General features: G+C 50.9%; 12 protein-coding genes across 25 annotated transcripts in view; 7 read left to right on the top strand and 5 right to left on the bottom strand.

The window, feature by feature from the left end:
* Nucleotides 1–602: 602 nt before the first annotated feature.
* On the bottom strand, nt 603–10935 carry RGP1 (RGP1 homolog, RAB6A GEF complex partner 1). Of its 2 annotated transcripts, XM_030292763.2 has the most exons (9): nt 10800–10935; nt 10279–10413; nt 9760–9896; nt 9165–9248; nt 8911–9060; nt 8490–8636; nt 8158–8285; nt 7756–7945; nt 603–6969 (listed from the first exon to the last, which is right to left on the bottom strand). In XM_030292763.2, exons 2-9 carry the CDS (start codon nt 10392–10394, stop codon nt 6746–6748), a joined length of 1176 nt encoding a protein of 391 aa, XP_030148623.1. In that variant the 5' UTR covers nt 10395–10413; nt 10800–10935; the 3' UTR covers nt 603–6745. The 2 variants fall into 2 exon arrangements, with proteins under 2 accessions (XP_030148623.1, XP_030148621.1); XM_030292761.2 differs by having other exon boundaries at nt 8158–8636.
* On the top strand, nt 5537–6528 carry LOC115499046 (microseminoprotein, prostate associated). The gene is made up of 3 exons (XM_030292767.1): nt 5537–5666; nt 5893–6001; nt 6338–6528. Exons 1-3 carry the CDS (start codon nt 5537–5539, stop codon nt 6516–6518), a joined length of 420 nt encoding a protein of 139 aa, XP_030148627.1. The 3' UTR covers nt 6519–6528.
* Nucleotides 10936–10979: 44 nt separating the features above from the next.
* On the top strand, nt 10980–22904 carry GBA2 (glucosylceramidase beta 2). Its single transcript, XM_030292759.2, has 17 exons — nt 10980–11808; nt 15273–15364; nt 15700–15815; nt 18156–18374; nt 18649–18888; nt 19121–19223; nt 19385–19538; nt 19626–19751; nt 19950–20122; nt 20360–20464; nt 20675–20782; nt 20885–21036; nt 21162–21268; nt 21416–21558; nt 21637–21752; nt 21852–22043; nt 22322–22904. Exons 1-17 carry the CDS (start codon nt 11474–11476, stop codon nt 22592–22594), a joined length of 2754 nt encoding a protein of 917 aa, XP_030148619.1. The 5' UTR covers nt 10980–11473; the 3' UTR covers nt 22595–22904.
* On the bottom strand, nt 22768–28072 carry CREB3 (cAMP responsive element binding protein 3). Of its 3 annotated transcripts, XM_030292766.1 has the most exons (10): nt 27987–28072; nt 27635–27736; nt 27372–27519; nt 27228–27295; nt 27042–27131; nt 24747–24853; nt 24569–24637; nt 23627–23711; nt 23448–23532; nt 22768–23369 (listed from the first exon to the last, which is right to left on the bottom strand). In XM_030292766.1, the coding sequence occupies exons 2-10, from the start codon at nt 27725–27727 to the stop codon at nt 23053–23055; spliced, it is 1062 nt and encodes a 353-aa protein (XP_030148626.1). In that variant the 5' UTR covers nt 27728–27736; nt 27987–28072; the 3' UTR covers nt 22768–23052. The 3 variants fall into 3 exon arrangements, with proteins under 3 accessions (XP_030148626.1, XP_030148625.1, XP_030148624.1); XM_030292765.1 differs by having other exon boundaries at nt 22768–23532; XM_030292764.1 differs by lacking the exon at nt 27987–28072 and having other exon boundaries at nt 22768–23532; nt 27635–27868.
* Nucleotides 28073–28281: 209 nt separating this feature from the next.
* Nucleotides 28282–59978, top strand: TLN1 (talin 1). Of its 4 annotated transcripts, none has more exons than XM_030292755.1 (57): nt 28282–28368; nt 34390–34552; nt 34794–34891; nt 35146–35275; nt 35382–35534; nt 35794–35936; nt 36051–36178; nt 36897–36957; nt 37602–37706; nt 38037–38192; nt 38941–39042; nt 39206–39282; nt 39506–39686; nt 39835–39948; nt 40069–40177; nt 40397–40605; nt 40724–40822; nt 41823–41990; nt 42155–42449; nt 43020–43186; nt 43991–44119; nt 44298–44414; nt 44502–44615; nt 44807–44941; nt 45094–45222; nt 45811–45913; nt 46037–46245; nt 46606–46725; nt 46933–47130; nt 47327–47466; nt 47649–47742; nt 47845–47934; nt 48044–48166; nt 49312–49455; nt 49929–50090; nt 50325–50465; nt 50559–50740; nt 50932–51064; nt 51271–51372; nt 51462–51632; nt 51720–51869; nt 51979–52080; nt 52157–52276; nt 53131–53277; nt 53451–53617; nt 53733–53916; nt 54007–54132; nt 54228–54344; nt 56926–57111; nt 57239–57346; nt 57894–57999; nt 58200–58324; nt 58421–58546; nt 58669–58731; nt 58828–59010; nt 59149–59277; nt 59407–59978. In XM_030292755.1, exons 2-57 carry the CDS (start codon nt 34423–34425, stop codon nt 59530–59532), a joined length of 7626 nt encoding a protein of 2541 aa, XP_030148615.1. In that variant the 5' UTR covers nt 28282–28368; nt 34390–34422; the 3' UTR covers nt 59533–59978. The 4 variants fall into 4 exon arrangements, with proteins under 4 accessions (XP_030148615.1, XP_030148616.1, XP_030148617.1 ...); XM_030292756.1 differs by lacking the exon at nt 28282–28368 and adding an exon at nt 32710–32808; XM_030292757.1 differs by lacking the exon at nt 28282–28368 and adding an exon at nt 32871–32959.
* A 7519-nt stretch (nt 59979–67497) lies between these two features.
* Nucleotides 67498–75662, top strand: TPM2 (tropomyosin 2). 4 transcript variants are annotated; one of them, XM_030293666.1, is made up of 9 exons: nt 67498–67769; nt 68209–68334; nt 71636–71769; nt 71867–71984; nt 72078–72148; nt 72287–72362; nt 72859–72921; nt 73331–73400; nt 75507–75662. In XM_030293666.1, exons 1-9 carry the CDS (start codon nt 67656–67658, stop codon nt 75587–75589), a joined length of 855 nt encoding a protein of 284 aa, XP_030149526.1. In that variant the 5' UTR covers nt 67498–67655; the 3' UTR covers nt 75590–75662. The 4 variants fall into 4 exon arrangements, with proteins under 4 accessions (XP_030149526.1, XP_030149524.1, XP_030149525.1 ...); XM_030293664.1 differs by lacking the exon at nt 72287–72362 and adding an exon at nt 72607–72682 and having other exon boundaries at nt 67500–67769; XM_030293665.1 differs by lacking the exon at nt 75507–75662 and adding an exon at nt 74423–74757 and having other exon boundaries at nt 67500–67769.
* Nucleotides 75663–76645: 983 nt separating this feature from the next.
* On the bottom strand, nt 76646–85067 carry CA9 (carbonic anhydrase 9). 3 transcript variants are annotated; one of them, XM_030292774.1, is made up of 11 exons: nt 81963–85067; nt 81082–81111; nt 80633–80803; nt 80343–80485; nt 80173–80265; nt 79032–79098; nt 78017–78174; nt 77668–77812; nt 77503–77529; nt 77008–77089; nt 76714–76864 (listed from the first exon to the last, which is right to left on the bottom strand). In XM_030292774.1, the coding sequence occupies exons 1-11, from the start codon at nt 82342–82344 to the stop codon at nt 76798–76800; spliced, it is 1365 nt and encodes a 454-aa protein (XP_030148634.1). In that variant the 5' UTR covers nt 82345–85067; the 3' UTR covers nt 76714–76797. The 3 variants fall into 3 exon arrangements, with proteins under 3 accessions (XP_030148633.1, XP_030148635.1, XP_030148634.1); XM_030292773.1 differs by lacking the exon at nt 77008–77089 and having other exon boundaries at nt 76646–76864; XM_030292775.1 differs by lacking the exons at nt 77008–77089; nt 78017–78174; nt 79032–79098 and having other exon boundaries at nt 76646–76864.
* A 2375-nt stretch (nt 85068–87442) lies between these two features.
* ARHGEF39 (Rho guanine nucleotide exchange factor 39) lies at nt 87443–91040 on the top strand. The gene is made up of 9 exons (XM_030292780.1): nt 87443–87637; nt 87841–87935; nt 88197–88317; nt 88571–88689; nt 89295–89365; nt 89613–89741; nt 89922–90151; nt 90405–90493; nt 90661–91040. Exons 1-9 carry the CDS (start codon nt 87500–87502, stop codon nt 90674–90676), a joined length of 1008 nt encoding a protein of 335 aa, XP_030148640.1. The 5' UTR covers nt 87443–87499; the 3' UTR covers nt 90677–91040.
* Nucleotides 91041–91312: 272 nt separating this feature from the next.
* Nucleotides 91313–93853, bottom strand: CCDC107 (coiled-coil domain containing 107). 2 transcript variants are annotated; one of them, XM_030292781.1, is made up of 6 exons: nt 93689–93853; nt 93448–93599; nt 92037–92100; nt 91855–91945; nt 91646–91758; nt 91313–91564 (listed from the first exon to the last, which is right to left on the bottom strand). In XM_030292781.1, exons 1-6 carry the CDS (start codon nt 93792–93794, stop codon nt 91341–91343), a joined length of 750 nt encoding a protein of 249 aa, XP_030148641.1. In that variant the 5' UTR covers nt 93795–93853; the 3' UTR covers nt 91313–91340. The 2 variants fall into 2 exon arrangements, with proteins under 2 accessions (XP_030148641.1, XP_030148642.1); XM_030292782.1 differs by having other exon boundaries at nt 92037–92097.
* A 309-nt stretch (nt 93854–94162) lies between these two features.
* Nucleotides 94163–99409, top strand: SIT1 (signaling threshold regulating transmembrane adaptor 1). The gene is made up of 6 exons (XM_030292783.1): nt 94163–94665; nt 97707–97905; nt 98020–98155; nt 98241–98299; nt 98417–98478; nt 98569–99409. The coding sequence occupies exons 2-6, from the start codon at nt 97860–97862 to the stop codon at nt 98800–98802; spliced, it is 537 nt and encodes a 178-aa protein (XP_030148643.1). The 5' UTR covers nt 94163–94665; nt 97707–97859; the 3' UTR covers nt 98803–99409.
* An 11088-nt stretch (nt 99410–110497) lies between these two features.
* Nucleotides 110498–118378, top strand: CD72 (CD72 molecule). Of its 2 annotated transcripts, XM_030292778.1 has the most exons (9): nt 110498–110752; nt 110847–110954; nt 111574–111669; nt 112299–112388; nt 112721–113056; nt 115956–116098; nt 116727–116845; nt 117770–117916; nt 118195–118378. In XM_030292778.1, the coding sequence occupies exons 1-8, from the start codon at nt 110671–110673 to the stop codon at nt 117909–117911; spliced, it is 1116 nt and encodes a 371-aa protein (XP_030148638.1). In that variant the 5' UTR covers nt 110498–110670; the 3' UTR covers nt 117912–117916; nt 118195–118378. The 2 variants fall into 2 exon arrangements, with proteins under 2 accessions (XP_030148638.1, XP_032451447.1); XM_032595556.1 differs by lacking the exon at nt 112299–112388.
* A 107-nt stretch (nt 118379–118485) lies between these two features.
* TESK1 (testis associated actin remodelling kinase 1) overlaps nt 118486–121896 on the bottom strand; it is a 5357-nt gene continuing 1946 nt past the window's right edge. The window contains exons 4-10 of the mRNA XM_030292772.1: nt 121496–121642; nt 121079–121161; nt 120820–120910; nt 120491–120574; nt 120270–120359; nt 120015–120129; nt 118486–119666 (exon numbers count right to left, since the gene is read on the bottom strand). Of these exons, the coding sequence (XP_030148632.1) occupies nt 118780–119666; nt 120015–120129; nt 120270–120359; nt 120491–120574; nt 120820–120910; nt 121079–121161; nt 121496–121642 (1497 nt within the window). The 3' untranslated portion in view covers nt 118486–118779. The remainder of the gene's footprint in view (nt 119667–120014; nt 120130–120269; nt 120360–120490; nt 120575–120819; nt 120911–121078; nt 121162–121495; nt 121643–121896) is intronic.

Raw genomic sequence — 121896 nt, 5'->3', positions numbered from 1 at the left:
GTGAGTAGCCAGGTAATTTAGTCAAAATTAATGGTGGTTAGCTAGGGGCTAATTATTGGTGGTAGGGGCTATCATGAACGTAATAGTTCGTAAGGAGAAAAAAAAAATGATAAGAACTTGTTAAGAATGGTTCAAATGGCACAGAGACAAGGTAGAAAACTTCAATATGGGTTATTAATGGAATCTTGATCATAGTTGAAACCACTACTACAACCAGACAATCTTTTCTATTCTCTGCCAGAGAGAGTACCCAGCTGAGTATAGGAATGTTCTTGGACTCTGGCCCCTCTATCCCATCCTCCTGCCGTTCACCAAACCCTTGCTTGTCATCTCTCAGAACTCCTGAAACTCAGCCTCCTTCGTGTGATCTCATCTGTATAGGAATGGCTCCACTCATCTTTCTCATCTGAATACAGAATACCAAAGGATGATGTCTGTTAACCTTCTATCCTAGCTATCAACTTACCCATCCTCATCTTCTACCCCAAAATGCACTTACCTTGATTATAATGTAATATCCTGAACATATATTCATACACACATACTGACTTGTTATACTATCTGTGCATTTTAGCATATACACGAGAGAATTCACACGCACGCATGTGGTAACATCTATTGTTGGCAACTGCTGAGGAAACTGGTGCCAGGATTGTGAAATTCACTATTCAGTGCCTAGCACAACATCAAGCTTAAGTGGAGTCACTCAACGGACTTTACAATTGACCACGTCATGCTGCTGGATGCAAAATGTTGGAAGAAGAGGCTGAAGTCGATGTAAATTTGAAAACCTTTTTTCCTTGTAGGAAAAAGAGTGGAAACATAAGCGTTTTCTGCTGTACCTAGAGGAAGAATGCTTAATCACAACGGGAAGGTTGAAGCGTTGGTTAAAGCAAGCATAACAGGGTTTACAAACAGCCCCAAATCAGAAAAAGGTGAGAGAAGAGGAAGACAGATCATGCAGAATAAATAATAAAATCCAATCTTTTAAAAATCTAAGGTCTTACCAAACAGAAAGGAGGAAAAAGAGAAGATTTCAACAAGAGAGTGTTAAAGATGGAAAAGAGCCAGAAAGGGCTGTAGGTTTAAAAAAAAAAAAAAATCAATGAAGAAGTAGTGGTGTACATTGGCAAAGAGAAGTGTAGAATTGAAGGGAGAGAATTTATGGTAGAGGAAGTTGGTGTGAAGTTTTCCTCTAAAGATGCCCCGCAGAGCAAAGAAGGAATGAAGGCTAAAGCCACTGGGAATAAGGTAGGGCTGGGACTGAAACAGCACAGGAGAAAGCAGCAGGGCCCAATATAGTAAATCATTTTCTTTTTTTTAAATTAACTGACCCAGATTTTCTTGTTTGGGGCCAAAGGCAACTGCAGGATTTAAAGATCTTTAAAATAAATTATTAAAATCCTAATTCTTGGAATTGCCTTCAGCCCAAGATAAAATAAATATAAAGATCATGATATGATAGAATGAGCGTCAGTTTCTGAGACAAATACCATCATAGAGTTGATTTTAGAAATCAGACTAATAAGTACTGTTATATAAATACTATTGTGAATAAAACAGATTTAGCTTTCTCTCTATTTATCAGCCACAGGCTAAACACAGAAACTCCACAGTTACATACATGTGCACAGAAGATAATAATATAATACATATGTAAAGCTGGGTTATTTGTATACTGTAGCCCAGTGCCCACTCCAAGAAATGTTTTACTTGGTTTGGGTTATAGGGCAGTTTAAATGGCTGCACAGAAGAACGTTAAGGTTAAAAATAAAGACCATAAGATGAAGGAGGGGAAAACTAGAAGGATTGTGCTGATACAAAACTGAGGCACTAGAAACAGAATTCACTCAGGTCACTGCGAGAAAAGGGGGCACAAAAGCACGATAATGCCATGTAACTAATCTTGATAGCCTCAACTTTGGGTTTTAAATCAAATATTGAATCAGATTTTTCAACTTTACTATTTTTAAAAATCCAACACTTAATCGTTTGATAAATGCAGTTACACAGTGTTAAATGACTATAAAAATTAGCATATCCATGCCTAATTCTTCAGCAAAGACGGAATGGGAGGCAGTAATGTTACACACAGATAACCTTGCCTTTAAGTCAGTCACTACTCTTCTTGCTCAGAGGCCGTCATTGCCACCTGCAAGGCCAAATCCAAATTCCTCACCCCAGCATTCAAAGCCTTTAATGACTTGGCTACAGGGTACCTACCTAACCTTAAGTCCCACCACCCCCTAAACCTACCTTCCACTCTCCGAGCACACAGGCCTCTGGTCAGACCTTATGTCTGGGGTCTGGCCATTTCCAGCTTCCTACCTGATATGAAGTCTCCTTTCATCTACAGGCTCTGGCTCGCCAAGGCCTACACTGGCGCTGTGATCCTCCAGCACTCCAGTCCACCGTGCTCTCACTCCACAGCCCCACACTCCTCCCCTCCCCAGACAGTCTCACCCACTTGCTGTTTTGCCCAGGGCCCCTTTCCCTTCCCACACGAGCTCTCTGGGGCCTTCTCCCTGCCCCAAGATTCTCCCAAGGGAGGCTCCCTGCCTGCCTCCATTCAGTCACGGGCTCTGTATTCAGTGTCTATTAGGGGTTTCGCGCCTGGGGTGAAACCAGGACCTCGACCCCACAGGACCCTTCCTCCCTTTACTCTCCCCAGCGCTACGGTAACCCTGAAGGGGTTCCCCCCACCACCACCCTCAGGTGCTCCGGCCACCCAAATCTCCCCTCTGCGGCCGGTCCCTCCTATCCGGCAGCGGGCAGCAGGGGTCGGCGGTGACTCACCGGAGGGCCGGCGGCCGGGGGGCCGGAATGCGCTCACTTCCTCGCCTCGCGCACCTGCCTGCTGGGCACTGCTGGAACGCCGCCCGGCCGGGCCTCCGGCGGATGTTTTTTCTGTCCCAGCGCGCGCGCGCCAATCACCCCCTACTGGCCGCGCCCCCCCCCCTCCCCGCAACTGGCATTCCCAACGGCCGCGGCCCCAGGAATCAGAGTTGGGCCCTAACCACTGACCTCTTCTACACATAAGCATACACACAGCAACCACAAGCATGGCCTCGGGGCCCAAGCGGCTATAGAGACGCACACAAGAACGTGCACACCAACAGGAATGCAAGTGGATTCAACCAACACCTCCCCGACACGCCCCCCTCCCCCAAATTCTGTGAGAAGGATCCCGACTCAGCCCCCGGCTTTCTTTCTAGAAAGAAGCCCCCTACTCCTGCCCATATGCCTACCTCATCTTCATTATAGGTGGCCCCCACTTCTGTCCCCATTACCTCACACACACACCAATCCCTACTGGGCCCCCTTTGCCTACCGGCATCATCACCACCTTCAAGCTTCCTAGCTCCCCAGTCGTGTCTGCCCCCTACTGGGTCGGCTCCAGGTTGCAGGAGCAAAAGGCTTTCCGTGCCCCAGATTTCCAGGGTATCAGCAGGGCCCCCCTTCCCCAGAAAGGTAGCAGCAGAGCTACTGACCACTGACAAGATTTCTGGGCCCTTGTGCTAGAAAGGACTCCTAATCCACCTGCTCCAGCCAAGAGAGCAGTCCAGGGTCATGTTTCCCACACACCAGCCTACATCAAGGCACCCAGCTTCAGCCATGAATTTTCTTTTTTCTCTTGGCACTCCTCTGAAATAGAAAAGGTATCAGACCTGACTAGGGTGAACATGTGGTACATATAGTTGGCATCTCCATCCACTTAAGCCATTACTTGGAAGAGGACAGATAGGGAGTCTGAGGTGGACAGACGAAGTTGTTTCTGAATGAAGAGGAGAGAGGCAGGGTGACCCTCTAAAAAGGTCAGCCAGAAGTAGTTGTATCTGATCCACTGGGTGGCAGGGAATGAGACTCTTGCAGTAAAATGGACTGGAGACTTGGAAAAACAGAAGGTCAAAGTGGCCCTCCAGACAGGAAAGGAACAGCTAGAAAAAGGTCTTTGCAGTATGGCAAAGCGAAAGAAAGTTGTCATTAGTACCAAAGAGATGGCTGGCATTAGAGTGGTCAAATAGGAGAACTTGAGAGTTCACATGAGCGGGGATGGGAAGAAATGGATCAAAATCCTAATGAGAAAAGCAGGGGTCCCGATGTTACCTGGAAGGATGAGAAACTGACACCTTCTCCCAGGGCAGAAGTGAGGGTACTGACTGACCTAGGAAAAGTGGGTTTACCCCCAACACTTTTTTCTCAAACCAGAGGTAGTAAGGGTGACATGGAGCACGAATGCACAAAGGGCAGAAGTCTGTGATAGGAGATAGCAGCCTCCGACAGAAGTCCTCAGCTGTGCAGAGCTGCTCAATACCATTCAAACAAAGGAATGTCTCCCCATTTTATCTGAGCTTTAGCACCAACCACAGCAGCTACCATTTCCTGAGGCTCATGTGCCAGGGACAGTGCTAAAAGCATTACACGCATCATCTCATTTAAAGCCTCACAACAACCCTGAGTTAGTATTACTATCCCAATTTAAAGATAAGGAAAAGGGCCTAGAGAGTTGAAGTAGCTTGCCCAAGGTCACACAGCTCTTAAGTGGAATCAGGATCTGAATCCAAGTAGTCTGACTCTATAACCTACAGTCTTAATCACCCATCTTGGGGTTCTCCAGAGCCTGCAGGAAACCCAAAAGAGGACATCAAGGACTCCTCAATTCTCGTTCTTAGAGGAAACAGGGGCACCTCTGTGAAACTGGAGTGACTCATACCAGTAGAGTATTCAGAGATGTCCCTCTTTAAAAGAACTGTCCCCAGATAAGGGAAGATCTTGCATGTGCCGTATGTTTGGGGGTACTGAGCAATGGAAAGTGCATCCCCGGTAGGCTTGTGCAAAAGAGACACCCACCTCCTCATCTCGGAGGAGCACCCACATCTCTAGCATACTTCAGGGAGACTCTGCCCTAGGGTCTGAGAGAAACATTCTCCACTCCAGGTGTCGGTTCGCTCTCCCGGAGCCTCTGGCTGTCGCACCCTATTGCAGCTCCTGGGTTTGGCTGGAGCGCAGGATTAGCCATCCCCAGGAAATGCCTCCCTCCGGTCCAGGCAAGGATCCCAGCACACACACCCCTGGTGTGTATGTGTGTGTTGGGGGCGGGGGGGGAATGCTTCCTCCTCTCCAGGTCAGGGAAGAGATGTGGGGACCACCTGGGGGCCCTTACCCCTCCCACCTCCTTGCTGGGGAAGTGCCCAGTCAGTGCCCCTTCCATGGCCACCTCCCTCCCCCTCGCTGTGCCGGGGCATGAATCAGCTCTCACAGCTTGTTAAAGCTAGACCTCTTGTTTTCATGCCCTCACCTCAGGAAACAGAGTTACAGCTTTTCCAGCTCTGCTCAGCAGGGGGCCAGGGTCCTCACTTTATAAACATCCCAAGCCTGTGAGAGCAGAGGGCAAGGAGATGGTGTGAGACAGGAGCCCAGGGGAGAAAGACAGAAACTAAGACTCAAGGAGAAAAACAAAGAAAAGCCAAAGAGACAAGACCAGAGTAGTCTGGAACAGAGGCCAAGAAGGGATCGAGAGGGCTGTGCTGCAGGAATGACCCTAATGATGCTCTGGTCTGGACAGGCGAAGGGAGTCCTGGGAAGCTGGGGGATCATCTGCTTGGTGATATCTCTGCTCCTCCAGCAGCCAGGAGTCCACAGCAAGTGCTACTTTCAAGCTCAAGGTAAAGCTGGGGGAGGTATTTGGAAAGGCCGAGGACAGAGGGAGTTGGGATGAGGGGGGCTTAGAGATGATCCTCTATCAGAAAACCCAGACTCCCTCCAGCTCGGAAATTGGAGAGACTAAATATGGAGGTGATGTGTACTTACTTTCTCCCACTGCAGACCACAAGTGATTTTTGTCTGCCACTACCACTCCCACACACACTAACATCTCCTGTTCTTCCCTAGCCCCCTGCCACTATGAAGGGAAATATTTTAGCCTCGGTGAGTCTTGGCTCCGCAAGGACTGTTTCCATTGTACCTGTCTGCATCCCGTCGGTGTGGGCTGCTGTGACACGTGAGTGACCACAGACTGCCAGGGTATAACCAGACTGTTGTGGTGGGAAAATGAACAGAATAGAGGTATGAGGCTGGCTGAACCTGAAGGTACCAACAAGAGTGAGAGAAAGAGAGAAGGCTGCAGGCTACGAAGTGAGGGATGTAGGGGGCGGTCTGGAGGGAAAATATTTCTGCTATGAAACGAAAAAATCCATATATGGCAGGCCAGGGCTTAGTCACAGGGAACAAGAGGGCACTAAAGACATGGGAAGAATGCTGGCAGAGAAGGAAAGTAGGGCAGGGATAAAGGGGGCCTTCACCATGCTGACTCCTTTCCCATGCTTTGCTTCCCCAGGTCTCAGCATCCCATCGACTTCCCCGCAGGGTGTGAGGTACGTCAGGAGGCAGGAACCTGTCAATTCTCCCTGGTGCAAAAATCTGACCCTCGGCTGCCCTGCAAAGGGGGAGGGCCTGACCCCGAATGGGGCTCAGCCAACACCCCTGCCCCTGGGGCCCCTGCTCCCCACTCCAACTAAACTCAACCGATCACCCTTCCGCTAACTGCCCACTGCTGCTGCCACTTCCAGGGAAACCACTAGCAGCTGCCAATTTATTCTGAATAAATAAATTAATGCTACAGCTAAAAGCCTGACTCTCATTGTCCATGCCACTGGACCCAGGTGGGGAAAATGGGCCCTACTATAGAGTCCAGGTGCTGAGTTCTCAGTATCCTGAAGAAAGATAGCGTCGTGGTGAGTCAGTTTCAGATGGTTATGGTGCTGGTGCTGGGGCCTGGGGCTGCATATGAGGCCAGGGTAGGGCTTGTGGGCAGCACCTTGATTGGAAGGTCCCAGCTGAAGGTGTCTACGGGCACTTGTTCAGGCCCTGTCCAGGTGACAGGCTCAGGCTGTTCCAAGGGAGGTAGGAGCACCAAACCTGGTTCTCGCGAGGTTACAAATTCAAAATGCAATCTCCACTTCAGGGACACTGTGGAAAAAAACAGATAAAGGTGGGGAGGCATTAGAAGGCAGGAGTAAAAACCAATGCAGGATATGGTTAGCAAATGGGGGGAAAAAGTGGTATTCAGGAAGAAGAGAAGAAGTCACAGAGCTAGGATCAGGGATTTCTCTAAAGAAATCCAGTGTTAACCAGAAACATGTCAACAGGATAGCAAGGTCAAGCATCTAATAATCTAAGTGTGGAACAGTCAAGACTTGGTAGATTTTTTTTTTTTTTTTTTTAGAGAATGCAGATTTTTTTTTTTTTAATTTTTTTTTTTTTTCAACGTTTATTTATTTTTGGGACAGAGAGAGAGACAGAGCATGAACGGGGGAGGGGCAGAGAGAGGGAGACACAGAATCGGAAACAGGCTCCAGGCTCTGAGCCATCAGCCCAGAGCCCGACGCGGGGCTCGAACTCACGGACCGCGAGATCGTGACCTGGCTGAAGTCAGACGCTTAACCGACTGCGCCACCCAGGCGCCCCAAGACTTGGTAGATTAAAGTAAACACGCTGGGGAATCAGAGATCAGTGCATCATAGGGTCTCAGTGGGTAGGGGCAGTGAAGGACATCTGTAAAGCTCTTAAGAATTTAGAAGTTAGTGCATCTAGGAAACAGACTGAATGTCTGAGAAAGTGTTACATGTCGGAGGCTGGGTGTGGGTATGTCCAGGAGTTTGTTAGGAATCAGGACCCATTACACTCTACCTAAATACAGCATTTTACTCCCTCCCCCCCCCCGCCCCCCCCTGCCGATGATGGTCTGGGTCTCACCAATGGCTGTGCAGAAGCCTGGGGTGGAGCTGAGAGGGATGGGGAGGGAGAAGCTGGTTCTGGTTGTATGTAGGCAGGACTCCTGGTGCCGGGCATGAGTCACATGAGAGACAGAGGGGATACCCCCTGTCCTGCGGCGCCTCTGGTATTCAGGCTGTACACGTTCCTCAGTCTGTAAACTTACTGAAAACTGGGAGCAAGAAGAGAAGTGGTTGCTAGCAGGCACTTGAAAATAAGGACTCTAGGTGAGAGGCTTGAGCCCAATCTCAAGCTATTTTACCAAAAGGACCCTGGGTGACCACACTATTCACTTCTACATACCACCCCTCTTTATGTAGGCCCTTCCTCCTTCCTCCCTAGCCCTCCAGGCCCAGCACCCCAAAAATCCCCTTTCCTTCTCACCTGCAAACAAGCTACAGTTCCTTCCCCTAAGTTTAAGGTCCCCACCACATCCTCGCCGAGTCTGTATACAGATTTGAAGATGCCAAATGTCCCAACTTTTCCTCGGCCATCACTGATATTGTATAGATCTGGGAAGAATGGGACACTATGAGCCTGGAGTCCACACTGGGGAGTACCAAGGGCTGGGAGCCAGAGGCCAAGGTGGGGTTTTTCTTTATAATGTGGGATGAGTATCAGTGAATCCTCAAGAAGCATACGGCAATTAGGAAAATCTGTCAGAGACAGTAATAATATGGGGGTATGGGGGAGGGCAATTGTGAAAGGATTCTCACGGAGGCTGCGGCAGGATGTGGCAGCCATGAGACGCTCCCCAGCCAGCTCTGCTAGCCATGAATCCTTCTTCCCACCTTCATCCTCCTCCAAGAATGGACTAGATGGGGCTACAGCCTCATCCTGGGGAAACCGGATATCTTGAAGGCCTACAGAGAGAAGAGATGGAAAGGTAGTGCTAGGAGGGAATAGACAGTAGAGATTAGGGTTTTAGACTCCAACCTGTGACGGCTGAAGGTAAGGGGAGTCACATCCCAGGTACACATTTCAACCTAGTCTCCAGAAACCGCCCCCCACCCTCCAACTTGCACCTTTACTAAGACCAGGAAGCTTCCCTCCAGCCCCCCTCGCAGGCCCTCTACAGATCATTTCTGCTTTGGTGAGGTTCTTCCCCAGCCCTTCCCTCCAGGAATCCTTACTTACCTGTCAGCACAAGAACCCTCAGAGGGACCCTGAGTAAAGTGATGGGTGAGTTGACACGCTGGCAGCCAATGGTCAGTTTGTAGACATACTTGACTGACTGACCCCGAAAGGAGGGTGGTCCCTCTATGGGCAGCACTTCACTGTAGGAGTCTGGTTGGGAAGTAGTAGTCAGGCCAGCCAGAGGCAGCCAGAGAAGTCCTCCCTCCAGGAGCCTTAGAAGGCAATCCAGGGGTGGGAAAGAGATAGGCACTCACATGATTTGGACTCTCCAGGATCCAGCCTCAGATCACAGAAAAGGATTTTTGGTGGAGTGGAAAGGATACACTGACCCCTCTCACCTGAAAGAGATAAGAAAGACTGCAATTTAATGACCCACTGTCTAGGGGCGCCTGGGTGGCTCAGTCGGTTAAGCATCCGACTTCGGCTCAGGTCATGATCTCGCGGTCCGTGAGTTCGAGCCCCGCGTCGGGCTCTGTGCTGACCGCTCAGAGCCTGGAGCCTGTTTCAGATTCTGTGTCTCCCTCTCTCTCTGACCCTCCCCTGTTCATGCTCTGTCTCTCTCTGTCTCAAAAACAAATAAACATTAAAAAAAAAAATTAAAAAAAAAAATGACCCACACTGTCTAGTACTAGGTGAAACTAGCACAGCAAGTGGGGGCAGCCCAAAGTAAGCTACCCTTATTTTCTTGTTGTAAGATACAAACAGTCATATACCCCCAAAACAACAATTACATTCCCCAACATTCCCAATATGACAGAAACTATAAGGACCCACTAGAACAACTTAACAAATTCACTCTCAGGTGACAATGACTCCACCCCCTTCCAAAGGCAAATGCCCATCTTTAACCTCGGTGTGGTAGAAAGACAGTCTGGCTCTCAGGCTGGACGTCTGGCTGACTGGAGTCAGGGGGAGGTAGTGCTACTCGACTCTCACTGGCATGGAACTGGCAGTGGATTTGGGCACTGGCCCAGGCCAAAGCCTCACTATGGGAAGAAGAAAAGAAAGCATCAGAGGGGAGCTCCTGACCTCACAAATGCTCTCCCAAACTCCCCCCCCACCCCCCCACACCATCTGAGGAGACCAACATGGTGAAGTGGCTGTCTTAGGGATGGGGGAATCCTGAACCTCAAAGAGAATCCATTAAAAAGAAGTATACTGTGGGTAAAATGGAAATGGGGAAGGGGAGAAGAGAGCGTGGAGGGCTCTGTCAACCACACGTTCAGTTCAACAGCCCTTTCCTACAATGAGAGCACAATGAGCAAGAAGGTGGTGGTGTGCTACAGGGCAATCTGAGCTCTGGCTTAGCACCATAGAAACCAGGCTTCCTCCCAGAAGAACCACCTCCTTCAGTATCTGCATCCCCACCTGGATGCAGAAGTGGCTGTGGGGGGCAGGGGGTTGGTGACTGTCACCACACACTCCAGCGCCTCCCCCGCCAGAAACACAGGACCTCGGCTCAGCTCTGCTACCACTTCAATCATGGCAGCTCCGGAATCAGATCTAAAAGGAAACAAGGGGGGGTCAGAGGTCAGTACCATGGCAGGGAGGGGCGTCTGCGGAGAACCTTGGGGCCAGGACAGAGGAGACCAGCGGCCACCAGTACGGTGTCTAAGTGAAGCGCCTGGCTTTGGGGTGCGGGAAAGTGGATGGCAAGTACGGGTGGCAGCTGACCCAGTAGGGGGAGGACGTCTCTCTGGGTTCCAGACCCCCGCCCCTCTCAGTACCGAGTTAGTCCCCCTACCTCCCGGAACCCCCAAACCAGCCTCCCCAACCTCCCTGCAGGCTCCAGGTCCCAGCCCAACGCCACGACCGCCCGTCACCTCGTGCCCTTAGCCCGGGCACCTCACACGGTCGAATACCCGGTCTCGGCACACCGAGGCCCTCACCTGCCCGCCTTTCCACGACCGGGCCAAGTGCGTGGCGGCGTCCGCGGCAGAGGCGGGACTTCCTTCAGCCCCCCTTCTCCACCGAGCGCCTTCCGACCGGAAACGCCCGGCTGATCGGACCGGAAGGGGCTCGGGTTGTCCCGCCGCCTTGGGTCACCTTCCCACAGGCTGGCACCCGGGCGCAGGCGCTGTCCCAGACGCCAACCGGCGGGACCCGGCGCCCTACCCAGGGCGGGGTGGGGCCTGGCGCCACGGCCCGGAGACGGGGCTCAGGCGGCCGCAAGCTCCCAGGCCGGTCCCGGGGGCGGTTCCTTGCGGGCTGGCCCCCGGGGCTCCTCCCCTTTCCGCGGGCTCAGTCGCCCTTTGGCTGGGCAAACTAATCACCGCGGCCCAATGACGACGAGACCCGATCCTTCCCTCCCAGGACCCAGAGAGAAGACCGAGGGGGAGCCCGAGGCGGCTTTATTGCTGTCGCCGCCAACGCCGCTGCAGCAACAGCTCCCAGGCTCCACGGAAACACTAGCTCACCTCGGCTTTCCCCAGCGCCTGGCCCTCCGAGACGACACCTAACAACCACCGCCGCCCGCATCTGGACTTGCCTAGAGAGATACTTTGTACCCAAAGACTTGGGACCCGGGACCATCGAGGCCGTGGGGACCCAGGATCCTGAGAACATGGGAACCGGAGTCCCAGCCTCGGAGCAGACTAGCTGTGCCAAAGGGGATCCACAGGTTTATTGCCCTGATAATGCTGGAGGCACTGAGGCTGGGCAGGTTACAGACTGCGACAGCCCTGAAGACAATCGGCCCCTAAGTGAGCCGGGCTGCAGCAATCCGCAGGACTGTGGGCAACTGATGGCTTCTTATGAAGGCAAAGCTAAGGGCTACCAGGTGCCTCCCTTTGGCTGGCGCATCTGCCTGGCTCATGAGTTTGCAGAGAAGAGGAAACCCTTTAATGCCAACAACATCTCCCTGAGCAACCTGATAAAGCATCTGGGCATGGGCTTGCGGTGAGTAGATCCCATTGCCTAGAGTACTTTAGGTTTCACTTTGTTCCAGCACAAGATTTCCAGCAGAGGTGAGAAAGGGTGAGAAAGCAGGTGGGTGCCTTGTTCCAGTCAGTTGGCCCCTACCCCCAACATATTCTAAGCCTGTGGTTTGGAGAGCCGGTGAGACCGGGTCACATCTCTGCAACCCCCTTCCTCCCAGAAACTTGTCTTTCTAGTAGGAAAGAGCAGGAACATCTTGGGCCTGCAGTCATCCTTTCCCATTTAGGCTCCATCTCACTCCTTTTCCAAAGACTTCCCTTTGGCATTTGCTATACTTTGTAGCAAGGCGGGAAAGGATAGTCTATCTACTATGGTACAGACACACTGTTGTTTTATTCCTTATTCCAAAGGGGCGAGTTCTCAACCTGATTCCCCTGAGTAACTGGGTGTTCTGTCTGCCTCATTTAAAAGGCACACCACATTACAGTCCCAACACCCATTGGTTTCTTTCAAGCTTTAGCTCTAGGGAGTGGGTGACAGCCACCCTAAGGAGAGAGGTGTGCTGTTCACTTTATTCTGAGATAGACAATCCCTGATACAAAAAGCAGAGATCTCTGGCCAGAGAGGCACTGCCATAAGTGTCCCTAGAGCTCTAAGTAATATAGTCTTCCAAGGCCTGCTCTGGTACCCCTTCCCCCAAGGGTTGCAGACACCCCACGAGCTTATCCTGAGCTGTAGAACTCCTTTAGATCCTTACAGATCCCCATTGAGTTCAGAAGCTAGTGATGAGAAGCCAAGACCTATTAACAGGAACAGGTGGATATGAGGACAGAAAGCATCACCCTTAGGTCATTCTGAGTCAATCCACAAAGTAAACACAGCTGGGGATGGCGGAATAAAGGTTAGAAAACCCAGCTCTAACAGCCTCTAAAGTAGGGGACCCTTCCCTTTCAGTCAGTGCTGTAGGGCTGGGTTGGGAGCACATTTACCTTACCCCAGCCCAGCCCTAAGCAGTGGGAAGGGCCTGACGCTGCCTGGGTATCTGGCTCCTCTGCTAGTTCCTGTGGGTGGCCTGTACTAAAGAACAATCATCCCTCCAGGTTACTTCAGAAACTGACTCAGCCCAACTCTGACCCCCAGAGCTCTGGGTCAAAATAAGATCTGAGGGCTAGAGTACTGAGAGAAGCACAATGGGATGCATGTGGTAGGACACTGAGATCAAGAACGGGTAGGCCTCCTAGCCCCTCAGCCCCTAAGTGTGAGCTGAGTCAGAGGCCTGAAGCTGTGTTCAGCCCCCTGAACCTTGGCTCCACATGCCAGGATAGGGTGGAGATCATTGTCATGGGGCTTTTGGAATGGGATGAGGTCCTGCACTGAGGAGAAAGCAGGGGTGAAACAAGGAACAATTAATTGTGAATGATAATTCTTAAATTGGGGCTGAAATAAGGGAGAAGGCCAAATGGGTCAGAATGGCCAGCTGCTAAATTAGGGGAATGAGAGATGAACCCTAAGAGGAGACCAAACTGGAGGTTTGCTGATCAGGAGTTGCAGCAAGCCAGAGTTCTCTTGGCCTCATTGTGGTGACTCAGTTTTGATTGCTCTCCCTTCCAGCCTGAGTCCATTCATTCAATACATGTTTACTGAGTGCTTGTTCTACACCAGATACTCTTTTGTTAGGCTTACCTTCAGATCTTGCATTTCTCCCTCACTGCCCTAATCCCTGCTGTAACCTCCCCCCCTTCTCCATTCCTTTATGGCCTCTAGTTTCAAAGTCCAGTTCCCTCTAAGCTGGCAAAGAGGACCTTCTGCTTTCCCATCATCTCATCCTTTGTCTTCCTCCTTCCCCCCCTTCCCCCTTCTCCCAGAATGTACCCTACCTATTCTCTAATCACATTTCTCCTCCCCTTGCTCCTCTTCATGTTCACCTGTGTAGTGCCCCACTGTTTGTACATTCACTGGTAAATTCAGCAAATAATCTACAGACTGCAGACCATGTGCCCTGCCCTGTGCTTAAAGCTGTGGTAATAATCAGCTAGTCTTTGTCACTATCCCTTTCCCCAAGAAATTTAAAAGTGTGTCAGACTCGTGTGAGAAACACTGAAAGAACAAGACAGCATCTGATTGGGAGTTCAGATAGCGTATGTGCAAGTAACAGTAATACCTGACACAGGTACCCTATGGCTTTCCTATTTATAATGTTATTTGCTCTTTCAACCATTCCATGAAATAGGCAGGGCAGGAGGTACCCCATTTTGTAGATGAGGAAACTGAGGCTTAGAGGAGTTGTTTACCCAATTACATAGTTACAAGTGGTGTGCTTTGAACAATAGGTATAAAATGGCTGGCTAGGGAGGAGAATAGAATTGGGAGAGTCTGGTGGGACAAGGGTCGCTTAGTGATGACCCACTCTGAATGGGAATCTGTAGGACTTAAGATTGGAAGAGAGGCTGAAACCAATGTCAGCGCCTTGAATCCCAAACAAAACCATTTGCTTATTGGATACAGAGCTATGACAAGACCAGGAAATCCCCAGGTAGGGATTTTTAGGCTTTACTAGGATACTATGAGAGAGCAAACTCAGAAACCTTACTATTTAAATGCTGAAGTTTTAAAGACGACTTAAAAGGTTATGCCCCAAAATGTAAACACTGGTTGTCTATGGGTGGGATTTTTTCCTCTTCCATCTAGTATACTGTACAAATTTTCATCTTTCACAATCAGGAAGAAAAATAGTCACTTTAAAAAGAAGAAAGTGGGGCGCTTTGGTGGCTCAATAGGTTGAGCATCCAACTCTTGGTTTTGGCTCAGGTCATGATCCCAGGGTTGTGGGATCCAGCCCCATGTTGGGCTCTGTGCTAAGTGTGGAGCCTGCTTGGGATTCTCTCTCCCCCTTTCTCTCTGCTCCTCCCCACCCTCTAGAAAAAAGAAGAAGAAGAAGAAGAAGAAGAAGAAGAAGAAGAAGAAGAAGAAAGTTATCCCAGCAGACTGTTCCCATGGTGGGGGGGGGGGGTGTAGTCAGGGAAACAAAAGAAGAAGAAGAAGAAGAAGAAGAAGAAGAAGAAGAAGAAGAAGAAGAAGAAGAAGAAGAAGAAGAGAAAGTTATCCCAGCAGACTGTTCCCATGGTGGGTGGGGGGGTGTAGTCAGGGAAACAAAACTGGCCCTCTCAGCACCTCAGGCAAAGCTCCTGAACTAAAGCCAAGCAGTGGTAGTGGAGTTACAGGTGAGGCATGGTCAGAAGCTCCTGAGGAGAATAAAGAGGAGAAACAAAGATAGTCCCATGCTGTAAGCTGGGGTGACTGAGAAGAGTAGGGGACCTTGAACTGTAGAGAAGTGAAAAGGAAGAGAGATTTGGAAGTGAAGGGAACGGTCCTTGGCAGCCATGTAACTGGAAGTTACAACTGGGTGACCAGAGAGAGGCAGGGGATTGCAGCCCAGGAGATACTGCCCACTGCCCCTTCCACTCACACTGCCTCTTGCTCCTCAGGTATTTGCAGTGGTGGTACCGGAAGACCCAGGTGGAGAAGAAAACACCTTTCATTGACCTCATCAATTGTGTGCCCCTGAGACAGATCTATGGTGAGTCTACCCCAGCTCTGCTCTGCACAGAGAGGGCCCAGCCTCTGGGTCTACTGCAGAGCTAGGCAAGAGTCGTCCAGTTTTTGCAAGTTGCACAGCCCCTTTCCCTGGGTTTTTTTTTTCCTCCAGCTTTACTGAGCTATACTTGACGTAAAACACTGTGTAAGTTTAAAGCATACAATGTGTTGATCTGATATCCCCAGGGTTTTGTTTTTTTTTTTTTTTTTTTTATCCCCAGGGTTTTTAGAGGAACTCATCTTTATAGTCTAGAAAGTGAGCAATGGGCTTCTTTTCCTCTTCCCATGCCCCACTAACTATCCTGATTCTATCTTTAGGTTGTCCTTTGGGTGGCATCGGGGGAGGCACTATCACTCGAGGTTGGAGAGGCCAGTTCTGTCGTTGGCAGCTCAATCCTGGAATGTACCAGCACCAGACAGTCATTGCTGACCAAGTAAGAACCAGGAGGTGAAGGAGAGTCCAGGACAGTACCCCAGACCAGGAAAAGCCTCTTGGCCAGTGTAGGATGTAGAAATTAGATGTGCACATGATTCAGTCCAATAAGTATTTTCACGATGCTTCCCATGTGCCCACCCTTGTGCTAGGATATACTAGGAATGAGATACTCCCAGAGCACATGTTTCTTAAAAGAGTAAACAGCCCCAGCACCTTCATGCCCTCTATTTCTCTAGTAAATGGCTCCTACGTACTTTGCTGCCCCAGCTCCACTAGCTCAGCCAGTCCCCAGCCAGGGGGAGCAGGGAATTTCCAGATCCCTTAACCTGGTTAAAAGAACATTCAGTAGTACCAGAAGGGAAAACAAACCCAAAAGTTTATAAATGCACGGGGAAAAAAGATGTGTAGGGTACCTACTCTTCACCCTGATTGGCTAGCCTTCAGCTAGAGGTCAGCTCCTCTGCTGGTGATCACTCCTCTGGTGGTCTCCCTGGCTGAGGGCCTGGGAAGTCCCTCCTGTCTCAGGCATAGATCTCCTTTTTTCCCTTTTCTGAAGCTTCATTTCTTTTCCCTCTGTTCCTTCATCACATCTGGACCTTCAGTTGCCAGAGGCATCTAGTCTACCTTTCATCATCTCTCTCCAGCAACCTTATATGTGTAGTTGTCCACCACATTCCCATTTCCTGTCTGAGGGATGCTTCCAGCTTTCAGCTCATCTTCAAAGAAAAAATGACTAGCAGACCTTGAGTCCAATTAATGGCAATGCCCTTCCTAGTTCAGGTTTACCAACCCTACCCAATGCCCCAAGCTTCCTCTCTGGCTCATCCATTAGGTATCCTGAGGGGAAGTGCCTTCCGGAATCGTGACTCGAGTTAAAGTAATTATTGCATGCTTAACATGTACTAGAGATTGTGCTATGCATTTTGTGTGATATTTAATATTTAAAGACAGTCCTACAAGGTAAGAACCATTATTACACCCATTTTATAGATAAGGAAACTGAGATCCAAAGAGATTTAGTAACATGCCCAAGGTCACATGGTTGGTAAATGGAAGCTCTGGGATCCAGAACCAGCTCTCGCTGTGGTTCAAAGCCCATAGTCTTAGCCACTTCCAACAACATAAATTATTGTACACATACATTAAAATTTGTCAGGCATACTTTGAAGCAAGGGAAGAAAGATTAACCCCTTATAGCCCATATACTCCAAAAGCTTAAATTTTTTTAGGGCAATAGGACTTTGAGAAAATGGAGACTGTGAGACCACATAAGAACCAAAATAAGAGGGATAGATAGTACGCTGAGAAAAAAGGGACGTTACTCTAGACTTTCCTCATGCTCTCCCTACACGTGCCAACTCTGCCTGTCACTGATGTGGAGTCATAATTGGAGAGGGGGACCTCAGTGACCTGGAGAGGGCCCTGCCTTCAAAAAACCCACAGAGCAGTCAGGGAGTCAGAATGTAAACAAAACCATTATAACATGCTAAACTAGAGGGGTAGGGGGACACACAGGAGAATGACTCACTGCTTGCGGAGAGGAGATGGCATTTGACCTAGGCCTTGAAGGATGAGAGGTTTCACCAGATGGAGAATGAGCAGGAGCAAAGGCATGGAGGAGGAAATGTAGTTAGTGTGTTCAAGAAACAGTGAGTATTGGGGCGCCTGGGTGGCGCAGTCGGTTAAGCGTCCGACTTCAGCCAGGTCACGATCTCGCGGTCCGTGAGTTCGAGCCCCGCGTCAGGCTCTGGGCTGATGGCTCAGAGCCTGGAGCCTGTTTCTGATTCTGTGTCTCCCTCTCTCTCTGCCCCTCCCCCGTTCATGCTCTGTCTCTCTCTGTCCCAAAAATAAATAAACGTTGGAAAAAAAAATTAAAAAAAAAAAAAGAAACAGTGAGTATTCAATATGACCAGAATATAAGTGCTTGAACAGTAATGAGTCTGATAGGCAGGGAGAGGCCAGATCAAGAAGGGCCCTCAAAGCCAGGAAGAAGAATTTAGACTTTAGCCTGAGGGCCATGGGGAGTCACTGAAATATAAGCACAGACTAACATGTCTTGATTTGCCTGTAAGAAAGATCCTCTGATACCAGATGGCAAGAGGCAGAGCATAAAAGCAGAAATGGTGAGGGTGCTAAGACCACCATAGTAAGAAGGGAGAGGAAGCCTGGGAGAAGAGAGGAGGCAGGACTTGGTGGTGACTCACCACTGGGGGAGAGGTCTGGGGGGTGAGTGAGGCTGTGGTGCAATGATAACCACTGCAGGCTCTGAAAGGGGACGGGAGACTAGTTTGAGGTGCCTGTGGTTACCCCATCCAGCCTATCTGCCTTCTTGGTTTAGTTCACAGTGTGCTTGCGTCGGGAAGGGACGACTGTGTACCAGCAAGTCCTGTCTGTGGAGCGCCCAAGTGTCCTACGCAGCTGGAACTGGGGCCTGTGTGGGTACTTTGCATTCTACCACGCCCTCTATCCCCGAGCCTGGACTGTCTATCAGCTTCCTGGCCAGAATGTCACCCTTACCTGTCGCCAGATCACACCCATCTTGCCCCATGACTACCAGGTGAGGCTCCCACTATGTTTCCTCCATTGCCCTCCCTTCCCTGAGATCTGTCTCTGCTGGAAATTCCATGATCTGTGAAAGACATCATGCCGGTTTTCCAGGATCTCCGCTCAGTTGGTAAGACAGCCTGCTGGAAATCTGGGGAGATGCAAGTGGAAACAAAAGAGAGTCTACTGGGGGCAGGGAGTAATATTTGAGCCAGGTCCTTGGTACGGAGGAGTGGGGCCAGGAGGTGCTACACTGGGACCATCTGAGTCTGATCTTTTGCTCCCAGGACAGCAGCCTGCCTGTAGGAGTCTTTGTGTGGGATGTGGAAAATGAAGGGGATGAAGCCCTGGACGTGTCCATCATGTTCTCCATGCGGAATGGACTGGGGGGTGGAGATGATGCCCCAGGGGGATTGTGGAATGAGCCCTTCTATCTGGAGCGTGATGGGGAGACTGTACAGGGGCTGCTGCTGCATCATCCAACCCTTCCAAACCCCTACACGATGGCTGTGGCTGCACGACTCACGGTATGGAAGAGCCCGCCCTAGACCTTAGTCCGCAAACCCCTACCCTCAGCCTGGCCCCTGAGCCCACCTCATCCCGCCAGGGTCTCTTCATTTCCTCATTTCCTGAATCCCATCCTCACTACAGCCCTTAAGCCTCTAGAACTTGGAGGTGGGAATTATAATGGGAACTGGAGAGTTAGTCCAAAGCCAGCATACTTGTGGAGCTTCCCCTCAGTCTTTGGCCCCCTAACAGGCGGATACCACGGTAACCCACATCACAGCCTTTGACCCTGACAGCACTGGGCAGCAGGTGTGGCAAGACCTACTTCAAGATGGACAGCTGGACTCCCCTGCTGGTGACGGGGGGGGGTTTGATAGGGAGGTGGTGGGAAGAGAGGTTGTCCCTGTCTTGGGAGGAGGGGTGAGAGCCCTGGTCATGAATAGGCCTTATTCCCATATTAGGGATCCTTGGGGCTGAAGAGGATGCCTATGCCAATTTCTCTTGTGCTTCCCTCAGGCCGAAGCACCCCCTCACAGAAAGGAGTAGGCATTGCTGGGGCTGTGTGTGTTACGGGCAAGCTGCCACCTCGAGGCCAGTGCCGCCTGGAGTTCTCGCTGGCTTGGGATATGCCCAGAATCATGTTTGGAGCTAAGGGCCAGGTCTACTACAGGTGAAGGGATCAAAAGAATTCAGGGATCCAAGGTGCTGGAGCTCTGACCTGGAGCCCGAGTTCTCATTCCTTCCCTTTCCATCCCAGACGGTACACAAGGTTCTTTGGCCGCGATGGTAATGCAGCTCCCACCCTTAGCCACTATGCATTGTGCCGATACACAGACTGGGAAGAGAAGATCTCAGCTTGGCAGAGCCCGGTATTGGACGACAGGTGTGAATGGGGCCTCTCTTACCCTTCTCCTGGGCACTCACACTCCAAATGGGACTCCTTGGTTCAATCTCCACCCACCACAGTCAGCAGAGTTGGGCTGGGATTCACTTGGTGCCCCCCACTCTGCAGAACTCCAAAATCCTTCCCTTCCTTGGAGGTCCATGTTCATTAGAGCATTCCCTCCTCCTGACTCCCCAGATCCTTGCCTGCCTGGTACAAATCTGCGCTGTTCAATGAACTATACTTCCTGGCTGATGGAGGCACAGTATGGCTGGAGGTTCCTGAAGACTCCTTACCAGAGGAGCTGGTGGGAAGCATGTGTCAGCTCCGCCCCATCCTCCAGGAGTATGGTCGATTTGGCTACCTTGAAGGTACAGGCTGGTGGTGGACTGCAGTACAGCAGGCCGAATCCATGGGGCCAGTTAGTGCCCTGCCAGAAGGCAGGATGGTGGGTTTTGCCTCCCCCAGGGGATTGGTTGGAATGGGGGGGTTAAGTGGTGGGTGTGGAGTATGACAGTGCCCCATCCCCAGCTCAAGGACAAGCTAGGGAGGGGACTTGGAGGGGAAGCAGGAATTCTGGAGACAGTGTGTCTCCCTCCTTCCTCCAGGCCAGGAATATCGCATGTACAACACATATGATGTCCACTTTTATGCTTCGTTCGCCCTCGTCATGCTCTGGCCCAAACTCGAGCTCAGCCTGCAGTATGACATGGGTATGGGTCCCTTTTGTTCCCTTTCTGCCCTTTTAGCCCCCCACACCCACGAATCTTTTTGGTCCCTGAGATTGTCTCCTTCCTCCTCTCTACCCAACATGTCCACATCCTGCTTAGTGGTTCCCCTCTAGGGTCACAAACAGTTCTGTGCCCCACCTCAAGTCTGCCCATTCGCTACCCCCGCCCCCAATTGTATGTCTGCTCCGCCAGCTCTGGCCACGCTCAGGGAGGACCTGACACGGCGACAATACCTGATGAGTGGGGTAATGGCACCTGTGAAAAGGAGGAACGTCATCCCCCATGATATTGGGGACCCAGGTAAAAATTCCTCCAGCCCAGAGTTTGCTTCCCTCCCTCAACTTTTGTACCCTCTACCCAACCCACCAATGCAAATCAGTCAGGTTTCCTCCCCTCCCACAGATGACGAGCCATGGCTCCGGGTCAATGCATATGTGGTCCACGATACCGCTGACTGGAAGGACCTAAACCTGAAGTTTGTGCTGCAGGTTTACCGAGACTATTACCTGACGGGTGACCAGGGCTTCCTGAGAGACATGTGGCCTGTATGTCTGGTAAGACATGCATGGGCAGTGGCCAGTGTGCCCAGGGCATGACTGGTGTTTGGGGAGAACCCAGCTGGCTATTGTGTCGCTCCTTAGTATCCTTCTAGGTCTTCAGTATCTTGGTCCCTCTCTAGGCCGTGATGGAGTCTGAAATGAAGTTTGACAAGGACCAAGATGGACTCATTGAGAATGGAGGCTATGCAGACCAGACCTATGATGGATGGGTCACCACAGGCCCCAGGTTGGAGAGTAGGGACTTCTAGGGTACCTGAGGTGGGGAACTGGGCACCAAAGAATTGTGGGCTCAAGGAAGAATGACTCATTGCTTGTTATGCATGGGAGTGGCTGGAGCTGCCAGTCTGACCTCCAAATCCGTGTCCCTGATCAGTGCTTACTGTGGAGGACTGTGGCTGGCAGCTGTGGCTGTGATGGTTCAGATGGCTGTCCTATGTGGGGCACAGGATGTCCAGGATAAGTTTTCTTCCATCCTTAGACGAGGTCAAGAAGCCTATGAGAGACTACTATGGAATGGTGAGTTGGATGAGCCTAAGGAGACCTAAGGCAGCTATGGGGACACAAGGAGCCTTATTTTGTCTTCCTGTACTCCAGGCCGCTATTACAACTATGATTGCAGCCCTCCACCTCAGTCCTGTAGCATCATGTCTGACCAGTGTGCTGGCCAGTGGTTCCTGAGGGCCAGTGGTCTAGGAGAAGGAGACACTGAGGTGAGAAAGACTAGGAAGAGGAGCCAGAGAGGAAGTTGTTTTTTTTCTGGAGGTGGGAAGCAAATTTAAGGAAGCGTGTCTCTGCCTTTACCCCTCTAGGTATTTCCTACCCCTCACGTGGTCTGTGCTCTCCAAACCATCTTCGAGTTCAATGTCCGGGCCTTTGCAGGAGGAGCCATGGGGGCTGTGAATGGGATGCAGCCCCATGGTGTTCCTGACAGATCCAGTGTCCAGTCTGATGAAGTCTGGGTGGGTGTGGTCTATGGGTTGGCAGCCACCATGATCCAGGAGGTAATACACTCCCTTTCCATCTCTCTACCATCTGTACCTTGGGCTGGCAAACTTGATCAGCCATCAGACCTCTGTAGGGCCTGACCCATCTGGAAGACCTCTCCCTTTTCCCTGGCATGCCTTCCATTTCCTGCCTCAGTCTTCTGCCTATGGATCACGTTTGTTTCTACCACAAGCTGAGAACTCCCTGAGGGGAGAGACCCTACTGTCTCCATCTGTCCAGCTTAAGTGGCTACTCAGGGATTGCCGAGTAATGTGACTGACATCTCTTCCTACAGGGCCTGACTTGGGAAGGTTTCCAGACAGCTGAAGGCTGCTACCGAACTGTGTGGGAGCGCCTGGGCCTGGCCTTCCAGACCCCTGAAGCATACTGCCAGCAGCGGGTATTCCGCTCACTGGCCTACATGCGGCCGCTGAGCATCTGGGCCATGCAGCTGGCCCTGCAGCAGCAGCAGCATAAAAAGGCCTCTAGGCCGATAGCCGAACAGGGCACAGGACTAAGCACAGGGCCTAAACTTGGACCAAAGGAAGCCATGGCAAACCCAAAGTGAGCTCTCTGAACTGTCGGAGAGAGGCTCTAACAGCCCAGCCTCCAGCCTGGCCTTTCCTCTTCACCCTTCACCCCACCAATCTCCTGCAGCCCTGAGCCACCAAGACAATCATGCCCCTACCCTTCTCCCTACCCAATCGCGCCAGTAAAGAGGGGTTGAGGGTGACCCAGGAGTCAGAATCACTTATTTATTTCTTCCCTCACCCAATCCCCTCACTGCATGAAATGATTGAGGAGGTTAGTTGACTCCCCCAGGCCCATTCATGGGGTGGCAGACATACATGGGTACAAATAAAAGACCCAGAAAGCCAGTGAAGTGTGATGTGTTTGAACTCCCAGGCTTCCTGACAGGACACAGGGGCTCAGGCTAGCCCTCTCCCATTCCTTTCATTTGGACACAGACTAGGAACTCTGGGCTCTGGCTTAGCCCCCCCTCCCTCCCCCCCCATATCCTCACATCTAGCCTGAATATCTGCCCTGTAAGATAACAGATGTGGGGCTGTGAGTAGGGAGCCATTCCCCTTCTCTTGTGAAGTTTGCGGGCAGGGGAAGGACTGGACCTGAGCAGGGGGACTTTGGGGAGGGGACAGGAAGTGGCAATGTCAAGGCAGGCTCGGCACCAGGAGCCTGAGGCATCTGTCTCAGCAGACAGCAAGAGTTGCCGAGAGCCTGGAGCTCCTGGTCTGAGCTGTCCTTTGGTACCTCTGACTGCTGGGCAGGCAGCTCCAGCTGGTGAGGGTCCTCGCTGGAGAGGGCACGAAGCTGGCGGGACAACACTAAGGAAACAAAGACTCTAAAAGGGCAGGCCAGGCTTTCCCCCAGCCCTTCTTTAATGGCATCCTCAAGCCTCTCACCTCCATGCTCAGCTGGCAGGCTCCCCCTTGTGTCAGAGGAGTACATAGCAGGTAGGACGAGGAGACAGAAGGAAAAAAGTAGGACCTGGAGAACAGGAAAAAGAAAATGAAGAAGAGCTCTAGGTTGTACCCCTATGGCTGCTGCCTGAGAAAAGAATCTCTCCTGTCACCATCCTCACCAAGACACAGGTGCTGCTGCTGCTGGTTTTGTTGGATATCTGAATCACCATGGCCTGGAGTCTCCTCAGCTGGTCCAGAAGGGACCTAGAAGGGGGGCGGGTGGGGGGAAACCATGAGCAGCCCCTGGCTGGGCACCCTGAGATGCAATGAAACCCTCCTTGTTAAGTCCACTCCTCCATCTGCACCAAATTGTCCCTTTTGCTTTTTGTCCTATTTTGCAAATGACCTCTTCCTCTCTGTGGACAAAATGCCTGAAATTCCTCATTAAACACCTTTCTGGGGCACCTAGGTGGCTCGTTTGGGTGTCCAGCTCTTGGTTTCGGCTCAGGTCATGATGCCAAGGTTGTGGGATCAAGTCCCATGTTAGGCTCCGTACTGAGCATGGAGCCTGCTTAAGATTCTCTCCCTCTGCCCCTCTCCCCCGCTCACACTCTCTCTAAAAAAAAAAAAAAAAAAAAATTTTCATTTTGGACAAAAGATAAGCCCCTTTCCGTCCTCCCCAGACTTAAACTCCTTTGCAGATACATTCAGTGGTTCTACACTGCCTGATCAGCTATGCACATAATCCTCACCAGGCATTCTATGTTCTCTGCCTTCTGGCTCAACTTCCCTATGTTAAGGTTCCAGCCAGACTGAACTATGCTGTGTTCTTTCTGCCTAGAATGCTCCCTACCCCCACCCCAGAATCTTACCTACTATCAAATGTGATCTGTCCCACAGGGTCTTTCTTACTCTTTCCTCTCTTTTTTTGGATACTTATCCTTAGTTACTTGTGAATTTGTTCCCTGTTACTATGAGCTGCTTGGAATCATCCACTTAAGGGCAAGCACCAGACCTTGCATGTGGGCGCTGCCCAGTGAGAAATCCAGTGTGGAGCAAGGGAAAGAGTACAACAGCATAAAACGGGAGGAAGAAGGAACTGATGTTAGAGAGTTGCTTACGAATTCTGTTCCTCCAGGAGCTGTACTTTGTTCTGTAGCTCCAGATTCTGGGCTGTATATTTCAAGACTCTGAGGGAATAACAGGATATGAGGACATGGACTGTATCCCCCCATCTTTGAACCCCAACACTTCCAACTACCTCTGTTCCCACCCCTTGGGTCCCTCTCCCTTTTGTACCTGCTTTCTAAGCCTCCCATATACAGCCGCTTCTTCCTGCGGCTCTCTTGAGCAGACTTTTTGTTTCTAATCTTCCTCCGCACTCGTGTCAAAATTTGTTCCTCCATCTAAGAGAAGACAGGGAAAAGAGATCTCATCAGAGGAACATTGGACCAAAGAGCTGGAAGGCAACTAAGTTCAGTCTTTTCAATGCAGGAATCCCTTCTACAGCTTCCCTGGCCAATAGGCACTTGGCTTCTGTCTGAATGCCTCTGAAGACCTAGGGTTAACGCCCTCACAAGCCAGACAATTTTTAACAATTTTATTAATTAAAAAAAAAGATCTTTCTTATACTAAGCCAACATCTGTCTCTATAGTTTCTATCAACTGGACTTACCTAGGATCTACCTCCGAGACCAGAGAGAATGACAGTCTTTAACTGTTTTAAGGCATTTACTGTTTCTTCAGAGTTAAAAAAAAAATCTGGGCAAAATTTAACTCATCATCTTCCCTCAGGATGGACTGCATCTTCTTTTTTTTTTTTTTTTTTTTCAACGTTTTTTATTTTATTTTTGGGACAGAGAGAGACAGAGCATAAACGGGGGAGGGGCAGAGAGAGATGGAGACACAGAATCGGAAACAGGCTCCAGGCTCCGAGCCATCAGCCCAGAGCCTGACACGGGGCTCGAACTCACGGACCGTGAGATCGTGACCTGGCTGAAGTCGGACGCTTAACCGACTGCGCCACCCAGGCGCCCCTGGACTGCATCTTCTTAATATATGTCAAACATAGGTTCAAAACTAGACACTAAAATGTGCTCTGGGGGTATAAAGGAGAGCAAGATGGTCACTGCCCTTCTAGAGGCAACACCTCCATTGATAGAGCCTTCAAACCCCACTCACTTTCTTAGTCATCTCAAACTGGTAACTCTTCTTGTACTTTTAAGAAATTAAAATTCTCAGGGAAGCTGGGTGGCTCCATCACTTAAACATCTAACCTTTGTTTTCAGCTCAGGTCATGATCTCACAGTTTGTGAGTCAGAGCTCCGAAATGGGCTCTGCACTGACAGCATGGAGCCTACTTGGGATTTTCTTTCTCTCTTTCTCTCTTCCCCTCCCCTGCAAAAAATAAATTAAAATAAAAATTTTAAGAAATTAAAACCCAACCTTTCTATCAATGAATGTTGATTTCACAATAGTACTATGATACTGTGCTTATAAAGTTGACCCTCATCACTTAAAACTTAAAACTTGGGATTTTACACTTATTCTCACTATACTACTTCATCCAGCCTTGAGGAATTCTTGATGAATTCTAAAACTTAATTCTGCCATTCAGCTATCAGTGGGTTACCCTGAAGCCAGTGAAATCTAAGTGTCAGGGCCCCTTGCTTGTACAGTCCTTTCCAGGTCCCTATACTAATGTTGCACTGATGGTTTTGAATTCTTCTCTGTTAAAGAGAACACCAAGGGGCAGCTGGGTGGCTCCCTCAGTTAAGCATCTGATTTAGGCTCAGGTCACGATCTCATGGTTTAGGAGTTAGAGCCCCATGTCGGGCTCTCTGCTGTCAGCACAGAGCCTGCTTCAGATCCTCTGTCACCCCCTTTCTCTGCCCCTCCCCTGCTGGTTTTTTCTCTCTCAAAATAAATAAACTTTTAAAAAAGGGGGGGGGGGGGCGCCTGGATGGCTCAGTTGGTTAAATGGTGCAGGTCATGATCTTGTGGGCTCTGTGCTAACAGCTGGGAGCCAGAAGCCTGCTTGGGATTCTGGGTCTCCCTCTCTCTCTCTGCCCCTCCCCCACACACTCAAGCAAGCAAGCACACGCGCTCTCTCTCTCGCTCTCTCTCTCTCAAAAATAAACTTTGAAAAACTTTAACAAAAAGAGGGGCACCTGTGTGGCTCAGTCAGTTGGATGTCTGACTTCAAGGTCATGATCTCGCGGTTCATGAGTTCAAGCCCCGCATCGCGTTCTGTGCTGACAGCTCAGAGCCTGGAGCCTGCTTCAGATTCTGTGTCTCCCTCTCTCTCTGCCCCTCCCCTGCTCATACCCTGTCTCTCTCTCAAAAAGATAAACGTTAAAAAAATATTTTAACTTAAAAAATTTTTAAAAAGAACACCAAAATTTGTGAAAGCCTCACAAAACCAGGATGTGGCTCTGCATCCACCATATTAACTACAGGCTCCAGCTTCCTATCAGCAACAAATTTGCTAAATTTTCTAATCTCAGTCCTTCCTGATATAAAATTAACAGAACCAGCCTACTTGGGACTCACAACCCCCACCTCCAGCCTTCACTCCACCAATGGGAGTCTTACCTTAGTAAGAGGAAGTGTCCCAGGCAGAGTAAGCCCCTCCTTCTCCAACAGCCTCTTCTCCTCATCTGTCGGTATCAGCCTAGCAATCCCCTGGGGTTACCAGGAGGTGGGTAGCAGAGTTGCAAGGGGGTGTCAGAAAGGAATGTGCAATGTGGGCATAATCCCGCGGTAAATCAAGTCAAGTACCTGTTCCGCCGGCTCCTCCACATGGAGTGGAGTCGTCTGGGCCCCCTCTTTTCCATACTTCCCACCATCTGCAAAAGGGAAAATATAAAAAGCCGGGCCTACGAATCCTCCCCTCCCCCTAAACTTCATTTATTTCAGACTCACCTACATCTATAGAGACATGTTGCTGTGGGAGAGAGTAGGTGTGATCATGGTGGACAAGACAGGAATCAGAGGAGCTGAAAACGTTCAACGACGTTGGGGGACTCAGCAGGGAGATCAGGAAATCCTCTACCTCCCATTCATTCAGTGCCTGCACAGGGTTCAAAGGAACAAGCCTTGACCTATCACTACCTCCTGCCTCATTGACGTCCTCCCCCCAACCTCCCGCCCGCCCCGCGCCAACCCGACTCACAGCTCCCACCCACCTCGGAAAGCGGCTGCTCTGCCCCCAAATCTCCGCTTTCTTCTAGCAGGAAGTCCAGCAGCTCCTGGTCACCCAAGTCCAATGCCAGCTCCATACCGGATATCTACGGGAAGGATGGACAAAAACACAAAAGCTCACCCCTCCACCTGTCCACAACTCCGGACCCGTCGCTGTCAAACCACACCAGCCCCCAAGACTCGATTCTCCGCAACTTCCAACACAACGGAAGTGACGTGACTACCCCCGAGGCATTCGGGATTTGGAGTTTCCTTTGACGCGGAAATGGCTTAGAAGCTGCGCACCACGTCCCGGGAGCTATGCAAATAGAGGGGACGTCCCTGCTGCCTCCTCACCCCCTCAGGGCGGGCATTCTGGGGAACCGGCTCCGCCCTGACCCCCGGCCGAAAAAAGGAAGGGTTAGAGACTAAAAGGGAACTCGGGCGCAGTCGGACGTTTTCTCCGGATTGAGCCGCACCCTTGCTTCCTGCCGGGGAGGGGCAGGAAGCCCCTCTCTTCGCCGGCTCCCGAGCATCGAGAGCTGGGGCCAGAGCAGCTTCCTGCAGTCCCCGCAACCATAGAGCGCGGGCCCAGGGCGCCGCCCGCGGGTGGGGGACGTTTCGGGGACGGAAGTGGCCGCGAGAGTGTCGAAGGGAGGGCGAGGCCGGAGCCCGATTGCCACCCGGAGAACGAGCGGGTTAGCGGGCCGGCGGGCGGGGCACAAGCCGGGCAGCGCAGGTAGGCCGGACCGGGCCGAGCCCGAGTCTCAGGGTGGGGTCGCGAGGCCAGGCCCGGGAAGCGAGCGGGCGGGAGGGCGGGCGGGGCCCTTGACTTCTCCTGCGTCTCCTGTTTCGGGTACTGTTGGAGTGGTCATCGTCCAGTGTATCTCGGCCTGGGATCGGAGTTAAGTAGGCCGTTAAGGGTGCCAGGCCCTTCCTGGGATCAGTCCTCTGGGAAAAGTTTTGGGGAGGGTGACGAGTGGGGTGGCAGTGAGGCGCAGGGCGGGGATCGGCTTTGAGGCTAGCTGATAGCGGGTATAGGGGTAGGGAGGGAGCTTCTGGTGAGTTTGGGATTAGGTGGAGTTGGGTTTAGGAATCAAGGTTGGCGATATAATGGTGGAGTTAAAATTTAGAGTTACTGGCCTGAGTCAGGTCCGTTTTATGTACGTAAAGTTTGGATTAGGTCATTATTTTTGTTTTCTAGCCAGCCTAAGTCAAAGTTAGGGTTCAGGGCCAGGTTAAGGGTCAGCACAGGAATTAAATTAGAAATCTAGTTTTAGAGGTTACAAAACATTAGGACAGTACCGGGGTAAATAGCGAAGGGGATGGGTCAGGAATCAAGTGACAAAGGAGTTTTAGGCTTAGGGATCAACATTTAGGGTTAAAGTCAGGGAATTTGGTGCTAGTGGTAAAAATTAGATCAATATTAGGGATCAATGATTGGATATGGGTGTCTGCTAGGAAAGGGATGAATGTCAAAGCCAGTATTGGGAACAGGAAACAAATTAAGGTCAGGGTTAATGTTAGGAATTAGGATTAGTTTTAGGGGGGGTTATGGTTGAGGTCAGGGTAGTTGACCTCAGATAGATAAAATTTAAGAGATTGGCAGTACGTAGGCACTCTTGTTTTGCGGGGAAGTCTAATTCCTGCATGGTTGCAGAGGTCCTTTAGCCCAGAGATATGACAGACTAATTTCAGGTTAGGGTTCTGGGCTTCTGCTAGAATTTCAGGCATCTGAGATTCTAGCTTCTTTATTCTGTTCTCTAAACCGAAGGCTCTTGATGTGGTCACCACAGTTGAGGGGCAGGGGTTTCTGGACTATGTTGTTTACAAGGTAGGAGTTGGGAAAGGGACTGGGACACAGGAGATGTACAAGGCCTAGTCATAAGAGGAGGACTGCTTAGGGAGAAGGGGATATGATTAAGTAGCAGCCCACCAAGGAAACACTGCTGCCATGGAAGAAAGATGACTGAATCCTCTGACAGTTCAGCCCCACTGCCTCCCAGATCCCTCATTCTCTAGTTATTAAGTCTTCTCTCCAGCTCTCCTCCCTGGCCCTGCAGTTCACACCTCCCTGCGTACCCCCTTTCTGCAAGCACAATCCTGCATACAGAATTCTCCCCTCACCGGTAATTTTCCCATGTTGTTCATCTTACCACCGGTTCCCAGCTGCCATTCTGCCTCCCTTCCTACCCCTGAATCTTCACATCCTACCATATTTTGCCCTTTCCCAAATCTGAGCTTTCCCATCCTCTTAAAACACTCTTCCACATTTTCACTCACTCACCTACCTGCATACCTTATGGTCATCTCCTAATACCCCACCCCCAGCCCAATATAACTATTCAGTACTCCCAGGCCCTGCTATATGCCAACCCCTGGTTCTAAGCCTCCTTAATTTCTTGATCCAGTTGTAGATCCCCTTCCCCCACTCCCCAAACAGAAAAGAGGAAACGAGACCCAAAGAGGAAACTGGGTCTTGCTGATCTCACGCCCAGCCAGGCCACTGACCACACCTCCATTTCACTCCCAGCCTGACCCTGCCACTGACCACAGCACTATACCCTACCCAGCGTGACCCAGCCACTGGCTGTGCCCTATACCCACCCACCCCCCCCACTAACCCCAGCTTTGCTTAGACACTGCTGGTGTCCCTTCACTCTCCCCCCATCTCAGCCTTATTTAGCCACTGACCACAGCCCCACCTCTTCTCAGCCTCCTGTATCTTGCTCTGGCCTCTGACCTCATTCTTTCATTCCCTGACTTATAATTATTTTTCCCCTTCCCCTAGCCGGATCCAGTGACTGGTCATATATGTATTTTTCCTATCACCAGCTTCCCCAGCCTTTCTCTACACCTTGTATTCCCCATTTCTAGTCCAATACAGTCACTAACCTCATCCTTTCTGCCCATGCCTGGTGCTAACCACCTCCCCATCCCCTGTGCCCCAGAGCCTCATCTGCATGTACCTAGATCGACCGACCCTTTCCTTCTTCCCTTCCCAACTCCTTACCCAAACTCAAGCCACCCCAGTCACTGAAAGGCTACTGGTGATAGAAGCTATGGGACCCCAGTCTAACTTCGGGCTCTGGTCCCTGAAGGTTGATAGGACAGATTGTCATCGGGTCCTCTTAAAACTACAATTGACCAACATCCTCCTCTCTACCATTCTAACTACTGACAACGCCTCTCACTTGTGCTAATACGGTGTCTTTCTGACCAATCTCCAAGGTAACTGCTAGAGTTATTTTCCAAAATCCAGTTCTGGTTATGTCCCTTTTGTGCTCAAAGCCTCCCTTGACCTCCTGTTGCCCTTCAGTAGGTAAAATACTCCTTTCTCTCTAGTCCTCTCCTTCCCTTTCCACACTAACCCTGACTTCCCCATCACTGCTCCCTTGCAGGTACCCTGTGCTTTAACCAGCCTGCCTACTCAGTTCCCTGAATGCTCCTCTGCGATTAGCTGCTTCTCCATCTTTGCTTATGCTATTCTCTCTGCCTGGAATGCTAACCCTGACTCACCTCCGGCTGGCATAGAGAGCTTGGGCTTCGGAGTCAGAGAAGCATGTGGATTCAGATCCTGGCTTCACAACTTAATAAGCTGTATGACTTTGGAGAAGTTCCTTGAACAAGTATTTAACATCTTTGCACCTCAATTTCCTAATCTGTAAAAATGGAAATAATGATACCTACCTTGCCAAGTTGTTGTAAGGATTAAATGAAATCATGTATACGAGGAAAGTGACATAAAGGTCAATAAAAGATCATTATGATTTTTTATTACCTTTAATAAAGTCCTAACTTCAAATGACACTTTTCACAGAGACTTTTTGGTCCCTCTTCTCTGACCTAAAGGGATCTCTCCCCTGAGGACGCATCTCTGGACTCTTACCACATCCTGCCTTGTATTATAATTCTATATTTAGCTTATCCACTCAACTAACTGGGAGCCCCTTGAAAGCGAAGGCTAAGGCTTACTCTTCTTGCTTCCCAGTCAGTGAGAGTTTAGCTCAGAGCCTTTTCTACAGCAGACCCTCAGAAATGCTTGTTGGATGAATGGAGGGAGAATGTGTAATGGGAGATGTTGGGGCAAGTTGTTCACTTACCGATAGAGGTGTGTTTGTGGGGAAGCTGTGTGAGTGGGATGGGGTCTTTACGGGAAGATAACGTGGTTGTGATAGGGTCTGTGTAGGGACTGCGTGTTTGAGATAATGTGTGTGGAGACAGTGTAAGTAGCTTTGTGAAAAAGAGCTCTGTGCATAGGCTGGGGTGCAGTTAGGGAGGGTGAAAATGCATGGGTAGGGTGTAGGTGGTGAGGGGGCTATGGTGAGGGAGATCAGGTCCAGCCCTTCAGCTGCCCAGTCCAGCCCTAAATGAGCCTCCAGCAGCCTGAGGCCGGATATGTCAGTCTCACCCACAGTCCTCCCCCCCTCCACCGCGGTTGCGGACTCAGAGGCCAAATTTGGTAACAGAGTGAGTGTTACTCCCCCAACCCTCATACGTTCTGACTTTGTCTTCAGCTTTCTCTCTCCCTTGTACTTCTCTATAGCTCCCTGTCTTCCTGCAGCTCCCCTTGTGGGTATCTGCTCTGACTATATCTCCGTGTACCCCCGATTCTTTACCACCACCACCACCCCCCCCGCCCCGTACATTGACATTCCATTCCTTGCTGGGATTTGACCTCTTGTCCTCCATTCCCCCCCCCCCCCAATTGCCCAACTCCTCTGGAATGCATCTCAGGAATGTCTTGAGGGAGGAGGAGCTCCCTGGGAGGGGGGTATGGGGGGCATTGTTGCTGTTCCATGAAACATGATGGAAACGGGAGCAAAGTTCTCAGGCCAGAGCAGGAACTGGATAGCTTCTCCCCATACTTCCAAGGGCCTTGTTCTTTGCCCTCATCACCTCCAGTTCACTCTTTAATTCTCTTTCCTCCCTCACCCTCTGGTAGCTGTATGGGTGTCCACTCAGTACCAGCCTGGGAATAAGGGTAGGCATGACTCATCTCCCTTATCGGGGTGTCACCAGAGGTTTCCGTGAAGAAGATGGGGGCGTCCATGTCCGGAGGAAATGGGGGAGACATGCAATTTCAGGTTAGGGTAGAGGGTCCTTTCAGTCCTGCCCTCAGCTCCTCTGACTGCTCTACTTCACTGACCCTCCAGCCCTCCAGCAACCCCACAGCCAGGTCTGTCAAGCTACTGGGAGAGGTGGCCGAGGAATGGGGAGGTGGGCAGCGAGCTGGAACTTGGGAGACTGGAATGGTCCTACCTTGTTTGGAAATAAAAACAGAGTGAGCTGTGGTTTCTTCTCTTGTGAGACTCTGGACTGTTTATAAGGTCAGAAATGTCTATCAGATTCCCTGATCCACACCTTTCCCACATCTGCCTGCCTCCTGTTTCTACCTAGATTTCCAGTCCCCTTCACCTCATCCTTCCTAACCTCTTTATTCTCCAAATACATCTCTCTTCCCTTTTCCTGGTTCTCAGCTGGCTGCTGTATCCCAGCACCTCCACCTCTTGTTTTCAACCTTCCCCTGAGCCCAGCTTTTCCCCTTTTCCCCACCTGGGGCCAGCAGTTTGCCGGGGGGGGGGGGGGGGGATCGGCAGCCCGGATTTGCTCATTCTCTTAGTTGAGAGGAACCAATCCCCGTACCAAACTGGGTCACATCATCAGCTGCCAGGCAGACTGGTCCTCTTGTGCACTGGGTGCCACCTGCAGGGGTTCCTCCAGCCTGCTGAGAGGTGGTGCCAGGAGAGTGGGGGAGGTGAGCATGGGACTGATATCACAAGCTACACTGAAAATACCATCAAGGGAGGCAGTGAGATGGGGAGCAGAGTATGAGGAGGACTTGCTAAAAACCAGAGAGCATGAGAGTTGTGGTGAGGACTGGGTATTAACTTGGTGACTTGGAGCAAGGACTGAGTTAGAGGGACAGGGCTCCCTGTCTGACCTGCCTTGAAACTACCCCACCTGCCCCACCATGGTCTGATATCCATTCTGCAAAATTGGGGAGTTGACTAGGTAATTTCTGAGATCCCTCTGGATTAGAGAATCATAATTCTATCTTGACTGCCAGGGAAGCCAACCACGGGGCCTGGCTCTTTGGGAAGGCCCCCACCATGTGAGGTTAGAGGAAAACCGGGACAAAAGTAGGCCTAGATAGCTTGAACCACCAGTGTTTGGTCTTCCGGCCGGGCTAGGTCGAGTCAGTGTTTGCAGGCTTCAGGAGCTCTCGGGAATTCTCTCATATAACATCCTCATTTTGCAGAGGAGGCTAAAGCTGTCAGAGGGGAGGTCACATGATGAGTCAGGACAGAGCTCTGAAAATCCCAGACAGGAAAAAGCTAGCAAGACATAGTGGGAGACAAAGAGAAAAAAAGACTGAACCAAGAAAAGATGAAAACAAGGCAAAGGCAGGCCTGGAAAAGGAGCAGGGATAAGGGGCAAGAGAGAGACACTTGGTAGAAAGAAGGGAGGCACAGATTCTAGTGATAGGGATGGGGCAGTGTCCTCAGGGAACACTACGTTTCAGACCTGCTGTTGCACCTTGCAGACCGACTCCTTCACTTATCTTAGATGGTTAGGGTTGGTTCTTTTGGTATAAATAATCTTTCACGCTTTAAAATTCTGAAATGAAACAAAAACAACCGCATTACTATCTGCTTTGGTAAGTCCCTTTCAAAAACATGGCTCCCTGGGGCACCATCTGAGGGACCTCCTCTCCTCTAATGAGGGTGTGCTCTAATGCCCTAACACCACGGACCAGGTGTAGCCAGGCTGGAGAGGAGAAGCTGCCACCATGGTTGCACTTTCGCTGAAGATCAGCATCGGGAATGTGGTGAAGACGATGCAGTTTGAGCCGTCTACCATGGTATACGATGCCTGTCGCATCATTCGTGAGCGTATCCCAGAGGCCCTGGCTGGCCCTCGTGAGTCTGAGTTACCTCGGTGGGTGGGGTGGGAGTCTTCAGTCCCTTGTTCCCAGGCTCTTGGCTTTAAGGGATGACCCCATCGTCCCTCAAGGCTACTCATCCCTCACGCCTGTGCTCCGTGGTTCCCTCTGTCCCCTTTAGGCCCGCAGTCCCTGGGGAAATAATAAGGGGCAACAATGCAGCCATTCAGCCACACTGGGGTCCTCATAGGTCTGAGGTGATCCATCCTCTCTTTTAGCCAGCGACTTTGGGCTGTTTCTGTCAGATGACGACCCCAAAAAAGGCATATGGCTGGAGGCCGGGAAAGCTTTGGATTACTATATGCTCCGAAATGGGGTGAGTATCACTTCTTCAAGGATCACCAACATTCTCTTCCGTCAGCTTCCCCACTCCACCTCCTGTTTTCAGCACCCACATCCATTGCCTCTGACCCTCTCCAGACTATCACAGGCAATCAAAATACCCTGCTTTTGAGTGAGCCATCGTCATCTTACCTTCAGTAATCTACTTTCCTCCCCTCTGGCCATGGAAAAAGGAAGTAATACCGCTAGCTTAAAATAGGCTCCTACCTCCTATTCCCGCCCCAATAGGACACCATGGAATACAGGAAGAAGCAGAGGCCCCTGAAAATCCGTATGCTCGATGGAACTGTGAAGACTATCATGGTGGATGACTCTAAGACTGTCACCGACATGCTCATGACCATCTGTGCCCGCATTGGTAAGGGGTCCTGGTGGGGCTGAGGGCTCGGGGATGGAGGCTCCAACTCTACCAGAAAACACGGGTGCAGTGCCTGGGATGCTACCAACCCCTCGCGCTCCCCCAGGCATCACCAACCATGACGAATATTCACTGGTTCGAGAGCTGATGGAAGAGAAAAAGGAGGAGGTGACAGGGACCTTACGAAAGGACAAGACACTGCTACGAGATGAAAAGAAGATGGAGAAACTAAAGCAGAAGTTGCACACAGACGATGAATGTAAGCAGAAATAGAAAAAAGAGGGCACTGGAAAATGGGCAGGGGGTCAGGGGGCAGCTGTTTATTTGTTAGTTATTGACTACCTGCTTTTGTAAGATGCCGTTTTAAGATACAGGATGCATCAGTAATAAAGTTCTACACTCATGGAACTTATCCGTGAGAGAAGGTAGGAGATAAAGAACAAACAAACAGAAAGCCAAAGACCAGGCAGCGCAGGCGCCCTGGGGGCTTAGCACTGAGGGGACTCTCTGTGTCCCAGTGAACTGGCTGGACCATGGCCGCACATTGAGGGAACAGGGAGTGGAGGAGCATGAGACGCTTCTGCTGCGGAGGAAGTTCTTCTACTCGGACCAGAATGTGGACTCCCGGGACCCCGTGCAGCTGAACCTTCTTTATGTGCAGGTGTGGAGAGGATTTACCTGGGATGAGGGAGGTACAGAGAGGGGGGCAGAAGCACAGCGAGGGGTATTCCCGCACCCCCACACAACATTCACCTCCTTTCCTTGTGCTCTCCAGGCACGAGATGACATCCTCAATGGCTCCCACCCTGTCTCCTTCGACAAGGCCTGTGAGTTTGCTGGCTTCCAATGCCAGATCCAGTTTGGGCCCCACAATGAACAGAAGCACAAGGCTGGCTTCCTTGAGTGAGTGACCCACATCCCACACCCTGTCAGGACCCAGGACTCCCTGCCATTGTGACCCCAACAGCCCTGCCCCCATCCCGGGCCTTCTCTCTCCATTTCCTCTTCTGAAGTACCAGGGTTTGACCCACATGGGTACCTGTTTCGCTGCCATCAACCATTCGTTTCCTCACTGGCCCCCTGTGGAACATGAAGGTAGCCTAGAATCTGCCTCTACCCCATACCTCTCAGGCAAGCATGTAGCTTTTTGAGATTCTCTGAAGAATTTTACCGTAGTGGCTAGAGGGAAACAGTACATTTTTCCTCATAGGGAACATTAGACTTAGAAAGCTTCACAAGTCTCATCCACTGAGAGTTCTCAGAGTGTATAGAGTTCGGCGCCGCTTGCTTAACTTCCTACATGCATGGTCATCCTTCTACCGAGCTCCTTCTGCTCTTGGTTCCCTGCAGTAGTGCTCTAGACTCTTTCCCTCAGGGACTGGGCCTGCAACTCAGGTTCCCTTGTCCCTTTCCCTGTAGGGAGAGACGCAGGCTGCACTCCAGAGCTAATGCTAAGTCATCTCGATTTCATGGACAATCCAGACTCTATTCCCTCGAGCTTTCCTTCTCCGCAAAGATAATACTGTCCTAGACATTTCCTCACGCCCCTAGGCCCACAGTCCATGGCCCACATACCCCCGATGCTGTCCACTACATGCTGACCCTCCCTTTTCTGGTGTAGCCTGAAGGACTTCCTGCCCAAGGAGTATGTGAAGCAGAAGGGAGAGCGTAAGATCTTCCAGGTGAATGGGGGCAGGGGAAAGTGTTTGGGATGCCCCGGGAGCTTTGCTGCTTAATCCTACTGACTGAATGGACCCCCGGCCCCTTCCTTGTCTCCTCCCACCCCGCTTCCGCCTGCCAAGCTGTTCTCCCACCTCTCCTGTGCCAAGAAAGCGGAAGACCTGGGCTTTTCATCTCAGCTCCATCACTGCATTTGCTGTGGAATTCAGTTCAATATTCTTGGTTGTTTTTTTCTTTGCATCTAACATGGGATGACAGTACCTGCCCGGGGTAGGATTGATAGGAAAATCAAATGAGATAGTATGCCTGAAATTACTATGAAAAGTGTATCTTTGTACAAACATAAAGTGTTATCCCCACCTCTTGAATATTCAGCCCCAAAAGTCTTCTATCTGACCTTCTACTTTCTATCTGTTCACGTCTCCAGAATATCTGCAAATTCTTTAACTATATTCCTTGAATTGTTGCTTCTGCATATCCTTTGTCAGTCCTCATCCCGTCACCCTCTCGTTTCTCATACCTTGCACCCCCTAACCTTTCCTGTGCCCCCCACAGTACGCTCCCATCGTAGTTAACATCACAACTCCTTGTCTGTGATGCTGTCCTCCCACGTTTTGCTAAACATTTCTCCATTTTCTACTCTAAGGCACACAAGAACTGTGGGCAGATGAGTGAGATCGAGGCCAAGGTGCGCTACGTGAAGCTAGCCCGTTCCCTCAAGACCTATGGTGTCTCCTTTTTTCTGGTTAAGGTGGGTTACAGACCCTTCTCACCATCCTCCTTATTTCCACTCTTACTCTTTCCTCTCCAAGTCAGGCCCTGCCCTTGGTTACGCTTTCCAACATCCCTACAAGTCCCATTCTCTCTACTTGCTCTGACCTTGTGAAAACTTGCCCTGTTGTCAGCCCTCTGCCACCAACTTTCCTCCAGACCCTGCCTTCTCCCTAGTGGAGCTTGTCCTGAGTCCATCCATAGACACCCAATTCAGCTCTCCCACCCTCCTCAGCACCCCCTTGTGGTCTAGATCTGATCTGCTCATTCACCTTTCTGGCACTAATACCAACAACAATCTGCCTCACAGGAAAAGATGAAAGGAAAGAACAAGCTGGTGCCCAGGCTTCTGGGCATAACTAAAGAGTGTGTGATGCGAGTGGATGAGAAGACCAAAGAGGTGATCCAGGAATGGAGCCTCACCAACATCAAACGCTGGGCTGCCTCTCCTAAGAGCTTCACCCTGGTGAGTCCGGGTGCCCAGGAGGGAAAGGGCTTTGGAATTTCCAGACGGGGGCAGCTGAGAGGTCTCTCCCCTCCCTTGGGATAGTGCACTGAATGTGACTTCAGAAAAAAGGAGGACTTTACAGGACCCTGGGGGTCAGAGAGAAGGAGAAGCTTTGCTGGAGAGTTGTGCTTAAATGACACAATCTTTGCAGTCCACAGAACTTAACTGTAACCAGCAAACTGAGCTCACAGGAGACTTGGGGAGAGGGAAGAAAAAGGTGAAAGAAAGAAAAATAGGCCTCCCCTGTTTCAGCAGCAACTATACAATAGTTTTCCCCCTGGCTTTATATTTTGGTATTAGGGATTAGAAACTGATACCACCTCAATGAAGTGCCCTATCGAGGGGACAAGAATTTAATAAAGGCTATTTTTCCATTTTGGATACTAGTGCTAACTTTCCATTATGGTCATTCAATGACAAATGTTTGTGTCTTCCCAGCTTTATTATCAGAGTGAGAGAAAAGCTATTTCTTAGACAGCATGCATTTGAAACTATGTAGCATAGAGACTGCTCCTCAGAAACAAAATGTTGCCCTCCAGGGAGAAAAATAAAGAAATGGGAAATTGAAGAAGGGTAGGCTTCTCTCTAGAGGGCTGTTGGCAGGGGAAGACACCCTCACCAGCTTGGCCTTGGGGCTCCCATCCTACCCTTTTCCATCGTGGGTAGATGCAGGCTCTCCCACTGAGCCCCCACCTTGTCACCCTAGGATTTCGGGGACTACCAGGATGGCTACTACTCAGTACAGACAACGGAAGGGGAGCAGATCGCACAGCTCATCGCCGGCTACATTGATATCATCCTTAAGAAGGTGCCTGCCCCAGCCTTTTCCTTATCTTCCCTCACCTTCTACCCAAGCCAGTCCTTTAGAAGTGAGGACCCAGGTTCTGGAAAAAGGCTGAGTAGGGAAAGAAGAGGCTGCTTTTTCCCTGCCTCTCTCTTCTTTAATTCTTGTTCCTTTTTCCTTCCTACAGAAAAAAAGCAAGGATCACTTTGGGCTAGAAGGAGACGAGGAGTCTACTATGCTAGAGGACTCAGTGTCCCCCAAAAAGTACGAAGGTTGCTGGGCTGATCCCATCCCCCAGGGGCAGGGAAGGCAGGGCTTGACTCCAAGAACTGTTGAGGGGTGGGGAGTCCCTAGGATGGTTCCTTAACCGGTCACAGGCTATCACACATCCCCCTAGACCACAGGACCTGCAAAGGTAGTACAGCTGGGTGGCAAGGGGGTTAAGACAACAGTCCTCTGAGTGCCGCCCCGTGTGTCCCCTCTCTAGGTCGACAGTCCTTCAGCAGCAGTATAACCGGGTGGGGAAAGTAGAGCACGGCTCTGTGGCCCTGCCTGCCATCATGCGCTCTGGAGCCTCTGGTCCTGAGAATTTCCAGGTGGGCAGCATGCCACCTGCCCAGCAACAGATTACCAGCGGCCAGATGCACCGGGGACACATGCCCCCTTTGGTAAGAGTGCTTCCACTGCCACCACGGTACCAGGCCTTCTTCCCCATATCAGCTGTTTGTCTTCCCACGTCCCTGTTCGTAGTCCTGTCCCCAGCCCACCTCCTCTTTCCTGTAAGCATTCTCTGTTTCTCCTCCCCTTGTCTTGTAGACATCAGCCCAGCAGGCACTCACTGGGACCATTAACTCTAGCATGCAGGCTGTGCAAGCCGCCCAGGCCACTCTGGATGACTTTGACACTCTGCCCCCTCTGGGCCAGGATGCTGTGAGTATGGGACGGAGGAGAGGCCAGCGGTGCTGAGGCTGGGACTCACAGGAACGGGATCGGGGTTAACCGGACCAGAGCAGATCCTGAACTTTGCCTCTCTCTCTCTCTCTCTTTCAGGCCTCTAAGGCCTGGCGTAAGAACAAGATGGATGAATCAAAGCATGAGATCCACTCCCAGGTAGATGCCATCACAGCTGGTACTGCCTCCGTGGTGAACCTGACAGCAGGTAGGCTGGATGCCAAGTCCTATCTGTATGTGGTGGGGGTAGGGGAGGAGGAGCACGTGCAGGCGCCAAGTGTGACTGGCTCCGGGTGGGACTGCCCCTCAACTCAGGGAAGAGACCGTGTCTCTCTCGGCACACGTTTGTGACTAACGCCTGTGATTGCCCCTCTCTAGCCCATTGTCTGGCCTGCTCGCCTCACGTGTGCTCCTCTTCCTCCCTCAGGGGACCCCGCGGAGACAGACTACACGGCAGTGGGCTGTGCAGTCACCACGATCTCCTCCAACCTGACGGAGATGTCCCGCGGCGTGAAGCTGCTGGCCGCCCTGCTGGAGGACGAAGGCAGCAGTGGCCGGCCTCTGCTGCAGGCCGCGAAGGGCCTTGCCGGGGCGGTGTCAGAGCTGCTGCGCAGCGCCCAGCCAGCCAGCGCTGAGGTCAGGGGCCACGGCTGGCACTAGGGAGGAGACCCCAAAGGAGGAGGGGGCAGTCCAGATTGTGGGATGGAAGTGTGGGACCTGTGGGCAGCTTCTGACCGGTGTCCACTCTCCACAGCCCCGTCAGAACCTGCTGCAAGCAGCTGGGAACGTGGGCCAGGCCAGTGGGGAGCTGTTGCAGCAAATTGGGGAAAGTGATACTGACCCCCACTTCCAGGTTAGTGACTTACCCAGCCCCTAGAACGGAAGCTTCTTGGAAGTAACCTCTGACCCTGAATCCAGCTCCTAGTCCTGTTACTACAAAGTGACTTCTCAGCGCCAAACGGAACATCTGTTTGCAGGGAATGACACTGGGAACCTTCATTCCCTTTTGAGGGCATGAAAATTTAGAACCCCTGAATCCAAACTGAATCTACCAGGTCACCCTTGGCTGATGATATTTTGTAGTCGCCTGCCATCTTCTCCTTGTCTTCCCCATATATAGCCTTTGTCCCAACTCGACATCTTGAAGCTGCCTCCATACCACCCTGAGGACACTGTTCCTCTAGCTCCCCCTTCCCCACCCCATGCCAGTTTCCTCAGCTGACTTGTCATCCTGGATTTCCCACACAGATATGTGCACCCAGAGGGGCTGGGGTTCGATCTCCCCCCGAACCCCCCACGGTAATGGCCTCTGGCCTGGGCCTTCCCAGCTTTGTTCTCTCTGAGCCGCATACACTCGCTCTGCACCTCTCCCCCAGCCTCCTCGCGGGGGCAGAACATGATGGAGATGGGGAGGCATGTCACAGGCAGGACTTGGGAAAATGGGATCCGGGAGGGTTGTATGGGGTCTTGTACTCCAGGGTGACTGCTTCCAACCAAGATTGAGAAGAAATGGGGAAAAAAAGCTGGGGGTGGGAGGGACCCCAAGAGGTACCTCTCTCCATCCCATTGTAACAGCACCGCCCCTCCCTCCCCATTGTGGTCCGAGTGTATCCGCCTCGTGCGTTTCTCCCTCTGGTGTAGGCTCTCTTTCTCTCGGTGTGGGTTTGTTCCTTGGTGGGTATTCTGTCCTACTGGGCACTCAAGGCAGGGGCTTGGGGTAGCTTCTGGTTGCTTCTGCATACACTATCCAGTGATTGGAGTCAGTGGGAATAATGAAACCGCTCATGCCTCTGAGAAGGGTCCATGGATCCCAAGCTCGATCTTAGGCCATGCTGACAGTGCTTTTCTCACAGGACGTACTAATGCAGCTAGCCAAGGCCGTGGCAAGTGCTGCAGCTGCCTTGGTCCTCAAGGCCAAGAGTGTGGCCCAGCGGACAGAGGACTCAGGGCTTCAGACCCAGGTCATTGCTGCAGCGACACAGTGTGCCTTGTCTACCTCCCAGCTGGTGGCCTGTACCAAGGTGAGCCACAAAGGTTGCATTAGCCTGTGCTGAGGGGTGATGGTGCCACACACAGGAGCCTCTCATTTCACCTCTCTGGCTCCTTCTTACCTGTTCCGGTGGCTGTGGGACTCCTCACGACTCCTTTCCATTGCCTTCATCTCTGACACTTGCTTTGCCCACAGGTGGTGGCACCTACAATCAGCTCACCTGTCTGCCAAGAGCAGCTGGTGGAGGCCGGACGCCTGGTGGCCAAAGCCGTGGAGGGCTGTGTGTCCGCCTCCCAGGCAGCCACGGACGATGGGCAGCTGCTGCGGGGGGTAGGAGCGGCGGCCACAGCTGTCACCCAGGCCCTGAATGAGCTGTTGCAGCACGTGAAGGCCCATGCCTCAGGGGCTGGGCCTGCTGGCCGTTATGACCAGGCCACTGACACCATCCTCACTGTCACCGAGAACATCTTCAGTTCCATGGGTGATGCTGGTAAGGACACCACTCCTGGGAAGACAGGGAACCCTGTTGAGGCTCCCCGAGCCCATTGGGCATTCCCTTGCAGACCTGCCAGTCCCCGCTAAGGACTCAGCAGAGTAGACCATGTACTTATTAACCTCTCTGAAACTTCCAGTTTCTCATCTGTAAAGCAGGAATGTGATCCCCGTTCTGCCTTCTTTGGTATATTTTGGAGAATATACAAAAGCATACACAAACGTAGCTGGAAATTGGAAGGTGGCATTAAGAAATAGTCTTCTCCACTCCACCCTACCTGCTCACTCCCAAAAGGAGTGCACTCCTTCACAAGGAGTGCAAGACTATTTACTGAAAATACTTGTTAGAGAGTGTCTTCTCTCCCATAAAAGTTCACCAGGAAATCTGTCCCTCTCCAAGATCTTAAACCCAAAATACAATAACTCCAGGGGAATCACTTTGAGAACCTTTGTGTCTCTTTAACTGCCCCCCAAGAGCCCTATCTACCTTGCCTGCACCCCTTTCCCCCACCCTGGCACCCTCGCAGTGTCTCTGGCTTCCTTACCTGATAGTGCTCTGTCCTCTCAGGTGAGATGGTACGACAGGCTCGCATCCTAGCCCAAGCCACCTCTGACCTGGTCAATGCCATCAAGGCTGATGCCGAGGGGGAGAGTGATCTGGAGAATTCTCGCAAGCTATTAAGCGCTGCTAAGATCCTGGCCGATGCCACAGCCAAGATGGTGGAGGCTGCCAAGGTACGAGCCTTCTGTGGCCAACTCCCAGACCTGAAGGGAAGTAGAAGGGTCCAGATGGTCACCCTTTTCTGATGGGAGAGCTCCAAGAACAGCAGAAAATACAAGAGCACTCAGGAAGTAAAGGCACCCTCGGCTTCAGGTGCATAGGGGCCCAGGCTTCCAGCCACTGTGACTGCCAGGGTACTTGGTGACCGACATGCCCTTTTTCTTCCTCTGAGTCCACACTCTGCTATCCTTACTTTTCCCTACTTTGTTGCCACCACCTGCCTGCTTCCTGGATCCCTCTGCTTCATGGCCTGTCCTGGGAATGCATATAAGCACTCAGTCCTGGGGCCTCTGCTGCCAGCAGTACAGAGAAAGACAGGCAGTGGGACACAGGGTGCAGACGACCGTCGGGAAGAAGCCGAGAGGTTCTTGCACTCCCCGGGCTCTGGGGCTTTCCAGTTTGCAGGAGTAACCAGCTCCCCTGCTTTGGTTTTTGAAATCCCTGCTCTAAACTGAGTCCTCCTTGTCCCAAAGAGCCTTAAACACACCCTTTTGCCAGTGGCATTTAGGGGGCAGTAGGGAAAGAAACATGGCTTCTTCCCCCACAAGGGAAAGAAGAAACGGTTCTACCTAAAAAGGGCCCAAAGGGAATCTAGGGGCCCCCTGATTCCCCTTTGCCTGCTTGAGGCAGCTCATCTCAGCTGTGATTACCTTTCAGTGGGGACTTTAGGAAAACATTTGAGTCTGGAGAGGTCAGAGCAGAGCTTATTTGGGGCGCACAGGGATGCTGGGTGAGGACCGTCTCTCCGCTTCTCTCAGGGAGCAGCCGCTCACCCTGACAGTGAGGAGCAGCAGCAGCGGCTGCGGGAGGCGGCTGAGGGTCTGCGCATGGCCACCAATGCGGCTGCGCAGAATGCCATCAAGAAGAAGCTGGTGCAGCGCCTGGAGGTGAAGCTAGGAAATAACCCAGGAGCGGGAGTGTGGGTGCTGTGGGAGGAATGAAACTGGGAGGGTTGTGCAGAGAGAGACTCTGTCACCGTTTCCTTGTGGGATAGTGTGGCCAGGGTGAGCCAGGGACTGGGCAGGGGAGCGCCTGGGGCTTGTCCTAACTACTCTGTCCTCACAGCACGCAGCCAAACAGGCTGCAGCCTCAGCTACACAGACTATTGCGGCAGCCCAGCATGCAGCCTCCACCCCCAAGGCCTCTGCTGGCCCCCAGCCTGTGCTGGTGCAGAGCTGCAAGGTGAGACTTGGTGGGAGGAGATGTGGGACGAGTGGGACTTTCCCCCAGTCTATGGGGAGGTGGCCCTCATGACATTTTCACCCACAGGCTGTGGCAGAACAGATTCCACTGCTGGTGCAGGGCGTCCGAGGGAGCCAAGCTCAGCCCGACAGTCCCAGTGCTCAGCTGGCCCTCATTGCTGCAAGCCAGAGCTTCCTGCAGGCAAGGCACCCTCTCCCCACCTCTCAGACGAGACCCTTCCCACCCTTCTAAATCCCCTAGATCACCCACAGTTTGAAGCTCTACCAGTAGCCTCCTTCCCAGACTAAGCTGCGGCACTCAGTGTCCAGACCATCTTTAGTCCCTGTACCCAAGCAAATAGTACATTCATCTGCCCACCTGTTCCTCAACAGCCAGGTGGGAAGATGGTGGCCGCTGCAAAGGCCTCAGTGCCAACAATTCAGGACCAGGCTTCGGCCATGCAGCTGAGTCAGTGTGCTAAAAACCTTGGCACTGCATTGGCTGAACTTCGGACCGCTGCCCAGAAGGTAAGGGAGCTGGTCATCTTTGGAAAATGAGGGTGGAGTTCTGGGATGATGGGGAGTCTGCAGAATAACCTAAAACAGGGATAATTGTATAACATGGGACATTAGTGGGACACAGCAGTACCTCTTGTACCCAGACTTCCTTGTTATTGTAGGCTCAGGAAGCATGTGGGCCTTTGGAGATGGATTCTGCACTGAGTGTGGTACAGAATCTAGAGAGAGATCTGCAGGAAGTGAAGGCAGCAGCTCGAGATGGCAAACTTAAACCCTTACCTGGGGAGACCGTAAGTATTCTTAAGACCTTTTTTTTTTGTTTGTTTGTTTGTTTACTTTTGAGAGCGAGAGTACAAGCAGGGAAGGGCAGAGAGAGAGGCAGACACAGAATCCAAAGTAGACTCCAGGCTCTGAGCTGTCAGCACGGAGCCTGATGCAGGGCTCAAACCCATGAACCGTAAGATCATGACCTGAGCCAAAGTCAATGCTTAACCGACTAAGCCACCCAGGTGCCCCTAAGATCTCATTCTTTTTTTGTTTGTTTTGTTTGTACATTATTTTTGGGAGAGTGCAAGCGGGATAGGGGCAGAGAGAGGGGGACAGAGGATCTGAAGCAGGCTCTGCGCTGAGCCCAACGTGGGACTCAAACTCAAGAATCACGAGATCATGACCTGAGCCAAAGTCGGACGCTCAACCAACTGAGCCACCCAGATGCCCCCCCTAAGACCTCGTTCTTAATCAGACTCTGAGGTTTTCTTTTCTGCCTGCACCCCGGAGCTGCCCAAAACCTTCATTAAACTGCCAGCTGACCTCAACTAGTTTCTTAAGTTCCCTTTTCCTGGTTCCTTCTGCACCTGAGTCTCCTGCTTCTTCCCTAGATGGAGAAATGTGCCCAGGACCTGGGAAACAGCACCAAAGCTGTGAGCTCTGCCATTGCCCAGCTGCTGGGGGAGGTTGCCCAGGGCAATGAGAATTATGCAGGTATGTGGGCAGGGCTGGGAATGGAGCTGGGAGCAGGAGCTGAATGAGGGATAGAGCTGATGGAGAAAGCCACTGGAACGAGGGCCTGGCAGTGAAAGCCGCTTTTCCCTTCTGTCTCCCCAGGGATTGCAGCTAGGGAAGTGGCAGGTGGGCTGCGGTCACTGGCCCAGGCTGCTAGGGGTGTAGCTGCCCTGACATCGGATCCTGCAGTGCAAGCTATCGTGCTTGACACGGCCAGCGATGTTCTGGATAAGGCCAGCAGCCTCATTGAGGAAGCAAAGAAGGCAGCTGGCCATCCAGGGGACCCTGAGAGCCAGCAACGGCTTGCCCAGGTCAGGTTTGGGAAACAGACCGCTTCCCCGTACGGCCCACCCTGACTGGAACAGAGTCTCAGCCATACTGACAGACACCTTCTCAGGTCTGCTCTTGACAGCTCTTGTCTGGATTCCACCCTTTCCCTCAGTCCTAGTAGAAGTGTCTCAACCTGCAGCAGGGTTTAGCTGAACGCCAAGCGTGGGGCAGTTTGGTCACTATCACTTGAAACTCTAACTTCAGCCCCTTCAGCTACACACGCCCTTTCCTCCTCACTTTTAGAGGCAGTAGAGCGCTTATTTCCCAGGTCCCATGAGTGGAGGAGGTGCTCTCCCAAATGGTTTCTTTTTTGGCAACACTCGTCTCCTTTTCTACCTCAGGTGGCTAAAGCAGTGACTCAGGCCCTGAACCGCTGTGTCAGCTGCCTGCCTGGCCAGCGAGATGTGGACAATGCCCTGCGAGCGGTGGGAGATGCCAGCAAGCGACTCCTGAATGACTCGGTAGGAAGACCAGGGGTGTGGGGGGCACATAAGAGCTGAAGACTCCAAGCTTCTCTCCACGTCTAGACCTCTCCTTGACCTTGACTTCCCAGTTTTACCCCCTTTTGTTACTCCCAGGCTCAGTGCCCACCTCCCAGCACTCCTTGACTAGATTCTCCCTCACATCGTCCCCCATGCTGGCTTCTGACTTTCTTTCTGACCCCGCAGCTTCCCCCCAGCACTGGGACGTTTCAGGAAGCTCAGAGCCGGCTGAATGACGCTGCTGCTGGGCTGAATCAGGCAGCCACAGAACTAGTGCAGGCTTCTCGGGGAACCCCTCAGGACCTGGCCCGAGCCTCAGGTCGATTTGGACAGGACTTCAGCACCTTCCTGGAAGCTGGTGTGGAGATGGCGGGACAGGCACCGGTATGCAAAGGCACGGGGTCTGTTTCAGGTGTTAGACAAGAGGTGCCTGTGTGACTGCATGGTCCTAACCTCTGCCTGGCTCCCCCCACCCCCCACCCCCCTCTAGCACTATTTGAGTGTCTAGGACACAGAGCCTTTTAGAGACAGATAAGAAAGGACTGACTGGACAACCTGTTGACCTTTTCGCCTTCAACAGAGCCAGGAGGACCGGGCCCAGATCGTGTCCAACTTGAAGGGCATCTCTATGTCTTCAAGCAAACTTCTTCTGGCTGCCAAGGCCCTATCCACAGACCCTGCTTCCCCCAACCTGAAGAGTCAGCTGGCTGCAGCTGCCCGGTAAGTAGGAGCTGGGAAGCCCAGCCCTGGAATGTTGAAGAGACTGGGGAGGGGACATGTCATGAGAAGTCCCAGCTTAGGAATGGTTACAGATGAAAGAGAAATAGCTAAAGACTTTCTATGCGTGTAGGACCCAAGAATGATGACCTGTGCATGCATTCACTTGACTCTGTTTCTCCCAGGGCGGTGACCGACAGCATCAACCAGCTCATCACCATGTGTACCCAGCAGGCGCCAGGCCAGAAAGAGTGTGACAATGCCCTACGGGAATTGGAGGTGGGTACTTGGCAGGCTAAGTGCTGTGAGGTTAAGGAAGGTACTCTGGGTTTGGGGGTCAAAAAGGCGTCTTGAACCTTACTTTGTCCTCCCCCTATACAGACAGTCCGAGAACTCCTGGAGAACCCAGTCCAGCCCATCAATGACCTGTCCTACTTTGGCTGCCTCGACAGTGTAATGGAGAACTCAAAGGTAAGTGTGGCAAGGAACCCGGAGGGCAGAGGACAGGAAGATGGAACTAGGGACTCCTCTACCCCTCTGAGGACAGGAACTGGCTCTCCTCAAACCCTCTGTTTCTTAGGTACTGGGCGAGGCCATGACGGGCATCTCCCAAAACGCCAAGAACGGAAACCTGCCGGAGTTTGGGGAGGCCATTGCCACGGCCTCCAAAGCCCTCTGTGGCTTCACCGAAGCGGCTGCTCAGGTTATTCCCCTGCGACAGTCCCTGCAATACCTCTGCTTTCTCTACCCCACCTCCTCAACAGCCGGGCACTTGAGTAGATAATCAAGAAGTTACGTTTGCAAAACCAACTCTGTGGACACTGGTTCTTTCCCCTTCTGAGTGGGGGTGTTTGTCAGCAATCATAGAATACCAACAGTTCTGGCTGCTGTCACCCCTGAGCCCCTGGTACCTTGGGTTATGATTATACTGTCTAATGAGGGGGCCTTTTCCAGCCCTGGCTTTCTTGGTATATGCTAATTACCAAGTGCAAGTCATTTTTCACATAGTTACTACTTTATTAAAATAGTGCCAGTAACTAAATTTCCAGTTATTTGAGTCACCGCTTAACTGTGCCTTTTTATGCAGTTATGAAGTATAAACACGACCCATTAGCTATGAGACTGTTTTGCTTTAGTATATGAACCCTTAAGACAAACTGGCTTGAGAGTTCATCTCAGAGTGTTTCTCTGAAAGCCTCAATCTTGCTTCCTCAATCTCCCCTATTGCCCTTTGCCCTGTTCTGTTGGGTGGCCTCTTTTTTATGGTATGAAAAGCATAAAGAGGAAACAGAAGAGCTACTATGTGTTAAATGAAGTATGAATCAAACCTATGATGGTCTTCTAATCGTAAAAATAAATTTGGCAATCGTGCTCTTTCCAAATCTCTGAAGCTTGGAAGTGTTATAAATGAAAATGATCCTAACAACCTTCCCAGTATTGGAACTGTTTCAAAGAGACTTTGTGCTTATGCACATGTGTGTGCACGTGTGTGTGGCAGGGTGGCTTTCAAACCTTTTTTTATTTCTACTTAGAGCAAGCAGTACTTTTTTCCTTATGATCCAGCAGATACACATCTCAACAGAAGTTTGATTAAACTCTGTGTGGTTTTTCTTTTTTTTTGCTTTTCGTTTCTTGTTTCTTTTACTTTTGTAACCTTCTGAAACGTTCAAACACATTTAACAAAACAGGAGCGTTTTTTTCTTTTTTATAGCATAATCATTATTTGTGAACATACTGCCACTCACACAGAACCCTGGATGCCAGACTTGTCCCTACTATCACTGTTTGATCCCACGTGGGGGATATTCTTGATTTCTCACCCCACCCCCATCCCTTCTCTCTCTCCAGGCTGCGTATCTGGTGGGGGTCTCTGATCCCAATAGCCAAGCAGGGCAGCAAGGACTGGTGGAGCCCACACAGTTCGCCCGTGCAAACCAGGCGATTCAGATGGCCTGTCAGAGTTTGGGGGAGCCTGGCTGTACACAGGCCCAGGTAACTTAAGGGAACAGGTGCTGTGAGCGAGCCTGGGAGAGGGTGGCGGGCCAGGATGGACCGGCCCCATGAAGAGAGAGGGAGAGGTGAGATGTGGGGAAGTAGAGGCTGGAGACGCATCTGTGACCTTCCACACACAGCTTCTCTGTGGGTGATTGTCTTCTCCTGCCGTGTTTCTTGTCACTCTTAGTACTGCTAAGTTCACAACTCCTCTGTAGAAGTTTGAATCCACTCTCCTACTTACCCTATTATGGGTTCTCCATCAGTGTGTCTGTCTCTCATTTCCCCTGCCCCATACCGTTCACCTTCGGGTATCTGTCTCCCACATCTTCCCTTTTCAGGTCACTCTGTCCTTCCTAATTAGACTTCCAAAGGTACCACTTTCCATCCCCAAGCCTGCAGGGGCTCTCGCCTGGGTGTGGAGACTTCCTTCCTGCCCTCATCGTGGCTCTTCCACGTGTCTGTCTCCTCAGGTGCTCTCTGCAGCCACCATTGTGGCCAAACACACCTCTGCACTGTGTAACAGCTGCCGCCTGGCTTCTGCTCGCACCGCCAATCCTACCGCCAAGCGCCAGTTTGTACAGTCGGCCAAGGAGGTGGCCAACAGCACAGCCAATCTCGTGAAGACTATCAAGGTTGTCAGTGTTTGAAATTCCCAGCCTCCCTCTGACCTGTCCAGTCTTTTCTCCCCTGGTTCCCCCATCAGTCCCTAAAGCCTTCTACCAAATCCCATCTGCCTGAGCCCAAGCCCTATCCTGTCCATACTGCTCATCACCAGCCTCTCCTCACCTCTGGCCCAGGAGAGGAGAGCCAGGCGTCACTTTCTTTGCCTACAGTCAGTCCTGAGGGCCTGTCACTTCCACTTCCAGGCGCTTGACGGAGCTTTCACAGAGGAGAACCGTGCCCAGTGCCGAGCAGCAACAGCCCCTCTGCTGGAGGCTGTGGACAATCTGAGTGCCTTTGCATCCAACCCGGAGTTCTCCAGCATTCCTGCCCAGATCAGCCCCGAGGTGAGGCGGTGTGAAGACAAAACCGATGCACCGGCTGCCCCCTCGTCTTTGCGGGTGTCTTGAGACTCACCCCCCTGCCTCTTCTCTCCCCAGGGCCGGGCTGCCATGGAGCCCATCGTGATCTCTGCCAAGACAATGTTGGAGAGTGCCGGGGGACTGATCCAGACAGCCCGGGCCCTAGCAGTCAATCCCCGGGACCCCCCGCGCTGGTCAGTGCTGGCTGGCCACTCCCGTACTGTCTCAGACTCCATCAAGAAGCTTATTACAAGCATGAGGTATTGAGTGGGTAGACAGCCAGTGTGACCAGGGAACATACTTGTAGCAGCGTGGGGCGGGGACGAGTAGTGCAATGAGGTGGGATAGTGTTGGAGGGCCCTTGTTGTCCAAGAATCGGGATACGGGGAAAGATAGGCCAGCCTGTTTTAAAGGGATCTTCTTGGTGTTGGAGCCTATGATGTATCTATAGGGACAAGGCTCCAGGGCAGCTGGAGTGTGAGACGGCCATTGCAGCTTTGAACAGCTGTCTGCGGGACCTAGACCAGGCTTCCCTCGCTGCGGTCAGCCAACAGCTTGCTCCTCGTGAGGGAATCTCTCAAGAGGTAAGGGGGAACAGGGTTCTACAAAAGGTTATGTCTGGGAAGAGAGATGGCAGACTCGAGAGGATGGGGGGTCCAGGTGTGTGCCTCACAGAGACATCAAGGGTATGGGAGGAACATTCCAAGGGGACTCCGTCAGTTCGGTATGGAAGGAAGGGGAGGGTCCTGTTCCAGCTCACAGTTAGGGCTAACGTTCACTTCCTCGCCAGGCCTTGCACACTCAGATGCTCACTGCAGTGCAAGAGATCTCCCACCTTATTGAACCGCTGGCCAGTGCCGCACGGGCTGAAGCCTCCCAGCTGGGACACAAGGTACCTGGGAAGACATGCGGGTAGTCCCAAGGTAGGGCAAGCGAGGGTTCCTGGCCCAGCTGACCTTCCACTCGAACCCCTTGCCACAGGTATCCCAGATGGCCCAATACTTTGAGCCGCTCACTCTGGCTGCAGTGGGTGCCGCCTCCAAGACCCTGAGCCACCCACAGCAGATGGCACTCCTGGACCAGACTAAAACCTTGGCAGAGTCTGCCTTACAGTTGCTGTACACAGCCAAGGAGGCTGGCGGCAACCCCAAGGTACCGAGGGCGGGAGGGTCTGCTAGTAAGAGGTCAGTGAAGCAGGAACAACAGAGCCCGCCTCCACTCACTCACTCTGTCCCACAGCAAGCAGCTCACACCCAGGAAGCCCTGGAGGAGGCTGTGCAGATGATGACAGAGGCCGTAGAGGACCTGACAACGACCCTCAACGAGGCAGCCAGTGCTGCTGGGGTTGTTGGCGGCATGGTGGACTCCATCACCCAGGCCATCAACCAGGTTAGAGTCTTGGGGTGCCTGTGGTCAGCGGCTACCCTGGGCTAGGGTCCCCGAGCACTGTGTCAGACACTCTGATAATCTTCCTACTTCCCCCATCTTCCCCCCTCAGCTAGATGAAGGACCAATGGGTGAACCAGAAGGTTCCTTCGTGGATTACCAGACAACTATGGTGCGGACAGCCAAGGCCATTGCTGTCACCGTTCAAGAGATGGTGAGTTTGGAAGAGTATAAGATTACCCCCGGAGAGCTCAGTTTGGAAATAACTTTACTTCTTCTGTTATCATCAGGTAACTAAATCAAACACCAGCCCTGAGGAGCTGGGCCCTCTTGCTAACCAGCTGACCAGTGACTACGGCCGTCTGGCCTCACAGGCCAAGCCTGCAGCTGTGGCTGCTGAGAATGAAGAGGTAAACACGGGGGCAGCTGCCGTGAATATCTTCCCCCAGGCCCTCACAGAAAGTCACAGTGGCGTGCCCCTTGTCCCCATCATGTCAGCCTCTCGGGCTGTCCCACCTTTACTCTGTCTAGTCTTCTATAGAAAAGGGAACACACGCTCAGGACCACTCCACTAAAGAGTGATCAGGGGCGCCTTGGTGGCTCAGTCATTAAGCATACGACTCTTGATCTTAGGGTCATGATTTCAAGCCCTGCGTTGGGCGTGGAGCCTACTTAATTAAAAAAAAAGAAAAAAGTGATCAGGGCTGTGTCGGGACAGGATCAAAGTCACAGGGATAAGGGAGATAGCCCACGATCTAGAGATTTCCTGGTCTGCCGCCATTGCCTCTGTCGACACTCCTGCTGTCCTGCAGGTCTATAATCTCTTCTTAGTTCCTCCTTGTTGCAGACCCATGAAGCTCTTCCTTCCCTAAGCTCCTGGCTTTCCAAGAAAGCAAGTAATTGGATCTTAGCATGACACACCTAATCCCCAACCCCAAACCCCTGCCTTACCACATATGGCCAAATTGTAGTCCCTGGCCCTCTGATTCACATCCCCCAGCATAAAGGGCTTCTCCTCCACCTCCTCACTTTGCTTCACATAATCCTCACCAGTTGGTGCCTACATGCTATTATTTTCCATGTGTAGGAGGTGGCCTCCCGCCTGAAGGACATGAAACAGGGAATCTGCACGCTGGGCACTTGTTCTCACCACCTTTTAGTCTATGATGCGTGTTTTGTTAGGTCCTTAGTGACTCCTCCAAGCACAGTTGGGGGCACCATGAGTGTCTTGTAAAATCCATGTCCCTTTCCTATCTGCTCACAGATAGGCGCCCACATCAAGCACCGGGTGCAGGAGCTGGGGCACAGCTGTGCTGCTTTGGTCACCAAGGCAGGCGCCCTACAGTGCAGCCCCAGTGATGCCTACACCAAGAAGGAGCTCATAGAGTGTGCCCGGAGAGTCTCCGAGAAGGTGACGGTGCTCATCCCCATGGACTGGGGGGCTGGCTCCCCCTCCCTGTAGCCTCCCTTCCCATCCTCCTCCAACCTTCCCAGCCCTCTCCTCCATCCCTTTTCCCAGGCACCAGTGACCTTTCCCTTCCACGAGGCACTGACCAGAGTCTCCATGTGACTTTCCTCCCCCAGGTCTCCCACGTGCTGGCTGCACTCCAGGCCGGGAACCGTGGCACCCAGGCCTGCATCACAGCAGCCAGTGCTGTGTCCGGCATCATCGCTGACCTCGACACCACCATCATGTTCGCTACCGCCGGTACCCTCAATCGCGAGGGTGCTGAAACTTTCGCAGACCACCGGTGAGGAGGGAACTGGGCCTCACAGAGGCAAGCGGGGGAGTCGGGGGGGAACAGAAGAGGCTGGAGGGGTTGGAGGAGGACTGAGAAGGGCTGACTGGGCTGGCCCCTCCCTCAGGGAAGGCATTCTGAAGACTGCAAAGGTGCTGGTGGAAGACACCAAGGTCCTGGTGCAGAATGCAGCTGGGAGCCAGGAGAAGTTAGCACAGGCTGCCCAGTCCTCCGTGGCCACCATCACCCGCCTTGCTGATGTGGTCAAGCTGGGCGCAGCCAGCCTGGGAGCTGAGGACCCTGAGACACAGGTATCCATTTGACACCCCTAATTCTGGCCAGAAACACTGCCTGTTCCCCCTTTCCCTCCCACAGACCAGAGCCTCTGCTCTCCCACGCAGGTAGTGCTGATCAACGCAGTGAAAGATGTGGCCAAAGCCCTGGGAGACCTCATCAGCGCAACAAAGGCTGCAGCTGGCAAAGTTGGGGATGACCCTGCTGTGTGGCAGCTCAAGAACTCTGCCAAGGTTGGAGGGAATGAGAGAGGGAATGAGGGGCCAATCGGTGCACTTTCTCCTGTTCCTTAAAACGCCCCCCTCTCCAACTCCTCTGATGCCCCCAGGTGATGGTAACCAATGTGACATCATTGCTCAAGACTGTGAAAGCCGTGGAAGATGAAGCCACCAAAGGCACACGAGCCCTGGAGGCAACCACAGAACACATACGGCAGGAGCTGGCGGTGAGCGAGGGTCTGGAGCACTGGGGACTTGGGTTAGAGAGGGATCGAGACAGATTGTGAATCTGTATTTCACATATACTCACGGACAGAAATGTAAAGAGTTGCACTCATTGTCTGTGCTCACTGCCAGACTTCCTAAGTGAGCTGCACTGGTGTCTTTCCCTCCCCCACCTACTTAGTCCTCAGCATTTCACAACTGCCTTCCCTCACCCTCCCACTTTCCCCAGTCACCAGTGCCCCTTAGCTGCCACATTCAGTGCCCTCTTCTTGGCCTTCATCTTCTTCAAACATTTCCAAAACATTTGACTTTGTTAACAAGCCTCTCTGGAATCTTTCTTCCTTTGGCCCTCCTGACACTGGCTTTGCTCTTGCTTCTCCAGCATCTCTTCTGTAGTCGTCATCAAACCACCTTCAACCCAGTAAACGTGGAGGCCGGCCCAAAATGGTGCAAATCGCCTGATTTCCCTGTCCTCTTCTTTGGCAAGTTTAACCACTTTCACGATCATTCTCTGGCAAGCTGACTTCACCTCTGAGTTTAGTTGTTCTCAACTGCCTGTCTGACATCACCACCAAGAGGCCATGCCACCCAGCTTCTGGCCCCCAAGCGACTTCCTCTTCCCATGGTAGCAGCCTCCATCACCTGTGACTTCCCTGTCTTCTTCACCAAATCCCGGCCACTGCAAGTCCTCCCAACCACCCTCCCTTCTCTTCTTTCACCCCTCCTCTCTCTGCCCCGTCAGCACCCTGGTTGGGATCTTCATCCACTCTCCTCCACTTTGATTGCTGTGTTAGTTTTCTGCCTCATCCTCCCCTCTCCCTTCAATCTCTTGTCACTCTCGTCTCCTCCTCTTTCTCATTTCCGAATTCACCTTTCTGACCCTCTCCTTGGAGAGGAAAGTTAACTGAAATTCTTAATTTTCTGCCTCCCAAACCTTATCTTTCACTCATCTTTCCTATCTTGGTAAGTGGCACCTTTTAATAACTCAGCTTCTAAAGCCAGGAACGCAGCTGTAATGTTGTTCTCTCGTTCCCACATCTGAGCGCATCAGCAAGACCTGTCAGTGCTCCCTCCACGCGGATCTCATGTTCTCTCTTCTCCATCACTACCACCTCCAGATCATCCCCAGTCCTTCCATGCTTCTGTGTATTTGTGCGCTAGCCTCCATCTGTTCTCCCTGCCCCGACACTCACCCCTCTGATGCATTCTCTGTACACTGTAGCCGAATACACTTTTGAAAATATAAATTAGATTGTGTCCCTTTGCTTAGAACCCTTTAGTGACTGCCCTGCCATCTTTGGTAAAATCCACTCTTGGCTGCCACTTCCCAGGCCCCTGCCAACTTCCCTAGTCTCATTGGTCTTGCTCCTCGCCCTTCCCCAGCCCCAGGCCGCTGCACTGTCACTCCTGCTGCTGCAGGCCCTTGCACTTGCTTTGCTTCAGCTTTTTTAACATCTGGCTCCTTCCAGTCCTTCAGGCTGAAGCTTAAAGTCCTCTCCTCTGGGTTGCCTGGCTGGCTCAGTCCATAGAGCATGTGACTCTTGATCTCAGGGTTGTGAATTTGAGCCCCACATTGGGTGTAGAAATTACTTTAAAAAATAAAGTAGGGGCGCCTGGGTGGCGCAGTCGGTTAGGCGTCCGACTTCAGCCAGGTCACGATCTCGCGGTCCGTGAGTTCGAGCCCCGCATCAGGCTCTGGGCTGATGGCTCGGAGCCTGGAGCCTGTTTCCGATTCTGTGTCTCCCTCTCTCTCTGCCCCTCCCCATTCATGCTCTGTCTCTCTCTGTCCCAAAAATAAATAAAAAAACGTTGAAAAAAAAAATTTAAAAAAAATAAAGTAAAATCTTAAAAAAAAAAAAAAAAAAAAAAGGCCTCTTCTGAGAGAGGCTTCCCTGGCCATCTACCGGAGAAAGGACTTCACTTTTGTTTCTCAGCACAGCACCCTCTTTACTTCCTTCACAGCCCAGTTCAGTCTCTAGTTTTTCTGTGTGTTTACCTATTTATTGTCTGTGTTCAAAACTATAGGGTAAACTCCACGAGAACAAGGACTTTGTCTCCTTTATTCCCCCATTGCATTCCTAGCACGTCACACAGAATCTACCACTAGCCGATTTTTAATAATTTGCTGGATGAACACATACATCAAAATATTTTTGATTTTTATATGTTATGTAAAAGTCCAAGTTCCTTGGTCTGATAGTCAAGGCCCCAAAAACCTTTTCTTCACCATCCCTGTAATTCTAGAACATTTTTTGGTACTCTCTCACTTGACATTCTGGTTATTCATGCCCCCGTTTACCTAAAATGCATTCCTGTTATCTATGTCTTTTAAGATGCAGCCCCTTGCCCCCACTCTGCCACTCACCCCTTCAAGGCTTCTCTGTAGTTGAGGAATAAAAACCCAGCTCAAATAACCCAGCTGTGATGTGTGAATGTCTCCAAGGACCTGACCTACAATAAGTACTCATTGAATGTCTGTTCTTGAACACATGGATGAATGAACCGGATTATACAAGTAGAGTGCTACGCTGTCTTATGGTCTCACACACTGTACAATTTTTCTTTTTGTCTTATCTGCAACAGGTCTTCTGTTCTCCAGAGCCACCTGCCAAGACCTCTACCCCAGAAGATTTCATTCGCATGACCAAGGGTATCACTATGGCAACAGCCAAGGCTGTTGCCGCTGGCAACTCCTGTCGCCAGGAGGATGTCATTGCCACAGCTAATCTGAGTCGGCGTGCTATCGCAGATATGCTTCGGGCTTGCAAGGTAAAAACCCTGATAGGCAGAAGCCTGAGACGGCGCAGCAGCTTTGGGGCAAAACACGGGAGGGGCGAAACTGCGGGGGCTTGGGCCTGGAACTCTTTGGGATCCTAAAGCTCACTGTATGGGATAGGAAGCAGCTTACCACCCAGAAGTGGCCCCTGATGTGCGGCTTCGAGCCCTGCACTATGGCCGGGAGTGTGCCAATGGCTACCTGGAGCTGCTGGACCACGTGCTGCTGGTAAGGAAAGCGGGTGTTGTCTGCTCCTCACACCGGCCTCCCTGAGTACACAGTCCCCTCCCGTGTGCCTCAGTCCCAGCTCTCGATTCTTTTGTTGTTCAAATCTCCTTCCCACTCCACCTTCTCTTTCCCAGATCTGTTCTGATTTCCAAGTCTCCCTTCCACTGGGGCCCCATCATTCTTAGCATCTTTGGTTTTCCCACTCACCTCTTCCTCTTGGTTTTTCTTATCTCTTCTCTTCCCACCCAACCTCCCCCTTCTCTACCTTCATCGTCTCTTCTTTCTTCTCATTTCATCATTCTCCTTGCTCCTTGTCAGCCGGTGAGTGACACACAGCCCCTGTCTTCACCCTGTGTACAGTGTGATGCCCAGGGTGCACCTGCCCAGGGTGCACCTGCCCAGGGGGCATGGTGTTTGAGGGCTGTGGTGTGGAGGGGTCTAGGGATGGGGTGGGGGGTCACGGTCTGCCCTGTTTCTTACCTCTGATAGGAGCTCAGATCTGATGCTTTCTGATCCCTGCCCACCCCCGACCCCCCACCCCCCCCAGACCCTGCAGAAGCCAAGCCCAGAACTGAAGCAGCAATTGACGGGACACTCAAAGCGTGTGGCGGGTTCAGTCACTGAGCTCATCCAGGCTGCTGAGGCCATGAAGGGTGAGAGGTGACCAGGGACAGGGAGGGAAGGGAAACCTTTGTCATGGGGAGATCTCTGCTTCCTGGTTGGGCTGCTCTGAGTTGGCCGCTGCCCACAGTCCCCACAGGTGCCAGGGGCCAGTGATACTAACCATGCTGCCCAGTGCTCCTGACATCTCTGCTCTGCCTTGGCCCTTTTCTTCCTCCCTTTGTCACACCAGGAACAGAATGGGTGGACCCAGAGGACCCCACAGTCATCGCTGAGAATGAGCTCCTGGGAGCTGCAGCTGCCATTGAGGCTGCAGCCAAAAAGCTGGAGCAGCTGAAGCCTCGGGCCAAACCCAAGGTCAGTCCTCCTGCCTCCTGTTCCCTACCCTCCCGATGGCAGAATGTCCCTACCTTCATTTTGCATCTCTCTCTACAATCTTTCTCTTCATTTTAGGAGGCAGATGAGTCCTTGAACTTTGAGGAGCAGATATTGGAAGCTGCCAAGTCCATTGCAGCAGCCACCAGTGCCCTGGTAAAGGCTGCATCAGCTGCCCAGAGGGAACTGGTGGCCCAAGGGAAGGTAAGTACTTGGATACCCAGAAGAATGGGGACAGCTCTGCTGTCCACACTCGAATGGATCCCAGGCATTTACACACCTACGGCGAGCACAGGTCTGAGTAGGCTCTCCTCTTTCCTCCACAGGTGGGCGCCATTCCAGCCAATGCACTGGATGATGGGCAGTGGTCCCAAGGCCTCATTTCTGCTGTGAGTGCACAGTACCCACTAGGTCCCTCAGCTAGGAGACTAGAGGGGAAGGACCAGGGCAATAGGCATATGTTAATCTAATCCTCCTCACTTTAGGCCCGGATGGTGGCCGCAGCCACCAACAATTTGTGTGAGGCGGCCAATGCAGCCGTGCAAGGCCACGCCAGCCAGGAGAAGCTCATCTCATCAGCCAAGCAGGTAGCTGCCTCCACAGCCCAGCTCCTTGTGGCCTGCAAGGTCAAGGCTGACCAGGACTCGGAGGCAATGAAACGACTTCAGGTGAGGAACCGTGACCATCCTGCTGTACCTTGGGCTGTGCTGCTTTAAACTTTTCCCCCAAGATGTGCTTTTCTGTGAGGGAGTAGAGGGACTCTCTCTCAGCTGAGTTCCCAGCCTCACACTGCTTTCTCTGCCCAGGCTGCTGGCAATGCAGTGAAGCGAGCCTCGGATAACCTGGTGAAGGCAGCACAGAAGGCCGCAGCCTTTGAAGACCAAGAGAACGAGACAGTGGTGGTGAAGGAGAAGATGGTTGGGGGCATTGCCCAGGTGAGCTTTGCCCCGGACACCCTTAAGCACACTGCCGGCCAGGCAGTCACATTGCCTGTGCCGGCCGCAACGGCCCCGTACCCTAATGCACATACTCGCTGAACTGAGTCCCCGATCTCCATCCCTCAGATCATTGCCGCACAGGAAGAGATGCTTCGGAAGGAACGAGAGCTGGAAGAGGCGCGGAAGAAGCTGGCACAGATTCGGCAGCAACAGTACAAGTTCCTGCCTTCAGAGCTTCGAGATGAGCACTAGGGCAGCCGCTTCTATTTAATGCAGACCCAGCCCAGAGACTGTGCCTGCCACTACCAAAGCCTTCTGGGCTGTCGGGCCCGACCTGCCCAACCCCAACACTCCCCCAAGTGCCTGCCAAACCCTGGGCCTGGGCCTGCCCAGTCCCGCTGCACATCCCCTGTCCCCTCCCTGACTCCAAGTGCCTTCATGCCCTAGGGCCCCCTAAGTGCCTGCCCCTCCCTAGAGTATTAACGCTCCAAGAATATTATTAACGCTGCTGTACCTCAGTCTGAACCTGCCAGGGCTCCCGCCCGCTCCACCCTGCCAGCAGCTTCCAGCCAGTCCCCACAGCCTTGGCTCTGCTCCTTTTTTGATACTGTCTACCCCTACCCCCAGCTACCTGTGGGGACCGCAGGGTTACAAGCCCCAAACAGGTCATGCTCCAATAAAGGTGATTCTGCCTGCGACCTCTGCCTGGCCTTGTGAGGAGATGGGAGATTCCCCTCAGACAAAGAGAATGTGGGGGAAAGAATGGGATTCAGTTCTGTCACCAGCTTCATCTGGCTCAGAAATGGGAGTGGGGGCACACTGTGGCAATCTGCCCCCCGCCCCCCCTTCCTCCTCCTTGCACCCAGATCCCCAAAGTCACCACGGTTGGGAAGCTGAGAAGGCCTGTTCCTGTGGTCCCCTATCTCACTGGCCAGCGCCTACGCCTCACCAAGTGGCATCACCCTGCTGCTGGGACAGCAGCTGCCAGTGCTCTTTGTGACTACCAGGGACACTCGATCTTCGTAACCGTTCGGAGTATTTGAACAAATCCAATTCCTGGCCAAATTCAAATTTTCAAAAGCAGCTTTGCTAAAAAGAATAAGCCGATAAGATACAAGTGTCTGAGCCTCAGAGAACTATGGCCACAGATTTGGTTGAGGGTCCTAACAAGCAAAATACCCCCTGAGGCTGCACCGGCTAGGTTCTACTGTTGATGTGCTGGGGGACTTCTGGGCCCTCCTGGGCCTGTTACTCCTGCCGAGAACAGCGCTGGAAGAAAAAAACTGAAAAAGCTTGACCCGGGTGTCTTGGTTAGCGGGCACAGCTCCCTGCTACTGGCAGCCCTGTTCCAGCTGCCATGCCTGTCTTTGAGGTTAAGCAGAGGGAGGTGGTCAGGGAGGTGGGTGTCGCTTCCCCTCCCATCCACATTCACCACCTCTGCCCACACAGCGTGGACCACATGGCAGTCCTCAGGCCTGTCACTATTTTCATGCGTGGTTCTTTAACCAGCCCTGTTGCCCAGGAGGTTAATTCCTTGCCTCCCCCTCCAAGTAAAACATAAACACCACCCACTACTACTCTAGGCACCTTTCACCTCCTTGAAGCCGTGACATCTTCCATTCCCGCTGCATTAGAATAAGTTTAAAGTAGATGCAATTGCTTTGCCCTCCCCAGGGCAGCCCATATGGAAGGTGCCAACTTCCTACCATCACTCCTGTCACTTGTGATTAATTCATTCAATATTTACTAAGCCATGCCCAGGCTAAGCACTGGAAAATAGAGATGCATTATCACCTCTGACGCAGAGACCTGGCAACTCCAGTACATATCACTGTGGCCCCCTAACACTAGATTCAATGTCCTAGCATCGTGACTTGGGAACCGTAGAGATCAAATCCCTTCCACAGCCTCCCCAACGAGTGGTAGTCCAGACTGTCTGAACTCCTCCAGCTATAAGCCCAGGGCAGCTGCTTATTCCTTCCACCACTTCCCCACCATGTCCTCAGGAACTGTGACCAGTCACATACCTCTTACTAGTGGTACAGCAGGGAGCCTTCTGGGGAGAGGCTCAAATACCCATTAGACCAGCAGTTCTTAAAATGTGGTCCACCTAAGGGTGCCCAAGACCCTTTCAGAAATCCTCAAGTTCAAGTTTATTTTCATAATACTAAGGCATTTTTCTCCTTCACGGCACCCAACATTTGTACCGACACTGCAAAAATAATGGTGGGTAACATTGCCTTAGCACACGTCAAGGCCCTGGCCCAAACCGCACTAACAGTCACTGTGATTCTTCACCACCATGCACTAGCAATTCAAGAGGTAAATGCCAGCTTCACTTAAGAATGTCCTTGGGGCTCTTGGGTGGCTCAGTTGGTTAGGTATCTGACTTTGGCTCAGGTCATGATCACTCAGTTCCTGAGTTTAAGCCCCACATCAGGCTGTCTGCTCTCAGCACACAGCCCGCTTTGGGTCCTCTGTCCCCCTCTCTCTCTGCCCCTCCCCAGCTTGTTCTTTCTCTCTCTCTCAAAATAAATAAATAAACAACAAAATGTCTTTGATGAAGCAATAAAAAATTATTAACTTTATTCCATGTAAATCCCTGAGTAACAAGTCTTCTCAATATTCCATGTGATGAATCGGGAAGCTGCACACCAAAGTACGGTGGTGTCTGGAGGAAAGCACTTACACAATCGTTTGAGTTGTGAGCTGAGCTAGCTGCTTTTCTCACAGGAGACCACATACACTTGAAAACAACCGGCGGACAAATCAGGGCTAGTGGACTTTGGTGTCAGGCAGAACTTCTCTCAAAAAGGAACAAAGTGACTCCATAATATCAGGGAAAAACCAACAGTATTTGTTGCCTAGGAATGATACAATTTGAGTTTTCAAGTAAGGATTCTGGAAAACTTGGGTCTGCTACCATGAGCTTTACAGCTTTCCCTAACTTAAAACTTGGACTCTTCTGTTAAAAACAATCCTCATATTAAGGAATTTGATTTCTTTTTATAATGTATAATGAAATGTGTCAATATCCGGAACATTTGCATAGTTCAGTGAATCAGTATTTTCCAAATGACCACTGCATGATATTACATCATTCTCCCTGGGTAAACGATCCAACCACAGTGCAACACAGACCAATGGATTTTAATGCAACATAGTACAAAAAAGTTATTGATGTGGTTTCAGATTCCACATTGCAAATAACCCTTAAGAAACAACCATTTGTCCAGTTTTAAGGTAGTATTGGAGAAGAATACACATGATTACCTGAAAAGGCTAGAAATATGCTACTCTCTTTTCCAGCTATATATCTGGGTGAGGCTAGATTTTCTTCATATACAGTACTTCAAATAAACCACCACATATCAATAGAAAGCACAAGTAGATTTTGAGAATCCATACATCCTCTATTAAGCCAGATATTAAAGAGATTTATAAAAAATGTAAAATAACTGCCATCCTGTCACTAATTTAGGGAAGTGAAAATAGTTTTCATTAAAAATTTTTATGTTCAAATAGAAAACTTTTGGGGTGCATGGCTGGCTCAGTTGGTTGAGCTTCCAACTTGGATTTCAGCTCAGGTCATGATTCCAGGGTAGTGGAATCAAGCCCCGCAGCAGGCTTAAGAGTCTCTCTCTCCCTCTGCCCCTCTCCTGGCTCGTGCTCTCTCTCTAAAAGAAAATACAAAAAAATTTTTAAAAATTATCATTAAAAAAAAAAATAGAAAGATTTTGCACAGCAAAGGAAACCATCAACCAAAGGAAAAGGCAACCTACAAGGGTGCCTCGGTCAGTTGAGCACCAGACTCTTGATTTCGGCTCAGGTCAACATCTCATAGTTGTGAGATGGAGCCTGCACAGAGCCTGCTTGAGATTCTCTCTCTCCCTCTCCCTCTGCCCCTCCCCTACGCACATGTGTGTGCACTCTCTCTCTCTCAAAATAAATAAATAAACAAACAAAAGGCAACCTAATGAATGGCAGAGGATATTTGCAACTGATATATCTGATAAGAGGTTAATATCCAATATATATAAAGAACTTAAACAACTCAACACCAAAAAAAATACAGTCTGATTAAAAAATGGGCAGAGGACCTAAGTAGACATTTTTTTCCAAAGAAGACATACAGATGGCCAACAGACACATGAAAAGATCCTCAACATTATTAATCATTAGGGAAATGCAAATCAAAATCACAATGAGATATCACTCCACACCAGTCAGAATGGCTAGTATCAAAAAGGTAAGAAAATAACAAGTGTTGGCAAGGATGTGGAGAAAAAGGGACCCTTGTGTACTGTTGGTGAGAATGTAAATTGGTGCAAATACTATGGAAAACAGTATGGAGTTTCCTGAAAAAAATAAAAATAGAAAAACTATATGACCCAGTAATTCCACTACTGGATAACTACCCAAAGAAAATGAAGATTCTATTTCAAAAAGATGTATGAACCCTACGTTTACTGCAGCATTATTTACAACAGCCAAGATATGGAAGCAACCTAAGTATCCATCAACAGATGAATAGATAAAGATGTGATACTCTGCCATAAAAAAGAATGAGATCTTGGGTGGCTCAGTCAGTTAAGCATCTGACTCTAGATTTTGGCTTAGGTCATAACCCCAGGATCATGGGACCGAGCTTTGCATCAGGCTCTGCACTGACACATGGAGCCTACTTGCGATTCTCTCTCTTCTTTCTGCCTCCCCCCAAAGCACATGTGCATACATGTGCTCTCACTTTCAAAATAAATAATAACACTGGGGCGCCTGGGTGGCTCAGTCGGTTAAGCTTCCGACTTTGGCTCAGGTCATGACCTCACAGTTTGTGAGTTCAAGCCCCACGTCGGACTCTGTGCTGACAGCTCAGAGCCTGGAGTCTGTTTCAGATTCTGTGTCTCCCTCTCTCTCTGACCCTCCCCTGTTCATGCTCTGTCTCTCTCTGTCTCAAAAATAAATAAACGTTAAAAAAATTAAAAATAAATAAATAAATAATAACATTAAAAAAAAAAAAAAGGAATGAGATCTTGCCATTTGCAACAACATGGATGGACCTAGACAGAGGGTATTATGCTAAGTGAAATAAGTCAGAGGAAGATAAATACCATTTGATTTCTCATATATGTGGAATCTAAAAAACAGATGAACAAACAAAAAACAACAATAGACTCTTAAATACAGAGAACAAACTGGTGGTTGCCAGTGGGAAGGTGGAAGGGGATAGATGAAATAGATAAAGGGATAATATTAAGAGATACAAACTTCCAGTTATAAAATAAATGTCATGGAAATGAAAAGTAGAGCATAGGGAATATAGTCAATAATATTGTAATAACATATGGTGACAGATGGTGACTACAGTTACTGTGACAAGCTTTGAGTTGAGTAATGTATAGTTGTTGAAGCAATATGTTGTACACCTGAAACTAATATAACATCATACATTAGTTATAGTTCAATAAAAAAAATGTATGCTAACAGGGTTAATCTGTAATGGGTTTACTTGTTATTTTTAATGAATTAGTATTTAAAATTTTTGTTTCCATTTTACTATGTTAAGTATTGATAGATATAATCCACTTCAACAAAAGCTTTTTGGATCTTCAAAACCCATTCTTAATTTTTAAGAATATAAGGGTTTTGGGGCACCTGGGTGGCTCAGTTGGTTAAGTGTTTGGCTCTTGATTTTGGCTCAGGTCATGATCTCACGGTTCATGAGATCAAGCCCTGTGTCAGGATTCTCTCTCTCTCTCTCTCTCTCTCTCTCAAAATAAATAAATAAACTTAAAAAAAAAAAAAAAGAATGTAAGGGGTTCTAAGGCCAAGTTTTAAAGAAAAAAAAGTTTAAGAACTGCTGCACTAGACCATGAGTCCCTTCAGATCCACACAGCATTAACAGTTTTATATACACGAAACCTGGTGCATAAAAAATATACCCAGCAAATGCTTATTAAGTGCATACTCTTATGCCTGATGCTATGCTAGGCATTGGGGATTCAGAATTGAAAAAGATGGTCCCTGTTCTAGAGGACTCACAAGCCAGTGGAGGAGACGCACAGGTAGGTACAAGAACAATTATAACAGGAACTATGAGGGGAATTATAGGAGCCTACACCAAGAACACACATCTATTAGGTGGAGGGAATGAGAGGGGCAGTGGCCAGGGAAGGGTTCCCAGAAAAGCTATCATTTGAACTGAGTTTTTAAGGCCACAAAAATCAGCCAACGGAAGAGAATTTTAGAAGGAACAGAGTGCATAAAAGGTGGAAGTTTTAAGAAAAGTATGATCATTTCCAGGTCCTGCATGTAGTTCAGTATGAATGCAGCATGAAGTATATAAGTCTGTGAATCGGGGGTGAGGTTGGGAATTAGAGATGAGGCAGAGAGGTAGGCAAGGGCCAAAACGAAGGACCTTATATACCATATTAAGAAATGTGGATTTTCATTCTCAAAGGAGGGAGGGAATAGGGAGGGGTTTTGGAGGATTTTAGGATCTTACTCGCATCAACTTTGGTAACAATGTCGAGGTTCAGCTGAATGAATATATGCATTGGGGAACCAGGACTGAGACCCCAACAGACACAGGAAGGAGGTACTATAAGGAGCTACCCAAGGCAACCCCCTGAGGCTTGGAGGAACCTCATGTGTAGGAAGTAGAATCCACAGGAATAAGTGGAAGTGGGAAGTGAGGAACAGGGGAGCGCTTGGTAACTCCCTGGGGTTTAGCACTGGCTACTGGGAGGGTGGAGGTGTCTTCCTTGAGTCTGGGGAGAACAAGGAGATGGTTGGAAGGAACACTGCGAAGGTCAGATTTGTTCCACTCGTAGCAGGCAGGCAGCTAGGCAAATCTAAACACATTTCCGCACCCCCTCCCCCGCGGCCCTGGCCCGGGGCCCACGGTTCCCACGGTTCCCACCCCCACCAGCAAATCCAAGCCTCCCACCCTTCTGCCCCGGGGGAGCTAGGCATAGAGCTCCCTCCCAATTTCCTCCGCTTGGTCCCCCCTTCCCCCTCCGCCGTACCGGCTCTCCACTTCCTCCCCCCCCCCACCCCCACCGAGGAAAAACGAAAACAAACAGTCCTGCGCCCCGCACCTCACACTTTCCGACCCCAGGACCCGGCTGCTCCCGGGGCAGCTTCTAGCGGCCTCGGTGGGAGGAAGCATCTCACCCCCGACTCCCCGACTCCCCGACTCCGGGGGCTCGGTAACTCTTTCCCTCGCCCTCCGCCTTCCCCGTCCCAGCCCGGCCCCGCCTCCCCACAGGGAAACAGCCCAAAAAAGGGCAGAAAAGAAATTTTGGCGTAAAGTTGGCCTGCAAGAGGAGACGGGAGAGTCCGCTGGGAGAAGGGGAGGGGAGGCAGGGCGCGCGGGGCCACCACTGAGAGAGGAAAGCGGGGTGGGGTGGCGGAGGGGAGGGCGAGAGGAGGGGGCCGGAGGGCCGCGTCCTGGGGATGGGGGCGGGGAGCGCGCCGGGTCCGGCTGGAGCCGCGGGGAAAATATGCGGGGCACGTTGGGGGGCAGGGCGGGCGGGGCGCGGAGCCGGGTACCTAGCCGCCCCGTCACGGTAGAGGAGGGGCCCTGGCTCCACCGGCTCGGGCTGGACGGGGAAGCGAGGGGAAGAGAGGTCAGGCCCGCCCTCGGGGGCAACAAACTGGGCCTCATTCCGCACTGGACCGGGGCTCTGGACTCCCCTCCTGGCTCAGTTTCCCCAAGTCCCTGGTGAAACTCACCGTTGTCACTACCACGTTGGTAACGCAGACCCAGAGTCTGGGACTCAGGGTAAACTGAGGTACTCGAACCACGGAGGAGCCCCGCCTCCCAAGAGACATTTAATCCAGGGGGATTTACAGGAAACTTCTAAATTAAGGGCAGCGGCTGCTGCAGCTGAGGGGGGCACGCGGGACCCAGCGCCCGCGCAGCTGCCGTGAGCTCACGCCCCGAAATAGCCCCAGGGGCCCCAGTTGCAGCTGCCACTGGGTCGGGCTGTCACTCAGAGTAAGAGCAGAGCCCCCAGCCCGAGGGTCCCCTCCCCTCCGCAGGGCTGGGGTTTTTCCAGCCGACCGTCTTAGCTGCTTTACCTTCCGACGGCTGGGGGCGGGGGGAGGGGCCTCGAGGGGGGAGGTCCCGAGGGGGTGGGCACAGGGGGCGGCCGCGCCCCCCCTCACCGGGGTGTGCTTCTGCCCCTACAAGGTTTGGGCCGCGGTGGGGGAGGGTCCCGGCCCCCGGCTCCGCCCGGTCCCTCCCCGCCTTTTAGGCGCCCGCCCGGCTGGGACATCCCAGTCCCGCTTGGTCCTCCTCGCCGGCCACCCGTGCGCCCAGTTCATCCAGTCCGCACTGCCTGCCCGTCGGCCCGCCCCCCACCGCAGCCATGGACGCGATCAAGAAGAAGATGCAGATGCTAAAGCTGGACAAGGAGAATGCCATCGACCGCGCCGAGCAGGCCGAGGCCGACAAGAAGCAGGCTGAGGACCGCTGCAAGCAGGTGGGGGCACCAGACCCAGTGCAACCCCCTCCTCCCCAACGAGGGAGGGGTAGGCCCTGTGCACCCAGCCTGAGGCCTGCTGTCCCAGGCTCTTGTGTCCAGTGGAGGAGGGGGGGGAGGGAGGGTAGACCTTCACAGTACCCTCAGGGACCTAGCCAGAGCCACACATAATCTCTCATCCACCATACCTGGGGAGCTGCAATCCCCCAGTTTCCACACCTGCCCCCTGCACATCAATGATGTGCCCAGCTCCTCGGGGCTGGAAGCTTTCTCTCTACCCTCACCATGTCCCTTTAACAGCCCTGACTACACTGTCCCTCCTCTGCTATCCTGCTTCCTCCCTGACAGCCTCTAAATATCTTCTTGTACCCCCCCTCGCACACACCCCTGCCTCCTTCCTGGGTCCCTGGCCTGACTAACCAAGGCCTCTCTCTCCCAGCTGGAGGAGGAGCAGCAGGCCCTCCAGAAGAAGCTGAAGGGGACAGAGGATGAGGTGGAAAAGTATTCTGAGTCCGTGAAGGACGCCCAGGAGAAACTGGAGCAGGCTGAGAAGAAGGCCACCGACGTGAGTGTGGACCTGCGGTAGGGTGGGAGAGTGCACTGGGAGGGGTCCCAGACCTGGGGATGAAAGAAGGAGGGGAGCTAGACATCCCCAGCACCAGGACAGAAATCGTTTCCTCTCAGAAACCCAGGCTAGGACAAGCTTGCACAAACAATCTAAGGCAGCGGGTAAATCAAAACCACCTACCACTTCCCCTAGAGGACACAGCCTTGTAACTCCATTTGGTTCCAGTTCTTAGAATGTACAGTGATCAAGCAGTGAGTCATCCTGGGGGGCGGGTGGTACAAGAATTTACCATCTATCTTATTAATCCTCTAGATGGAAATGGGAGAAGAGGCTGCAACTCCATGTGCGGGTGTGGGGTGTAGATGTGGATACCGTTGGGCAGGAGGAGGGAGAGGAATCCAGAGATGGGGCCTAACTTGAGTTACACCCCCGGGGGGCCATTAGAAATTCCCTGGCTTTGACCTCTGGCTCCAGCAGCCCTCCTGTGCACTGGAGCCCAGCTCAGGTTCTAATGACCCCTCATTTACCCTCATTAAGCTGTCAGCCTTGAGACCAAGCCAGGCCACAGGGCAGAGGGACAGGGCTACAAATGCCAAGGCAACCACCTTAGCAGGTCCGGTTCACTCAAATTTCTCTGCCCACCCCACACCCACTAACTAGACTTCTCTGCTTTCTGCCATTCTCAACCCCCACCTTGGTGTTGGAGAATGGCCATATGACTTTGGATATGATACTTGAACCATTCTCTGCCTCAATTTCCCCACTTGCCTTCTATCGAGGATTAAGATGAGCCTATGGTTGGAGTTATGGAAGGATTAGAAAAAGCATGTCTGAACATCTGAGATCCGAGATGACATTACTGTTTATATTGACCATTATCCATGTTCCCCAACGCACACCCCCTGCCCCCCGGCCCCAAGGTTGGTTTCTCTGACCTCTAGGCTTGGTTTTGGTTCTCCATCAGCCCTGGCACTTGGGAGGGAACTGACCTGCAGCTGCTAGCAAAGACAACCCTGGGCATCTGACGCTCTATAAATAACTAAGGCCCGGTGCAGCTGGAGGCAGGACTGGAAACCCAAGGAGCTGGGTGGGGGCTGGAGGGGAGGGGAGGACAGGGACAGAGCTGGGGATGCAGGGAAGCAGTGCCAGGAGCCGATAGCAAACACTGTCCAAACTTAATGTATGACCTTGAACACAGCACTTCACTTACATGGTGCCTCAGTTTCTCCTTCCTCTCTTCACATTTATCCAGTGGGGACAGTAGTGCCTGTCCTGTGGTTGGAGAGCAGCATCCATAACTGGAAAGAGCTTGAAAAGCAGAAAATGGCAAATATCAGTCCTGTGATGAGGACCCCAGGACTTCCCAGACTCTTCAGAATCATTTGTCACTCCACTATCACGAAGAGAGTTTTCCTTTTATAGAGTTCATCTCTCTCTAGAGTAGACCCCTAATGTCCCCCAGAGTCATTCTTCCCAACCCCCAGTGCTGTCCCCAGAATCCTTCCACACTGAGTCATCTGGCCCCCTGCCCGTGAGGGCCTTTGTAACTCTAGGTGGCCTCTAGCACCTGGAGGACAAGCTACTACTTTCTATATATGGTGCTGTGTTTCCCCTGCTGCAGGTTACCTCCCAGGACCAGTTTTCTACCCACTCTGCCCCCAGGACTACCACCCATCCCTTCCTTCTTTCACTTCTTCCCCTACACTGGCCCTTTCTCCTTTCCAATCTTAAATCTCATGGTCTCTACGATAAGTTTCTGAGGGAGAGACAGGAATAACCTAACATTTATGGAGTGTGGACTCTGCAGGCAATGTGCTCAAGTGCTTTCTACATATTATTTTACTATTTCCTGAACTTGGCTTATCATCAGAATCACTTAGAAGCTTAAAAAAAAAAAAAATTTTTTTTTTTTTTTTAAAGATTTCCAAGCTCCTGCCCTGGAGATCTCATTTCAGTGGATTGAGCCTGGAGCTAGCGAGCCTGTTTAGTTTTCTAAACCTCCCACGTGATCCTGTTGATTGAGTCATTATGTCAGAACAGCCTACAGAGGAGGAACTGCTTGTGTCAACTCAGATTTAAAAAGGAGGAGGGGCACCTGGATGGCTCAGTCCATTGAGCAACCCACTCTTAATTTCGGCTCAGGTCATGATCTTGTGGTTCGTGAGTTTTAACCCCACATCAGGGGGCGCCTGGGTGGCGCAGTCGGTTAAGCATCCGACTTCAGCCAGGTCACGATCTCGCGGTCCGGGAGTTCGAGCCCCGCATCAGGCTCTGGGCTGATGGCTCAGAGCCTGGAGCCTGTTTCCGATTCTGTGTCTCCCTCTCTCTGCCCCTCCCCCGTTCATGCTCTGTCTCTCTCTGTCCCAAAAATAAATAAACGTTGAAAAAAAAATATATATTAACCCCACATCAGGCTCTGCGCTGACAGTGCAGAGCTAGCTTGGGATTCACTCTCCCTCTCTCTCTGCCCCTACCCCTCTCTCAAAATAAATAAAGTTAAAAAGGAGGCATCTGAGGCCTAGAGAAACTAAGTAAGTTGCTCAAGGTCATACAAGTGCTAAATGGCTGAGGGTAGCTCACAATGGTCTGACTCATAGCCCGTGCTCTTAACACCAAACTGTACTGCTTCTCTCATTTTTCTTTTTGGGGGCCCTTCTTGCTCTGACCTCATTTTCTCAAGGTATCATTTTCAATGGACCATCCCCCAAAAAACCTCCATGGTTTTGCCTCTGTATTGCAGATCAGGGGATGAGTATGTGTCACTCACACAGCCTTTGGCAAGAAGCCCCTTCTTATAGGCATGGATGTCCCATAGAGGCCTGGCTAGCCTCCTGAGCCCCTCACTGGGAGACTGACTGGCAGCCAGTGACATCAGGGATCTTGACTCTGTGATTGGCTATTTTTAGCAATGGTGAGGTCTGGTTGGCCTGATGTGTCCCCACCCTCTTACCTGGGCCAGGCTTTGCTGTGGAGGAATCCCAGCTCCTCTGACCTGGTCCCAGCACTTATACTGCTTTCAGTGGGTACAGAAAGACCTGCAGATAACCATTGGGAGACTAATTATGCACCGTGTTAGAAGAGGCCCTGAAGCAGGGGAGTGGAGCCTGTTAAGAAATGCATGTTTTGGGCCTCAATAGACCCTAGACGAAGATAGCTGGTTAGGGGGAAGAACGGGTGGAAAGTCTGGGAGCCAGGAAACAGATTCTTTCTAACAAGAATCTTACTATCCTCTGAAACCTCTCTGATCCTCATTCAAGGTAGACAAAGCCCCCTCTGACCTCTGGCCTTTACCCCACAGGCTGAGGCAGATGTGGCCTCCCTGAACCGCCGCATTCAGCTGGTAGAGGAGGAGCTGGACCGGGCACAGGAGCGCCTGGCTACAGCCCTACAAAAGCTGGAGGAAGCTGAGAAGGCAGCTGATGAGAGTGAGAGGTGAGCAGGGGGCCTCCCAAGGGGTGGGCCGGGGAGGGTCTGGGAGCCCGTCTCTGCTGGTCTTGACACCACTTCCGCCCCTCTCCCTGCCATTCAGAGGAATGAAGGTCATTGAAAACCGAGCCATGAAGGATGAGGAAAAGATGGAGCTGCAGGAGATGCAGCTGAAGGAGGCCAAGCACATCGCCGAGGATTCAGACCGCAAATATGAGGAGGTGACAGCCCTGTCCCACTTCCTTCTCCCCCCAAACCCCAGATACTCCCCGTAACTCACCCAGGCTCTGCTGCTTCTCTCCCTCATCCCCCAGGTGGCCAGGAAGCTGGTGATCCTGGAAGGAGAGCTGGAGCGCTCAGAAGAAAGAGCCGAGGTGGCTGAGAGGTAAGGGTACCCTGGGCGGCAAGTGAAACTCGGCCTGGTCCCGTGGCTGAGGGGCACTCTGGACAGTGGGAGGCAGTTTCCCAGGCTTGGGGCCATAGGGACAGGTCCTGTCCTCTGACCCCTAACTGCTGCCCCCAGCCGAGCCAGGCAGCTGGAGGAGGAGCTCCGAACCATGGACCAGGCCCTCAAGTCCCTGATGGCCTCAGAGGAGGAGGTAGTGACCTCTCTGGACCTTTCTGGGCAATGGTGCCTTCTCTCAGCTCACCTTTCCCCTGATCTCAGGCTGTTCTCTCACCTGCTGGGGGTCGGGAAGAGCCTGGGGCCTTCAAGTTCTGCTCACTGTCACTCTCACAACTTTGCTCTTCTCTTCTCTCCTCCACCCCTTCCCCAACTGTGCCGTCTTCACTGTCTCCCACACTATGCCCTCACACCCTCCCCCTGCCACACACCCCCTGCAGTAAATGTGGGGACCTAGAGGAAGAGCTGAAAATTGTTACCAACAACTTGAAATCCCTGGAAGCCCAAGCGGACAAGGTAGAGGGGGGTAGAGGGGCAGTGAGGATGGGGTCCTGCAGGGGAGGGAGGCGATGGGCCCAGGCAGGGAGGGGCTGGGTGTTCCCTGGAGACAAGATCAGGAGCAGCCTGTGGACTCGGTGGAGCGAAGGATTTGTGGAGGCGATCTACTAATGGCGTGTATATGTCCCTAAAAGTATTCCACCAAAGAAGATAAATATGAAGAGGAGATCAAACTGCTGGAGGAGAAGCTAAAAGAGGTGAGAGTCTTAGGGCCCCTGGTGACTCAGTCGGTTGAGCATCTGACTCTTGATTTTGGCTCAGGCCACGATCTCGCAGTTGGTGTCGGGCTCCATGCTGACAACGTGGAGCCTGGTTGGGATTTTCTCTCTCCCTCTTTCTCTCTCTCTGCCCCTCCCCTGCTCACTCGAGTGCACACATGCTCTCTCGCTCTCTCTCTGTCTCAAAATAAATAAATAAACTTAAAAATAATAATAAAGTAAAAGAGGTGAGAGTCCTTCCAGTCCCCACTGTCCCCTCAAGCCCCCCCATCCCCTCCAAAGACAGCCTGTGGCAGAGACTTTGGAAAAAGGGATGGAAGAGGAGGTTGACTTAAGTGAAAGTATCTGGGAGGCCTAATCTTTGTCATTCTCTCGTCTTAACTCCCAGGCTGAGACCCGAGCAGAGTTTGCCGAGAGGTCTGTGGCAAAGTTGGAGAAGACCATTGATGACCTGGAAGGTAAAAGGGATACTCCCCTGTATCCAAAGCTTTTTAAGCAGGTCACACTCCCCATGGCTATCAGTCTGTCCCTTATTTTCCCATCCCATAATACTTGCCACGGATAAATTAGTGTTGGATCACCTGGGATTCCACCAGCTCCCAGGGTGTGACCCGCCATCTGAGGAGTTGTACCTGGTTGCAGTGTGTCAACTCCAGTGCTCCTCAAACATGAGTGTGCATGAAAACACCTCAGAGAATTTTTAAAACACAGCATCCTGGGTCCTAATCCAAAGTAGTTGCTGACTTTGGGCTGGAGAATTTGTATATCTAACAAGCTCCCCGGCAATGCCAATGCTGCTGGTCCTCAGACCACACTTTGAGTAGCACTGACCTAGACAATCCTGTCTCCAAGTGCAACATAATAGAGCTGTGTCATAGAGACTTCTTTATTAAATATGGAGAGATTTGGTTTAATATCTAGGTTTTCACGACATTAATGGAAAATACTGTTTTAAGCTAGATTTAGTGAAAACAAACATCTGGGTATTTGCTAGTCTGTGACTATTTCTCATTAGTATCAAGAATGTTGTGCCTAAACTGTATTTTCTTTTTATTCTATAATAACCGTTTCACCTTCATAATTCCCACTTCTCATGCTTCCAGGCAAGCCTCAATTTTATCTCCAACTTTAGGACCTTAGACCCTTCTGGCTCCAGCACCTTCCCCCTGAATCAAGCATTCCTGCTTAATCAAAGCACTGTACCCCCATGTCCCTGGGGGAGGTAGGAGCTCCAAGGGGAAGAACCAGTTTGGGCTACAGAGAAAAACAAGAGAGACAGGGATACAGAGAGGGGAGGAGGGAGCCCTGATGGCTGTCCAGCTTGTTCTCCAGCCTATTTCTCTCACTCCATCTTTGTCTACCTCTCTCTGATTCTTGTTCTCTTTCCATTACCCTCTCTCCTTCCTTTCCTCTTTCCCTCCATTCCCTCTTCCCACACTCCCACCTGGTCCCCCTCCCCATGATCCCCCCCCCCCCCCAGACGAAGTCTATGCACAGAAGATGAAGTACAAGGCCATCAGTGAGGAGCTGGACAACGCACTCAACGACATCACCTCCCTCTGAGCCCCACGCCAGTGTGGCCCCCTCAGCCCCTTTTCTCCTCTCCTTTCCACTCTCTTTGTGGGGAGGGGGCAGTCAGGAGGAACAAAGTTGTCAGCATCGCACAGCCAGGCTGGGTGCAGCCTTGGAGAAGCCCCACCACACCTGCCGCCCACCCTGGCACTTGCTTCATCCTTCTATCCAACCACTCACTCCACCCTCCAGCCTCTACCTCTTTCTGCTGCTTAATAAACTCAACTTGGTCTCCATGCTGTCTTCCTACCCTCCAGAGAGCACTTCTATCATCCCCACAGAAACCCTGGCTCTTACAGACACCCCCAATCTTGTGCTCCCTCCTCCCCTACTGAGCTCACCCACAAAACACTGTGACCCATGCCAGAACCCCCTCCACATGGCACTCTCAGTCTGTCACCATGTCACTGCTGCATGTGGACATGCATAACCCCATCAGTCACTATGAGCCCTCTAGTGCCTCTGACAGACATGCTCTTCGGCAGACCCAGGTCTGTCACTAACCTCCAAGCATTCAGCTGCAGTTCTGGGATTTAAGGGAATGACTGGAAGGGAAGTGGGTGGGGAGGTGCCGAGGAAGCGCAAGAAGGTTGTGAAAGGTCTGGCTGGGGTAAAGTTTGGAAAAATGTCGGATGCCAACAACATGGGGCTTTCCCTGCAGGTCTGTTTTCTGCCTCAAGTCTATCTGTCTGGTCCTTCCTTTTCTGGTTCAGTCTTTGTCTTTCCTTCCATTTCTAACACTCTTAAACCTTCTAAAGAAGGAGGGTAAATTAGTTCATGACTCAAGCCTTCCCATCCCACCCCCATGACCCTGAAGCCTTGAGTCCACGTCCGTCTTGGTCAGTCCATCCATTTGCCCTTGGCACCGGGTCCTCAGACCTCTAAGTGCTTATGTCTTCCTATGCCTCCAACCCACACCAAGTCTATTTGTCTCATCCCCCATCTCCCCCCATGTCTCCCTGCCCTTCCTCATGTGCTGCTTCCCCTCACAGAGACCTTGGCCAGTGCCAAGGAGGAGAACGTGGAGATTCACCAGACTCTCGACCAGACCCTGCTGGAACTCAACAACCTGTGAGGGCTGGCTCTGCCCCCCAGCGGGGCGATAGTTGCTGTCCCAACTCAATAAAATGGATGTTACCTGCGTCACAGGGACCTTTAAACCTTTCTTTGGTGTTGGCGATGGTGGTAGTTTTCCAAAGTGGAAAAGGCTAAGAGGATGCCTGAGGGGAGCAATGGAGTTGGAAGGCCCCCCTGACTGAACAGGGCCTGAGTCCAAGCTCTAACTAGGACTTCCTTTTCAAAGGGAGCCAAGGGGTGGGGGCACCGGGCTCATTGAGGAGGGTTATGAAGAGGCTGTGTGAAACAGAGAGGCCCCACAGGGCTTGGGGGGAACATCCTGGCCCTACTACCCGCAGGGCAAAGGAGCCCGCTGTCCGCGGCACTGCCCCATTCCAGCAGGCGGCTGGGCCAGACAACACAGTCTGAAGGCAAAACTGCAGAGCTACACAGATTTATTTGAGCAGGGTTAAAGACCAAAAGCCTCACTATGATTTTAAGCCTAGAGGCTAAGCCTGCCCTGCCCCCCAGACACATGCACTGCTGCGTGTGTGCGCACACACGGCCATTCTATTTCAGTCACTTCCACCCCCTTCCTGATAACATCTGTGGTAGGCAGATAATGCCCCCCACCAAAGATGTCCACACCCTCATCCTGTGAAATATGGCCTCACACGGGAAAAGAAATTTTGTGATTAAGGTAAGGATTTTGAAATTGGGAGAGTATCCTAGGTTATCTGGGTAGGCCCAATGTAATCACAAAGGTTCTTATAAGAAGGAGGCAAGGTCAATGGCAGAAGAGATGTGAGGGTGGAAGCATGAGGCTAGAGTGATAATGAGGAAGGGGCCACAAGCCAAGGAATGTTTGGCTTCTAGAACCTGAAAAAGGAAACCCTCCCCTCAAAGTGTCCAAAAGGAACCTGCCCTTATACCTTGACTTCAGCCTATAAGATTCATTTTGGACTTCTGACCTCCAGAACTCTAAGAAGATAAATTTGCATTACCATAAAGTGTGGTAATTTGTTAAAGGCAGCAATAGAAAATGAATACACCATCCTGATTTAGAGAACAAAGCTGCCTTCCATATATTTTATTAGAAACTTTTATTTAAAAAAATATTTGGACCTTAAAAAGGAAGTGATGTAAAGGGTAGGACAGGACAGTCTCCAGCTCCCCTTCAGATTCTTCTGGCTGGCTTCTCTGCACATTCTCCAAGTTCCAAGGACTCTAGGCAACAGTCTCGGTGACCTCTGCTGGGTGGTAGCTAACATTCCCTTTGGCCCCACTTCGGAGTCTACACAACACAAAAGCCTAGTCAGAAAACTGCCCCTCCAGATGAACTCATTTGCACACAAAGTACATGAAACGTCTGGACTCCAGCCATGGAGGTGGGGCAGTGCCTGAGGAAGAAGGGCGCAAGGAAGCAGGTAGGTATACCTCTGCTGCCTTCTCATTTGCACAAGGAAGGCGATGCAGGTGACGGCAAAGAGGAGGCCAAAAACCAAGGCCAGGATGTCACCTGGAGGGAGAGGAGAGGCCGCCTCAGAGTGAAGAGTCTAGGATTCAGCCCGCTTCAGTATATTCCCCCCCTGCCCCCCAGGTTTTTCAGCTGCCCTCAGTGTCTCAGAATCCAGAAGAAGCCCTCAAAGGGATGGGGGTAGATACACAAGAACGAGTAAGATAAGCACCTTTTTTACCTAAAAGCAAGTAAAAGAGGTTGTTTGGGAAGGAGGATGCTAGATTTCTGGGGCTTCTTTCTAACCAACTTTTGCCCTGGGGACAACAGAGGAGCCCCCGCCCTTGATCCGACCCTGTTTCTTATTGGGGTTGGAGGTCTATTCTGCAGAAAAGGAGAAGGGGTACAGGTGGCCCTAGCCCCTGAGGCTGAACAGTGCCAAGGGGTCAGGAGCTAGAGAAGGGGCACAGACTCACCAGCAGCAAGGCAGGGATTCTGGTGGACTGAAGAGAAAAAGGAGACATTAGAACCAGGGGCTGTGACTACCAATGACAGACACAGGCACAAAGGAAGACACATGGGACGATGAGGGACCTGTGGCCAGGGGGGACATGGCACTATGGGTCACCACCAAGCTGCACCTGGCTCAACGGTCCTGGGGCTGCTCTCCACTCCAGCCGGGAAGGAGGCCTCGATCATTCGCCCATTCAACGGCTGCGTCTCTCGGAAGTTCATCTGTAGCCGAGCATCATCAGGTCCCCACAGGGAGGCAGAGAGGGTATGGAGCTAGGGAGGTCAGTAGACAGGGGGGTGGACTCATGACAAGAAAATGAAAGGTCCACAGGCCTACTCACAGCCAGCACCTCAGGGCTTCAACCCCTTTGTCCCCTCTTCCCCCATAAGGCTCCCTCATCTCCTTATGCATCTTGATCTCATCCTTATACCTCTTTCCCCCACATCCCCTATGTCACCACCATGCCCCAGCCCCACCTGCTTAGCACTCAGCCTCACTGTCTGGTTGAACACAGTCCAGATGACCCCCTGGGCACAGGGGGGTGTGGTTAGAGACCCCTCATAGCGGAAGTAGCGGCTGAGGTCAGAGGGCAGCAGTGCAGATACATCCAGTCCTGGGACCCAAGTCTCTGAGTCTGCGGAGAGGACCTGTGCTGGAGTCCCACCTAGATTTCTCCCCTCCAAAGCTTTTGGGTGCAGGGATATAGTTTCATCTCCCAGAAGCCAAGCGGAGGCAAGTTCCTGAGAGCACTTCTTCACCAGGTGTGTCCCTTCCCATAACTCAGCACAAGACATAACTCAGAAAAAGATAAAGGGCTGAGGGGCCTCCCAGAGTGAAAGAAGGGCTCCTTAGGTGCTCCTTCTGACTCTTCACTCTTACTTTGCATACTATGACAACAGCTGGACTACAGGTTTAAGCCCAAAATGAACGAAAAGGGAAAGTGAGCTGAAGAACTTAGAGGTTTGAAACTATAAAAAACAGACACAAAAACTCAAAAAGCACAGTTCCTTCTAGTTTAGTAAAATCTAAGGTCCAGTAGTGAGGTTTAAAATGACCCAGAGTGGCTGAGAAGGGAAAGATTTCTAACAAAAGTACAAATTTAAAATATTTGATGCTTGTGAAGGAGAACTAGACAGTTCTCAGAAAACTTTTAGCTCCCCAGACTCAACCTCTTAAGTTCCAAACGCTATTTTATTTTTGCAGTCTTTTTTTTTTGTTGTTGTTTTGGCTCTTATTTTGTTTTTTGTTTGATTTTGGGTTGCTGGGTTGTTTTGTTTTGTTTTACCATAAAGCCTGTGGGCAGCAGTATGCTTGTGCCTGTTAACCTCTTCTCAGCTTCACAGTTATTGTCAACACCATAGTCAGTCAGCTCACATGTCGGTTCCCTGCCTGTGGGAGGGGGGCCATCTCCATCCTCTCACCTGAGGCTCCCCAAAGGTAACTCTTCATGAACAAGAGTACTGAGGGTAGTGGCCCGACTAACAAACTGACCTTCCTCAGCAATTTCTTCCAAATGTGACAGCAACTGCTCATAGGCGCTGTTTTCTTCTGGGCCCTCCTGGGAAATAACAGTACAAGACAAGCTCTTACAGGTATCTAGGGCCATGGCTAGAGGCCTGAAGATGAGGTAGGCTTCCCTTAGCCCTCCTCCACTTCTCAGTTCTGAGAATGCTGGGGAACACAAAATCTTATGTATTACTACTCAATCATTTTACTTCCACTTTGCAAACTAACCTAATATGCTTGGTGGGCTGCTTTTCAATGGCAAATTGGAAGAGAAGGAAGATAGGCCACTTTACTAGGATAGAAGGCTCTCAGTGATCTGGATCCTACTACCTTTATCAGTCTCATTGAGCCCACCTCCACCTTTACACTCCATGGTCTCCCCACAGAAAACCATAATAACCTTTGTATTCTCATTACCTCTGCATTCACCTTAATAATTCATGTGTTTGACTTTTGTAGCAAGGACATGCTATTTCAGAGGCACTTTTCTGAACTTTGTGCTGTCAGGGTGGCATTAAGTGGTCAGTTAGGCAGTGACTGAGCCTAGAAGGTACCTCACCATCCCTCCACTTTACTAGTCTCTTCTAATCACTGTGTATGTAGCCTTGATCACTACAGATCCAAAGAGGTCACTAAATGTTTCTTTAGGCTTTATCGCATTTCACAAAGTGGAAATTAAAGGAGTAAGCAAGAAATCACTCTTCCTGGTGTCCTGTCCATTCCACCTGCCATTCCCTGAGTGGGCCATATTCTTAGTCCACATATACTGTTGGCTCTGTGTGGAATATCTCATTTTCTTTCCCACTAGTGAAGGCTTCCAAGTTTCACCTCCTCTTTTAAGTTTTCCCTGACCACCTCTCTTACTATGTGTCCTTTGTATATGTCTATCATTTCAGCCTCTCCCACTGGTGGTGGACTCCTTAGAGACCGGGAACCACAGTTTCTGACTCCTTGGTGTGGCTCAACTCCTGGCTTACGGTGGGTAGGTGTTGAATGAATTAATCAGTGAGTGAATGAGGATTGCTGGGTGCCAGGGTGAGTGTGCTAGGATGGGGTGTCTGGGGTCAAGATACACTGAGCTCTGGGGTACGGGGAAGCAGGGAATAGGGGTGTCCAGGGCTGGTACCTGCAGAAAGGCGGCCAGCACGGCTAGTCCCCCCGGGCGCCCCAAGGCCTCATCAACTTTGGCAAATGCAGTGCTGAGGTGAACCACGTGGATCTGGAGAGGAACAGAGGTTAGGAGTGGACAAGATACCCCGCCCAGCGCCCTCCTTCGCCTCTCCGCTGCGCGCTCACCTCGGCAGGGAAACGGTGGCCGTCAACCGTGTGCTCCGAGCCCGGGCGACCCGCAGCCCCCCAGTGCAGATGCAACTGCAGGGCCCGGTACTCCCGCCCGGGACCCAGAGCCATTTCCAGCCCCGGAGGCAGGGTCAGTTGCACTACGAGGGAAGAGCCCAGTGAGCCCGGAGAGCCAGCCTACCTAGGAGGACCAGCCAAACTCCTTAGCACAGCCCCCACCCGCCTTCTATTATAGGCCAGGTTGCATCCCCAGATAGCCTCCGCCCCTTCCCGGAGGCTCCCCTCACCGGTGTGGCCATTGTTGCGCAGGCGCAGTTCTGGGAGAGGCGGGAGCTCAAAGCCTAAGAGTTCCAGGGGTTGCAGGGCGGGGCAAAATGCGGCGAGCTCCGGGCGGATATCTACCGGCGATTGGAAGCGGCCTGCGCAGGCTGGGGACACCTGGGGCCAGGGCGGGTCGGCTGGAATGAGAGAGTGTGGACTGGAAGTCTAGTGACAAGACCAGGAACTGTTAGGGAAGCAGGGTAGAAAAAGTGAGGGGGTGGAGTGAGAAAGAACTGGGCGGGAAATAGAAATCAGGGATGTGGACCGACACAGGCTGCGGGTGGCGGTGTTGGGGACTCGCAGTCGTAGATGCAATGAGTGGGACGCACAGGACCAATGTTCGGGGATAGCTGGGGGTTCAGATCAGCAGAGCAGGATGCCCAGGTTGGGTCTGTGCAGGGGGTAGGTGTCTCACCTCCATAGCGCCAATGACTGTGGTCATCTCCTGCATAAATGAGAAGGATGAAAAGCCTTTCTTTAAGCCCAGTCCCTCCCCAGCGTCCAGCATGAGGTGGGTCCCCCTCACTAGTAGGGGTTCTCCAACTCAGATGCCTTACAAAGGCATAGCAGGTAAGGCAAATGCCTTAAGTGGCTAGGTATAAAGCACAACAGATTGCAAACAAACATAACACCATAGCTTGGTAGCCCAACGATCCTACTGGCCCCAGAGATACTAGTTTGCAACCACTGTCTTAGAGTCTCTAAAGTGGGCCAGGGCCTCAGTCTCCAGGCCCAAGTCAGTCGACCCTCTCCCCTTTCTCCCTGTGTCCAACTCTCTTCCCAAATTTCCTGGGTTCTGAGTCAAAATAGCAGGATCCTCTACTTGCTATTCCTTCTTCCTAGGTCTCAGTTTCTTCAGAGGAGGAAAGATGGGGGTGGGGTAGCAGAGAAAGAGCAGGACGGGTCTGTAGAGATCACCTCATCTGCAGTCTACAGACCCGTCCTGCTCTTCCTCTGCTACCCCACCCCCATCTTTCCTCCTCCCTCATATTCTTATTTCTCTTACGTCTTCTCTCTTTCCACATTCCTCAACTTTCTCCTCCCCAACCATACTCTTTCTTCTTTCTCATCTCTTTCTGTTTCATCTCCTATCTATGCTTTTTTTGTCTCCATTCATCCCCTTCTAGCTCTGAAAGGGGGAAGGGTCTGGTGGCATGAGATCCCCCAAGGATGGAAAAAGCTACTGTCAGGGTATAGGTTCCTCCCCTTCCCTGAATAATCCCTGCCTGGGTTGGGGTTTAGTGGGGGGAGGAAAACCTCCTGGAACCTAGATTTGGAGGGCTGTTGACCACTTACCTTTGTTGTGCCTGTGGGCATTATTCTGGGAGCCTTGAGTATCCCTGGGTACCTCAACAGTAGGTAGATCCTCTAACTTCAGAGAGTCCTCTTCTCCTGGTTCAGTCTTCATTCCAGATGGGTCCTCTCCAGGTGGGTCCCCCTCTCCAGGTGGATCCTCCTCTCCAGGTGGATCCTCTTCACTGGGTGGGTTCTCCCCATCCAGTTGATCATCTTCCCCAGATGAATCTCCTCCCAACCCAGGTGCCCCCTGCATCCGGGGCAGGCTCTGGGGATGGGCAGGCACCAGGAGCAGCAGTAACAGCAGCAGTTGCACAGCAGGGCCCCGGGAAGGGGCTGGGATCCACAGAGGAAGCCAGGGACTAGGGCACAGGGGAGCCATGCGGCTGACTGTGGGGTGTCCCAGAGACAGTGTGTACGGGCTGTACGTGCATCGGAAACAGGAGCTGGGTGGGGGAGGAGCAAGCCTGGAGGGGAGCAGGCTGACTCACAGAGGGCCCTTTTGTAGAGATGGAGCCAAAGTCCCGTGGGTCTGCCTGGCCCTATGCCCCTTCCCCGATACCAAAGCCTGGGTGGGGGTGGAGTGAGGGGCAGGTATGTGCACAGGCAGGAGGTTATCGGGGTCACAGGCTCAGCCTGGAACCCAAGGCACCACCTGGCACAGGCTCCCCCTGGCACCGCCCAGCTGCTCACCAGCCAGCCTCAGCTAACCCTGGCCTGCTTCCCAGCCCCAGGCAGAGAGGGGGAAAGACAGGGAGCTGGGGCCCCCACAGCTTCTGGCTAAGAGGGGAAGCAGCCCATGTATATCTCCCTGGCCCAGACAAGGAGCAGGTAAAGGGGTAGGACAAGCTGCTGGGGAGGCCTGGGGTGCGTGGACAGATAGGCAGGTGGGAGGCTAATCTGAATATAAATGGAAAACTGAATATATGTAGGAGAGGGACTCTGATGGGCTTAAACTAAATTTATTTATATTACACCTCTGCTCAAAAACCTTCATTGGCTTCCATCTGTCCACCTTCTTCTTCTAGTTGACTTCCAAGTCCCTTCAAAATCTTACCCAAGAAGGCTTTCCATTTTATCTCCTACTACTCTCCCTCATACTCCATTCAAATTAAACTATTCATTTTCACCCCGCCCCCCAGACTTTTGACCACCTTTGTTCATCTAGTGTCACTCTTATATTTAACAGTTATTTAGCATCCACTATGTCCAGCACTGGCCTATGGACTAAAGGTACAGAAATGAATAAAACACAGTCCCTGTCCTAAGGAGCTCACTGTCTAGTGAGTGAGGGCAAACACTATCACAATATTCAGGGGAGAGAGATCAATTTTGCCTCAGAAAGTAATACAGGAGTAGGCAAAATGTGATCAGGACTTTGAAGAAGTAGAAATTCAATTACTAAAAACAACGGGGAGAGTGGTATTTTGTGCAAAGGAAAGGCATCAAATATCTTGTGCAAGAGAATGACAGAATCCAAGTCTCATACTAGGTTGTGTTGATGGCTAGTGTGCAACATGGATTGGAAGGGAAGAGTGGGTGCAAGGAGATGAAAAGTAAAAGGACCCCAAGACTTGGGGTTCCCAGTCTGCCTACTCATTTGAGAAACATTTATTGCGACTCCTCCAATTCTCCAGGGACCATTCTAAGCCCTAGGGATACAGCATTGAACTAGAGAACAGCCTCTACTGTTCTGTAGGTCACATTCTTTTTTTTTTTTTTTCTTTCTGTAGCTCACATTCTAATAAGGTTTCTATGGCTTCAACAAACCAGAAGAGAGTCAGGCCATCTCAGGAAGTTTGTATCTGGGGCTACCATTCAGTACATATGTACCAGTTTGGTTGTATGGATTAGAGAAATATATTGAAGTATTTCTAACCCTGTTGAGAACTAGCCCCTAGCTTCCGGGTGCTCTGCTACCTCACTTCTTCCTGGGGACTCTAATGATCTCTTATCTAAAGAGGTAATGCCTGGAACAGCAGAGGCCCAAGGACCCCATTTGAATGTCCCAACCAGCTTCTAGTACATGAATCAGTACTTGTGCACCCACTACCCTGTTAAATAGTTTTACTCTCTCGTCTGTATACCTTCTGTGGTTCAAGACTCAGCTCAAAGGCCACCTCCTCCACTCTATACCACAGGAAAAGATTTCTGGTGCCTCTGAACCACCCTGGTTCTTTGCCTGCCCTTGCTAATTACCTTGCCCACCATCCAATTTATATTATGGTGATTTATTACATTTTATCTGGTCTAATAGCCTTGAGTTCCATAAGGGCAGGGTCCAGTATTTGATTAAGTCTTTTATTCACTAACCATTATTGAACATTTTTCTCTTTGCAGATCACCTTGCCAGGACTTGAGAAAAACCAAATTGACTAAGACGCCTTCCCTGCCCTCAGGGAGCTCATTGTCAATGACTTGTGTTTGTCAAACCACAACTGTTCCAAGAGCATGACATTGCATTTTTATAGCACCCCAAATTATCTGCCTTGTCAGACTGTCATACTGTATACCAAAACTTGCACAGCTGAACAACTGCTGTCCTCCAAGGAGGTGGTCAGCCTAGCAATCTAGGTTGCTATTTCTGGAGCCAAATTGAGAGCCATCTACAGAAATCTGATCCAGTGTGTAATGTGGAAGGTCAGCTCATTGTCTGGGTTAGCTGTGATGTCAGCACCTTGGTTAGACACTGACACATGGAAGGTACATGTTAGTATCTGAATTGGATGGACCTAAACAAGATAGAATGTGGTAATGACTTATCTAGTTGAAGTGGAGAAGGTCATGGGAAGCACAGAGGACAGAAGCACCATGTTAACTGGAGTCTCGAGTCTGTATGTGTGATCTTTCTCTCACATCCATTCCAGCTTTACTTCATTTTCCCTCTTTCCAAATGTTCTTCATATTTCCATTGTTTTCCTTTCTAGGTCTCTGTCAGGATCCCCTGGTACACTGCTCTGCAGTGCTCTATATAATTACACACATCTCCCTACCATCTCAGTTGCTTTTGGCCAGTTGCTTTTGGCCAGCCTAGATCTGCATCTATGTGCAGGTCTCTCTCTGTGTTGGTGTTTTATTTTTTTGTTTTTTCAAATGTTAATTTATTTTTGAGAGAGCATAAGCGGGGGAGGGGCAGAGAGAGGTGGACAGAAGATCTGAAGTGGGCTCTGTGCTGACAGGCTGACAGCAGCAAGCCCCATGTGAGGCTTGAACTCACCAACTGCAAGATCATGACCTGAGCTGAAGTAGGACACTCAACTGGCTGAGCCACCCAGGTTCCCCTCAGCTTTTAAAGTTAATTAAATTTTGAATTTAATTCCCCATGGTGCTATCTTTCTTAAGCTCTTTGTTTCTGTGTGTGACTGTGTCTCTGGTGTGGGTGGGGAATGTAGACTCTGACCCTGGATCGTGTCTTTGCAGCTGGGAGTCTGCCAAATCCTAAAACAGGTTTGCGCTCCCAGAGTCTTGTTTCCTGAGCATGTCCAGGTTGGGACATGGCATACTCAGGACCAACTGGCTGGGGCACCACCTGCCTGATTCATGACCTCTCTGTGGTGTTTAAGGCCAAAGTGTTTGGTCATTAGGGTCTGTGTCTTCAGACATTGAGGGCCACATTTCTGCTCATCCTATGGTTGCAGAAGAGACTCATGGTGATACTAATTACAATGGGATTATCTGTCCCCTTCTACTCTTGAACTCTTAGTGTGGACTGTCCCACATTCACTGGAGACAGTGTAAACAGTCCTCTACCTATATGGTATCACCAGTTTCCTTGCAACTGGAGTCCAAGGCAGTCTGACCCAAACTTTCTCTTTCCACCATCCAACCCTTCAAGTTGTTTTCCCCTGATTTAAGTCCAGCATATCTCTTTGGAATTCTTAGAATGTCAGAGAGCTAGAGGGGACCTCAGAACCCCGACAGTACCCTGGTTCTTGGTTTGGGGTCCAAATTCCTAGGAGTCCACAGTGGTAGGAATGGGGTCTGAAGGTTTCTTAACATTTTGGTCTTTAACAGCACTTCTTTCTCTAATTAAAAAGTAATGCATGTATGCTCAAGCAGAAAACTTGGGAAAAGGAGAAAAACAAGGGAATTTTAAAAGACCCCTATATTTGAATTATTCACCCTTTTAACCTCAGTGATCCAGTGTCTGGCACAGATTAGGTGCTTAAAAAAATATTTGTGGAGTGCATTAACTTTGATCCGATCACTTAGAGATAACAACCACAATTACCTCAATTGTTTATCCTTCCAGTCAGTCACATATATGCTATACATAAATGGGATCATATTGTACAAGCAGCTTTGTAGCATGCTTTGTTTGGTCGTGGCAATACACTATATGTTTTTCCATACTGACAGGTTTTTTTTTACATCATTTTAAAAAGTTTATTTATTTATTGGGGGGGGGGTGGGCAGAGAGAAGAGAGAAAGAATCCCAAGAAGGCTCTGCCCAATGTGGGTCAGTATAGAGCCCAATGTGGGGCTCCATCTCATGAACTGTGAGATCACGACCTGAGCCAAAGTCAAGAGTTGGATGCTTAACTGACTAAGCCACCCAGGTGCCCCAAAGCCCCCACCATTTTTAATGCTTTCATATTATTCCTTCAAATAGCTGTACCATAATTTTCCTAGCCAATTCTCTACCACTGGATATTTAGTTTCTAGTTTTCTGTTGTTATGAACAACACTGTACCACCCATCCTGGTATACATATTTTTGTCCACATATCTGTTTCTTTAGGATGCATTCCTAAAAATGGAATTGCTAGGTCATAAGAGTAAGCACATTTTAAGACTTCTCATACATACAAGACGGCACTGCCAATTTACCCTCCAGGGCTACTGCCTGGTCTTTTTTGAAAGACCTAAGTAAGGAAAATCTGGTCCATTTTATCTTTGACTAGGTAGCACCGACTAATCAACCACAAGCTTTAGCCTTTGGCCCGAATTACAGCAATTCGACCACCACGTTGGTTATTGACATTTGCTGACCAGGAGCTAATTGGTTGTCAGGTTTTGGATCTGTATGAAAGGAGAAAACAAGTTAGTAACTTAAAACCTATCAACTTTTGTCCGAGGGGGGCAAAATATTCAATCCTGTGACCCATGAGGTTTCCTAGTAGTGAAAAGCACTGGGGACGACTGTGCCCTAGTGTCTGGCACAGGCCCAGGGCAATATGTACCATAACTACTGTCCCCTACCTTATTTTACTGATGGGACACTGAGGCCCTGCCGGTGTCCTACCTCAAGGTCCAGACTGCTGCCTCAACTTCTCATAACTCAGAGGAGGGCCACCTACCTGCCCCACCCGACGCTGCCCGAGCCGGCTTCGCGCGCCTACAGCGCCGCCCTGGCGGTAGGGCGAGGCCGTAATGGCAGAGACTGGATGCGGTTCGGTGGCCCCCGCTGGTGCTCTGTCCTGTGCGGAGCCTCCCGACGCCAGGGGGCGCATTCTTCTCCTCGGCCCTGCCCCAGGAGCCGTTGGAATTTGAATCACCGGCGGGCTGAGGCCGGAAGCATTGACCCCCTAGCCAGGCATGGAGAGGCCGGGAGCCAGTGCTCGGTGCCCCGTGCAAGAGCAGCGTGCCCGTTGGGAGCGGAAACGCGCCTGCACTGCCCGGGAGCTGCTGGAGACCGAACGGCGCTACCAGGAACAGCTGGGGCTGGTGGCCACGGTGCGGGCTGCGCACACCCTCCCGTTTGGGGCGGGGACCCCAGGGTATGGGAGGGTCTCCGCGAGGTCCCTGACCCCGAGTATAGTGGGCCTTGGACTGTCTCTCCTGCATAAAGGGAGCTCAGGCATTCTGCAGTTTCTAGCTGCGGCTTGGCGTTAGCTTCGTCTTCCTACAGAGTATATACCGGTATTCTCCTCCTGCAGTACTTCGTGGGGATTCTGAGAGCCAAGGGCACCCTGCGACCAGCGGAGCGCCAGGCCCTGTTTGGGCCCTGGGAGCTCATTTACGGCGCCAGCCAGTGAGTAGAAGGGGCGTGGGGAAAGAGAAGAGGGAGAACCCTGGCCTCTGGCAGTGCACGAAGCTTGGAGGGTGACCCGAGTTCAGATACGGAGTCTGCCAATTAACTCACCTGTGGTCTTGGCCCAGTGCCGTAACCTGCCCCGATTTCCCTCTGCAAAATGGGGTAATACCACTACCTCCGGGGCAAGGTTATGCGAATTAAATGAGGTGGTGCTTGCGTAGTTGTTGGACTGCTCTTTTACTGTCCTCACCCACGCAGAGAGCTGCTTCCCTACCTCGAAGGAGGGCACTGGGGACAGGGGCTGGAAGGCTTCTGCCCCCACCTGGAGCTCTACACCCAATTTGCTGCCAATGCAGAGAGGTCCCAGACCACCCTGCAGGTAACCTGAAGATGATCTCAAGTCCTTTCCCTCATCCCCTCTTGCCCCATACATTGCCTCTTCCTCTGGAGATACAAACTTCATCCATACTGTTACTACATTTATAGGGCCCTCTGGGTGCCCTGGTCTGTACTAAGTTCCCTGTAGGGGTTCTCTCAGGAGCACACAGCTTACAGAGGGCTGGGCACACAGATGCGTACAATATAAGGGGTGGCTTCTCCCCCTGCTGCCAACCCTTTCTTCATCACTCCAGGAACAACTAAAGAAAAATAAACGTTTCCGGAGGTTTGTGCGACTTCAGGAAGGCCGCCCCGAGTTTGGAAGCCTGCATCTTCAGGACCTGCTCCCTCTGCCTCTGCAGAGGCTCCAGCAGTGAGTAAATTCACCTTGACTCAGCCAACTTCTCTGAGTCTGTATGACTGCCGCTCTCAGCTTTGTGGGGTCTTATGGCTTCTGTCCCACTGCCTCTCTCTCTTCTGGGACAAACTGCTCCTAAGAACCTCACAAGAATACATGTGAACCCACTGGAGTACCTGGGGTCTGCAGCCTCAGGCCCTTAGCTGGGAATGTGGAACTCTACATTGAAGTGAGGGGCCTGTAATAGAGCTAGTGACAAGGTATCTGGAAGTTTGTTGAGATGAGAGGTTGGTCTAGCTTAGAATTTCTGTCCCTGGGGATGTTAAGAGCATATAGTGAGGTTGTCTGTAGCATCCTCCTTGGGTTGATTAACTTCATCATGGGATGTAGACTCCCAAATTATGCTCAGTCTGCTCCTGACTCTTTGGTGTGGGATGGAAGAGGGCCATGGGGTATGAGCCTGAGTCCCAGATGAAAGGGTGGGGCAGGGGGACACAATAATCTGAAGTAGATCTTTCGGCCTTGAACTGAAGTGTGTGTAGGGGGTGATATGTAGGTCAGGCAGAGGGAATTTTGCCCGCTCTGCTTCCCCTCATGGACTTCCACCTGTCTGACTCCAGGTATGAAAATCTTGTCATGGCTTTGGCTGAAAACACAGGTCCCAACAGCCCTGACCACCAACAGCTCACACGTATGTTCTTGCTCCTCTGAAACACAGGCAGGAGGCTGCCTCTCCTGTATCCCTTTCTGGTTCTGACCTCCAACAATATCTGGTATGCTCCTATCTTCCACTGACATGTACACAATGTCCCTGTTGCCCTGCCTGCTCTTCAAGCGGTTAGACCCTAACCCTAGTCCCCTCCAGAATAGCCTTTCACCACCATCAGTCACCCACAGTCAAAGCTGTACTGGGAGTAGGGCTGGGGATGTTATTGCAGGGGCTGCCCGGCTGATCAGTGAGACTGCTCAGAGAGTCCACAGCATTGGTCAGAGACAGAAGAATGACCAGCACCTCCGGCGTGTTCAGGCTTTGCTCAGTGGCCGCCAGGCAAAGGGGCTTACCTCAGGTAGTCTGCACACTACTCCCCTTCTTCCCCCACTCCTCAATCCTCGAACTGCCCTTTTCTGACCCACCTTTTTCTGTATTACCAGCACATACACCCTATTTCCTCAGCCTCCCCTTCCCTCTGTTCCCATGGATCGTGGTCCTAGAGCAGCACCAGAGTAACAGCTCTCCCACCCCTCAGGTCGCTGGTTCCTACGTCAGGGCTGGCTACTGGTAGTGCCTCCCCGTGGGGAGCCTCGGCCCCGAATGTTCTTCCTCTTCTCGGATGTGCTCCTCATGGCCAAACCTCGACCCCCACTGCATCTGCTGCAGAGTGGCACCTTTGCCTGCCGTGCCCTCTACCCCATGGCCCAGTGTCAACTCCACAGGGTCTTTGGCCACTCAGGAGGCTCTTGTGGTGGACTGCTCAGCGTAAGTTATAGCCGGGAGCCCCAGGTAAGGTAGGAGAGGCTCAAAATAGACCTCAAACACCTGTGTACCTAATTTATCTCCTGGGCCTGGGCCCCCTTCAGAGGAACTAAGCCACCTATATTGAGATAACAGGAGTTTGGGGTTCATAGTTAGTTCTCATCTCAGCCTGAAATTACGTCCATGGAAACAGCAAGGCCTTCACCTTTAGCCTGGACCTTTCTGAACTGTGCACTAAGAGGTGATTTCTCCCCAGCTGTCCTTTCCCTGTGAGAAGCTACTGCTTATGTCCACAGACCAGGAAGAGCTGTTGTGCTGGCACCACAGTCTGACTTTGGCCATCAGGTAAGTTGTGTCTTCCCTCAGGAAGACCCACGAGCTAGAAATGAGCAGTTCTAATCCTATCTCAGGTCCTCTATCTGCTGGGCCGCCCCCACCCCCAATGCCATGAGGGATTTTGTCTTAATAGAGTGCTCATGCCAGTGCCTGAACTGACCATCTTCTCTCCACAGCAGCCAGAAGAGCTAGAGGAATCTTACAAATTCCAGAACCCAGGATACTTGAGGGATAGATCAGAGTCAGGAGTACAAAGAAATCTTCAGTACTAACCAAAACACAGAACCCTTCATGGTTTGAGAAGGGTCATTTTGTGTTTGTTTGGGACCAACCAGCCTCTAAGAATAAGGAAACAAAGTCCGACCCAATTGAACCTCTGCTGAACCACCCCCTCCGATACAGATGAGGGGCTTTGGGACTGATAAGCCCGGTGCTGTGTTTATAGCTGGTCGTTCATCAAGACTACAGCTTTGTAAACGTGGATGTTTTTATGTTGTATGCGTTTCTATAATTTATTTTCCCACTGGATTTTAGTAAAGTGGTTTGTTTTTGTTTTTGTTTTTGTTTTCCTTTTTGGAAAGGCCTCTCTATCTCAGCTCTGGGATTTGAGAAAGAGGGTTTTTTGTGCCAGGAAGGCTGGCATGATGGTGGTGGCCTCAGGAATACAAGGAAAAGAACTAGAGCTCCCTCTATCTATCAGCTCTCACACTGGAAGGTGGCCTCGTTTTGTCCTAATAAGGGAAGCTTTTCAAGAAGGCCCAGTTGTTCTTGGGCACCTAGTATGGGTGTGTGTATGGCCAGCTGGAATGGAAAAAGCACACAGGAATATCCAGTCACAAGAACAGACTTTGTTTTACTAAACCTTCAGCTGTCGTTCCTCCTCCCAGGCGGGGACTGGAGCCGCGGCCCTTCCCACAGCCTTGCTGCATCTTCTTCTTAGCCCCTGCTCCACTTCCCAGGGAGGAGCTAGGTTCCTTGTCTCTGTGCTCCAGTTCAAGGGCTCCTCCCAGGCCTGACTGTCACCAGCCTCCTCCTCCTCCTCCTCTATACATAAGTCCTCAGGAAAGGGTATGCTGGCCTCTGTGAGGGGAAAGATCGGGAATATTCCTGTCTCAGAAACGGTCGCTACCTCCACCAGACTCTCACCTCCCAACCTTTTACCTGGTTCTGGAACCTCCACACCCTTGTTTGGCTTGCTCTCTTGTAGCAGCTGGTGGATGGTCTGAAGCTTCATGTTCAGAAGCTCCTGCTGGGCTCCAGCCAGGGTAGTCACACTGCAGAAATATCCACTCAGAGGCTACCCAGTACGTGTCCCCACCTCTTCCACCTATCACAAGTTCCTCTGGCCACAGGCTCATTGCTCTTCTTACCGCTCAAAAAGGGGGTCCAGCTGGGCCATCAGATTGTTCAGGTGTTGCTCTGTCTGGGCCAGCTGTTGTGTCAACTGGGCCAACTGTTGCTCTGGGGGTAAGGGAGAAAGGAGAGCAATGGTTATTTATGCCTTCTGCTGTCCCCTGATCCCCCACCAAACACAGACTTGTGCAAAACCCACCTGACTGCAGTGATTCTTTCTTGCCTGCCTCTTCTTGGAGAAGAGCATTCTCATCTTTCCCCTGCTGTAGAAGAAGGAGAGGGCTATACTGCAGCAACAAGGTTCTCCATCACCTCAGTCTCCAAAGCCAGCGAGACGTGGATAATTTGTAGAGAAAGCTATGGGGTCTTTACTTCAGAGAATCACAATCACATCCAGTCAAGCTCCTCACCTGTGACCTGAAGCAGGTCAGTATGCCCCCCCCCTCCACAGTCACGGAGTCTAAAGAAACACCTCCGGGAATGAGCAGCTGTCTCCAATTTGATAAAGCTCTGGTTGTTAGTTTATCTACAAAACCAAAAATTGTCCTTCATGTCTCTTCTTTCCATGGTGCCTTCCAAAATCCTGTCTTTTCAACATCATAGCCACTCAGGAATTGGAAGACCATCTTCCTTGCCCACTGCCCTTCCCCATTGTCTTCTCTGGGTTAATAATGCCAACTTTATTCAAATGAATTGGTGCTCATTTGACATGGTTTTCTCTGGTTGCTCTACTGAGCACATAATACTCTTAAGTAGCACCTTGAAGAGAATAAAATTCTCCAGGAGTGTTGTGAGCAGAAGATACAGTGCAATACCTTGTTGCTAGCTTTGATTTGGGAAGTGGTAAGTTGTTACATCACACAACTGAACTTTATTATTCAACTAATGAACTCCTAACTTAAGTTTCCTCCAGACAGTACGTGGGTCCAAAAATAGAATATATTATCATTTCTAGCTCAATGTCATCAGTGAATCCGGTCCCTCATCCCAGCCTGTCCATGATTCTATTTGGAATCATGATTAGCTATCCTTTTTAATTTCGTATCCTCCCCAAATTGGTTCAGCCCCCTATTTCCCAATGCAAATAAGTAATAGGGCTGGGGTTGAAGACAGAGCCCTGGGAGGTACTACTTTCCATTTCAACTATTTCAATACACCAAAATGTTCTGTCAGTTCACATTTCAGGGCCTCCTTTCTAAGGTGAACATGAAACTGCTTGGTACCTTGAACGCTGGCTACAGCAATCCACACCTTGTGTCAAGACTGGAATCCTATCAGGAGCCACTTTTGTAGTATGGACATTTAGCTGTTGGGCTCAAATCCCAGCCCTACTAGTTACTACTTGCTCGGTAAGTTTGAGCAAGTGACTTAATCTCTTCATTATATTGTCGGGAGGATTAAATGTGGTGGTCGTTATTTATTTACAATTTACCAAATGCCCTTCACATCCGCTACCTCGATGGGTGCTTAAAATAACCCCATAATGTTGGGAAGCCAAGGAACTCTACTATATTCGTTTACAGACCGAAAGATGTGTCTTGTTCATGGTACCATAGCGCCCTCATGGGAAATTCAGGCCCGGGGTATCCCCACCCCTGGTCGTCCCGCACCTGCAAACACTTGTACAGCACAAAAGCCACGACAGCTGCGGTGTACAGCGCCCCCAGAGGCAGAGCCCCGGCCCGGGCCCGCTCGCGCTGGTCCTTGGGCGGCGGCCGTCGCCGGGGTTCCGCGGCCTCAGGGCCGACCTGGAAGGGGTCTCCTGCGGAGGAGGGCAGAGGCGGGTCAGTAGGGCTGGGGCCTGGGACCCGTGGGCAGTCCTAGCCTCCCTCCAGTAGCCCTCGCTGATACCTGGGTGTGCCCGGAGGTCGGGGCTGGAGCGGTCTCCGAGGACCCCGGGCAGTGCAGACACAAGTAGCAACCCCAGCACACCCACACATGAAACCGAGTCCGCCATTGCAGACCACAGAAAGACGGCCCCGAGCGGCGCCAGCGTTGTCCGGGAGCACCAGCGCGCATGCGTACACGGAGCAGTGTGTGTGGGTCCTGCTCGCGGCTGCACGGGGAGGCCACGCCCACTCAGCGTGTGGGCGGGGCAGACTTATTAGCATAGGACTTTTGGCCTGCTTTCCTAAATTAATTCATTTCTTATCTAGTTAGGAATCCTATTAATCAGAAAGCTTCTAGAAGTCTACAGTCTTGTAAGATTATGCTGGAAAGTCGTTTTTATTTCTCATGCTACCAATCTAGTCACCCTAACCATATGATGAATAGCGTCTTGGACCTATAAAAGAGTAGAGCCTGAACTTCCTTATACAGTTCGTGCTGAAGGCCTGTTTCCTAGGCTACAAACGGGGGACTTGTTCCTTAATTAACGCCTAGGGGAAAGTCCCCGGACCGCGGGCAGAGAGTGCCACGTGCATGCGCACGTAGACCTTCCCTGTGTTTCACTGTAAAGTTCGCCAAGAAGCGACCCCCATCGTGTACGGCGGCGGGGGAGCTGAGCGGAGTGTTGCAGGGGTGTGTCCTCAGTCAGCTCTCCTAGTTACGCAGGCAGTGCGTTTGTGCGCACCAACCACACGGGGCTCATTCTCAGTGCGGCTGTAGTTTTGGTATATGCCACGGACATTTAGACTTTAGCTGGGACGCGTGGGGATCACCCTGGCATCGTCTAAGCCCCTCGGCAGCGCTCCCGCAGCCATTGAAACACCTCTTCCTCGTGTGGCTTAACACATTAAACAAAAATTTTTTAACACTGAGAGAGACAGCGCACGAGCAGGGGAATGGCAAGAGAGAAGAGAGAGAAAATCCCAAGCAGACTTCCTTCGGTCAGCGGAGAGCCTGAGGCTGGAACCCATAAACCGTGAGATTATGCCCTGAGCCACAATGGGGGGGGGGGGGGGGACACTTTTTGTATCGCTATTATATATATATATATTTTGCAATTCCCTTTTCTTGCCACGGCCTTTTCTTCTCTACCCTCTCCAATGGGCAAAAATGCCTGTAATAGCCACTATTTATTGTGTACCATGGCACATAGTAGAATGTGGACTGATAGCCTGGACTAGCATCCTGCCTCCCCTATGAAAGCTAAATGACTTTGGTCAAGTTACTTAATTCTCTCTGTGCCTTATTTTCTACTCCGAGGAATTTCCATTCCTCAGTGTGATAACGTAGTGATAACACAGATTTACCTCACTGCTGTTATGATGATTAAGTGGGATAATTCAAGTAAAATGCTTAGAATCGTGCCTACTTACTAGTGATTTTAACTTGAGCAGCTGCTATGAGTCAGGCACTTGAAATTATAACTCCTGGGCACCTTCCACTGAGACTTACTTTCTGTACAGTCAATGACTATATGTACAACCTTCATATCTCAAATTGTGTTTCCTTCATTCAGAACCCTTAACTTTTTTTTTTTTTTTTAACGTTTATTTACTTTTGAGACAGAGCATGAACAGGGGAGGGGCAGAGAGAGAGGGAGACACGGAATCAGAAGCAGGCTCCAAGCTCTGAGCCATCAGCCCAGAGCCCCACACGGGGCTAGAGCTCACGGACCGCGAGATCGTGACCTGAGCTGAAGTCGGACGCCCAACCGACTGAGCCACCCAGGCGCCCCCAGAACCCTTAACTTCTAATTTATTCATTAGTGCAACTATTGTACTTTCTTCAAACTGATGAAATTTGAAGTGGGGTTCATGAGAGAACAGCTAAGAAAAAAATTCTTCAGACATTTTTGGTGCAAAAAGGTGATTTTATTATAGCATGGGGATGGTGCAGAAAGAACTGTACTGGGATTGTTAAGGAGTGACTTGATTATATACTTTTAAGTTTGTGGAGGGAAGGGGCATAGAGGTAAAGTAAGTTTCTAAGGAATTTTGAAGGAAGGCTTTCAGGACCTTGAGGGGCTAGTTGCTGTTAAGTAAGGTCACTTTTAGCGTTTAATACAATATAAACTTTAAGGCATTAAGGCAGCTACGAGTTCTTTGAGGAAGGTCACGCTCTGCATGTTTCAGGTATCTATCAGTGGGCTTGCAAGCTGTAAGGAAATTTGAACTACATTTTTCTTGCCTTTGTTTCCCTGATCAAAACCACTATCATGTCAATTATATCTTAATAAAATTGGAAAAAATCCATTTTGGTTTATTAAAATCAGTTAATTAAAAGTCAATTATTCTATGAAAATTGCTTATAAAAAGAAAATACTGCTAGACTGTTAATTGCAGGAGAGCAGGGGCCATATTTCTTTTCTTTGTCATTTTATCCCTATAGCTAAGTATAGCACCTGGTGCTAGCCGGCACTCAATGAATCCTTGTTGAAAGAAATATGATCCCGGGTCATGATCTCACAGCTTGTGAGTTCGAGCCCCACGTGAGGCTCTGTGCTGACAGCCTGGAGACTGGAGCCTGCTTCAGATTCTGTGTCTCCATCTCTCTCTTCCCCTCCTTCACTCACGCTGTCTCTTTCCTTCAAAAATAAACATAAAAAAAATTTAAAAAAAGAGAAAGAAATATGACCCAACAGGTAAATATAATTAAGCTCTTTTAAAGAATTATGAAACAAAGGTTCAGGAAGGCTGAGTAAGTTAATCAGGTACAATACAGGTAAGAGGCAAGTCAGAGATTCCAACTCTTTTCTGTCTCCCTATCAGGCACCTCATATCATCCCAACCCCCAGCTCTTCCACCCAGGACTTCTCCAGGCAGACTTGGGTAGTTTCCCTGTGTTCCACGCTGACTTTTAATTGTCTGGGATACATAGGGTCGTGTTCCTAATTAGATCAAGAGCACTTTGAGGAAGAAAACCATTTCCCACTCACAATTTTATCTGCAAAGCTTGGCACATAAGCAAGCAATCAGCACGTGTGACTTAAATGAATGAAGTATATGTATGTTAATGAAATGAATGGAATAAGAGTGTATCTTCTTGTTCTTCCAGAAAGGTAAGGGGCAGGGTAGGGAGGAGAGACCCGCACTCAGGGGAGTTGTCATAGTTTAGCTGATGATCAGGAGGCAGCCTGGTTGCAGAGCAGTGTAGTCCAAACCTTGAACCTAAGCCAACTGGCACAGTCAATGTAAACAGGTGGTTCAGGCCAGGTATAATATAATAAATGGTCCTCAACTGATCATTGCCTTTAGGGAATTTGGCCAGACATATCACTGACCTCTGGTCTAAGGAACTTGAAATCCTTCTTCCCATGTCAATAGCATCCCATGTGGTTGGTCTGTATCTGGGTAGGGCAGGTACTCTACTCCCTGAAGTGAACAAGTGCAAAGACATGGCTCAGTTTCCCAGGATAGTACTGGGGCAGAGGTTTCTTTAATTCAACTAACTTTTGAGATTGACAGTTCTTAGGGACAGTTTGGATGAAGTGGGTCTGGAGCAGAGAATTTAAATTTCCTCTATCCCCTATACTATTATACCAGTAATAATAAGAATGACAATGGTGATCTTATCCCCTATAGTCAGCCTTGGGGTGTGGTGGGATTGTAGGTATCGGGAGGCCTCCCCGTCCCATTCCTCTTTGCAGCATGCTCAGTGAGGAATACATTCTCTTGCATGGGTCTCAGAGTTGGAGAGAAAAGGCAGACACCTGTGGCAGAAGGGAATCTCTGTCATAAGGTGTGGCTTCCTTGTCTTGTTGGTCCTGCCTCATGCTACTTTGTCCCCTGCGAGTCTTTATGGGCTTACCTGCACAGCGGCACAGTAATCTCAGGCCTGCATCTCCTCTGGCCAAAGGGGGTACAGGGCCACAAAGGGTGGGGGCGGAAGCCTGGAAGCTGCTGGGTGGTGCAGGTGCAGGCACAGGGCGGTGTCTTTGTTCTTGCACTCATCCATCCCCTCCCCCTTCCTCCCCGGAAACCAGTGACTCTGCCACCACCAGTATTGGAGATGCTGAGCTGTGGGGGCCAGGCCCAGGGAGGGGTGAGAGTGAAGGGGCCTGCAGCGGCTATCAGGTCATAAACCAGGCTGACCCTTCAGCACAGGACTTGCAGACTTGGCTCCCACATCAGCAGTCATGAGGAGCAGATGTGACAATTACACTTCGGATCAGCTAGTGCCCGGTGAGCTGGGCGGGGCAGGGGCAGGGGGAGGGGTCACATGGTCCCAAGTCCCACTTGCTAGGACCTGGAGGGTTGCGTTGGGCAGTAATGCCCTCCATCCTCTGGCATCCACAGGAATCCCCTCCATTGCCCAGGCCTGGGGACTATGGGCCCTCTCAGGGGCTGTGATGCTGCTGCTTCTCATCTCACTGGCTGCGCACTTGTTCCGATGGACTAGTGGCCGAAGCCAGAGCCACCCAGGACAGAGATGGTGAGTAGGGGACAACAGAGATAGGTGATCAAGAGTTCCTTCTTACCAAGAAATCCCCACTCATCCTCTAATCTCTGTCTTGCAGCCCTGGAGGGTCTGTGGAAGAGGTCCCTCTGTATGGGAACCTGCATTATCTTCAGACTGGTAGGAAGCTGACAGAGGGGAGGGGCACAGAGGCCACGCACGTCCTGGGTGGGTGGGATAAGGGACTGCAGGAGGAGGAACAAGAAGTAATCAGATCACTACTGTTCCCTGTCTCAGGTCGGCTGTCTCAGGAACCAGGGCCAGATCAGCAGGATCCAACGCCTAGAGGCCCCAGCACGGTGAGTCATTTGTGGTGAGGAAGAGGGGAGGGAAGGAAGTGGGGGCTTTTCCAAGGGTCCAGTGAACTTCTAACAGCTTTGAATCTCTAGGCTGCAGAGGAAGTGATGTGCTATACCAGCCTGCAGTTGCGGCCTTCTCAGGGCCGTATCCCCAGCCCTGGAACCCCCATCAAGTACTCAGAGGTGGTGCTGGATTCTGAGCCAAAGCCCCAGGCCTCAGGCCCTGAGCCTGAGCTCTACGCCTCAGTGTGTGCCCAGACCCGCAGAGCGCGGGCTTCCTTCCCAGACCAGGCTTATGCCAATAGCCAGCCTGCACCCAGCTGAGATGGAGGGCCTGGCAGAGTGGGGCAAGCATTGCCCCAGCCTCCATTAGCCTACTGCTACCCTGTCCTTGGAATGACTGTTTCCCAGCCGCCCCACACCCCCACCCAAGACATGCAGCCATTGCCCAGTCACAGGAGGTAACGTTCCCCAAACTTCCTATCTGAGCTATGAGGGAGACATCTCAGGGGAACAGTAAGTAGGTCCCCAGTTTCTTGGGAAGGGAGGAAACAAAGGCAGTGGCCCCCTCTCCATCCACCTCCCCCCATCTATTACTCTAAGGCCCCAAGCTCCTAGGTTCTCACTTCCTCCTCCTTGTGGATTTTAACCAGATCCTCTCCACTCCCGCTCCTTTAAAGTCTACCCCTAACACTTCAGTGTTCCCTCAGACACAGGAAGTGGGCAGTGGTGGAAAGGGGAACAGCCTGAGAGGACAAGGATGGGTATACTCCTCAGGAGCCCATAGTCTGGAGGGATCCTGGAATCTAGTGACCTGAGGAACCCAAGCCTGGCTTCTTATCTGAGAACACTGGCAGGAGAATACCAGTCCACATCCTGCTGCCTCTGTTGTGTCCCCAAGTTTTCAAATAAAACTTCTACGTCTCAGAAAGTGTTTAGATTTTTATCTAGAGGGCTACAGACCTGCAACAGGCCCCACATTGTAGGCGTGTGAGCTTTGCTGTCTGCACAGAGCACTTCCGGGGGCACCTAGCTGGGGAAGATGGACCAAGAGGGTCGGTGACATCAACAGTGCCAAGGGTGGGTGCTGGGATGGAGGCAAGAGCCCTGCTCCTCAAGCTGCTGCTAGAACATTGCCAGGATGTGCAGTCACCCCACTCCCATCACCTGGAGCTCACCAGCCCCCAACCTACTCTCCCCATGGCCTCTATGACTGCGTTGCCACCAGCCACAACCTCAGGTCTACCACAACCCATCTTCCTACGGCCTCTGTAGAGGCAAGTGTGGCTTGACAGACCTTTCGGAGGTTTCACGGGTAGAAGACAGTGGAAGCCGAGGCTTCTACTTCTGAAATTCTCTCATTTCCACTCACAGTCTCGGAGAAAAGCAGAGGAGGGAACGGTGCGCCTGAGCCCAGCCTGGTGATCCCAATGAGATGGGGGACCCTCTGCACACACACAGAATAACCCAAATGCCCCGGGGTTTCTGGACCTCTGAGGACCCCAACATGGACCTCCCCCAGAAGAGGCCCCGGTCGGGTCGCGGTAAAGAGCAGGCAGCTGAGGCTGTGTGGGAGGGAAGGTGGCTTCCGGGGCCTGCACTGGATGCAGGGAACCACTGGCAGCGGGGTGTGGGGTTCTGAGAATTGCTAGTCTGAAGACTGCTCAATGTGTCCGCGGTCTGGGGTACGTGAGAGCCTGACTCTGTAAGAGAAGGGATTTGGGGTCCCCCAACCTCTGGGACGAGCCGGAAATTGCAGCCGAGCCAGTACCACCACCAACCCAGGCCTTAAACTCCGCCCCCACACCGCTTCCCTCGTCTGCTGAGGTCTCCGCCAGCTCACGACCGAACTCCGAGCGCCCCCGCCAGGCACCATGCAGGCCTGCCACGACCTCTGCGCATGCGTACAGCTGCCCCTCCGCGGCATGCTGGGAAATGTAGTCCCGACAGTTCCGTTCCCCACCCCCCCATCCTCCCTATCCAATCCCCCCACACCCCCCGCGCCGAGTTTAGCCCTGAACTTCGCTGAGCGCCAAACTTGCGGTTCCCTGATCCCTACAACCTTTCAATTTTTCTCACTGTCTTGTCTATCACCGAGGTTCGTGCCCTAGCATAGGCCCTCAGGCCCTCAGGCCAGGGCTGTGGCAACTTACTCATTGATCCCTGTATCTGGAAAACATAATTTGGGGAAGCCGGATCCACCTCAGACACCGTCCGACGACTCCCATGCCTCATCTCTCTAGCTGGTCAACTCCTTTCCCAAATACCTGGTAGTTCTCTCCCCTTCTGTAGCTCCAGGAGTGCATTCCTTAGTGGCCTCCCTTCCCTGACTGGTTATGATTCCAGCCATAAGAAGTGCCCTGTTCCTGGCAAATTCCCAGGGGCGGATCATTAGGGGAAGCCACTCTGGAGCCCCAGCTTTCTCCCTCTTCCTGAAATTCCAGCTAAGAGGATAGAGGATAAGCCTAAAATCTGAAGAGGAAGGGTTTTTGGGACGGCCAAATGCTCAAAGATTGGAAGTTCTTAAGGAATTACTTATAGGTGGGCGGGGCTTAGGAAGCCATCCAGCCAAGACCCCTCCCATCTTTGGCCTTGCTCTGTACTCCGTCAAGATGAGTCTAAACTTCCAAGCTTGTTCTGGCCCTAAGGAGGGAAACAGAGCTGGGACATGGAGAGAGACCAAGTCTAAATGACTTCATTTGAACCTTGGAATCAGACATGACCAAAGCTAGATCTGCCTTCTGAACTTTTTGGTTATGTAAGCTAATGCATTCTCTTTTTTTTGCTTAAGTCATTCTAAGTTAGATTTTCTATCTCTTGCAACCACGAGTTCTGACTAATTCTGTGGGGGGAAAGACCAGCACACCAGGGCCAGCGGAAGATGCTGAACCTCTGAGATCTTCCCTTATTGCTCAACTCCTCCACCAGCCACCCTCCTCTGCCTTACTTAAATGTACTGTTGTTCCATTTGACCCTAAAATATTTTGCCTAGTGTGTGCCTCTTTCCAGGTTTTTAAATATCTAGAATTCTATAACTGGGAGGAGGCTGACAGATCTGGCCCAAGCTTATACCCACTGCAGGAACCACTCTACCAACTTCTTAAACATTTCCAGAAATAGGGACCTCGCTACCTTACAAGCACTCCTTTCCAGTCTTTCTTTTTGAGAGAACTTTTTTTTTTTTAATTTGGAGCCAAAAGCTGCCCCCTATTATTTTTGTCATCAATTCTGCCTCCTGAGCTACAATCATACAAGCACACTTCTCCCTCCTGTACATGACAGCTCTGATGGATGGCCTAAGTTTTTTTCCCCCACTTTCCCAGGAAAAGCTCTCTAGAGTTCCTTTTACAGACCTTATGTGAAGTCTACTCATCATTCCCACTGTTTTGCTTGAGCAGAGTCTCTCTTTTTTTAATTTACTTTTTATTTTTTAAGAGAGAGTGTGAAAGTATGAACAGGGAAGGGATAGAGGAAGAGGGAGAGAGAGAATCTTAAGCAGGCTCCATTCTCAAGCAGAGCCGGATGTGGGGCTTGATCTCACAACCCTGGGATCAGGACCTGAGCCAAAATCAAGAGTCAGATGCTTGGGGCGCCTGGGTGGCGCAGTCGGTTAAGCGTCCGACTTCAGCCAGGTCACGATCTCGCGGTGCGTGAGTTCGAGCCCCGCGTCAGGCTCTGGGCTGATGGCTCAGAGCCTGGAGCCTGTTTCCGATTCTGTGTCTCCCTCTCTCTCTGCCCCTCCCCCATTCATGCTCTGTCTCTCTCTGTCCCAAAAATAAATAAACGTTGAAAAAAAAATTAAAAAAAAAAAAAAGAGTCAGATGCTTGACCAACTGAGCCACCTAGGTGCCCAAGCAGAGTCTCTCTCAAAGTATTATGCTAAGAAGTGAATATAGTACTGACAGCACACAGTGGAGAACCCATCTCTCCATTGGGCACTAAGTCTATGGGCTTTGTTTGTAAGGAATACACTCCTTTAGCCTAGCTTAAAAGTGAAGGGGTGTTTACTTTTAGGACACCTGGGCAATTAACAAGCTGAATGGAGTGGGAATCACCGAATAGTGGCTATCGTATGTTTGGGCATCTGCAGACTGTTGTTATTGGATTTCAGATCTCAGATCTCAGCATCACTGGGGACCTTGGAGAAAGGAGTACATGGGTCTTCCCACTCCTGCTCCTCCTGTCCCATAACTCAGATACTCTCTCTGACAGAGTTTCTGCTTTTATTTATTCCTAATTTTTTCCCAGTTTGCTAACTTGCTTCCTCATCTTCTACTATAAATTCTCTACTTCTTGTTTTTGCTTCCTTCACAATAGCTTCATATTTTCTCCCCTATCTCATGATCTCAGCTAAATGTTTAATTACTGAGCACTGAGCAATAGTGCTCAGTACTATACTGAGTACTGAGCAATAGTGTGAGCACATGTGTTATAAAAATCAAATAGAATCGAAAGGTATACAACAGTGGTTCTCAGACAGAAGTGATTTTGCCCCTCAAGAGACATTTGGCAACATCCAGAGACATGTTTAGTTGTCACAGCTGGGGAGCGGGTGCTATTGATATATAGTGGGTAGAGGCCGGGGATGCTGCTGAACATCCTACAACACACAGGCCAGCCATTCATCATACAGAATTTCTGTCCCCCAAAGTTAAAAGTGCTGAGGTTGAGGGGCACCTGGGTGGTTCAGTCAGTTGAGTGTCCAACTTCGGCTCAGGTTGTAATCTTGCAGTTTGTGAGTTCAGACCCTGCATCGGGCTCTCTGCTGTCAGTGCAGAGCCCACTTCAGATCCTCTGTCCCCCTCTCTCTCTGCCCCTCCCCTGCTCAAGTGCACATACACTCTCTCTTTCTCTCTCTCTCTCTGTCTCAAAAATAAAGAAACATTAAAGAAAAAAAAAGTGCTGGGCACCTGGGTGGCTCAGTCAGTTAAGTGTCCGACTTCAGCTCAGGTCATGATCTCATGGTTCCTGAGTTTGAGCCCCACATTGGGTGTATGAGAGTCTGGGTATATGGAAACCCTCTCCATTCCACAATCCCTGATGACTCCCAGCTATAGAGGACGAACTTTAAATGGGCTCTTCTGAGTTCCTGGCAGAGAGAATTTCCTGCAGACCAGTTTCTGGAGGACAGCCTCAGAGCCAAGAACAAGGACCTTCAGGAAGGCAGCAAGTCCCAGAAACAGCTGACTTCCCAGGAACAATCAGTGGCTTTGCTGAATCTCTCCAGCTCTCTGAAAAACTAATGGTGGGTTGAAATTCTCGGCCTTTGAGGCCAGGAGAATGCAGACAAACCAGAAGGCAGAGAGACCTGCTGGAGGGAACAAATGAATCTCTGACTGAATGAGAGCCTGGAGGAGATATGTGTGAAAGTCAAACACAAAAGATTTCCCTGAACTAGAAAATGTGATATCAGAACTAGAAATTTCCATACATAAATCAAAGGAGAGGATGGTTACTCCTAAACCCCAAAAGAGGTCCAGAAAATTAAACAGATGAAATATCTCAAAACATGTAACAAAAATATGGAAATGCAAATTATGTGGTGAAAGATGAGAGACTGAACCAGACCCAGGAGATTTAGCCTGCAAATTCTGTGAGTTCCAGGAGAAAAGGAACAGTAGAGAAGAGGTTATGATTAAATAATAGGTGAAATTTCCCTGAGCTGAAGAAAGACAGCCCTATACAGGTTAAAATTCCTGAACTCTAAGGATAAGGGAAATCTTACACATTTCCAAGCAGAAAGAAAGTTCTTTCTTCTTATGCAACCCTGGAAGTTAAAAGACAGCAAAACTGAATGTGAGTTAATGGAAGAAAAGGCCTTCAACCAGGGCCTAGCTAAAGGAGGAAAGAAAGATATTTGAAGATTTGCAAAAATTAGTATCTCATCTGAGAAATACTTTTAAGAAAAGACTCTAATGAAACAACAAATGAATTAGAACAGACTTCAAGATAGGGGAAGGTCAAGGGAAGAGGAAAGAAAACGGTGGAGTGCAACGAACCATGATCTATATATTTATATCTATATTTCTATATATGTATAGTACATCATATAAATGCTAAAACTCTTGAAACAGAAGGAACACGTACATTGTAAAGGAACTTCTAAAAGGGACTGGATCATCTCAAGAAAACTCTGGAATCAGGTGGTGAGGGTAAGTCAAAGGTAAGTGTTCCAAGGATCTGGGGTGGTGGGGGGGAAGGAGGAGGAAAGGTAGTGAAAGTAGTCTAAAGACCATTTCTTATTGAGGTGGGGAGGAAGTAGAAGATAAGTAAAGTATGATGGAAATAGTTGTTCTGTTTTCACATACTAGAACAATCATGTGCATCTATTTCAGAGAACAAGGCAAAAGATGGTAACTATTAATAGAACGACAAACTCCAAATTAACAAGGAGAAAATGGGATGAATAGCCATTTATTCAATCCAACAAAGGTAAAGAAGGGTTCACAACAATGTTTACAAATTCAAAAACAAGTAAGATGGAAATAAATCAAATATATCACTCAGTATAGTAAATATGAGTGGACTGAATTCTTCCATTAAAAGACTCTAAGACTTTCTTATAAGTCAAAATCTGGTCAATGCTACTTAGAAGAAACATACTTCTTCTAAGCAAAGTGATCAAGGGGCACCTGGGTGGCTCAGTGGGTTAAGCACCCTACTTGGGCTCAGGTCATGATCCCACAGTTCGTGAGTTCAAGCCCCACATTAGGCTTTCTGTTGTCAGCGAGGAGCCTCCTTCAGATCCTCTGTCCCCCTCTCTTTCTGCCCCTCACATGAGCTCTTTCTCTCTCTCTCAAAAACAAATAAACATTAAAGAAAAAAAAAAGGCAAAGTGATAAAGATTCAAATTAAAGATATGGGAAAGAGACACCAGGCAGATAAACAGAAAGCAGTGGTAACACTGGTATCCAACAAGGGGAATTTAAGTTACCAGCTGGAAGTGGTGTGAGGATTGCTTGCAAAGAGGTAGGAGGGAACTTTTAGGATGATGGGAATCTTCTGGATCTTGATTGTGGTGGTGGTTACATGACTGAATACATTTGTCAAAACTCATAGGATTGTACACTTAATACTGATAAAATTTATTGTGTGTCAATTACAATACAGTAAAGCTCGTTTTAAAAAAGAACAAAATTATAGTATTTACAAAAATTAAATGCTTAGTGAAAAAATAGTGTAATACTGGATGCCATCTCAATTGCCCTGTATCATATATGCCCCAAATGCTATAAAGATAGCAAGCTTAAGAGAGAGAGAGAGAGAGAGAGAGAGAGAGAGAAAGGGGAGTACTTATTTCAATAGATTACAAAAAGAACAAGAAACCAAAAATAAGCAGGAAATGTCAAAAGCTGACATGAATGAAATGGAGAACCAACAAAAATACTAAAGAGCATACACTTTAAAAAGTTCTTTAAAAGGGCTAATAAAGGGGCGCCTGGGTGGCTCAGTCGGTTGAGCTTCCGACTTCAGCTCAGGTCATGATCTCGAGGTATGTGAGTTCGAGCCCCGAGTCAGGCTCTGTGCTGAGAGCTCGGAGCCTGGAGTTGGCTTCAGATTCTGTGTCTCCCTCTCTCTCTGCTCCTCCCCCATTCATGCTCTGTTTCTCTCTCTGTCAAAAATAATTAAACACCGGGGCGCCTGGGTGGCGCAGTCGGTTGAGCGTCCGACTTCAGCCAGGTCACGATCTCGCGGTCCGGGAGTTCGAGCCCCGCGTCGGGCTCTGGGCTGATGGCTCAGAGCCTGGAGCCTGTTTCCGATTCTGTGTCTCCCTCTCTCTCTGCCCCTCCCCCGTTCACGCTCTCTCTGTCCCAAAAATGAATAAACGTTGAAAAAAAAAAAAATTTAAAAAAAAAAAAATAATTAAACATTAAAAAATAAATAAATAAAAGGGCTCATAAACCTCTTACAAGCATGCACACACACACAAAGAAAAAAGGAGTAAAAATAGACAATATTAGTTAGAAGAAAGAATTAAAGAATTATAAAAAGGTGCAACTTAAAATTCCTCATCAGGGCACCTGGGTGGCCCAATCAGTTGGGCGGCTGACTTCAGCTCAGGTCATGATCTTGCAGCTTGTGAGTACAAGCCCTGCGTAGGGCTCTGTACTGACAGCTCAGAGCCTGGAGCCTGCTTCACATTCTAGGTCTCCTTCTCTCTCTCCCCCTCCCCCGCTCATGCTCTGTCTCTCTCAAAAATAAATAAACATTAAAAATAATAATAATAAAATTCCTCATCAACTAACTTGAAAATTTAGAGGTAATAGATACATTTTAGGAAAAATGTAAATTACTAAAATTGGCCCAAGAGAAAGAAGAAAGCTTGAATAGCTCAACTTATCTTAGAGAAGACTAGAATAAAAAGGTGATTATAGACCTACTTTTAGAAAAGATTGCATTCAAATGACACCAGAACTAAGTTTTCTCTATTCTTAAATAATGATAGCTTCCATGCCATTTAATTTAGTCAAAACTATAGGAAAAGAAGAAAAGCTCCCATATTTAATAGTTAGAGCCAGCTTAATTTAATATAGTTCCTTATAAAAATTCTATGTAAAAATGAAAAAGAGGAAAACTGCTGAAATATAATGAAGGCTTTTTACTAAAACTTAACAGCAAACATTGTTCTCAAGGGTGAAATACTAAAACCACTTCCATTAAAATAAACATTTAGTGGGGCACCTGGGTGGCTCAGTTGGTTGAGTGTCTGACTTTGGCTCAGGTCATGATTTCACAGTTTGTGAGTTTGAGCCCTGCGTCGGGCTCTGTGCTGACAGCTCAGAGCCTGGAGCCTGCTTCAGATTCTGTGTCTCCCTCTCTCTCTGCCCCTCCCCTACTCACGCTCTGTCTCTCTCTCTCTCAAAAATAAATAAACATTAAAAAAAAAACATTTAGACAGAGATGCCTGTTATTATTCTTATTATTTAACATATCTTGGATGTTTTTACTAAATGCAGTAAGTCCTTAACCACATTTACATTTTTGTCAAGTAAAGTAACATATTCACAGATTCTGGGGATTAAAGTGTGAACATTTTGGAGAGGCCATTATTCTGCCTACCATGATCTGTCTATAAATTAGAGCCTCCCAGAGCCAGTGGACTAAAGTAATGAAGTTGGATACAACCTGGTTTTCAGGGTCTCAGAAGCCTTCCTTGACTTCTTGATGTGGGCTGGACTTCACCAAAATTTATACAGATGAGCCCCTTTCCACACAGCAAATTCCTCATTTGCTGTCCTCATCGCTGGGCTGCCTCCTGTTATCTACCTTTACAACCGACTCCCTGTAACAAACAATGGAGAGGCCAGGAGAGAGCAAGAAATGGGCTTTGGTGTCTGTGCTCATATGATATAATGGTTATGGAAAAGCTGAAATGCACAGCACTGGCTTCTCAGCTCTTAAAAGGCCCCAGGCTCTCCTGACATTTGGACAAGTGGAGACACAGTACGAGTTTCAGGCGTCCTTTCTGATATCCAATCTTGAAAGGTAATGTGAATGTCAATATTGCAAAGACACATGTGGGGAAGAAGGATCACTCTCTCACACCCTATTCACAAAAGAAGGCATCGGAAGGGAAAGCAGAACGTCATAAGGAGTTGTGTAACCATCCCCACAAGAGCTAAGGAGGACAGAGACACAGGCCAAGACTGCTTAAGTTGTCTATGCCATTGTGGATGTGCAGTTTAGCTCACTCCAGGTGCATTTGGGGACCTTCTCTCTTGAAGCCTCTCTAAAGTCCCATTTAGGCAGCATATCCATTGGTTCTTTTTTTGAGCACATACTGGAAACTTGGTTTGGTATTTCACCTGGCCTCCAGGCCTTGCTCGCTTGTGTATTGGTTCTGAAAACGGGGATATTATCTATAGTTTATTGAATTCCTGCAGATGTTCCTGCAAAACGGATCTATGTACACACTGCCCCGCCCCCATACACCACAGATACAAGTACCCTGACAGCCCCCACCCACCCATGCCACCAGCTGCTCTATGTGCTCCCACTCACTCTCTTAGGCCCCACAGGCCCCCAGGGAGCCACCAACACACACTGTCCTCTGTTATCTGGAGGAGGTCCTGATAGGGTGACTGGGGGAGGGGACAACGTTGTTGGAAACTTTAGTTAAGCAAGGACGGTTAACAGCTGCAGGGACACCTTAGGAAACAGTGAGTCTTAAAAAAGAAATACTTCTATAATCTGTCCCCATCACCTTTTAAGACTTTTCTGAAAATGGCCTCTCATTCCCTGCCATGGAAAAAATAACAGCTCTCACAGGCACCCTTCAGCCCACAGAATCCTCAGAGCTTCGTCCTCCCAGCAGCCCTTGACATAGATGCTCACCTCACACAGATACCCCCACATCCTGCAAAGACCCAGGGATGCATGTACACACGTGTACACTCACACACAGGCAATATGCCTGCCTCTCCTCAGGTGACAAATGTGTTTTTCTACCTCAGTGGGCCCTTTGTGTGGGTGGGCTGTGGGGTGCTATTGGGCAGAGCTCTCAACAGACCCATAGGGCCCATCACAGCACTCCTCCACACACTACTAGTCATATACTACGGCTGTTAGCGTGTGGTGAGGACCTCCTTCCCCTTCCTTTTTCCTCCCCACAGAGGTGGCAGTGTGTGAAGAGGTTCTGCGGGGGCAGATGTCACCCACTGCAAGTGGGTTTTTTCCCACCTACATACCTTGTCTTGTTCCAGCTTCTTCCCACCTGTGGAAGTAAGCCCTTTGGGGTCACATCCTGGTAAAAGAACATTAGGGAGCACCTTTGAACTACTGTTCGACAGCCCCTCCTCCTCCACTGGTCTCCATCTCAGCTAGGCCCTTGGCACCCATGAGGGCCTCCCAGCCCCTGCTCTTCTCCCACGAATGCCCCCTTTTTCCTTGGGGCTGGGTGTAAAGGGACAATGTTGAGACTCTTCTTTAAAGGAAGACCTTTAGAAGGAAAGTAAGAGAAAAAAACTAAAACCAAAACAAGAAAATATCAAAACCTCAGGTTCAGAGTCCGTGCACTCAGGACCCAGCCGTGCTTTGTTTCCCTGCCTCCCTTCTGAGAGAAGCTGCCGCCCTTCTTCACCGCCACACTACTCCTTTGTTCACCTGCTCCCTGACACCCCCACAAGGGAGTATATATGGTCCGTGCTGCAGGCTTTTCCCAAAGTGCACAAGCTGTGGGTTGTCCCTCATCCTCACCCCCAGCCCAGGCCTATCCCCAAGCTTCTGCCTCCTGGACTCAGCTTGCTGGATCCAGCTCAGATGTCCCAAGTCCAGCAGGGGGCAAGACGGATGGGGAAGGGGCTGATTGGCCAAACATGTAGTCAGAAGGGAACAAGGGTCCAGAAGGCCAGGGAGAGTTTGTGAAGAGGGAGTCTGGGGGAGTTTATAGAAGAGAAGCAGTGTGGCCCCAGATCCTCTGCATCCTCCAAAGGGCTGCCACATTCTCAGGAAGGGCTTTGGAGTGAGAACCTTCCTATGTGTGAGATCCTCAGAAGCCCTGTAGGACTACAGCTGGAGGGGAGCTGAGTCTACCCTGAAAGCCCCAAACTGATAAGGAAATGAGCCCCACCAAATCAAGGGCCTCTTTCTGGGAACCTACATCTGCTAGGAACCGCGGGATGAGGAGGAGCACGGGCTCCAAAGTAGGATACCCCAGTGTGATGGAGAGGATGGAGTTCCATTCTGGAGCAATGACTGGGGACATCTTCTGTGTTTAGTTGGGCACAAAAGAGCTCTGACAACACATAGATAAGCCCGTGCACAGAGCAGCCAAGAGAAGAGCATGGGGCAAATCAGGGTAGATGATCAGGAGGATAGGCATTTAGAGCCCAGTACTGCCAAAATGGGTCTGGGATGCATGCAGGGGGAGCACAGGCAGGACACAGGGACAGGCCTGAGTAGTGAGCCCTGACACCTCCAGCCTCTACCCACATGTTCTGGACCTCAGTTTCCCAGGCTGTCCCTCTGGCAGAGGCTTAGGGATGCCATCTGCTTCACTGAACCCATCTGTCTGAGACTTGCTCACATCTTCCTCTTTTGTAACTGGAAGTCACAGGGTAAAGCACTAAGCTGTGCAGTCACCGAAGGAACACAGAGCCTAAGAGTGTGAAGGGACAGAGGGGAGAGTGTCAAGGGAAGCTTGGGGCCAGTGGAAGAAGGGGGAGAGCGGTGGGAGCAGAGGTGCTCAGGGCCATGGCTGAGGCCATCACCTATGCAGACCTGCGGTTTGTGAAGGCTCCCCTGAAGAAGAGCGTCTCCAGCCGGTCAGGACAGGGTAAGGGTGGAAGAAGCATCTCCTTGATTTTGCAACCTTATGCTCCCTCATGACTCTACCCCACCTCCACCTTTTCTCTCCTCTCCTGCCCCAGAGACTGATGAGGATGAGGAACTCACCTACGAGAATGTACAAGTGCCCTCAGTCTCAGTCTCAGGTGGGCCCTTGAGCTTGGCCTCTTCTGGAGTAGGGGACAAAGCAGGTACGGAAAGCTCAGAGCCTGTCTGTTTGGCGGGGGGGGGGGGGGGGGGGGGGGGGGGGGGGGGGGGGGGGTGAGGAGAGCTGTGTCTCGAGCTGCAAGTCCACAGTATTCTTGGAGGGGGGGGGGAACAACACCCTTGGAAAAGGAGGGGGTGCTTAGGAAAGAGAAGACTGAACACTGGATAAATGGGAGCCAGGGAAAAATAAAGCTCCCCGGGGGCAAGGTGGAGACAAGGGATCCGGGGAGGGGTCAGGGCAGCCCTGTGGGGAGAGGAGTTCGAATAGGAAGTGGGGAGTCATGGGACAGAGAAGAGAGGGCAGGGGAGGGGGATGGACGCGCTTCCAGGAAGAGGATTTGGGGCAGGCCGATGGGGGGGTGGGGGGCGGGTGGAGAAGGCTGCGGAAAACATAAGGGGAGACCCAGGAGGGAGAGGAGGGGATCCCCGGGGAGAGGCTATAGTAAGACCCAGGAGAGACACAAGAATCCTGGGGGAGAGGCAGAACTCCAGAGAATGCTAAGCGTGTCCCAGAGTACTCTAGCGTGTCGCTGAAGGCTTCTCGGCGCGGTGGAGAAGGAGAGGGTGGAAAGAAAGGAATTTCCCGGGGCTTCCCATCTTCAGACTGGAGTAGCCACCGGTCCGCAGGGCTCCAGGCGGAGCAGCCAACTGCGTCCTGGAGCTCCGTGGCGTCACCAGTTGCCGGGAGGATTCTCACTGGTGAGTACGGAGCCCTCCCCACCTGCGCGCCCCGCCCCCCCCCCCACCCCGCGCCGCAGGGCTTGCGCTCGGGCACGCGGCCGGGCCTCCCGCTGGGCAGCCGCCCCCACATCACCCACCCGGCGCTGCCGCCCCGGGAGGTGATAGCGAAGTGAAGTGCTGGCGGGGTCCCAGCTGGGCTGGTGCCCTGCCCGGCGGTGTGCGGGTCTGGTACCAAGAGTTTGCCGGAACAGCCCTCCGGACTGCGCGGGCAGCCCCGAGACCCCCTTTCCCGTCCTTTTCACCCCCAATATCCACATATATCTTTCCCACAGGTTGACCTAGATCCTCCCGTCTCCCCCCGTTACGATGGTCCCCACTCCTATATCCCCATCCTCTGTCTCCGTCTGAGATTTAGTTCCCATCTTACCAGGTAGCGCCCCTCAATCCTTACCAGCAGCAATCCCAGCCCTTATTCTGGAACATCTTCCCTCGCTACCTGCGGAAACCCACTACCCGACAAAACCCACCATGCCTGCACCACGTCCTCTGAGGGATGCCCTTTCCCATGAATACCACCCACCCAGCCAGCCCCTCAGGCTATAGACTTTCGTGGGGGTCTCTGCCCTTCATCCCACTGTCTCCCTAAGGCCGCGCAGCCTGCACGCTGTACCTCTTTCTTGGCCTGCTCCTCGCCTGCCTGCTGTTAGGGGTGGCCGCCATCTGCCTGGGAGTGCGCTGTGAGTATGGCCGTCTCCCCTTTCCCACTTACCCCAAGCAATTTTCTCCCCTACTGTCTCCAGCGGCTGCCCTTCTCTGGGCAGGGCCCCCAGTCCCCACCACCTCCTTAGCTTTTGGTCTGGTTTCCAGCCAGGTGTGTTTTAGAGTGCCGTGTCTTCCTAAATTGTCCTTACCTGATCCAGTACCTCCTTAAGCTTTAGGCAGTCAGATCCTATATTTCAGCCTGTTATGCAAAAATTTGCAAGAGCAGACAAAAGACTGATGCTGAAGTCTCAGGGCACCAGAGCATGGCTGAGGAAGATGTCCTCCAAATCTCATTATGGCTGAACAGATCTGCAGGTATCTCAGCAGCTCCAGCAGATGAACAGTGTTCTGGAAGCCACTAACAGCAGCCTGAGGCAGCAGCTCCACCTAAAGATAACCCAGCTGGGGAAGAGGGAAGAGGATCTGCAGGGGTCCAAGAGGGAACTAGCCCTGAGTCAGGAAGCACTACAGGAGGAACAGAGGGTTCACCAGGCTACCCAAGAGCAGTTACAGGCCTGCCAGTCTGACAGGGAGAAGACCAAGGAGGCCTTGCAAAGTGAGGAGGTGCAGAGGAGGACCTTGGAGCAGAGGCTAAGCCGGATGAAGGATACAATGAAGCCCTTGTTCACATGCCCCTTATCAGGTATCTGCTCTGGGAGAGGAAAGATGGGAGGGTGTGCGTGAGGGACGGATTGAAATGAGGACACACTCGTGGCAGGGGCAGGATCTATCTATCAGGGGCCGTATTAAGTTGTTGAGGAAAGGGGTCGTAAATCAGAGTGGTGGCTGACACAGGCTGTGCAGCCTTGGCTAACAGAGAGGAGGATCAAGTTGCATACTGGATTTAGGGCGACTCACCCAGCTCTAAGGCAGATCCTCCAGGAGAGGAGGGTGGCAGCCAGCAATGCAGATCTCACTGTCCCAAGCACCAAACTCAGGTCTCATGTGGTTTGATATCAGAGTCAAAGATCTGGGAACACCCTGAATTTGGATGTGAAACTGGTTGTTTGCACATTTTTCTAAAGAGAGGGTCTATAGCTTTATTTCTCACTACATCTGAGATTCCTCAAAGGTTAAGAATTAGTGATTGATGGGGAGTGGTGGGGCAAAGTAGCTGAAGCTCTCAAGTGTGGGTGGCACTCACAATGAGGTGGGGGTGGGTAATGTGGGGTAGGGAACTGGGGTGGAGCGTTCATCTATTTTGAAGGCAGGAGCCCAGGCAGTGTGTGGGGGTGAGGGAGGGGGCCACATAAAAGGAGAGAGGCGGTGCAAAAAGCAGGCTGAGATTAGAGGTGCCAGGGCCAAGGCAACTGGAATGTTCACGGACTGGTGACCTATGGTCCAGGTTAGGCTCTGTCTAGTTTAGGGGGCATCTGGATAACTCCCCCAAGGCTTAAGATAGTAAGATTATGTGCAGACACACCCAGTCCTCATTTCTTTAGCCTTCTTATTCTCTATGACTCTCAGTTCCGTGCAGTGCTGTCACCCGTTCCCTCAGCTACACCCTAGGTCCCAGCATCCTAAACTGCTCTTCCACTAAAAGGCTGGTTTCCGATCTCAACTCCAAGATCTGTTTTTTGTTTGTTGTTTGTTTGTTTTAAGGTTTATTTATTTATTTTGAGAGAGAGAGAGAGAGAGAGAGAGAGAGAGAGAGAGTTCGAGCAGGGGAGGGGCAGAGAGAGAGAGGGAGACAGAGAATCTCAAGCAGGCTCTGCACTGTCAGCACAGAGCCGGATGTGGGACTCAATCTCACGAATTGTGAGATCATGAGCTGAGCTGAAGTCAATAGACTCTTAACTGACTGAGCCACCCAGGTGTCTCTTTATGTATGTATGTATGCATGTAATACTGATGTAATCGCTACCCCCTATGCGTGGCTTGCACTCACGACCCCGAGAGCAAAAGTTGCATGCTCTTCCAACTGAGCCCGCCAGGCCCAGGCTCTCCTTCAGACCTCCACTCTGACCACACCCACCTCCTCCAAGCTTTCCCTACACGTCTTTAACCTCATTGAGGCCTCTAACCCACTATCTCTCCTGTTTCCTTTGCATCAGCTGGCACGTCTCTATCCATCACTTGAACCACTCGCTCCTTTGTTCCTTTACACCTTCTGGTGCACCAGAGTTGATCACCTGATGAACTCAAGTGCCCACCTGGCGCATGCCTGCACCCACGTGTGCCATATTGTGCGGTCATTCTGCTTGGTGCCACCAGAACTCTAGTCTCCATCCCAGCCGGTCCCTCAATGCTGCCTGGCAGCTGTGCAGTGGTGGCTTGCCCTCCACGATAGCTCCTTACCCCACCACCTTCTCTGTCACTTTCAGCAGAAAGTGCCCGAGAGTCAAGTGCCCGACTCCGGCGGAGGAACTCCCTCCATTTTCCACCCCTGCATCTATACTTTCGTTCACATTTTTGCCCACCTCCATCTTCTGCAACGATAACTGTGGCAGCTTGCTGCACTGTTTTTCCTAAACATCCCTCCACACCTCCCTCCCCCATCCATGTTTCATGTTGCAGCTGGGGTGATCCTTTAAAAACAAAAATCTGATCATGCCATTCCAGTTAATTAATTACATCAAAAGTTATGCAATAAATACTATATGTCCAGTGCTGTGACCAAGCACTTGGGATACAGCCAGTGAACAAAACTCCTCTATGTAAAACTCCGTGTTGACTTATTCTTCCTTGTAATATAAAAGTCCTTCACCTGGCTACCAAGGTCTCTGCCTACTTTTCAGCATGACCCTTATCCTCTCAGCCTCTTCCATGGTGGCCACACTGACTTTTTATTCCTTTTAGTTGCCATGGGACACAAATGCAAGAGAGTAGCTAGGTGGGGACATGAGAAAATGTAGACAGAAGAGAGGGAGCGAGTGGGGAAGGAATGATCTTTGAGTGATGGAGGTAGAACTCATGGAACAAAGCTGTTGAAGAAAGAGGGATGTTTATTTCTTATGATCAGGAACAGAGGAGCAGGGAAGAGACAAATTTTGGGGTGGAAGAGAAGGAAATGGAGAGAGTTCACATCAAGTGTCTGACAATTTCAGCAGAACAGGAACGAAGGTTATTACTTGTGGAAGAGTGGGGAGGAAAGGGGAGGTGGCTAGCAGCTTGAGGGGTATGGGAAAGTTTTGAATATGCAGTGAGGAATGCTTAAGGACCTACTGAGATGAATTAGAGCCTACTGAACACTTATGGGGGGCCCAGGTGAGGTTAGCCAAGGTGTGGGTGGGAGACTGCAATCATTCAGAAATCGGTAGTAGTACCATGAGCCCTATGAAAATAAAGCTCCCAGCCTGTTAAGGAGTGATGTTGTTGAATACCAAAGGCTTTTCCTAAATGTGTGTAGGAATGGAATTACTAGGGGAGGCCGAAGAAAGAAAGATCGCAAAGATCAAGTGTTAGAAGTCAGTAAAGGTGCCGAGATTCGACTGAGGGGGACACTGTGAGCAACCAGGTCGCAGAGTCCTCACTTTCATCCCAAATGGGGAGATCTCCCTCTTGGGTTTGGGCTATGCTGTCACATTCTTTCTGGTTTTTAGATACCTGCTGTCCCTCAGGATGGATACTGAGTGAGAAGAGTTGCTTTTACATCTCACTTACTGCAAGAACTTGGGATGAGAGCCAAAACCACTGTAAATCTCTGTCCTCTGACCTGGCCACCTTCAATGACATTTATTACTCAGTAAGCATACCCTCATTCACAGACCGTAGTGGGTAGAGGGATCTATGCCATCAGTTAGGAATGGCAGTGCACACGTGGCACGCGTCCTTTTTCCGTGCAGCTTCTCAGCACAGTGCTTGAGGTGGCCCCTACCAACTGACTGGAGGTGGCATGAGAGTTGAAGCTTATGAACCATCTTTACTTTAACCTGTTTCTCATCTCAGCTTTCTGCTCAGCTCTCAGTGCTGCTTAGTAGCTTCTTTGACTCTCATGGAATTTCAGGCAGAGAGGTCCCAAACTGGTGGGCTGGATTGAAGGGACTGGCTCCTTGTGAACAGAGCAGCTCATGGAATGACTCCCCTTCAAAGGCTGGCAGAAATTCTTACCCAGCTGGGAGGTGAACTGAAGGGTGAGCCTCCATCTGCATGGTGGCTTGAAGGCTGCAGGGATAGGTCACTGATGAGCTGATGTCATGCACCAGTCAGACACAGTCCTCTTGGTCAAAGCTCATAGGGCTCCCTGTAGTGTTCATTTTCTTCCACTGGCCCATTCCCTCCCCTACCTCCCCTTGCCCCCCCCCCCCCCACACATATTGGAATATTTCTCATCATTTTCCACACACCTCTCATCTCTCTGAATCTCCCCTCAGGGTAATTATCTCAACAATGCAAGGAAGATGTTGACAGAAGTTAATCCTCCTGGTTCATTTTGGGCTATCTCCAACTATATTAAGATGTGGCAGCAGGCTGATAGTAAAAAATCCTCTGGGTAAGTCTGTTAGGATTCCTGGGCATGTCCAACTCCATAATTCCTTCATAAAGACATGGTATTGAGATTCCTCTCCAGTTTCTGCTCCCAAAACTCTTTCATAAGTTAATATTGTAATTGCCTATTTGTGCATTTTCTTTACTTAATAACTTCTTAGGACAGTCTTATTCTCTGTCCCCTCCCCAGTACCTAGCAGTCCCTGGCACTTTTTTTTTTTTTTTTCAAGTTACTAGGTGGGGACTTTTTTTTTTTTTAAGTTTATTTGTGAAAGAGAGAGAGAGAGAGAGAGAGAGAGAACTCCAAGTAGGTTCTGCACTGTCAGCACAGAGCTAGATGTGGGGCTTTGAACCCACAAACCATGAGACCATAACCTGGGCTGAAGTTGGATCTTAACCGACTGAGCCACCCAGGCGCCCTTAAGTTACTGGGTTGGGACATATGTCGTCTTTCTCTCAGAGGAAGAAGGTGAGGCTTTAGCTAGGGCTTCACAGCTGATGAACCCTGGCATCTAACTTCCCATCCCTTGACAAGGCTACCGAAACTGAGGTGGCACTTTCTCTGTCAGGACCACTTGGCACTAGAGTTGCCCCAGGAAGTAAGGGAGCAGTGGGATAACTTTGAAGATCAACTCCAGGGACCCTGAAACAGGGTAGTCATCATCCATGTTCCCTAACTGGGGTTTCCATCTTTAACATCTTGGGTGATTTTTCCCTCCCCTGGTCCTAAAGCCTCTTCGGGTTGGAAAAGACATCTGTCCGTGAACCATGCCCAGACGTGGCCTTAGGCAGGCAGGGCAAGCTAGGACTTCATTGTATTTAATGCAGGGCAAGGGGAGAGAAGGGAGTGGGGGTGGGGTGAAATGGGGGGGTGGGGTGGGTTGGGAGGGGCAGAATTTTATCCCAGTTCTGCTTCACCAATCTTTAGGTATTATGGTCGAAGCTCAAGATGTTACAAGGTACAAACCAGTTGGCCAAAGTGGCAGCAGGAGGACTGCACTTCTCATCTTCCCTGCATCTGTGAGATGGCAGCTTTTGGGAATCCAGATAAGGACTACTCTTTGCCCTGAGTTGGGTAAGCACGAGGGATGGGACTGAGGCACGAGAGTTGGGGAGGGAGGAGGGAGAGGATCTCAGAGCAGGGGCTCAGAAGTCAGGGGAAAAACTTATTCCTGAGAGTGACAGTCACCTCCACAGACTTCAGGGCCTTGGTCTGCTTATGTAAGGGGGGGTTGGACAGGGAAGGCCTGGAACTGGAGGGAGGCTTCTTGGCTGTCTGAGAAGATGGGATGAGCTGGATGAGCATTCTTAATAACAGTGAATGTGGAGCTCACTGATGCTTCACTCTTACAGGTACACGTGCCAACAAGAGCCTGTGCCCCTCACCTGTAACTGCAGCCTGCAGGCCCTAAGATCATCTCCCTCCAGTGTTCTTTCACTCTTCTGTGGGCAGTGCCCAGGCAAGGGCTGATCCATGCCCAACACTTCTAGCCAGCCTGCCGCCTGCTTGAAATCCTGTCCCAGAAACTGGACTGTTCCTGGGAAAGTGGGTGAAGAAGTCTCTAGAAGAGATTTTGGCCTCCCCAAGAACTTCCCATAGTGGAATTGGGGGCGGGGTGGAGGAGGGCGCATGGGCTGAGTGGATAGGGGCAGCCCGGAGCCAGCCAGGCAGTTTTATTGAAATATTTTTAAATAATTTGCACGTGTTAGTCTCATGTGTCAGCAATGCTTTGTCTGGTTCAGTGATTGCCCACGGGAGAGCAAGCCCAGGGGCTAGATAGGAAATGTTCTGTCCCTTGAGTCCATGCTGAGGTTCCCCTACACGGGGAGAAGAGCCGGTCAGCCCATCTGGGGCTGGCACTGTCCAATATGTGTGCTCTGTCCTCACAGGGCATCCTGAAGGCCAAGGTTGGAGGCCAGAGACCACAGGCTCTACTGCTAAGAGCGTGCCCCAGGCAGCTGCAGGCCGGGTGTGGGAGGCTTGGCATGGTGCCCTCGGTGGCAGAGGAGACTGCCCGCCTCACAGTTCAGGTTGCGGTAGCGGGCAACAGCTGGTGTGGGGCGGGGGCACATGGACAGGAAGCCAAAGCTGAACGGGCCAAGACAGCAGCCAGGGCAGGGCAGCCCCTCATCAGACTCCCGGGGAGCTGAGGGGGGCGGCGAGGGTTCTGTCCGCTCCAGGGCTGCTGCCCGGGGCAGGCTATGCTGGGCCCGGTTCCAGGGCTCCCCAGCCCAGCCTTGTGGGGAGTTCACCACCACAGCTGGGGGGTTGTTGTTAAGGGTAGGTCCTGATCTAGGGGACCAGGGCTGGGAGGCTGAGGAACAAGTGCTGATGAAGTTGTCTGTGGCCACGGCCAGGGGCAGCTGGGGAGCTGGTCCTGGGGGTTCTGGCTCAGGGCTACTGCCCTCACACTCCATTCTTTCTTCAGCCGAGGGGCCCACAGTGGGGGGGCCAGGACCTGGCAGTGCTGTCTCCATACGTCGGGGAAGTTCAGGGGATGATGGTAGCGAGCGGCAGCGACGGGCAGGTGTCCCAGGCTGGACCAGGGTCTCTGGAGTGGTCACCAAGGGCAGTTGGGTGGAGGGCAGTGGTGATGGTGGTACAAGGGGCAGGGGGGCGACTGGCTTGCTGGGTGTGTCCAACAGCTTGATCTTGCCTCCCCTGAGGTCTTCCCGGAGTGAAAAGGGGTTGACTCGAGTCAGATTGTCCCCCCAGTTGGGGGGTGATTCCGGTGATGGGGGCAGGAAGAGGTCTGACCGGCTTCGGGAAAGCCGGGGGTCTGGCCTAGGAAGTGTGGCAGACGGACCCCCTCTTGAAACAGACCCTGTAGACAGAGAAGTGTGTGGTTACTGTTCTTAGCATTGATCATAGTTCCTTGAGGCCTCATTATTCACCAGGAGGCTGGTGGGACTAGAGCTTACAAAAGGGAGTTCCACTGGGTACTTTGGAAAGGGGGAGATGTCACCTCTAGCCCTCCTTTACCTCTTCTTTCCTCCTTCTCCTTCCTTGGTTCTAGAATTTGAAAATATCTTTTTTTGAGATGTCCTTTCACCACCACCCACCCACAGCCTTCTCAGCTAATAAATACACTTAGTCTTCCCCAGACAATTCCCTCAGTCCTAGGGAAGAGACACAAAAGGACTTATGTTGGGTCAAGGTCATGCTCACTTACTCTGATTGTGTGTCAGGGGAGCCCTGGTGAGGGGGGATGGCTCAGGCAGCTGCTCAAGGATCCATTCCAGGTGCTGGGTGATTTCGGTGAAGGGAGCACGAGTGCTGGGTTCCATCTGATGGGGAGAGAAAGGGGCAGCTTCATTCATTGCTCCAAAAGAGGGTCCCTAAGTTTTCCTCTCACCACCTGGGACAGGAAAGCCTTGCCAGCTGATGGATGTGGGTGGTAGGCAAGGAAAGGGAGTGAGGATCTTACACTGCAGCAGTGGATGGCCAGGAGCAGGAAGGGCAGTGGGCAGTCATCCCCTACCAGGGTCTGGAAAGCAGGCACATCCAGGCCGAAGTCCTGCGGGTACAGAGAAGAGGGGCCTTCAAGTCAGCCTTCCTTGGGTTCTCCTTCTGCCCCCCAGTCAGGACCTCAACCTCCAGAGAACCAGTCTAGAGCTCCTCCTTTTCAAACCTGGAGACATCATTCACCTCAGTACGGGGTAGGTAATCTGGGTCGGCAGGTACTCGTGCAATGAGCTCACAGAGGACAATCCCAAAGGCAAAGACATCAGCCTGGGGGGGAGGAGAGAATGTCAGTGGAAGACACTGACAGTTTCCATGTCAGAATTTTGTCAGAATTTGGGGGGAAGTCTTGATAGTTTCATGTGTTGGAGGGGTGCCTATGAAGGGGAAGGGAGATCTTGGGGGTCTCCTAAATATTCAGTAGGGCTGTTAAGGAAATTGGGATGGGACCTTATAAAAGTATCTCGAAGGTCTCTGGAAGGCCTTGGGTATCTGAAGGATTGATGTCTTCTTACCTTCTCATCATACAGCTCACCCCGCAACACCTCTGGAGCCATCCAGTATGGGGAACCTACCACAGCCAATGGCTCCTTTCTTGCCCCTTCCCTGCAGGGGTAGGGGCAGAGTGGTCAGAAACAGCTCACTCAGATAACCCCCCTAAACAAAAGGGGATGAGGTCAGCCCCCTCCCCACTCCAAGGGAAATGTCTCTGGAGGCTTCATTTAGATAGGGGCCTTCTAGAAAGTTTAGGGAGCACAGGGGCATTCACCTCACCTATACACAGGAATCTTTTCAGCCAGCCCGAAGTCACCCACAACAGCCGTGAAGCCTTGGTCTTCCCGTCGGATCAGACAGTTCTGGCACACACATAGCATCCCATACACCCATCACCTTCTGTTCTCTTATCTCCCAATATACACCCCAAAGCCCTGTCACTCCAGAAGAACCCCAACCCTCTCTGATCTACCAGTTCTCTAATGCACCACAATCTTGCAATTTCATCTATCACTGCAAACATAGGCTGGTACCCAGCCCCTTAGAGCTCCCCTTCACCCCAGTCCCCCGTTCTCCAATGCTTTGCTACCCCAACATCCTAATATGTCTACTATCCACATTCCAACATCCATGGGTCAGTTACAGTGTAATAGTTTCAAATCCCCTTTCATGCCTCCATCCACCTGGCCAGCCTACCTTGGATGTTAGGTCTCGGTGGAATACACCTTTGGCATGCAGGTACCGCAGGCCGCGGGCAATGTCCAGAGCCAGGTGGAGCCTGACAGGCCAGGACAGGGGTTCCGGAGAGCTGAGCAGCTGTTCAAGGGTTCCCCCATTCATATACTGGGGCATAATGGGAGCAGAAGGGGAATGAATGTCAAGGTTTCTGTCTGTACTGCAGGTCTCCTACTTATAAGCCAGGGGACACTTAGGAGGATCGCAAAGGTCAGAAGGGTGAGTCTGTGTGCTAGGATCTCCCGCTCATATTCTAGAGCTGTCCTGTCCAAGACCTGTGCAACTATTTAAATTTAAATTAAGTTTAAATAAAATTAAACATTCAGCTCTCCAGTCACACTAGTCATATTTCTACTGCTACC

Source organism: Lynx canadensis, chromosome D4 (genome assembly GCF_007474595.2).
Source record: "Lynx canadensis isolate LIC74 chromosome D4, mLynCan4.pri.v2, whole genome shotgun sequence".
NCBI lineage: Eukaryota > Metazoa > Chordata > Mammalia > Carnivora > Felidae > Lynx > Lynx canadensis.
The sequence above is the reverse complement of the archived record's forward strand: the minus strand, read 5'-3'. Positions and strand labels throughout refer to the sequence as shown.

Coding starts and splice junctions, on each gene's coding strand:
- LOC115499046 (XM_030292767.1), top strand. CDS start 5,537: ATGACCCTAATGATGCTCTGGTCTGGACAGGCGAAGGGAGTCCTGGGA. Junction 5,667..5,892: donor GTGCTACTTTCAAGCTCAAG/GTAAAGCTGGGG, acceptor GTTCTTCCCTAG/CCCCCTGCCACTATGAAGGG. Junction 6,002..6,337: donor GGTGTGGGCTGCTGTGACAC/GTGAGTGACCAC, acceptor TTGCTTCCCCAG/GTCTCAGCATCCCATCGACT.
- RGP1 (XM_030292761.2), bottom strand. CDS start 10,394: ATGATTGAAGTGGTAGCAGAGCTGAGCCGAGGTCCTGTGTTTCTGGCG. Junction 9,249..9,759: donor TGTCTTTCTACCACACCGAG/GTTAAAGATGGG, acceptor TATCTCTTTCAG/GTGAGAGGGGTCAGTGTATC. Junction 8,637..8,910: donor GAGGGTTCTTGTGCTGACAG/GTAAGTAAGGAT, acceptor TTCTCTCTGTAG/GCCTTCAAGATATCCGGTTT.
- GBA2 (XM_030292759.2), top strand. CDS start 11,474: ATGGGAACCGGAGTCCCAGCCTCGGAGCAGACTAGCTGTGCCAAAGGG. Junction 19,224..19,384: donor ACAGCTGGACTCCCCTGCTG/GTGACGGGGGGG, acceptor TGCTTCCCTCAG/GCCGAAGCACCCCCTCACAG. Junction 19,752..19,949: donor AGCCCGGTATTGGACGACAG/GTGTGAATGGGG, acceptor CTGACTCCCCAG/ATCCTTGCCTGCCTGGTACA.
- CREB3 (XM_030292765.1), bottom strand. CDS start 27,727: ATGGAGCTGGCATTGGACTTGGGTGACCAGGAGCTGCTGGACTTCCTG. Junction 27,132..27,227: donor TGGAGGAGCCGGCGGAACAG/GTACTTGACTTG, acceptor TGGTAACCCCAG/GGGATTGCTAGGCTGATACC. Junction 23,533..23,626: donor GCAGCAGCACCTGTGTCTTG/GTGAGGATGGTG, acceptor CCTGTTCTCCAG/GTCCTACTTTTTTCCTTCTG.
- TLN1 (XM_030292755.1), top strand. CDS start 34,423: ATGGTTGCACTTTCGCTGAAGATCAGCATCGGGAATGTGGTGAAGACG. Junction 42,450..43,019: donor CAGTTCCATGGGTGATGCTG/GTAAGGACACCA, acceptor CTGTCCTCTCAG/GTGAGATGGTACGACAGGCT. Junction 50,741..50,931: donor AAGCTTATTACAAGCATGAG/GTATTGAGTGGG, acceptor ATGTATCTATAG/GGACAAGGCTCCAGGGCAGC.
- TPM2 (XM_030293666.1), top strand. CDS start 67,656: ATGGACGCGATCAAGAAGAAGATGCAGATGCTAAAGCTGGACAAGGAG. Junction 72,149..72,286: donor AGAGCCGAGGTGGCTGAGAG/GTAAGGGTACCC, acceptor TGCTGCCCCCAG/CCGAGCCAGGCAGCTGGAGG. Junction 72,363..72,858: donor TGATGGCCTCAGAGGAGGAG/GTAGTGACCTCT, acceptor TGTCCCTAAAAG/TATTCCACCAAAGAAGATAA.
- CA9 (XM_030292773.1), bottom strand. CDS start 82,344: ATGGCTCCCCTGTGCCCTAGTCCCTGGCTTCCTCTGTGGATCCCAGCC. Junction 81,112..81,962: donor TGCCCACAGGCACAACAAAG/GTAAGTGGTCAA, acceptor TCATTTATGCAG/GAGATGACCACAGTCATTGG. Junction 77,813..78,016: donor TGAGGCTGAGTGCTAAGCAG/GTGGGGCTGGGG, acceptor TGACCTCCCTAG/CTCCATACCCTCTCTGCCTC.
- ARHGEF39 (XM_030292780.1), top strand. CDS start 87,500: ATGGAGAGGCCGGGAGCCAGTGCTCGGTGCCCCGTGCAAGAGCAGCGT. Junction 87,638..87,840: donor AGCTGGGGCTGGTGGCCACG/GTGCGGGCTGCG, acceptor CTCCTCCTGCAG/TACTTCGTGGGGATTCTGAG. Junction 89,366..89,612: donor TGACCACCAACAGCTCACAC/GTATGTTCTTGC, acceptor ATGTTATTGCAG/GGGCTGCCCGGCTGATCAGT.
- CCDC107 (XM_030292781.1), bottom strand. CDS start 93,794: ATGGCGGACTCGGTTTCATGTGTGGGTGTGCTGGGGTTGCTACTTGTG. Junction 91,759..91,854: donor CTGGACCCCCTTTTTGAGCG/GTAAGAAGAGCA, acceptor ATATTTCTGCAG/TGTGACTACCCTGGCTGGAG. Junction 91,565..91,645: donor TGTGGAGGTTCCAGAACCAG/GTAAAAGGTTGG, acceptor TTCCCCTCACAG/AGGCCAGCATACCCTTTCCT.
- SIT1 (XM_030292783.1), top strand. CDS start 97,860: ATGAGGAGCAGATGTGACAATTACACTTCGGATCAGCTAGTGCCCG. Junction 98,300..98,416: donor CCTGCATTATCTTCAGACTG/GTAGGAAGCTGA, acceptor TCCCTGTCTCAG/GTCGGCTGTCTCAGGAACCA. Junction 98,479..98,568: donor CGCCTAGAGGCCCCAGCACG/GTGAGTCATTTG, acceptor TTGAATCTCTAG/GCTGCAGAGGAAGTGATGTG.
- CD72 (XM_030292778.1), top strand. CDS start 110,671: ATGGCTGAGGCCATCACCTATGCAGACCTGCGGTTTGTGAAGGCTCCC. Junction 111,670..112,298: donor TGCCGGGAGGATTCTCACTG/GTGAGTACGGAG, acceptor TGTCTCCCTAAG/GCCGCGCAGCCTGCACGCTG. Junction 116,846..117,769: donor GATAGTAAAAAATCCTCTGG/GTAAGTCTGTTA, acceptor ACCAATCTTTAG/GTATTATGGTCGAAGCTCAA.